Source organism: Ixodes scapularis, unplaced genomic scaffold (genome assembly GCF_016920785.2).
Source record: "Ixodes scapularis isolate PalLabHiFi unplaced genomic scaffold, ASM1692078v2 PGA_scaffold8__174_contigs__length_109621045, whole genome shotgun sequence".
Taxonomy (NCBI): domain Eukaryota; kingdom Metazoa; phylum Arthropoda; class Arachnida; order Ixodida; family Ixodidae; genus Ixodes; species Ixodes scapularis.
Genome location: NW_024609883.1, coordinates 78,031,301 through 78,175,479, shown reverse-complemented (window position 1 = coordinate 78,175,479; position 144,179 = coordinate 78,031,301). Strand labels below are relative to the sequence as shown.

Below are 144,179 nucleotides of genomic sequence, written 5' to 3'. Positions count from 1 at the left end.
ATGTACGGTGCCGCAGCGCTCCACAAGCCAATAACGCTTATTATTATTATTATTACTATTATTATTATTATATGTTCGTGCACCAGTCTCTCACGTGGGACAACCTCATTTGTCTATAATACAATTATCGAATAAAACTGCGATACAGTGTTGTGAAAGACCACCATCCACAGGAACTTTTTTTTTTTAAAGAGTATTGTGCTAGTATTACTCTGTATTAGACTGTTACGCGCAAGAAGAGAGAGAAAAAAAAAGCCGCGTTTTTGTACTTGTGCTTTTGACAGCACTGCTCTTAGCTTGTGCGACGGGGTAATGACTAACACTGTAATCAATATTAAGCACATTGAAACCTGGACATATCGCGTCCTCATCGAAACAACATCCCAGTTGTGAGACCATCCGGAGTTTCGTTTTTGACACCTTGCCAAACAGCTGTTCGCGATGTCTAAAACAAACGGCTCCAGACAGTAGTTATGTTCGAGCATCCGACACAGACACCAACCCGTTCTCCGAAGCACCAACTTTTTGTTAATCGTTAACAATAAGCTGATCGTTACTTTTTCTTTCATATTTGTTTACAAGGGTCCGCTTGAAATAGAAAGAGGACTTACCGACACGAGCCTTCCATGGAAAGCGACCATCAAGGACAGGGCGACGTACGTCGCCAGCGTGACCATACTGGGCTGTGCCATGTCTCCGGGTGCGAATCACGGTGACATGCGACAAATCCTGAGGCTCCGATGCGACGGCCCAGCGACGCACCACAGAAAAGAAAGAAAAAAAAGCGACAGCGGCCACACGACTTGACCAACACAGCACCGCGCACGCCGTTCACACGCTCGTCGTCGTCTGGACGCTTCTTCCGGATCCAGCGTAGTCGTCCACTCGATGTAACACCAAATCTTTGAACATGACTCGGCTGTTCTGGCTGTGAGAGGTAAGGCGATCTCAGATCGGGTCGGTTCTTCGGTTTGTCGGTGTCGACTCGGAGAGCGGCGAGTTGAATGAAGCGTGCGAAACTTTCGCGAAGACGCCGTCGGCGGCCTCGGACGAAAAACCAGTCGGCGGCGCAACCGGCCCTCAAGGTGCTTTGGCTGCGACTGCTTTAGGCCGAGCGGTACGAGTCGGGCCGACGCTCGAAAGCGAGGAGGAGGACGCTGATTGGACGAGGCCGGGGAATGTGACGTAGGCGGTGCATGACGTCATGGGTCTGTCGTCAGGAGCGCGCCTTTTTGGTTGCGGTTCGGTCGCCTCCTCGTTTCGCTGCGCTGCAGTCCATGACAAATAAGTTTTGTTTCACTCGTTGCTTCTCATTCAAAGTCCTGTTTGATTGATGGACACTACTTTCAGTCAGGGTATGAAGTCTAGAACTTACTGCTCTCGCGTTTTCGATCTGAGAGTGAAACGTGTCTTGAAACAGATGTCTGAATGTTCCTCGTCCTGAAATGGGGCTTCACCTTTAACGACCGTTCAGGGCGGGGAAGCCGAGTTGTCGTAACTAACACTTTTAGACCAAACTACCTCTTTGCTTACCTTTCTATATTTCTTAAATGTGAAATTTCAACGCATTTATGTTGAGTGTAGCCCGTACGCGGCCGCCTCCGGAACTATCGTGAGTGCAAAAAAAACAAACGCCGCAAAAAAAAAAAAAAAAAAAGTGCTAGAATATTTCTTGAAGACGTTAAGAACAAATGGCGACCTCAGTTGGTTTGAGCTATGCGTACACGCTATACTTCGTTTAAGCTTAAGTTCAGACGCAGCCGACGCTACAAGCTAATGGGACCAATCAAGAAGCGTCAAAAGCGCAAGTCACTGGGGATTTTTTCTTTAGGATTGGCCCAACGAATAGAACGCTTACGGAAACACGGCGTACACAATGACGGAGCGCTTTTGTCGCTGTCTGACTGGCCACACCACCTCGTAGCATCGGCTGCGTCTGGACTCAAGGTGAAACCAAGTACATACAACTTCTTCGTGTGATATTACGCTCAATTTCGTAGCTCCTAACATATCTTTAGAGAAAACATCCATAGATTACATCAATTGTCTGCCTACCTTTGGTGACAATCCACCCTATTGCTTTATCGAGGCTAGGTTACCTTTCCGATATTATTTTCTACCTCTCCAGTTTTGTCCAATATGTCGTCTGCTTGAAGAGGTTTAGCTTGACATTGCTTAATAGAGTAAAGAGTGGAAAAGGGGGGTCGGGGGAGGGCAGTACAACAACTGTTGTTCAGCTAACGCCGCCGCAACGCATGATTAACAGCAACCTCATCTGAAAACAGGAATTAATATGCGTAAGGATCACGAGAAGAAAAAAAGAAATACCTGGACACACGAAATCCACCGCTTTCCAGTAGTACGTGGAAACCATTTTTGACGTCTAAGTAAATGCAATCGAGCAGATTACGAGGTGTTTTGAACGTAGATTCGAAGCACTTTGCGATTTCCTAGTGAGCAGATGTTATGTGGCATTGGTATAGAGAAAGTAAAATATTTGAACAGAGTCAATAGATGCCCGAGACTCGAGACGCAAACGGGACCTTCCTGAGCTCTTTCTCGTCGCCGTATTTACTATCTTTAGGGTGACTGAGATAACCAGGCTCGAGACTCGATCGAAAATGAGCCGTAAGAATCGCCGCCTGTACGTAGCAATCTAATTTTTTCGTCAAAGGTGTATTTTACAGGCAGATATTTTGCTGTAAAATTATAAAGCGTATTTTTTTTTTGTAGAAATATGGCCAAAAATTTTGCCAGGGCCCAACGGCGGACGTCGACGCAGACAACTGAATCGAGCGGCAGGGCGCGTTTGCTCACTTGCACCCTCGCTTTTTCTTCATATACGATGGAGTAGACAATTGTATAGGATTGGATTGGATTCTTTCGACATTCAAAAGCCGGCTGCCAAAGAATTCTCGGGATTGGCCACATTCAGAAAACATGAAAATTACTCCACTCACTCCGGTCGCAAAAAAAAAAAAAAAAAAAAAAAAAAACTTCTACTAAGTTATGTGTAGAATTCAGTGTTTTCGGATAAATTCGAAAGAATCCAAAAACGCTCGCCGGTAAATTTTGTGTCGATTCGCATTTATCCGAAAAACTCAGAATTTCGACGTCATAGCGACAAAATAAACAGCAAAAAAGACGGAGTTTTACAACTAAACTTTGTAAGAGCACAAGGTCAGTGGTCCCGAGAAGATTCCACTTCAGTTTCTTTAGCTGGACCTTATTTATCTAGTTTTTCAATTAAAAAAAAAAAAAAAAAAAAAAAAAAACATATGCTGTAAAATGAATTCCAAATTTCTAAGAAAAATAGGAATCTAACTTCCCCCCCCCCCCAAAAAAAAACAACAACAACAACAACAACAACTTCGATAAACCCCGAATCCCCGGTGAAAAACAGACTCCGAAAAACCCCCTCCGAATTTCACGAGAAATAAACTCCGAAAACACGGAATCCTAGTTATATATGACACACACGTTGACCTTACCCGCGAATGAGAATCGTTAAAAACCCAAGACAAACACAGAGAAGTCTCAAAATGTCTAGACTTTGTGTTTGTGTCGTCATTTCAAAAACTTCATTCTCGGGTAAATTCACTATGTTTTACCAGCATCAGCTGACTCGCAACCAGGCTTTTTGTTCATATATGATGGAGCAGACGAAACAATGGTTTGGATTAGATCGAAATCTTTCGACATTCCAAAGCAAGTCGCCAAAAGTTGCCAGCACCGGTCGAAGGACGTGCGCCTGTTGAGTTGAGAAAACAAAACGTGGGTTGGTAAAAAAGAAACCGCCTCTGCCAACTTGATGCTTTGTTTCGAGGTCGTTGTTTTTATTGTAGTTTGCGACTCGGTTCTTCTCCCTGTGTGTGTCCCACGAGAGGGGAGGGGATTTGTCTTTGTGACTGACTTGCGCGCTGGATTGAATCGTGGAGGTTTGTTTGACGTTCTGCCTGAGCGCCATTGGGGACAGAGTCAAAGTGGCGTGAAGCACTTTCCAGCGTCGCCATGCGCGCCGCTCGTTCCGAAGACGAGTATCTAGGCAAAGCACACACGCGGCAAATCAAGCATCCGGGTTAGTGTCACAATAACTCGCTTTTTTTGTCTATCGATGTTTGAATTCACGAATATTTCTCTATTGTGTTTTTGATTTCGATGCACGGTCTGAATCAATATTTGTTTTGAATTAGGTCATTTGATGCACGGCTGCAATCAAAATTGATTTTGACATTGACGGTTTAATTTAGGGTTTGGAATAAAAGGTTCAGGGCCTGAATGGAAAGGTTTAGGATATAAATAAGAATGTTCAGGGTTTTAACAAAATGTTCAAGGTTTTAGTCAAATGTTCAGGGTTTTAATCCGAAGGTTCTTGGTCTGAATCAATGGTTCAGGGTCTGAATGAAAAAGGTTAATAATCTGTATCAGAACGTTAAAGCTGCGAATGAAAAAGTTTCGGGTTCTAATTGAAAGAATTATGGTCCTAAATAAAGGATTCAGGATCTGAACCATAAGGTACTGTGTCTGAATTGAAATCTCCAGTGTTTGAACCAAAGGGTTCGTGGTCTCAGTTAAAAGGCACAGGGAGTAAGAAAAACAGTGCTCTGAATTTGCACACGGGGTTGGGTGATTTTATTTATTGGTCACAGCAAAGATAATGTGCACTAACCCTTTCGAGAAAAAGGTGCCTGACGTGCTGAATCGCGGTCAGTATCGCTACACATGCTGCGATTCAATTTTAATCAGAATGTGTTTTGGTGCGATCGTTGGTTGGTAAGTCAGACGGTTTTCAAGTAGAGAGTCTTCCAACAGGGGAAACATGTCTTTAATTCCTGTAATGATTATAAAAATCTATATATACCTTGACAATATTTTTTAGTGTTTAAAAAAACTTGTCCCAGAGATTACTGAAGAAACATCCTTTCAAAGAAAGTTTGTTTATAGCGTTGAAAGGATATGGAACTTAATTCAGCTACAAATTGTTTCATTTATTATGCATAAAAATACTTCAAATAATATATTACTTTACTTAAAAATACCTTAAAAATAAGTTTTTACACAAAAGTTTAATAATCTTTATTGGAAAATTTTTTTTGACGATTAGAAGCTTTTTTTGGGAACCTAAAACCTTCTTCAGGGGGAAATGGTTTATTTAACACCCAGTCAAATGCTTTTTCTATGAACAGCACTAAACATTTCATAACAATATATATATATATGTATATATATATATATATATATATATATATATATATATATATATATATATATATATATATATATATAATGTGTATTTTTTTTTTAATTCGAGAAGTACTTTTTGGGTCAAATCCAGAAAATATATTAACTTCAGCACCGCGGAAGTGTCCTCTTAAAAAACCTTATTTTTGAGAGGGAGCAAGTGCTCAATCACACCGAAACACTATTTTTTAAACAGTCTTTTGCACACCGTTGTAAATTTCAATTCCTACTATGTTCGACCAATCTTTGAATACGTTGTAGTTTGGGATATATTATATTATGTGTTTATAAATCAAGTGGAAAGAGTGAAAAAGAACACGAAGGTTGTCACTGAAAGATACGGTTATACTTAATTTTTGTAGAAAGTACATGTTCGATTTAAGCCACTCTACTAAAGTAGCGAATGAGGCCAGTTGGTAAACATTGTTCAGAATGGAAGAGTTCAGACAACGCAGACGAAGAAAAGAGGGAATTACAACAGTGCAAACCTGTTGTGGTTGTTCCTTTTATTTCTCTCTGTTTACCGAGCTGTTATCCCCATTAGCCACTGTATTTGTTTCTTGAAGATGGGTTTAAGTAACAATAATAAATAACATACAAGCATTCAAACAAAACAAGAACAGAAAAAAAAGTATTTTTGTTTTATATGCGATGTGTTATTTCACGAAGGTCAGACTTCACGTGCTAAAGAGAGAATTCAACCATAGATCTGGTACTTTGAAATACTCGTTTGTTTTCACGTATAGTCCAAGAATGGTATTAACATTGTTAAATTGTTGCAAGTGTACATTGACTTGCCTTGTCTTTGTTCAATGAGCGTACTTTATTTATTTATTTATTTATTGAAATACCTTAAAGGCCCTTCTGGGAAGGACATTATATAAGGGATGATTAAGTACATAATATATGAAACACACAAAAATAATAAAATAAAAACATGCGGAACAGTGCAAACATATAAAACATCGTAAATCAAGCAACAAAAAATATCTTCCCCAGTATAGCCAACATACAAGAAATCGTGCCATATAATGCCTAAATGGCTGCTGATAAGAGAACGAAAGCTATCAGGGTTAATCTCGGTGATGATGCGCTCTGTGAGATCATTCCACCAGACTGCTGTTTTGGGAAAAAAGGAATACAAAAAAAGAAGTGCGGCAGGTGAAACGGTCAATCTTACATGAGTGAACAAGACGAGGTGTAACGAAATGCGACTGTTTTAGGGTGCCTTGGCTGAGAGATGGTGCATAGTAAATGCGATGAAAAAGGCATAAGCAAGAAAGGTTGCGTCTTAAGGACAGTTCTGGAAGGTCGGCTTTCTGTTTTAATAAGGTGACGCTGGAATGTCGAGAATAATCAGAAAAAAATAAAGCGCGCGACACGGTTTTGAAAGGCTTCTACTTCAGTGATCAAATATGCTTGCTGAGGATCCCAGATGCTCGATTCGTACTCAAGTTTCGGCCGAATCAATGAATGGTGTGCAGTTTTCTTTAAGTGAGGAGGAGCACAACGAAGTGTATGTTTTAGGTAGCCCAAGGAGCGATTGCACAATGATAACAGTGATCGAATTCCATGAGAGATGCGAGTCGACGTGAACAGCTAAGTATTTATAAGAGGAAACAGACTCAACAACGTTAGAATCAATAAAATAGTTATGAGAAAAAAAGGTATCTTTCCTAACAAATGAGATGAGTTTGCATTTAGAAGGGTTAAGCTTCGTGAGCCAAGTCGAGCACCACAATGATAGGTTAGTGAGGTCATGTTATAGTTTCATGCTATCTTCTTCGTTCGAAATTTGCCTATACATAACGCAGTCGTCTGCAAAAATACGGATGCGGGAGGAAATACAAGAAGGTAAGTCATTAATATATATAAATAAAAGCAAGGCTCCAAGGATGGAGCCTTGAGGAACACCCGAAGACACAGGAATATAAGTTGAACTATGAGAGTTCACGACCGTGTACTGACTTCGGTCAGAAAGCCAGTCTTTGATCTACAGGGTGATATTATCTAATTTTAGATGGGTAAGTTTTTGCAACAGACGCTTATGTGGAACCCGGTCGAACGCTTTGGCGAAATCAAGAAAAATAACATCAATTCGGGAACCAAAGTCCATAGAAAGATGGATATCATGAATGAATCCTGCGAGTTGAGTCTCGCAGGAATGACCCTTCCGGAACCTATGATGATAATTAAAAATTAATTGATTTTCCTCTAGAAAGCGAATGATGTTCGAATGCAATAATGTTCAAAAATATTTGAAGCTATGCTTGTAATGGATATGGGCCGATAGTTTAAGGGGGAGCTGCGTTCACCTGATTTAAATAACGGGATAATTTTACCGACCTTCCAGTCACTAGAACTGAATGAGAAAGCAAAGATTGTGAAAAAATTGCGGACAATATGACACTGAAAATTGCTTTAGTATTCATTAAAACCTTCGAATTAATATCATCCTGACCACTAGAAGAAGAAACCTTCAAGTTATCAATTAGTTTTACAACACCAGATGAATTAATCGTTATACTTTCCTTTTGATCATGTCCAAGAAACGTATCTAAACTAGGCAGGGCTGTATTCTTACATAAAAATACTGCAGAAAAAGCAGATTTCAAAACACGAGCACTTTCGAGGTCAGGTAGGGAATTTCCTGATATATCAATAAGATTTAATGCATCAGCCGATTTAGGATTTATTACTGTCAAAAACTTTTTGGGGTTTCTGTGGAACATATTGGGGAGAGTGATTTGGTAGTAAGAATTTCTAGTTAGAGCAACTTTTTGCTTATATTCTGTTTCGCACTCATGGTATGCATGCCAGTCGGAGGAACTGTCACGGCACCTGGCACGCCTGAATAGACGTTTTTTCTTATTCCCTAGGCGCCTCAGGTTTGCATCATACCACGGAGACACATTTGACGTCTTAAGGAAAATAACAGGAATATGATTATCAACAAGATATTTCACTTTATTTTTATATAGCTCCCAGTTTTGCTCCGCTGTGCGGCTTTCAAAGTTATGCAAGAAAACCTGTTCATAAAAAAGGGCTAATTCGCTGTTTATTGCATCGTAGTTAGCCCGGCCATAACATCTAATGGATTTACGAATGGTTTCCTTTCTTGTTACTGGCAGAATGATTTGCGCAAAGGGGACGTTGTGATCAGATAACCCTGGAAGGGTAGTAATTGGATGAAAAAAGTTGGGATGTGTAGTCGAGATGAGGTCAAGAATATTTTAGGTCGAAGGAGTGGAGTGTGTAGGTATTGTTACAAGTTGAGAGAGGGTGAAGTCATGGCAAGCCTCGATAAAACTTTCACACTCCGCAATGTCACCCTGACAAGAAGGTTGACTTTGAGACCAATCTATAGAAGGAAAATTAAAATCACCGAAAATTATAAAGCAGCGGCCAGAAAGCCGTAATGACAAATCACAAAGTATATCATGGAAAGCTGAAAAAAAGCCCAATTTACAATCAGGAGATGTGTAACACACTCCAAAAACAACAGTAGCATATTTTGTTTTTATGGAAAACCATGCACTTTCTAAAGACGTGTCAACGCAAATACGTGTACAAACTATACCTTTCCTGACAGCAAGCATAACCCCGTTACCCCTGCGTTGTTGTCTATCCAGACGAAATATAGTAAACGATGACACGCCCTCAAAAATAATGGAGTCATCCAGTTCATCATTTAACCAGGTTTCCGTGAGAGAACGACGTTAGCCGAGCAAGATTCAATCAAAGATAATATATAATCTCGCTTTGATAACACACTCCGAATGTTGGTATACGAAACATTCAGATTTATTTCAGCAGAATGCCAAGTGGACGCAGGTACATCAAGATTACGACACGGCATATTGACACATGCAGGGGAACTGGGAAAAACAGTTTGCGATAACGAATAGTCGACATGTCATTCATCTATATCGGTGGCGTTTACTAGTGGGACTACAGATTCAAGGGCACTGTCCCAGACATATGCTGCGTCATTCACAAAAAGTTTGTCAAAACGCAAGCGTACTTTGTCCCCAGCCTTCACGACAGTTTTAGAAAATTTAAGCAGATTTCTACGCTTGACTTGAAGTGCTTCTGCGTAGTCATTGCTAACGGTAAATTCAGTGCCTTTTAGTTTAAATCCGTTTGAAAGAACACTTCCCATTTCTCTTCATTAAAGAATTTGGCTATTATTGGCCTGTGCTTATCACTTGATAAAAGACCTAGTCGATGTGCTCTGGAAATGCTTTCCACTTTTACACCGAGCTTCGATTCACACGGTTCCATAATCAACTTCTCGGAATCGAGCCAGCTTTCACGTTCACTTGTTTCTTTTATTTCAAAAAAAGATCAGATTATTCATTCGGGACCAATTTTCTAATTCATCAATCTTCGATTGAAGATGAGACACAAGAATGTCCAGGTGCACCTCGTTTTCAAGCTGGACAGAGTTCATTGCGGTAGGCGCTTGATTATTCTCTAACAGTGATACTCGCTCTTCCAAAGATTTGATCGTTGCTTCAGTCTGTTTCTGATTCGCTTCTAGTTCCTTAATACTGTTCAGCATTGTTGTTTGACCAGTTTCTATTTTTTTTACAATAGCAAACTGACGCGAGCTGCTCTTCCTGCTGTTTCGACATAGGTCCGGTATTAGATTCAATGTCACTAGCCAGAAGCAGTATCGAACTCAGCCACAGCGACTCGGGAATTGACAACAGCGTTCTGCCGAGGTTAGCACATCAATCATGTGTTAGTAGACACTTTTTGTCGAAGGGGCACGACACTTTAAAAAGAAGAAGGTTATTGGAACGAAAACATTTTTCATACTTTAGGTACCTAACTAACCTGCAGCATAAAGCCGTGTTAGTAAGGCATTCCGTCCGTGTCGTGCCCCACCCTCTAAAAAGGTCTGTGCGTCTACTTTCACGCACAACACTCGGAGAGCCAATCAGGACAACTTGCGGAGGCAGCTCAGCGAATGACAATGCCGAAACATATGTTGACCAAAAAACGAAGTCTGAGTTGTGACATTAAGCAATGCAAAACCTCACGTTTGCATTGCTTAATGTCACAACTCAGACTGCGTTTTTTGGTCTAAACATATGTTTCGGCATCGTCATTCGCTGAGCTGCCTCCGTAAGTTGTGCTGATTGGCTCTCCGAGTGTTGTATGTGAAAGTAGACGCACAGACTTTTTTTAGAGTGCAGCGGCGAAGTGGAAGCAGGGTCCTTTTGTAGATGGTAATGCCACGGTGGAAGCGGAAGTGCCCCTTGGCGGTTCAGCTAATGGAAGTACTCAGGAACGATCACCACGGGGATTGGATGATCAGATGAAGGCGATGAGTCATTTCGCAGCCGAAGCAGTGTGAATTCGGCTGTCTCATACGACGAGGTGTAGACCGTTTGGCCGATGAAACTTGTTGAAGATAGTGCTAGGAAGGACAGCATCTGCAGCATAAAGCCGTGTGAGTAAGGCATTCCATCCGTGCCGTGCAGCATCAACCTGAAATGTAACAAAGAATGGCTCTGAACAGTGCCATGTTAGTTGGCACGACTTACAACGTGATCTTTGCGCATTAAGTCTAAAGAAACGCGATCGTTTGACAGGTCCCCAAAGGCTGTGCGGCTGCAATGTCCAGTGCGGGTTCCAGAAATATATTTCTTAGCCCGAGAGCGCGACTTTCTCGCACCTAACTTTACATTTCATGATTACGTTGCTTGCCGGCTGATTCATCACAAGATGTAAAAAGAGCAGAATTGCTCACACAGATATACCTACAAAGAGTAAATTTTGTCGATAAGAAGTTCGTCGTTAATATTGGTTGGTACTTTAAGCGGGATTAAAAACCATCTGAGGATGAGCAACTAAAGTTTCTAGATAACTGGGTCCTATAAGTCGCGACATTCTTTGAAGCGCCGACTGCGTGACGGTGCAGATTTTAAGAAGCGAATAGTGGCGCGCAGCAGAAAACAAAGTACAGCAGACAAGGCGCACAGCGCCTTGTCTGTGTGTATACTCTTCTACTGGTTCGCCGTTTGTTGCGCTGTATTTCACGTTCCAAGGCATCACCAACTCGCCCAGATTTCTACGCTTCTAGAGCAGAAGCGTGGGCTGATTGCCACTATTTTTTTCCTACAGAATGTGCTTCGTCATTCGTTTAGTTGTTGTTACTTGTAAAAACAATCATCAAGGGACTTTATGAGGAATAAGTGCTTGCTTTGTTTTTGGTTTTTTCTTACAGAGGAAAAACGGACGTTTTTATTCATGGTTTATTTTTTTGCAGTCCAGGAAAGAGGAAGATGCGGGCCTCCGATCGGCTACGGGGCAAGTCGCCATTCTGCTACGAGGTGGGAAAATCGTAGATGACAAGAAGAGATAGGACGAATATTTTGGCTGCTGTCCATTAATAATAATGCGATAAAAGATTTAGGTCGATTGGCGTCAAGATGCCGAACGCGACTCTGCTCCCGCTTGCTCGGGTGTATGTCTATTTATAGGCGATCCTGCCACGCCCGCCCCATGCAAGATGTTTAGAACTCTGTAGTCCAGCGTGACTTATTAAAGAGCTGGAGTTCTTCAAGATATTACCGAGGACTGATGGTGTATTCCGTTAACGAGGCGCTTTAGCTTGTCTTTGTGTTTTATAGTCTTTGCTCATATATAGCTATTTAAAACCACTCGCATTCACAACTCTTCCTTTGTTTTCTTTCAGCCCTCCCACAGCCGACACAGGCTACGTTTGAATGGATACGACTAAATCCCATCGAATAGAGAGAGGACCAATCCTTCACATTCAATGCTCCTCCTTCTATACCCTTTCCACCCAATCACTCCGATGGTTAACACTAATACATTTGAAGTAACTGCTGCCATCTATCTTCCTTTCTAACCCCTAAATTGGATAACATGCAGTGCTTTCGTGTTGTGTTAATATTGTGTTCGTTCTTTTTCATATTTATATATTTATATGTATTTTATAATTTCCTTGAGGACTCGAAGAAGGTGCTATTACACAAGGAAGTGGTCCTTGCGTAATAATACCGTCTTCAAGTTCTCAAGGAAAATGAATGATGATGATGATTGTCGTCCAACCTCGATACAGTGCTCTACAATCGCATCCATGTAAACATAGCCAACTGAAGTGGGCACGAATGACTGATAATTGATTGATCCTATTCTTCAAAACGTGCATCGAGACTGGACGTCCATTGGTCAAAATCTGTCTCGTTACATACGTATGTTGATGCGTGGATGTCCACACCAGTGGCGTCACTAGGGTCGGCGGCCCCTAGGGCGGTCGCCCGCCGCGACAACCCCCCCCCCCCCCCCCCATCCCCTTTTCACTGCCCAGCTGCACCCCCCTGAGCAATGTACCCGGGTCGGTCCGCCCTGTCCCCCTTATGACGCCACTGGTTCAGACTCGGATGGTTCTTTGGTTGTATGCTTATGCTTGGTTTCGTTTTGCAAGGAAGGCGTGCGGCCGTGTTGTTCAAGAGCTTTTCATCTGGTTTTCCAGCCCAATAAGTGCTGTAAAAAAAGTATAAGCTTCTAACTACAGTTAGTGTATCCTCAGTTTCCAAAAGTGGTCCTGCTGGTGGTTATAGACGAAGTTTGTATTAGTAGAATGTTTGTTGTAGGCTGATACAACCTAAGAATGCGTCGAATAAACGCTGCCACGGACCGGCGGCATCGAATCACTGCTGGACCAACGAGGAAAGGTAGTAGTCATGGCAAGTTATGTGACGTTAGTGCGACTTGCGTAGCTGCCTATTGTGCATCGCGGAGGCGCAGTGACTGGCGGTAAAGAGGGTTGAGGGGTAGCTTATGGCACTTTTTGAACTCTTATTTGAGTTTGTGTAACATTGGCGCGATATTTACCGTACGCTAAGTGGCGGACATGCAGAACCCGTCTGACGTACTAACTAAAACTAAACACAGTTTGTCCGTTTATATTTTTTCTCTTCCGTGCGGTGTTGTTAACGGGGGCTGAAACAAATAGTCCTACCAATAAACACCGGTCCGAATCACAAAAAGCAACAACAACAATAACAACTACAAAAAAGCACCCTATTTAGAAAAAAAACAAAACAAAAACATGAGATTTGTCCAGGCACGTAGCCAGGATTTTGCTTTGGGGAGGTGGGGGGGGGGGGGGGGCACCCATGACAAAATGCTGTATGAGGGGGAGGGGGGAGGAGGTCCCAGCAGAATGGAAGATTTCGGGCCGGAGGGGGGAGGGGAGAACCTGGGCCCCATGTGACACCCCCCCCCCCCCCCCCCCCTCTGGCTTCGTGCCTGGATTTGTCTAAAGAACATATCAGAATTTATATAAATTATATAAGGCACGTGAAGTTTTTATATGACCTTATATGCCCTGGTATTTGATTGCATATATATTTATGTTTTTCTTTTTCTTTGTTTTTACCAGGCTACAGCTCCGAATTTCGAGATGATGAGAACTTTGTGAACTGCGAGTTCGCATAGTAATTCTACGACTGCCGAAGTAACATTGCTGAAGAGACAGCGATGTATAAGGCTTCCACTCCCGTGAGCGTAGCTGAGTACTCGGCTATTAAACGATGTGGTCTTATTAAGCGAACAACCGTGAGCCGAGCGTCACACTAAACGTCGCCCGTTACCGCAAGACACAGTCGGGAGCTTTGCCCGAGGCTTCCACGACCCGAAGCCCCATCTCGTAGTCACGCAAGAAATAAACGCAGAGTGATAAAAACCGCATACAGACGACGGAGGGAGGACGGAGGATGACAACGAGAAAAGGACACTGCCGGCAGATCCTAAGAAGGAGACCTCCCGTCAACCTGGTGCAAGCGCTGTAAAGGGGGGGACACAGACGCCGCAAAGCTTCCAAGGTCAAGCGGACAGCGCGCGCAGGCAGACAAAACACAAAGCCCATTGTGTCCGACTTCCTAGCGCGTGTAACGCAACAGGTGGCGCAACATGACCGACACAGACGGAGGGAGCCTAGACTCACGAGAGGGAGCAACTCAATAATTCACTTACAGAAACGGACTGAGAATTCTTACACACTCAAGAACTACCGACCCAAGTAGACCTCTTTTTTTGGTCAGTTCGCGTTTTACGTCTAAAATTGCCTGGACAGTTCATACAATAATAAAATCCAACGACCCACTTCTCGTAAGTCTGTTTAAATCTCCGACGCGACGTAGGAGGGAGTAATCGGTTTAAGTTACCGTCATGTGCCACTATCTATGAACAAATAATAATTGACTTTAAAGGTGCCTTAATTTGGAATACTATACCTAGCATTGTGAAGGTGAAGCAGCAATTTTTGTACTTGACTACATTAGAGGCAACACACATAGGCAGATGTCTGCGATGAGTACCTTAATAATGCTGTCGCATTAAAACGAGCAGCATTCTTCCCCTCAACTCGCAGTCAGAACAAGCGGCCACGTGATCTGGAGCCAATTATTTGCCGCCAGTGTTGATCATAGCCACGCGCCAAGGTTGGCAAAAACACAGGACACGCGCTGACTTCCAGACATTGTTATGGTTCGGCTATTGTAGTCATAGCAGTGACTGGACACGGGCCACTACCCGAATGCTTGTCGAGCTATTGATTATCAGGAGCCCAAATCGAGTGCCCACGTAATGCTCGGGTCTAATCTATGAGCCGCATTCAAATATCGCCACTGGGCGGTACTGCGCCCGCCCAGCTACGTCATCAAGTTTTGCGAAGGACAGAATGAATGAAAACGCTCGCTTTTGTCCTTGAAATTACACCTTAACAAAAGAGTTTCTTGGCCAGCGGCGTTGCCTGCGAGTATATTTGTGTCCCTCTAGTGCCAGTAAGCTCGTATAAAGTGAAAAATATTTCAAGCGGCTATCGTTGCATGGACCCCTTTAAGATCAGAAATCTCTCATAACTGTGTTTTGGGATACTAAAATCTAGAATTATCCATCACATTTGTATTTTGCTATGCTTTTTGCATTCTATGTTGCACATACGTTACCTGACGTGTAGCCTTCGGCTATATGTTCAAACACTGATTGCATATTTATTGACATATCATAAAATAAAAAGTGAAAGCCGTTTACAAATCCCTGTAACGCCGAATTGGAGCGCAGCTCTTGAGGAGGAGGAGTGAAGGGTACTGAGGGGAGGGTATACCCCTCCTCCTCCCCTCATTCTTTAATATGCTCCGGGGGGCGATCACGTGACCTCGGGGGGGGGGGGGGGGGGGGGTCACGTGACTTCGGGGAGGGGGGGTCACGTGACCTCGGGGGGTCACGTGACCTCAGAGGGGTCACGTGACCTGGGGGTCACGTGACCTGGGGGTCACGTGGGGGTCACCTTGGGGTCACGTGACCTTGAGATGACCTTGGGAGGGGTCACGTGACCTTGGGGGTCACGTGACTTTGGGGAGGAGACCACGTGACCTCGGGGGTCACGTGACCTCAGAGGGGTCACGTGACTTGGGGGTCACGTGGGGTCTTGGGGTCACGTGACCTTGAGATGACCTTGGGAGGGGTCACGTGACCTCGAGGGGTCACGTGACCTTGGGAGTCACGTGGGGTCACGTGACCTTGAGATGACCTTGGGAGGGGTCACGTGACCTGGAGGGGTCACGTGACCTTGGGGGTCACGTGACCTTGGGATGACCTTGGTTACGCCGACGGCGACGGCGACGGCGACGGCGACGGCGACGGCGACGGCGACGCCGCTCAAGCCGGGAACGGGCCCCTAAGAGCTGCGCTCTAAAATGAATGAATGAATGAAAAAGAGACGTGGAGTGCGTTTGGGAACGTCATGGCGGACGCCTCCTGCTTCGATTTTTTGTAAGTGCGCACGCATTGCGTCGTCGCGTGGCGAGCAGAAAATCGGGCGTATAGACGCTTGCAGACGATCAACGCTTTCGTCTGCACCTCGCAGTTCGTGTACGGAGCGCAAGATCGTCTGCTTCTTTTGCAGCGGTTGTGGTGACGTCAGAACGCCGAGCTCTGATTGGCTCTGATTGAAGGGTAGCTGGCAGACCGCGTTCTGACGTCACCAAAGCCCCTGCAAAAAAAGCAGACGAACTGGCGCTACGCATCGCTAACACGGCCCATGGACCACGTGACCCTGCCCATCGAGCGGTCGGAAACACTCTGTTATCGAGGCACACTCCCCAGACGTATACATCGCTAAGTGCTCGCACTCCCCGCGACTACCGTGAAATTCGCGACGTAACCTTCCGGTTTTTATTACGCTGTTTTTTTTTTTTTTTTCGCCTATATTTTTTGTATTTGCTTGTTTTTTTTTGTTTTTTCTTTCGTCATTTTAGGCGTGCTGTGTTTGTCCTGCAACCAGCCACCTCTATTCCCCGTTTTATTACTTTTTTTTTTTTCAGCGTCGCCGGATATGTGAAAGAACGAAACTTCTCTTAGCGTGCCCCGCCATATCTTTTTTTTCAGGAAGTTGCGACGCGGTTGACCTCTGGTGGACGGTTATACAATGTCTAAGGAGGGGAGGCAACGGGACGGCTGCAACAACAACAAAAAGCCGCAAGGAGGAAAGGATCCGACAACACGAAGAAAAAATATATCCCCAAGGAGGACAAAAAAAAAAAAATTAAACAACGCTGACCCTTTCATTTCTTGCGGTGGACAAAAAGTCATCGTTATCGTACATTTGAAGCAAGAGTACAGAGACGTCGTTGACGGGTCGGACGGGACGTCGTATTATCCGTGTTGTAAGAACTCGCATTCCTACATTATTAAATGGATGTACGGGGCTCCGCTCAAAGTATAAAGATATTTCCAAAAAAAAAAAAGAAAGGAAAAAAAAAAAAAAACGAGGTAGAGAGGCGGCTGTCGCAATGGACTCGTGGAAAAGGTCACATTGGATTGATACATAAAGACAAGGTCTGTCAACGTAATCCCCGGACCGGCAATACTGCGCTCTAAGTGCTGGAAGCAGCAATAATGTTGCAAAACGTAGATCTTTTGATGCTTGGACTATGTGTGTATGTGTGAGTGTGTAAAGGCCGATTCTGTTAGTACGTGTGTACTGGTTTCTGTGGCGGGCGCCTTGTACGAGATGTCTTGAACGGTGTCTTGTGCGGCTCCTAACATCTCTACGATAACGCCCTGGCAGGTTCGATGCTGCTCGTAGAGTCACTTTTCGGGCATCACGAAGGATGTATAGCTTGTACATGGAGTTTACTGTCCATATGTCGTCTTTCGCAATTGCTTACTTGGTGTTTTTTTTTTGTTTTTTTTCCCTCAACCGCAAGTTGACGACGACAACTCGGTGTTCCGATATCGTCACAGGTTCTCGTTCCCTGCTTTTCTTCACTTTCTGAACTCAAAAAACGTTAAGAAGATAAAAAAAATTGCTTTGAAGGGTAGGAGGTTTCGGTGTTTTTTGTTTGTTTTTTGTTTAGTTTAAAGTGTTTAAACAGGTATTTAATGATTTTGCTGTAAATTACATTGAACAAAGGTAAACCTCATTTCTGCAACACTATGTTACATGATTTATTGAGCCTGTCCGGTAAACCCTGGGCAATGGGGGCGGAAAAGTGTACATAGGGTGGGACAAAAGAGAAAACCGAACAATGTCTGCTCCCGAACAATGTTTCAATATATACGTATACACCAACGTTCAGCATACACAATCTCACTTGCACCTCAAACATTGCTTTTTCATATTATGTGTTGACCCATTAATTCCCGTCTATCCTCCCCCGTGTTATTCATGAGTTATTGTATAAGGCGTTTTTAAATCATGTCTATATAAACGGACGTTGGTTGCAATTTATATAGAGCATGGCGAGTTATGCTGGCGTACCACGGTTTGCGATTCCTTCCTGCCTTCTCTTATCGTGTGATGCTTCGCCGAGATAGTCGGAGCTGGCAGCGATGAGTGCATTCTCAGAAGTTCCTTCCTGGATGCACTACCACTCCGATGCAAGCGGGGAGCCAGGCATTTAAGCCCCCTTTTAATCAGATTTGCTAAGGAGGAAAACGAGCGTTACAGCGCTCCAATTTCCGTTCAGTAAAAAAACGCTCACAAGAAAAATACAAAACAATAACAAAAACTAGCGAATACCTTAATGCAACGGAGACAGCATGATTAAATGTTGGTCATTGAGGCTTCGATTGAGGATTTTCATCAGGTATTTTTGAACCTACTTTGACGGTTACATTTTTAGACCACCCCGGGCGCTGTGAATATCTGATTCGCTCGATCGAAGGCTGGCGAGCTTACCAAAGCGTTCCCTTTTAGCCGCTGGGTGCGTGCGATTTCGCAGGAGTCGCCAATAGTGACTAGAGAGTTGTACTTCGTATATCGTTCCGATGACAGCGAGAACGATACCCGACACCCCGCCGCCGCCTTTGCGCGTGCAGTGAATCGTTATCGGGGGTATCGGAAGGCAACGGAACGATCTGCTAAATCTATTGACAGCTTTCGAAACGCGGAGCGTTGTTTCTTGTGTCCACGCTTCTTGCTTTGTGATTGGACCTTGGGCGTTCGAGTCGGCGAATGCCGCGCTCTTATTGGCTGCTGATTGGTAATAAGATGTCTGGGACTTTGACACGCCCTTCGGTTGTCAAGTTTCCAGCGGCTAGTGAATTGCGGCGTAGCACGATACGTATAAATCTTGAAAACCGACTGAGCGTCCGTCTACTTCGCCGCATAGCTAAAACGATCGCGAGCTTTTTTAATTTTTTTTTTTTTTTGCTTATTAAGGCATAACATTTTTTTTTATGGAACCCTCAAATTCCGCAATTGTTGTTCGGTTGCGATCCGTCCGTCTGTGCATTTCCCGCTAAATTTATCGGGAAAACAGAATTGGTGTTAGACTCACGTGACACGATGTCACGTCACGTCACGTGGTCTATACACCAATTGAGTTTCCCCACCAAAGTCGGCTGGAAAATCGATGTCACGTGGCTCCATGTCACGTGATTTATACTCCAGTTCAGTTTCCCCGCTAAATTTAGCTGGAATTTTGATGTCACGTGACCTGATCCCGCGAGACCTATAATACAATATATTTTCCCTCTAAATTTAGCGGGAAATTCGATGTCACGTGACCTGACGTCACGATACCCATACACCAATCTAGGTTCCTCACTAAATACAGCGGGAAACTCGACGACAGGTGACCTACGCACCTAGTTTCTCCGCTCCAGGTAGCGGAGAAAATGATAAAGATAAAGGTTCTTCATTCCCTCGGAACGACGGCTTAATGTCTGCTAAACAATTTTGAACAATCGCACACTACTGCATTTCATGGATCATGGAACTTTCGAGATAAAGGTCGTTTGCCATTTTTTTTTCTCTTCTTACTTTACCACGTTTTATGAGCGTGAGAAAGCAGACACAACGTGATACACTCTCAAGAAAAAAGGGTGTCAAAAGGTGTATCGTTACGCCCTTTGTCCCATGTAATACACCCTCAAATTTTAATTCCACATACAGCGCCCTACAGTCGAACAGACGGCCCGAAATTTTACGAGGGGCTTGATAGCCGTGTGGTACGACTTATTAAAATAGCTAATGTACGTTTTACTGAACACGAAAAAAATAATCGGGGTTTTCTTGGCCCTACTGTAAAAACTCGGTGTTTTCTTTATGTGGTCTTTGATACGTACTTTAGCTACTTAAAATGTTGTACCACACGGCTATCAAGCCCCTCGTAAAGTTTCGAACCCTCTATTCGACTGTAGGGCACTGTATGTCGAATTGAAGTTTGGGGGTGTATTATATGGGACAAAGGGTGTAAGAATACACCTTTTAACACCCTTTTTTCTTGAGAATGTAGCCCGGCGGGGTCCAATGAGCACGTATAGGTATAGCTAGCTACCACCGACCCCCGTCAACTTAGCGCGAAATGAATCATTGCACCCGTACTTATATTCATAAATTTCGTCCTATACGTCACGCGTTGCAGGGTCCGCCATACACCTCAAAAACAAACCTACATCTCGGTCTCGCAACATTACACGCCTAATTTGCTTCTGCTTAGGATCAAGTGACAAGGTATTTGGTGTAATGGGACACAACCGTTGGTAACCAAATCAACGAACATATACCGATCATCTTAAAAGCGGCTATTGTGGTCACCTTGCTGCTGAGCGCCTACCTTCCGCAACATGCATTGCGCGCTACCGAATTTTTTTTCTCTCAGTAATTGACAGCTTGGAAACGCTTTTGTCTTCGTGATCATAGTTTATCGTACTTTTTATCGGCGAGTTTAGCAATCTTATTGATTGCGGAGGAATAATGAGATGCCCGAGACTCAACCCTCGCTGCGTTTCTTAAGCCTGTCGGTGACGTCACGCGCGCGGGTGTGACGTCACACTGCTGCGGTGGCGCTGATGTCGGCGCATGCGCAGAAGCTTCACTCGACGCGAATCTGGTTTTGTGCGAACGCGGGCTTGTTTGCAAACGGCGCATTAGTTAAGGGGCCGAGAAATCGAGGCAGAGGAGCAGACGAGAGGGGACGTCAGGATGCCGGGCTCTGAATCGAATGATTAGGAGGTAGATTTAACGCTAGCTGCCTTCGTGTCCACTGCACTCGTCGAACGCGCTATGACGCGGGAGACCGGCGTCCGGCTTTTTTTTGCTTTCGCATGCGAGCGCGTTCGACGAGTGCAGTGGAGACAGTCAGTTAGCTTCAGGTCTACACGGTAAACTTCTTTACACCTTCAAAGGTGTAATGATGCGAAAAACACCCTTATAACACTGACTTTTAATGTGAAGGGTGTTTGAAGGGTGTCCGATACGACTCAAACACCCTTTTTACCCCTGTAGAATAAGAAAGTGTGTAAGAAGGGTGTTAGGAGGGTCCAAGAAAGGGGTTAAGTAATGAGAGTACACCCTATGATGCTGCTGAGGTGTAAGGGTGTTTGGTTCTTGAAAACTATACCCACTAATCCTTCGAACCGGGGCTCGTCGTTGTTATACGTCCACGCGCGCACTCGTCCCCTCCTCTCCTTTAGTTTCTCGGCGCATAGACAAGCAATGGCCCAAAATGGCCCTTAGCGCTGACGTCGCGTGAAGCCATGCATGAGATTGCGCTACTAGCCGATAAGAACGGGGAAGGTCGGATTACCGGGCACGAATTGGGTAGGTATTTAACTAATACGGAGCAGAAGTTCGTCTGCTTCTTGCGCAGGGGTCGGTGACATCAAAATACCCAGCTCTGATTGGCACTGATTGGAAGGACAGGGGGTAGACCTCAGCGCTAGCTGCCTTGAGTTCTGCCCAGTATCCTTTCAATCGGAGCCAAGCAGAGCTCTGCGTTCTGATATCACCGCAAACCCTCCGCAAGAACCAGACGAAGCATCGTACCGGCGTGCGGTCGTGTATCACTAATGCGTGGTGCACGTTAAAGACCCCAGGATAGCGGTTGTACTGCACTCGCTAAATGGCTCATCTACAGCGTGTGACTCGTCGCTACTTTAATGGCGGACCAACTACACGCTGTCTAAATATCCCCACAACCCCCCCAAGCAGACGAACTTGCTGTCCGCATCTTGATTCACGGGGTGCGCTTTTACTTGCGATTTCGCAGTTGCGACGTTGCTCGTGCGACAAAAAAGGAAAAAAAAAAAAAGCGTGGTGGAAGCAGTGGCGTTTATTGTCGCACTTGTGAGATCGCAAGTAAATTCGCACCATGTGAATCGGGCTGCCCAGTATACCCATAGTGAACTGGTCATTGTGTGTGGCCACCTATAGTTATTGAAACGTGACGAAATCCTCTCGAATGCCAACAGTGAATGTGTCGGCGGCCTTCGTTCGAGACTCCGGTGACAAACAGCCGCGTTCGAAGGCCGTCGCGACACTTCGCGAGTCATTCGGCAAACTCGCCGAAACCCGTTATACACCCCCAAGCCCGTCCTCTCAGCACACAAACGATCGCTCGCCCGCAGGAACCCACACACGCGTGCGAAACCACGCCAAAGTCAAAGCCAGAAGCGAGGTTGGCGGCAAAGAAAAAAGGAATATAGAAAAAAGAATAAAAGAAAACATGCCGGGAATTTTACTACGTACTTTTCCTCGACTGAAGAATTAGAAGTAAATTAATTTCTCATAATGAATGAGTTACATAGATAAAACACCCACTCGAAACAAAAATGCGAGTACTATAATTTAAGACGGCAAATAAAAATAAAGCCTGTCTCGAGCATTTCCCAAGTGTCTTCTAAATGCATTGCATTCGTGAAGTTCGTCGCATTTACCCATGAATACGTAAATCCGTTAAAAACGCTTGAACCTATCGCATTTCCGCGTTCCTCCTTTTGCGAGTGCAGCAGTGATGCCGGTACGCTGTCATATGACGTTATGTAACACTGTTACGTCACATGACGTCATATCGTCACGTGACCGGTGTCATGTCACCTTATAATGGGGCATGGTGTAACAGAAAACCTATAAATGCTACGTATTTCTGAGCGCCCCTCCGATGAAGTCGCGATGTTACTGTGACGTCGTCAAGGCAGCATTTGTGCACGCGATAACCCCGCCAGCTGTAGCCTTATAAATGCCCTCTATTGAAGGAATAAAAGAAAAAGTTTCCGATGTGACGCTGGGTGGTATACAACGTGGGCGTGTGAAACGTGAAAATCGGTGTCACTTCGCAGACCTCGTTCTTTTTGGGGGTAAAAACGTTTTTCCGCCTCCGTACTTCGCCGAGTTCCCTCCGAAGATCGCAGTGATTGGCTCTACGAGTGCTGTGCTGGGGAAAAGCAGGAAGAGATACATTTTTCAGGACGCTTGGTTCCTGAATTTTGAACTTTTATGGTGATAACTTGTTCTAACGCATACCCCAGAATTACGATAATGGGAGGCAGATTGTTTTCTAGTAAACAGGTGATCAAAGGTCGTGTCATGCCCCTTTTTCGCAAAAAAAAAAAAAAAAATTGTTTATTTTTTTTTAGGAAAAGGCGAGTGTCGATCATTATTTTGAATCTTGTTTTGAATTGTAAGATATGCCGAATATGATCATATTTAAAAAAGATTTTCTGGGACACTACGAAGAGCGTAGATAGTGTAATCGCTATAAAAAGAACTTTGAAACCTTCTAAATCCCTCATCAATGTGATTGCTTATGAAATCGGCTGCATTTATCGCTTGTAGTACTTTTATAATTTAACTTAGTCGGTGATAATTCTGCGGTGGTTATAGTCAAATTCTGGCACAGTCATTTTATTATTCAAATACTAGCCGAATAAGCTATTATTCGAATGCTATTATGAATAAATATTTATTAAACTAATACGAATAAATACACTATTGTTCATAGCTACGTGTTTCTCTAATCGAGTGACATTTCTTTAATGAGCAAACAAACAGCTTATGCTGCTTCCAGCCATCTAACGCCTTTAGCGCTACCGCTTTTTTTTTTTTTTTTTTTTACATTTGTTATGTTACAGCTCGGTAAGTTTCAAACCTAAGAAATTTCGGCCAGAAATTCGAATGTGGCCTATTACAATAATTGAATAATTGTTAGTTGAAGGTTTTTATTTTCACTTGACATATAGGCTAAACGATAAATTGCAGCAATAGGAGTAAAAAAAATAATAATAAAGGGAAAAGGCAAAAAAAATATTTTCTCGAGTTGAATTGCCGTGTCACCACCTCGCCTGTACCGTACCAGATTTTATATGTTCTACGGCTCAACGTGGGCCTATGTGTCTTTTACCTTTTGGTTGCATTAGGTGTGTTTGAATCATAACATTATGTTAGATGCGTTCGAATCACAACACTCTACTTGCCAAATTAAGTTATTACGGCATCCGCGGTGAGTCACTCGCTCTACTGGATTCATATTTACATAATTTAAACCAGTGTATTGCCATTGATAGGCATTGTTCTTCCTTCCAAAATGTTCTTTCCGGTGTACCCCAAGGAAGTACCCTGGGTCCTTTTTATTCAAGGCTATATCAATGATATTACACGCATTGATGACCGAGCGCAGTTTATTATCTATGCAGATGATACTAGCCTGTATCTTTCTGGAGATGATGCTGACACCCTGGTGTGCCAAACAAACACTATTTTAAGCAAGCTTTCTATATGGTCCGAGGCTAAGTATGAAGCCATTTTATACGGGTCTATAAATAGACAAGTCAAAGTAAACGTTACACTCAAGCTTGGTGCTTCGATATTGAAGTATTCAGTTAGCACCAAACTGCGGGTGTATATTTAAAAAAGAAATGACATGAGATTATCATGTAGAATATACAATTGTTAAACCTAAAAAAAAAAAAGATAATGGAGGTATTGTTATGCGCTGTCGGAATATTCAACCTCCTAATGTTAAGCTAAAGATTAATCGTGCGTTATTTCAGTCAAATGTATTATAGTCATCTTGTGTGGGCCACCACAACCAAAACCAGCCTCAAATACATATTGCTGCTACAAAATAAAACGTTACGCTATATTGCGGACGTTTCCTACAACGAACACACGGAAACATTATTTTTCGAATTTCAGATACTTCTTATGCAATTCATGTAAGAGTACCCTTTACTATATTCCATTCGCTTCTCATCTCTAATATTTGTAGAATTTTTATACATTCATTCAGAACTTACGAGGCATGAATGCAGTATTAGCACACGTCCGCAATCTTGTACGAATCGTAATTTCTAGTCTTTCGCTATACCACTCTTATTAAGCAGATGTATCACAAACAACGAAAACATACGCATAGTAAGTAAAAAATACACCCCCGTGTGCACTTTTTTAGTGTAAAATAGCGCATCAGCGTCATTAACATTTACTGTAGAATTTGTTCTTTGTGCTGTTGTTTTTCCCCTAAGACGTGTATTTTTTATGTGTTTTTATCATATGTTGCTGCTTTCAATGTAATAGCAAATACAGACTTAGTGAAGCCTTTTGTAACAACTTTTTGTCTGGATTTCGCTCCGGAAGTTTTCTTGAAAATGTAGTTTGATTAATTGAAGAAATTATAAATACGGCGGTCAAAGCGTTAGATGGAGAGATGGTCTAGTTGGTACGTTTCAAGACTACTCAAAGCAGCAAGGAACAAAGACAGCTTAGGGGTCGCGGGACGTGGAGAGTCCCGAACCGCAGAATTAGCCAATAAGAACGGCGAAGTACGAATCAGAACGTAAGAAGCTTAAACTCGAAAGCCGCGCCCTGAGATTCTTAAGTAGTCCATGACAAACAGTTCGCTTTGTCTTCCTTCCAGTGCTTGGTACATGGCACATTGAGCATTCTGGGAAGACATGCGATCACGTTCCATCCCTTTTAGCTCAGTGGTCCCGTGGCACAGTCCCTTGCCATGATGTCACATGACACGATACATATTGATATTTTGTGACGTACGCCTACCTCTAAAAGGAAGTCGGGGCTTTGTCAAGTTGTTACATGTGACTTCTTTTTTGCCCTACCTTCTTCTCCAGATTTATTTTGTGCGTAAAAATACACTGAATTTGAATTTGGTTGTACGTATATTGTATACGACCCTCACCTTAGCCTCGAATGACACACCCACTGAAAACGCCCGGAGAGCCACTGAAATCGCCACGGCCCGTATCAAGCCTCCAGATCAACGCGCCACGACATCTTGGCGAATGCAGGAAAACAAACCAAAACAAAAGCAACATGAAAATTACACACACAGACACGCACACGTACGAATATAGAAACGGCCGGTATCCCCCGAATAGGCGAATGACAAGACGAGCCAAGCACCTGATTCAGAACCGGGTGCGGCGTCGATTTCCCAACTTACCGCAAGCCTCGTGTGGGACGGGCTCAATGGGCCACGGCGTCCGCCGCCGCCCACCGAGACAGCCGTGCGTCGTCGTCGTCGAAGGACCCTCAAGAGCACACCCCACTCGTGCCTCCACACTCCGTCCGCTCATAAGCTGACAGTGCTGTGGGAGCTACGAGCTCACCGGACTAATCAATCGTCCCCTTTCATCACCGTATACTCGGCTCCCTGAGCGTATGTATGGGGGCAAGAGCGTGGTCACGTAGCGAACGACAGACCTATGATCGGACCCACGAGCACGTAGCTTCCAGCGTACTGTCAGCTTAGGTGTGGATGCGGTGAAGGCGAGAAAGAGACGGCGGAAAGGAGAGAGATGCTATGGCCCACGTATCTACTCCGTTTCACATTAAGACGGACCGAAGCCAAAGCTATCGTGTCGTCCCAGCCAATCCTGCACCGAGCGGCGAGTCACGTGCCCTTCCAGGATAAGGTCACGTGGCACCATTCTCGGCGCCGGATTGGTTGGGTAAGCTGGCACAGCATCTGCCTGCTGGCCATCTTAATGTGAGACGTCGTGTGTTGAGAGTTCCTCTCGTCTGCGGCCAACGCTCGTCTTCAGCGCGACGGTGTCCTTCCCGATGCGATGCGTAGGACCGTACAAAAAAAAAAAAAAATAGAGTAAAATAAAACAATAATAATGATTTAACAAACAGTCGAAGGCCGGTGTCCTTCTAGAGGGCGCGCCAAACACAATGACTGCCTGGTTTCGGATTTGACATTCTGCTGCATTTAGTTTCCACGTTACATGAAATCACTGCGTCGTGTTGCTCGCTGTCTTTGCTGGGTGACTAATATCCCGTTGAACCTAGAATATGGCCTTGCGGCGTGCAAATGAACGTTTCCTTAGCAATTAACGACTGGGCCTCGAGCCTTAGCCATCTGGAGGCTGGCTAAGAGTCGGGGTGGAAGATATATAACTGATGCTTCGATCGTTATGGACGCTGACTGCTTAAAAAACGTAATCTGTGGCAAATCCTGAGTAGCTTATTATCGCATCATGATCATCTGGTGGGCTAGTTGGTTGATCATTATGTTGAATTAACAGCGCAAATAGGACGAGGAAGGATAGACAAAGGAGAGAGGATAGAGCGCTGTACTAACAACTGGCGTTTAATGAAAACGAGAAAAAGGAGAAGACCCTAAGAATGCTTTGAAAATGCATAATGAAAACCCGCAAAAACGTATGCTACAGCTGGAGTACTCTTATACACTGCCTGAAAATGAATTGCTTAGGATATTAAGCTTTAAGCTGCTCGCCTAAAAGACTTTTTTTTTTTTTAACGATTGAGTCCTGGGACGACGCATAGAACTGCGGTAAAAAAAAAGAAAAAAAAGAAAGAGGAAGTTTACGTCTAAAATATTCACAAAAGCTAAGGATCGTCAAAGATCGGGACTTAAAAAATAAAGTTATTTTGGTGACAAGGCCACGGACGGCGCGCTTACGTAGGCATCCCCACTGGACAGAATAACCTGTGCCTCGTAAAGCTCGCGAGTTCGCCGTTTCCCGAAACGTTTCAGGTTTTTTTTTTTTTTTTTCTGAACAAGGCGGACCACTGGCAGGTCCCTGACATGTAGGGCAAAGTGGCCTGCTGGTGACGACTTTAGTGACACGGCATGTTCTCTTAGACGATCGTTGACACACCTTCCTGTCTGACCCACATACACTTTCCCACAAGTAAACGGTATTTTGTATACGACTGCACGTTGGCATTCGACGTATCTTGGTTGATGTTGAACTCCGCACACACCCTGTTGCTGGTGCTTGTTGTTAATTTTCGGACACAACTTCTTTAGTTTGTCCGGCGCAGATAACACGACTTTGACGTTAAACTTTGATGCATTCTTCTTAAGATTGTGGGAAATGCAGTGAATGTATGGAAGCACAGCCGGTGGGATATTTGTGCCTTTTTTTATCTTCTGTCGTCCGTGTGAGGTGATAATGGACTCGGCGACGTCATAAAAGATGGAACTTGGATAGCCAGAATCTTGAAAACGCTGCACTTGGTCATGAAAGCCTTCCCCCGCTTTCCCCCGCTTTCCCCCGCTTTCCCCCGCTTTCCCCCGCTTTCCGCAAAAAAACAAAAACAAAACATTTAGACATGTTTTTCACAGCCAAGACCCACAAGGACGGTTGTCCTTTTCGGGTCGTTGTGACTGAAAAGGGATCATGGCAAGGGTTGATGTAACGCTTCTTACTCCGTCACCTTTCTAACCTTGTACTGAATGATCCATTTCTGATACCAAAATCCGAAGTGTCTATACAGTACCTTCAGCAAGATATATCGACAGTCAGGTACGGATTTTCGCTCGATGTGGAAGACTTGTTTTATTCAATTCTATATTCAAATTTATTTGCAGCCGTCAAAGAGTGTATTGAGGCAAAGGGAACCACGTCCTTTTAAAACGAATGTGGAATATCGGAAGAATCATTTCTAGAACTTTTGCAATTCTACCTTTCTGCCACGGTCGTTGCGTTTGAGGCCAAACTTACTTGCAAAAGAAAGGAATTTGTATAGGGTCGTGCGTGGCTCCAGTCCTCTGCGATATTTTTATAACGCAGTGTGATCGGGCAATAGCTAATGCCCTTCCCATCGGCCAAAGTTTCCCGTATCTTTAGGTACGTGGACGACCACCTGGTTCTCCTCACACAACGACCGGCAGACAATGAATTACAAATATTTGACAATATACAATCCACCTTCACACATGAGTTACCGGTGAACACCGTTTTTCAATTCTTGGTTCTACGACTATCTTTCTTCGAACATCATACTTGTTGGAAGTAAGCCCCAAGATCCAACAAAGGCCTCCTGCAATTCGATTCGGCACATTCAAAGATTATAAGAGATGAATTGTAAAAAAAACTCCCTAACTGCGGCGCTAAAGAAATTCTTTGTACATTCAGCGGGGGAAAGCTTTCATGACCAAGTGCCGCGTCTTCAAGATTGTGGCTATCCAAGTTCCATCTTGTATGACGTCGCCGAGTCCATTATTACCTCACGCGGACGACAGAAGATAAAAAAATGACACAAATATCCCACCGGCTGTGCTTCCATACATTCACCGCATTTCCCACAACCTAAAGAAGAATGCATCAAAGTTTAACGTCAAAGTCGTGTTATCTGCGCCGGACAAACTAAAGAAGTTGTGTCCGAAAATTAACAACAAGCACCAGCAACAGGGTGTGTGCGGAGTTCAACATCAACCAAGATACGTCGAATGCCAACGTGCAGTCGTATACAAAATACCGTTTACTTGTGGGAAAGTGTATGTGGGTCAGACAGGAAGGTGTGTCAACGATCGTCTAAGAGAACATGCCGTGTCACTAAAGTCGTCGCCAGCAGGCCACTTTGCCCTACATGCCAGGGACTGCCAGTGCTCCGCCTTGTTCAGGAAAACAAAAACCCTGAAACGTTTCGGGGAATGGCGAACTCGCGAGCTCTACGAGGCACAGGTTATTCTGTGGAGTGGGGATGCCTGCGTAAGCGCGCCGTCCGTGGCCTTGTCACCAAAAGAACTCTATTTTTTAAGTCGCGATCTTTGACGATCCTTAGCTTTTGTGAATATTTTAGACGTAAACTTCCTCTTTCTTTTTTTTTATACCGGAGTTCTATGCACGTCGTCCCAGGACTCAATGGTTAGAAAAAAAGTCTTTTAAGCAAGCAGCTTAAAGCTTAATATCCTTAGCAATTTATTTTCAGGCAGTGTATGGGAGTACTCAAGGTATAGCATACGTTTTTGCGGGTTTTCATTATGCATTTTCAAAGCATTCTTAGGGTCTTTTCCTCTTTCTCTTTTTCATTAAACGTCCGTTGTTAGTTCAGCGCTCTATCCTATCTCCTTTGTCTATCCTTCCTCATCGTATTTGCGCTGTTAATTCAACATAAAGGTTATTGTCGGTTCGCAGACTTTAAGATTGTAGCCTTAGCCAATAAGAACGTAGTAGAACGAACCACGAAGCAAGATGCGTAAACGTAGTGCTGACGGGTCGTGAAGTTTACGCCACATGTCCGCATGCTCTGCTTGGGCCGTTGAAAGGCCTTCCCTGTTGTTTCGCTTCTAGGGAATGTTGTCCATAGCCTCTTCTAAGCTGAGGAGACGTGACAGATCGTGAAGTTTTGCCACCGAAATAAAAAAGAGAGAGAGCGAGATTAAAGAAATAAAGAGTAGCAAATAGATTTTATTTATTTATTTATTGATCCTTTGGGAGGGAGGATGGCACAAAGCCGCTGGGGGGGGGGGGGGGGGTAAGGGGGTTGAGGGAGGGGGGGAGGAGTGTCTGGTTTTTTCGAAATTGGCATCAGTTCCGCCGTCTTTGGTCTTCGGTGTCTTCTGCAGCACCTAAGTCATGCAGGCCATCCTGGAGCAATCGAAAGGAAAGAGTAAGTCAGCCCACACCATCCTGGTCAGACCGCTAACGCTACCAAAAGTGGCGAGAAGGTGTCTATTGGCTGGTTGATCGAAGAGGTGTTGAACGAGGGTTGCATGGTCGGAATGAGGGATGTGTACGATCGTGTCCCGGCCGGTCATAAATGCGGAGCAATCCCATATAAGATGAAGGAGGTCTGCTTTTGCTGTCTTCTGGCAGTGAGGGCAGCTTAGGGGCATATTGAGGTCGATAGGGAGCCATTTTTGAATAATATGTGGTGTGTATGCAGCGTTAGTCATGATTTTGTTAAGAAATACTTCTTGTGCGCGCGTGTATTTGTCGGTGGGGGAGAAAAGGGTTTCGGGTGTCGCCCTCTGGAGGCGATCCTTACTATCTTTGCGGATACGTGTGCGTAGATAGTGCAGAAAACTCCGAGGCGTCATCAAGGTCAAGTAGGGATTTGCGAAGGGGATCTGTGAGGAGGGTGGGGTTGTAGTTACGTTGCTCCCACGTGCCTGTGTGGCGGCTGCATGTGCTGCAGCGTTTCCTCCTGGGACCCCGGTATGGGCTGGCGTCCAGAGGATCTGAACATCCGCGCCCAAGTCTTGAAGCATCCGAAGGCGTTTACGGATTTCAACAGCGGTAGCATCTTCGGTCGTTGGTGTTGACAGTTCTTCTAGAGCTGCGACGGAGTCCGTGTAGATTCGGTATGTACGCGTTAGCGTCTGTTCTCTTTGAAGATCAGGGAGGTTCGGAATCGAGCAGGTCCCTCCCCATATTGCTAATAGTTCAGCCTGCAGGGCGGTGCCTTGCGGTAGAGTGCATGTATGAGCGCCTGTGAGCTCTGGTCGAGAGGTGCAATGCCACGCTAGTCCGGCTCGGTCCGCCAAAAAACTGGCGTCAGTGTAAATGTGAATGTGTCCATTATTTTCAGCGTTGTGGTGCTGGTAGGCCATGCGGTTACGGAGGTCGGAGTTTTGTGTAGCTATCGCTTTGATGGGTTTTAGGCTGATGACGGGGCTATCCCACGGCGAAGCTTCATCAAGGCCGCTCGAGGCAACATGACGCTGAAGGTCCCACGCTAGGGTGCTTCGCCCTTGTAAGGTATTTTCTAATCTAGAGGTAAATTGGCTACGTGCTTCAGCCATAATGACATCTATGGGAGGTATTGGCACCGTGGCCAAGAGCCTGTCGTTGCGTACGTGTTTGGGCAGACCGGCGATGGTGCGCAGCGTGGCCCTGTGCAGGCGTTCTATGTCTCGTAGCAGGGTTGGGGTGCAGTCGTAGGCTGGTGTACCGTATAGTATCCGGCCAACAGCCGTAGCACGCGCCAGTGTTTGACAAGATTGCTGCCGGGCTCCACCGTATTTATTGGAGACCCGTCTAATGGTGTGCAGCAGTGGGGACCAGTGTTTGCGCAGATGTTTAGTCCACGCTTTAGGGCTATTACAGCTGGCGATCTGAATCCCTAGGATGCGAATCTGGCCATTGCTAGACTGGATGTCCTGCGAGCCGACGTGGAGGGTAATTTGGTGAGCGGGGTTCGTCACGTGCTTGCCATCTACACTGAGCAGTTCTGTTTTTTCCGGGGATAGCTGTAGACCTAGCTCCTCGAGAGTTTGCGAGACGCTGAGGACCGCCGCCTGTAGTTCGATCTGCATTGTTTGACTGTCCGGGTAATCCGCTGCTTCAGTCCAAATTGTAACATCGTCTGCATATATAGTAAAACGGGCAGCAGTGTCACGTTCCAGCCGCTGGGCCACCCGTGTCATTGCTAGATTGAACAGCAAAGGTCCGAGGATGGACCCCTGGGGGACCCCCCTATCCAAGAAATAGGTTTTCGGAGTCCATCCCGAGGCCTTTCCATTGAGTTGAATAGGTCGCTGTTGGAGGAACGAGCGAATCCAGTCTTGGGCACGTTGGCTTGGGTAGCGCTGCGCTAATTCTTGGAGTATGGCCTCCTGTGAAACGTTATCAAAAGCCTTACGCATGTCTAAGGCTAAGATATAGTCGGGAAGCGCTTTCCTACTTCGGTGGTTAATGACACGGCGTAAGAGCCACAGACAATTGTGCGTCCCCATGTTAGGCCGGAAACCTGCTTGAGCCGGGTGCAAGCCGGGTTGTACATATTCGAGGTAGTGTTGAATGCGGGTATGGATCATTCGCTCCATAAGTTTGCAAACGGTAGAAGTCAGGGATATGGGGCGCAAATTACTCGGTGTAGACGGGTCCTTTCCGGGTTTAGGGATTGGGTAGATCAAAGCTAGTTTAAGACTATCTGGGACTTGCGCAGATGCCCAGGATTCGTTGAGAATTTCAAGGAGCTGACGCAAAGCCGTTTCGCTCAGGTTGCGGAGTTCTTGCCAAGTTATACGGTCATGCCCCGGTGCTGAGCGAGCCTTCCCTTGTCTGAGAGCTGCCATGAGCTCGCCGAGAGAAAAAGGCCGTTCAAGAGGTTCATGTGGCGTTGAGATGGTGATTTCAGGGAGCGGTGGAGGGGGGTTGGTTTGCGCGTGCGGAAAAAAAGTGCGAATAACCTGGTCTTCCACTGCGATGGGATCGTTTCGGAGAAAGAGTTCATCGAGAGGAGAGGCACTTCTCTTCCGCCCTAGCATAGAGCGTAAGATGCCCCAGAGATGTCGTAGGCCCGGTTCATGGCTGAGTTTAGAGCAGGTGTCCTGCCAGCGTGATGTTTCGAGCTGGCATTGATATTGGATGAGGACCTTATAGTGGTCCTTTAGGCGCATGAGGTCTTTGTGTCGCTTGCCTCCGTGTCTGTACTTGATAGTAAGAGACTGTGCCCTTTTCCACAGGTTGGCGAGATGTGCATCTATGGGCCCAACCGTGTCGTCGCAAGTAATCTCTTCAGAGGCCGTGATTCTGGTCTGCTCTAGGACGGAGGCGAAGGTCGAAAAATCGTTAAAATCTGTAGTAAGATGACTCCGAAAAAGTTCCCAATTTTTAATCCGGCGGGTAATTTTTACTCTGAATTTCTTTCGGTTCAAAGTGATAAAGATTGGAAAATGATCGCTACCCCAGGTGGCAGTCGCGAGCTCCCAGTGACGGATGAGTTTCGTTGTTGACAACGTGAGGTCGGGAGAGGTATCTTGTTGTTTAGCATGAAGGCCAATCCGCGTGTAGGTGCCCGGGATGTTCCCAATATCGAGTTCTGTGAGTTCAATAGCGTCAGCCAGAGTTTTACCTCTGGTGTCCGCGTTTGGGTACCCCCAGTGTTGATGGCGGGCGTTGAAGTCGCCGCCAATTACGCTTTAAAAAGGGGCGCGCTGGCGTTGCAGTCTTCATTGGTCCCCGAAACACCTCGGAGACCAGTTCATTGGTGCTATGCCAGAAACAAGAGCCGTAAGTGGAGAGGAGTCACGTTGAAATGTGTGCCTGAGAATGGCCGCTGCTGTGTCGGGGCACTCCTCTTATTTCGACAGCGACCGTGTGTTCTATTGTACTCTGCGATGAGCCGGCCGTTTCCCGCATAGAGGAGGCTATGGAGGCAATGCGGCTTTCTTCAGGTTAATAAAGCTCCCGAATCTAATATACAATATTTTAATGTGGCGATGACATTACTCCATCCCTGAAGGTTGCCTGGAATAGTCCTAGACCAGGAAATATATCGTGGCTCCGGCTTGAATGCCGTAAATGCGTAAAGTACTCATCTCGGCCGAGTATGCTGGATTGTCACCCTGTGCTGCCTTGCAAAGCTGGAGAAGAGTCAATCAGAATACGTTATTTTATATGTAAAACAATGGAAAATAAGTTTGGCTTAGAAAGTGCAGGCTACAGCTTGAAGCTATGAATAATAAACGTTTCCGACAGCTTTGCGTTTATTTATGATGATATTTGTTGGTATATGAACCATGATTTATGTGACCTTCTTATAAGTCGATACTTCGCCCTCATAGCTCATCCAACAAAAGGGAAATAATCGTGACCGTCTACGACCTTTTATTCTTACGCTGTGACTTGCGAAAGCCGGGGTCACACTGCTCGTATGCTCATACAAAAGACAGTCTGCATACAGATTGGAACACGACTCACCGCGAGGTCCGTGCTTCGAATGCCGCGTGGCAATGAGTCGAAGAAAGAAACTTGGCACGTGGCATTCAAACCACGGATATGGCGGTGACTCGTGTTTGCAGGCTGTATTTTGTATGATGTATGAGCTCTGTGACCCAGTCTTAGAGGACACCTGATCATTATTGTCAAATTGTTGGGTACGAGGAAACAAACAAACACCATTTTGAATTACATAATCTGATCGGCCTTCCGGGGGTTACCACAGGGCTGGGAACCCCAAATTCCGTAGTCTTCTGTCCAGTGAGTGCCCTCTCACGACACAGTGCATTCATCAACACTTAAAACCGGGGTCACACGGATAATACATCACACATAAGACATTCTGCAGACAGTGTCCGAGACGGGTTTTTCCTTGCATGATGATTCTGCCACATTTGCCGAAAAACACAACCCTCTGCAGACGTGTTTGGAACATGCGTATGTGTGAAGCGAACCCGCTTAATTCGAACATGCTTTTAAAGCGTGTCCGCAGACACTTCTGTCATCCCGTCTGCAGAGAAACTCCGTGTGTTCATACACGACATACGAGCAGTCTTACTGGGGCTTCACACAACCGTGCGTTCATCAACACCCAAGTGTGGGAGCGCGTGCGAGTGCGACTGACCCACATAGGAGACAACAGCGAACGGAAGAAGCGGAAGGAGGCGAGGAAGCAGACGGCCGCCATCTTTGCTCAGCCAACAAGGGACGGAGGACGGCCTTGGCGATGAGACGACAGTTTGTCGGGCGCTTGACACGACCGGCGGCGCTGTCCCCGTTTCTTGGAAGGTTGCGCTAGAAGAGGGTGCTACGTGTGTGCGTGTGCGTGTATGTGTATGCGTGTGTCGCATGGGCGAGAGGCCGCCGCCACGTTTGTCCATTGAGCACAAGGCGAGGACATCTCACACGGATTCGGAGGATGGCAGGAGAGGCGCGTGGCGTGACAGTCCTTGACGCTGGTATTCTTGCTCGTTTCCCCGTCGCCTCTTCTGTTCTTAGGAAACAGGGGGAGGCATATATATGTGCGTAACGTAAAGTTACTTTACGCGTGCCTGAGCGCACGCCATAAGCGATCTCATCAGTTCCGGCAATACAAAGCTTTCAAACGCTTATAGAGCAATATTGGCGGTCGCCATTGCTTGGACACGAAGCGCGTGATTGAATCCGAGTGCTCGCCGAATGCTGGCGTCACCCTCGTGTTCAATACAAGCGCAGACTATACGTGATCAAGCAATGGCAGACAGGCGATGGCGCCATCTTTTGAAAAGGGTCTATTGTGATAGTGGGTAGCTCCGAGGAATATAACTATAGCTTTGAGAGGCTAAAGTCGCAGTGACACTACTATCGCATCATACAAACGACAGTCTTCAGATATTGTCGTCTGAGGCGTGTTTCTTGTATGACGATCACATTGGACACACACACACACACATAAAAGAACTGTCTGCTTACATGTTCAGAGCATGTACGAAGGAGACACACGTTTCGAAAAGTCTTGAGACGTGACCCCAGGCATTTGGATCGTACGTGTCTCCAGCGACACTGTGTCTTTTGTATGATGTATGAGCAGTGTGACTTCGGCTTAAGAGTGCATCAGGACCAAGAATGAAGAACAGCGGAGAGCAGCATACCGGCTGATAGTGTCAATGAGGAGTTTTATGTAGACCGCTCCAATACGATGACAACACCCGTTAAGGGTATACGATATGTGCTTGACCAAATAATGTCGGCCGCACATAATCTATACACCAATTCGAAATTTAGAGAAGGGTTTATTGTGAGCTCAAATTCTACTCGGTACTGCGTTAGCAACTCCAGGCTATCGATCCTACAGCAACGGCGAAATGTTCCGTCGTGTCAAGCCAGCTTAGTGGCCAACACTTTTGCGGGGAAGCATTCGTATTCAAGATGTGAAATCGACCGGAGAAGTTTCTTTGTTTTGAGGCTATGCGGAGCGCAAGTTCGTCTGCTTCTTGCACAGGGGTTGCAATGGTGTCAGAACGACGAGCTCTTATTGGCTGATTAAAAAAAATAGTGGGTATACCTCAAGGCATCCAGCGTTGAGGTCTACCCACAATCCTTCCAATCAAAACCAGTCAGTGCTCGACGTCGTTCTGACGTCATCGCAACTCCTGTGCTAGAAGCAGACGACTTGCTTTCCGGATAGCCTAGGCTGGCCTTCATAAAAAAGTTTGCTCATATTATTTTTTTAATCTCCGCCTGCATACTTATTGTGTGGACACAAACAATAAGTAAGAAATTACTTTCATGCTTGACTGTAGCAAAACACCAAAAATAAAAAAAAACAAAAAAAAACCTGTAGATTTCATATATAATAACGATCTCAACGTCTCGCGTTATACAGGAAGTTCCCGAAAAAAAGAAGAACCGTGTTTTTTGTTTTGGGTAGATAAACTATGCATCGCAGAAAGCTCAAACTTCGTGAGAATGTGACGCTGGCGGTTGAGATATAACGCGAAAGTTTGAGAAAGTGACGTTACTTGGAGCAAAACATAATCGAGAAAAACGAAATTTCTCTATGAGCCTACGCACCACCCAAGCCAGATAACGTCAAAACAAGAAATAACACTGTGGGCGCCTGTAGCGTCTGTCGAAGTGAAAGCAAACCTCTCATCAAGAAAGAAAACAATATCCTCTTTCTTGCTGACAAGTTTTTTTGTTTTCTGCTTTTCACTGGAATAGATGCTACAGGCACCCACAGTGTCATTTCTTGTTCTAACGAAATCAGGCTTAGGTGGACATCAGCTCATCGAGAAATATAATTTTTCCTCAATGATCTGTTGACCCAAGCGCTAGCGTAATATTCTCACGGAGTTTGAGCTTTCTTCGATGCATAATTTATTTACCCGGGACAAAAAACACGGTTCTCTTTTCTCGGAAACACCCCGTCTATGGTCACTGACAGCTTCAGAAATGCAGGGCGTGGCCTATTATGTTAATTACGCTTCTTGCTTCGTGATTCGTACTTGGGCTGTGGGGCCATAATGAGATGCGAAGGGCTCGCCAAGTCCCTTCGTTTCTTAACCCTTTGGCCGACTGTAGCCACACTAGCCAAACAAACAAACAAGCAGACAAACAAGCAACATGGGTCGCCGACATAGAGAATGCAGCATTTTATTAGCCTGAACAAATTTTCAGCAGAAACCCATATTTACCAAAGAGATTTTCGCCCCCCCCCCCTTTTTTTTTTCATCTTTTGCTATTAGTTTGTGACGTTAAGTTGCAAAAGATGTTTGCAGTATTCGTTGCATGTATGTCTAAGAGAACTAGCAGTCATTTTCACATAAAAAAGGCTAATCATAAGGCGCGATGGGTCGACTCGTCGCGAGATAAATCCCGGGAAGATTTTTTTTTTTTTTTTTTTTTTGCGGACTTCTTGCGTGCCGTGCCGCATTGAAAGTGCCATCTGTCTGGAGGACGCGTGATGGATACAGACATCGATCAAGGACGCCCGCGAACCGCAAGGTCGAAAACCCAATGAAAAGAGATAAATTGGAAGCGCAACAGCAAATGCGCCGGCGTCTTTGAAACGTGCCGGGCGTCTTGAGGTATATGGTCTTGTCATTCGTCATTCCATACATCCAGACTGGGTGTTCGACGTGTTGTGGCAATGCAGGTACTTGTAGAAGCAACGACGAGTTTTTTTATTATCCTTTTTATTTTGCTTGGAGATGAGCCTCTGGTTCTTTTTAGTCGTGTTTTAACCCTCCCTCCCCCCCTAAAAAACAAATAAACTGAATATTATCTATAGCTCTTGAGCAATGAATATGTCCCTTCTACTGTATGAAATAAAATGACCGGAGTCAGGTTACTTTTACACCATAAAACCCGTACTCATTTCGATATTTATTTATACCATAAAGTCATGTTCATACCTTATACAGAATTGATATTTATAGTTTCATAACGTCGCTTGCAGCTCTAGCGCTGTTTTTTTTTTCAGTAGTTTATGTTTTTGGCACATTTTGTTTGGTTTGAGATTATGGTGCGCTTTGTAGCCTTCAATGGCGGGACCGCTAGAAAAGTGAGTCTGGAACGTCGCAGGGCAGCTAGCGTGGTCACAGATATGAGGCGGGGGGAGGCGGGAGGCGAAGAAGAAGTGTACGAGTACGTACTGTGGAGGGAACAAATGGCGAATTCGGGTGATCACCTCTTTCCTATGACATTGAATCAACAGAGCGCCCCGTCCTAGCCGCCAGAGCTACTCAGAATCCTTTTCAGCCGATCACAACTGCTGGGACCAGAGCACCCTGACATTCACAGATCAGTCACTGAAGTAAAACTTCTTGACATTGGTAATGAATGAAAAAACTATTTTTTACAACGTAGGATGGACGATTGAGCAAAATTTACGTTTGCAACGTAATGAAATAACGAGAAAACCACCACCACAACAACAACAACAACAACAATCAACAGCATGCTTATTGATCTTCGCACGACGAAACAAACGCCAATGTTTGCAAATAATTGTCAACTCATCGCATTTTCGAGAGTGAACACGATGCGATAGCGGTCATAGGTATACGTCAGAACAGACAAATAGCAAATGGTTAATAAACCGAATTTTTTTGGCGGCAGAATATCGTGCATCCCCCACAGGACATAGCACGTATCGCCGTGTGACACAAATCACAGTGCACTATAGTCGGCTGTCTCTTTATTTTTCACCACAAACCTTTGAACGCACTTTTACCAAACCTGGAGATGCATGCTTTGAAGCTTCCACAAAACCCGGTAAAAGCGGCGGGCTTGCGAGCTGTTTCTCCAGAGGCTGAGCGGTTTCACCGCCGCAAGATGTCCATTCTCGTAAAAGGCACTGGGAACAGTTCCCACGTTGAGTTTTCTTGTCAGGGTCACCAGCGAATCTCGTCCCGCCCATTGCATCCACGCACCGTAGAACGCACCAACACTTTGTAGAACTAGATATACAACGCGTCATGCCGTACCCTGCAGACCACTGCAGATCACAACCGCCACCATCGTCAACAACGTCCACGTGATCTCCATCCACGAGCTACGTGCCTCCTGCGCCGCTCCCTACTCCAACGGCTAGAGACGGAGTGATTGGGAGCGCTCTGAGAAGGAAAGACGTCCTCGAAAAGAACCAGCAGATGGCCGATCGGGCCACCGGACTACCTTTCCACCCCACCCGATCTCGAGCGCTCTGGAAAGAGCGCCTGAGAGCGCGCAGAAAGAATCACGCGAATTCGCCGCGAAAGCGAAGCAGCAAGATCGCATCCGGGGTTTGCGACTGACTGCAAGAGATGCGAACTTCGCGTTCCCTACCGCTAAAACGGTAAAAAAAAAATGTATTTTTTTTAGACACGTTACGCACGACGGTGTTTGAGCCGAGATGGGAGCTAATAGTTTTTTTTTTTTTTTGCTCCGATCAGTTGTAAGTTCACGAGACTTCTAGTTTTCGACGTTTATTTTCGACATTCTGTTTTCGAGTCCCCCAGGTGCCGCGAGCATATATATGCATACAGGTCCGGCCGGCGTAGCTGGGATGAGAGACGTTACAGCGGCGGGTGGCAACACGATATGGAAACATCGTCCCCATCGGCACGTTCATCTGTCCAAACGCTTGGGCTTTTCCCCGTCGCTTCGTGCAATCCCGTATTTATTTATACATGCGTCCTTACCTTCCATCAGGATGATCTCCGTCCCTCTATCAGAACTAAACAGTCAATCTTTTTGCCTCGTGTCCTGTAATGTGGGCTGATTTTGGTTTTCCAGTGGAAAAACCCCGCGTTCCAAAGAAAACCCCGCCAAGCTGTACTTCGAACGAGATAAAGTGTACTAGGCTCCGTGATTTTCCTGGCCCAGCGCAGACTCTAACCTCAAAGAAACAATAAAGCATTATTGAATCAATGAAAAAAATGACAGCCCCCTTTATTTCGAAAGTTCTATAATGCATCAAATGCAGTATTTAAGGGGCGATCATTTAAATTTGAAGTTAGAAGACTATGTACAGTCTTGTATAGTATATAGGTCACGTGGTATCGATATGTACAGTGCGCCTCAAACTTAATGTCGCCACGGCATTTGCCGTTTCTGACAGCCCCTGTGGTGGCCGATTGAACTATCTGTAGAATGTTTAGGATCCCGATTCCTATCCCATCCTGAGAAGGCATCCCGAACGTTTTGGTGAACAATTTAACAATGTAAGTAGCCGACACGAGCTCGATGTTTGGAAACCCAGTGGCGGCGTTAAGTTTGGGGAGCACGTTACGTATGTAAAAGTATAGGTCGGGTGACGTCGTATCAGGTGACGTGAATTTTCCCGCTAAATTTAGCGGGGAAAATAAATTGCTGTATAGTTCGCGTGAAGTCAGGTCACAAGACATAAATTTCCTCCGCAAAATTTAGCGGGAAACCGAATCGGTCTATAAGTCACGTGATGTCATGTGACGTGACATCAATGTTTCGTCAGATCTATTGAGCGAGGAAACTGGATTGCTGTATAGGCCATGTTACGTCAGGTCATGTGATATCAATTTTTCCTCCAAACCTAGCGGGGAAACTGAATTGGTGTATAGCTAAATACCGTGACGTCAATTTTCACACTAAATTTAGCGGGAAAACGGAATCGGCCTGTAGGTCTCGTGACGTCAGGTCACGTGACATCAATTTCCCCGTCAAATTTAGTGCATAAACAAAATTCGTGTATAGGTCACGTGACATCAATTTCCAAGCTAAATTTGGCGGGAAATGCACAGGAAGACAAAATTTTGGCATTGGGGGTAGCTTTAAAAAGCATTTCATACTTTAAAGCAACCAGACATTTAAGCCGGGGTGACACTGCTTATACATCATACAAAAGACGATATGCATAAAGATTCGAAAGCGAGTTACCGCGAGATCCGTGCTTCGAATGCCGCATGGCGATGAGTTCAATGAGGAAACTTGGCTCGTGACATTCGAACCACGGACGTTGCAGTGACCCGTGTTTGCAGATTGTCTTTTGTATGATGCGTGAGCAGTGCGACCCCGGCTTTGCGCTTTAGAGCGCCATGGCTGACACCTATAGTGTACCTCAATGTCCTTCTGTTTAGGGTGACATTACCCTCTCTAATTCCCGATGTCGACAGCACGCGCTCACAGGGAAAATAGAAAGAAATCGCCGAACGCAAAACGTTGCCGTAGCACAGTCAAAGCGACAAACGGGTGCAGGGACACGTTCTTTCACGCGCTTCAGAACAAAAAATAAAAATATAAGTTACTCTATGCAAAGCGCGCATGCAGGCGCACTACTGACAACGACATACATAACGTCCCCATCGACGTGCCACGTGCTTTCGTCGTCCAGTGTGCCTCGACGCATAGCCTCCTCTATTAGCAGCGAGATGTTTTGGTGGCGCCCTCCAATGGTTCTCGCTCGTGACGTCATCACCTTGTGATGGTGTTTGCAATGAGCATGGTGGAAGCTTGAAATCATAGCGCTCTGAAACCAACACTGCCAACACCGTCAAAATTGAAGTTCTTACATTAATCTTATTTCCGTCGATGGGAAATCCTTTGCTGACGTCATAGTCACTATTCGGCCAATCGTGGAAGGCTGACTACAGCGGCGCAAAGCCTGGCAGTTCAATGAGGGAGCCATAGAGTGCCCGGCCTCAGATTTGGAGGATCTGGTAGCACAGAGCATTTCTCAGGGAACCTGGTCGTCAGCGCACAGCTTTTGCAGCGGCGAGGACCCGAAACATGGTTTGCAAACCCGAAGAGAAAAGAAGCGGTAGCGCGAGGAACGAGGAGCACGAGCGGACACTCCATCGCTCGGGAGAAGTGTGTTTCGGCGTCTCGCCGCAGCAAGGCGCCCGTTACCTGGCTCTTCTAGAGTTCCTGTATTAGCGGCGAGATGTTTCGGTGGCGCCCTCGTTTGGTTACCTTGACGTCATTACCTTGTGACGTCATTACCTTGTGAACAACAAGTTCGTTGGTGTTTGTAATAGGCATGGTGGAAGCCTGAAATCATAGCGCTCTCAAAGCAACACTGCCAACACCGTCAAAATTGAAGTTCTTAGAACCCTCGTATTTCCGTCGATGAGACATCCTTTGCTGACGTCATAATCAGCATTCGGCTAATTATAGTGGGCCGACCACAGCGACGCTTTCGACCGCTCACGTCGTCAATAGGCTGCCTACGGGAGCCAGAGTTGCGTGTTCATCCCCGTAGCGCCGTCTTTCCTGCACGGCATGTTGATCCTGGTCCTCACGTGACTCAATTCAGCGAATAGCGACGCCGCGCGTTCGAGGCGCGCGGCGCGCTCAAAAGCAGGGGTACGTACGGCGGGGCGCGTGCAACGTCTACGTTCCTGCACGGCACTTGATCCGGCTCCTCACGTGATCGGATCTCGGCGAATAGCGGCGCGGCGGCACGTGGAAAACAGACGCGCAACTCTGGCTCCCGTAGGCAGCCTATACAGGAACTCTAGGCTCTCCCAAAGCCCCTTTATCCTGGGAAAAGTGGCGCCATTCATTGTTGTGGAAATGCTCGAGACACGTGCCGCGCGCCACTTTTGGGAAGAGCATGGCGTCTGAAATCTAACTCAGTGCTACAGTGTGCTGCGCTGTGCCGCCATGAACTCCCCAAAGCTGCACGTTGCACGTGCCTCGTGCATCGACGCACCTTGTGCTACTTTTGAAACATGAAGGGGCTTTAGGCTCTCATAGAGTGTCTTCATACACACGCACGCTTTTGCTTGAGTGGTGACATCTCAGCCATTTTTCCGCCCAATTGTTTTTCAGACTTCCTGAAGTGCGCGCAATTCGGTGTCACTCAGCGCGAGCGCGTAGCTGTGGCTAATGCATAGACGCCATTTTACCGCCCAAGTGATGAACCGAATGCGCCAGAGCGTCACGCGCTGGCACATTCAGGGCAACAATGGATGTCTTCACCACTCTATAAATTCTCCTCTCATCCGTTGTCTGCCGCTCTACCTTTTCAATTTCGGCGGGCGCGACTCGTGGCGATCTGCCAAGCTTTGTCAGTATACAGGAGGCTATGCTCAACATAGTCCACTCACTCTTGGGTTAGAGTAGAGCCTCACTATTGGTCGAGATTTTACTGCAGATCGAATATGGTTGGCTCTCGGCTTGTTTTACGAAAATTAGACACCTGGGTGTGTATGGACGACCCGGAATCTTCACGCATACTCCTCGCACAGTACACGTGAAGAGCCGATCACGGAGGCCAATCACTGAGGCCCCCAGCAAAATGAAGAAGCTCCGATTATGGTTCGGCGAAAGAAAGAAGGATTGGTGGCCGGCACGTTGGTATTGCAGATATTGCTTTTCAGGGTGTTCAAATGTCTTACCGCAACTGTTCCACAATTTAATCATAAATAACAGTGTCACAGAGAGCATCCCAAAACGTTCTTCAGTTCGGCAGGGCTGCCCCCTTTCTCCTTTACTGTTTACTTTGTACTTGGAACCCCTATGCCAAAGTATAATTAGAAGTAAAGACGTATGCCTACTTTTGCAAAGACAAAAAAAGTGTGACCAAGGATGTTGAACTCGCACGTAACTTTTGTGAGGTTACTGGGGCTTCAGTGAATTTAGAGAAGTGCAGAGGATTCTGGCATGGAGCGTGGGCCACGACGCCTGAACAATACGAAGACATACAGTGGAGGTGTATTCCTTGCGACTATCTCGGACTGCCCTTAAGGCACTTCCGGAACAGCAGGACCTACTGGTCTGGAGTGGCGAACGATTTGAAAAAGCGAACGAAAGGCTGGTCCCGGAGGAATTTGTCACTTTTCGCCCGTTCCACAGTCTGTAACGTATTTTTGGCGGCTAAACTGTGGTACGTTCTACAGGTACTGCATTGTGCCCGGACGAATATGCAAAGGCTGCATAGGGTGTTCGCCGTTTTCGTATGGAAATTTGTTTGGGAACCAATGCGTCGAGATAACTTGTTTCGCCGTCTACCTGACGGAGGGATCGGACTTCCACATATGTTTGTTCGCCAGTCGGTTTCCCGCTTTCTTTTTCTAAAAGTCCAAAAGCACCCCTTTCTTCGAGAAATAGTACACAATAGACTAGCAAGCTCTCTTACTGACTATATTGTATCTTCGGGTGGATACCAAGAAAGTTTACTGGTAGGATATTTAAAAGAGGTGGTCGAGGCATTTCAGTTTTTATCGGGAAGATTTACTAGAGACTACCTAACGAATGTAACGCGGAAAAAGTTGGCAAAAGATCTTTTAAGTGTTTTGTTTCCTCTACCAATTTACCGAACGATGGCTGACGGTGGATCCAGTTGCGATGTCCTATGCCGAGTTAAAAAGATGTGCATCCCACCCGCAACAAAAACTTTCTTTTTTAAACCATTGTTTAGTATTACCTACAAAATCATGGCTCAGAGAAAAAGGTTTATTTGTTCCATGGTCAGAAAATTGTACGCTATGTAAATCGCGTACAATCGGAGAACTTTCACCCTAAGACTGTGGGACTTCATTTCATTGAACTTGTTACCCGCATCAAAAGTGTTTATGAAACCCAGACTGTTGTACCTGAACGGGTATCTTTATTTAATACTCTCCAAGATATAAACGATTTTTGATGTAAAAACAATGATGTTATAAAATATTGACCTAAACAGATATTCTGTCTACTCATCGTACCCACTTCCATGCAATAAAGAAAAAAAAAAAAAAAGGATTGGTTGCCGAGTGGGTTGGCGCACTCTAGCTCGGAGCGCGTGGAGATAAAGCTCGCACTGCAGAACCCAGGGATCCTGGGTTCCCCACCCCTGCCCGTTTTGATCTGGATGAGCATTGCACCGCGGCTTCCGTTCGTGCATCACTACACTGCGTGGTGCACGTTAAAGACCCCAGTCCAGCAGTTTGTACCCCACTGGCTAAATTGCTCATCTACGGCTGAGAGACAATCGCCCGTTGACAGACTAAGTTCAGGATGTATAAATATAAACAGTTCAGGATGTATAAACATACATACACTCACTGTTTTTTCGGCGCAGAAATCGTGACCCGCGCTTGCGTACCAAGTGCGACGTTTCACGAAATTACACACGCTTTATTTCACACCAACGTGTAAATAAATGTTTGTCCATAATTGAAAACGAGCGTGTTGGTGAATAGACGCGAATACTAGCTTGAAATGATCGAGGACGGGGGCGGAAAAAGGACTTCTCAAATGAAAGAAGTTCTGTTTCCGTCTCCGTCCTCGATGGTTTATCTTTTCAAGTATTCATGTTTGAGTAAAAATACTTTTTTCTTTGCGTTTTATTATTTGGTATTAGCGCCCGCAGTGCCAGTTATGCCTTGTTCGAACCAGGACCAACCCCTATTCAAGTTGGTGCGGGTTCGAACTTTCTGAGCTTCGTCTATCGCTGACTGCCTCCCCGTATATCGTATTTGAGTGGCTTTTTGTGCTCAAACAACTCGTTCATGGAACGTGACGCCTGAAAATAAATGCGCGGTCATCTCTTAAAGAACCAAAAAGCAATAAAAATCCCCGGGTCCACCACCCCTTTTGCCAGAGGTGTGCCGTATACGAATTTCGCTTTCGAAGTTCTGTCGAGAGACCATTTCGAAGATGCCAGGCAGCCTCAGTTGCGTATACAAGTTACGCCTGCGTCCTAAAGCGTCGTTACGGACGAAAAAAAAAAAAAAAAGAACACCGAGGAGAAAGTAATTTATTGCTTTACCACCAGTAGCTTTTTGCTCTCTAAATTATCCCCGTCAACGTTTGTCGACGAAAAAAAGAAAAACGAAGGAAAAGAAAACAAGTTTCGCCGGTAGGCTTGAAAGACGACACTTCGCGCTTCACATTGAATGTCTCGCTGGTGTTAGCCCTTTTTTATTATTATTATTTATTGCTTGGCAGGTTGGTTTTCTCGTGGCGCGAGTCAGGTGCAGCCGTGATGCATGCGCCGCATGTTGTAGCTTAAAAATTTTGCCCGGAAACAATCTGTGGCTGTCCATTGGTGCTACGTTTAGTCTCCCAAAATTTGAAAGACCCATTCGCCGAGGCGGCTCCATGCGGCGGTTCTGAGCACACCTCAACCAAAAGCACTCGTTGTTAAAAAAAGATTATTAAACAGAAAACAAATTAATTACTTTTTTTTTACGTTTAAACAATTTGGACATGAGCAATGCAAATCAGGTGCAGCCGCCTGAAACTGCCTCGTCACGTGGGTCTTTCGTATTGTTGGAGACTGTACATGTGTCGAGGGGGCTTCGGGGTGCGGCGAGAGCGCATGAGACCGCGTGGGACGGTGGTTATAATCCTTGTCGCAAACAACTCGCTCATGGAACGTGACGTCGGGTCTGCCATATACGGTTTAAGCCGCCTTCCAGACAGACCGATACATCTACTGCAGAATAAATGCGTCTGTATTAAAAAAAAATAATAAACTCACGATATGATTGATGGCTGGAACGGAAGCCGGTCGATTAATCACTCGCTCGGTAAGGAATTACTTTGCAACCGCAGACTGCAGGGCTTTTCATGGGAGAACGACTGAGAGTTTGAAAGGCGATAAACAACAAGTGGTTGCGAAGTAGAATAATTGGTATTTATACACATATTGCATTCCATTTTCGAAATTAGTTTTTCGCTCTTCTTTGGTGATCGGTAATAAAGCGAGAGACAAATTCTTTTATTAGAATTAGAGCATGTAAATGTGTTACTTAAAAAAAGGCTAATATTATCTTGTTACCGATTTTTTTTTGTCCGACGAGAGTAACAAATACTGATTTTCGTTCACCGTTGAAACAAAGTAAATTTTTGGCACCTCTTTTCTTTTCTTTTGTTTTTTTTGCATGGCTATAACAAAGGCTACAATCGAAAGCTCATATAGCATTAGTGAGTTATTCCGCCGCTCGAGTACCTGCTGAACCAAGACAATTTTATCTTATAAAGTAATCATGTAGTGTGAATGCTTTGACAGCGTGAAATTTATCTGTCCCAGTGGGCGTCTATATTGTCTTTCCTCTAGAAGAGAAATTTTACCAATGTAGCACGACTGCTAGCCAGTGGTCTTTTAACGTGCGTCAGGCAGTAGGGATCCATGATCGCACAACGTTATGGCACTCATCCAGGTCCAAACGGGAAAAGAGGATCGCTGGGTTCTCTACGCAAGCTTTCGCTCCAAATGCTGCGGTCTAAAAATGAAACCGTGAAAGTATAGGTTAGAAAACACGCTTAAAAATCGCCCATGCACCGACTCAACTCTTTGGCATCGTGACTCACGCTACTGCGGTGGCGCTGCCATCTGCAGTGCGCATGCGCAGGATCGTTCTCGAGAGAGATACGGCCACGGTCGAACAAGCCGCCATGACAGGATGTGAAGGAATTCAGACGACGCCCCAAACCAATCTAAACCTCTCCTAGACTTTTACTGCTTCTTTTCCTTTTTTCCTTCCTATTTGGAAGCTCGTTTGGGAAGGAGCGAATGGATGGCACGTGGAAAGTGATGTCGGGTGAAGAAAATCAGAGGGAGGAAAACGAGACAAGGTCGTTAACGTTTTCTCACGCCTTGCATGGAATGAGCTGTCGGCATAGTTTTTGGTGTTGTCGTCCGGGGGTGTCGGCTAATGTTTCTCGGTGATTTAAAGGAAGGGGTGGGTGACGGCTTCTTGTTGTTCTCTTGGTCTCGCGCTAATGTTTTGGTGTCGTCAGATGCTGGGACGTTGACCTTGAATGTCTTTATTTGTTAACACATCAACGAGAGGAGGAAGACTAATTGTTTTAGTCTAATTTCTTGGATATTTTATAAACTTTCGCCGTCTGCTTACCGAGTTCAGCGCTGAATCGACCGCAGCGATAACTGTACTGAAATGCTGCAAGACGATGCAAATTTGGAAAGTCTAAGAAAGTGTAGACACGAGGGAATGTGCTTTTGCAGTGTGGTTACATTACCGCTGACTTTAGTGGGGGTGAACTTTTTTTCCATATAAATAAAAGTAACTACTATAGATCCTTTTTACAAAGATGGCGCCATCTTCCAATGATAGTGCCATCCGCTTGTCATACTTGTCGAGTATTATTCCATGTTTAACATGTACCCCAAGTACAGTTCTCAGTTTTATTCTGCGCGCCTTCTTCTCAGTCCACATCAGTCAGTAAGACAGTTGCCGCGATGTGGACACTGACGGTGTCTCTATCCCCACGTGACAGCGATTGCTGCAGATGAGGTGGGTGACACCATTTTGTTGCATCCTCCATGCTGGTTCCAATGCATAATTTGGGGAAGGAGAGGTGCGCGGGTCTTGCTTTTTTCGTCGTCTAAGGAGCTTCGCCGAATGTACAAAGAGTGTCGGTATGTTGTCTGAACTGCGGTCGCTCAAATCAACTCGGGTAGCGCCAAGCTTTATGATACGAGAGACAGTTTGCTGCCTATCTGTGACATCAGTGTGATTGCACAGTCCCTGCTGTACGCGATACACAATGCACCGGAGGGGGCGATTGCAGTTCGTGTTGCCACATGCATTAAAGAAACTGAGATTCTTCCGTATTCTGTACTGCGTGTTTGAATTTTCCCGCATATTTTCTGTTTTAGCATTCATTTCACGATCGAACCGCAAAGCCAACTTACGCGAAGACGGTAGGTGGTTACTTAGACGTGCCACCAGTCACGAATGCAGCTTATTCGCGGTTTGTTGCTCCTACAGCTCGGCGGATATATATGTGAAGGAAACGTACATTGAGAGGTTTGCCTTGAGAAACAGGAAAACTTGTGATATTCTTCAATCCCATCGCATTCCTAATGGCGCCGATGGTTTCCTTGAAGTTCCCATTGATGAGTTCATTGTGGCCAGTGATGCAGCTTTATTCGACCTCTGAAATAATTACGCGGGTGTATGCGCTATTGGGGGTATATTTTCCAGGTTCATTCGGATATTTGAGCCAGCATTTAAGGTCTAGTGCACGGGCTTCTAAGTACAAGACGCTTAATTTCGTGACGTTAAAAATAATCGTCAATTAAAAAAACAACAAAAAAAAACATTGGCAAGATTTTTTTTTAGACCGCAACCTGCAAATGTTTTCATTCACTTAAAGGCTGAACCGCTGAATATGTCCGAATCCTCTTCTTACTCCGAGTGACGGTGATGCCAGATGGAACCACGGAAAACATAACGTCCATAGTGTTTTTTTTTATAGCATCTACATAGGAAGCCGTGTACCTTGCTTGTCGGAAGCGCAAGCTTGGCGTGTTCGCGCGTATCTTTATACATTTTATTTAAAGCCTCGCTCCCGATATTAGTTCAAAGGTTGGACATAGGGCATAGTCACATAGTCACTATAGTCCCCGAGAGCTTAATGAACGGGTTCCGAACATCATATTACCGCTCCGCATCCTATCAGTTGGTCGCATTATCCGATAGGAGCACACAAGAACCAATGATGACGCAAGGAGCGCGACAACATTATTACTATCCACGCCCTGGGTTTATAACGATGTTACTCTGATGTGGGTCTCTTATATGTGACTCTTATATGCTTCTTCTATGTGTCTCTTATGTGCGCCTTACATGTCTTATATGCCACTCTTATATGTCACCATTATATGTGTCTCCTCATAGCGACTTGCCGGAAGGGAGATGCATAATTCTTTTGCTCATATAAATAATTCTTTATTTGTTTATGGCTACGTTTACGTTGTAGTGCCCATTAAAACGTGCCTTTGCTTTGTCGCTCAAATGTGTCTGCAATATCTCTTCAATGGAGCGACCCTCATAACACGCTTTAAAATGGTAATCTTGGCAGTAGAAAGCAGTCTTGCGATCTGCAGGCTTCGTGGCGCAAGATATGCCGCGCACGTTGCAAAAGGTACGGACCAACTCTCATCCATCCATCACTGGGATAAACGAGATCGAAAGAGAGGGTGGTGCTGCAAAAGAATTGTGATGGATGTCCAAGACCGAAGGAAGTAACTAAAAAATGAAAGACGTTTCCAACTCCCTGTAATGCCGAATTAGAGCGCAGCTTTTGAGAAGGAAAAGGGGAAAGTACGGAAAGGAGGGTATGCCCCTCCTCCTCTCCTGCTCCCCTCCCATTTAGCGGGAAATTTTCGCTACATTTCCCGCTAAATTTAGTGGAAAAAATTCCCCGCTAAATTTAGCAGTGAAATTGTTCCGCTAAATTGAGCGGGGAAATTGTTTCGCTCAATTCAGCGAGGAAATTTTTCTGCTAAATTTAGCAGGTGACTTTTCCGCTTAATTTAGCAGGGAATTTTTTCCGCTAAATTTAGTGGAGGAATTTTTCCACTAACTAACTTAGCGGGGAAAATTTCCCGCTAAATTCAGAGGAGACATTTTTCAGTTAAAATTAGCGGCGAATTTTTTTCTGCTAAATTTAGTGGGGATATTTTCCCGCTAAATTTAGCGGGAACAGTTTTGCGCTTAATTTAGCGGGGAATTGTTTCCGCTAAATTTCGCGGAGAAAGTTTCGCTCTAAATTTAGCGGGGAATTGTTTCCGCTAAATTTAGCGGAGAAATCTTTACACAAAAATTAGCGGGGAATGCTTTCCGCTAAATTTAACGAAGGATATTTTTCGCGAAATTCACCGGATAATTTTTTCTGCTACATTTAGCGGTGAATCCTTTTCCAGAAAATTGATCGGGGAAATATTTTCGCTAAATTTAGCGGGGAAATATTTCCGATAAATATAACGGGTGATCTTTTTCGCTAAATGTAGCGGAGAAATTTTTCGGCTAAATTTAGAGGAGAATTTTTCCGCTATAATTAGTGGAGAATTTGTTTCGCTTAATTTAGCGGGAAGTTTTGCCGATAAATTTAGCTGGGATATATTTTCACTAAATATCACGGGTAATATATTTTCCGCTAAACTTAGCGGGAAATTTTTTCCGCTAAATTAAGCGGAAAAAATTACCTCCTCCTCGTCTTCCCTCGTGACCCTTGTGGTGTCATTATGGGAAACGTTCCATGATGCAACGCGCGGTTACGCCGACGCCGACGACGACGGCGTAACCGCGCGTCTAAAACAACAACAGGAGTACACAAAAAAGCACCCAGGGGAATCAAAATAAGACAGAAGCCCAATATCTGACGTCATCACTTTGAGAAGAAGTGCAATGAAAGCGAGATAAAAAGTAAAAAAAAAATTGGCAGCCACTTGTATCATTTAGGTTTATGATAAAATGCATTAGTAAAGGAAGGATCTTTTAAATTTGTTCGGAAGATATTTAACAGTCGTTTCGGGGAGTGAAGGAGACCTTATGTTTTGATGATTTTTCCCTGCTAAATTCGCCGGGGAACCTAAACTGGGTGTATAAGTCTAAAAACTCGACTCATATAGGTCACGTGGTCAGGTCACGTGACGTTAGTTTCGCCTCTAAATTTAACAGGGGAACTGATGGAGGAGCATAGGTCCCTTGACGTCAATTTCCCCGCAAAACTTTGCGGGAAAACTAAATTGGTGTCGATTTACCTGCGAAATTGAGCATGGGGATTGATTTGGTCACGTCACATCAATTTCTCCGCTAAAGATAGCGGGAAATTGAAGGATTAACGGACCGCCGGGCGAACGTAAAACATTTCAAAATTGGTGGTTCGTTAAAACATTTTATGCTTTAAAATCAAAGGATTCTTAACCCTACGAATAAAGCAAAGTCCGGAGACGGAATGGGCTACGTAGAATATGCACGACGGTCACGTGTTTTGCGTCACTTTGAGTCACGTGGTACCGTGACCAGATAGCGTGATGTCAAGTCACTTGATGTTACTTCGTGGTGTTACGTGATGTCACGTGACAGAGCGGCTTCACGGTGTCGAATCGTGATTCACGTGACGTCGTGTCACGTGACACGCTGTCACGTCACGTAGCGTGGTCACGTGGCTGGTGTCACGCGAACACGTCACGCTGATGACGTCACTTGACCGCCATCACGCTGACGACGTGACGTGGCCACCACCCGTTTAATTTGGAGGGCAATACGTACCTCCCCGCTAACTTTAACATTTTCGTAACTGATTTCCGTAATTCTTTTTCGTAACGAAGTTCCGGGACGTGAAAGTAAGCTGGGCGACAGTCCGTTAAATATGGCCGGCATGCGACGGCTTTTTGTTATTATCTTCTGTAATGTTAAACGGATCTCGTACAAGCCAAGTCTTCTAAGAAAGGCTTTCATAACTCGCCTGCAAGTAATGAGAAACAAAATCTATCATCAACATCTGCTATCTCGTGTCGAGCTCAATAAGTTTACGGTGTCTAGCTCAAAAGTTTACGGTTTAAACACGTTGCGGGCATTACCGACCAGGTTTCAATTCAACCAAAAAACCACTTGTACCCAACGTTTCTTTTTTATCAACGAACCTTCCTAATCGGTGGCGCCACATAAAACGGGAGCAAAGAGAAACGCGTAAACGGCGTATCTCATGCCACGTCTTCAGGTTTTTCAATTTAACCAATACATGTATGACTGCCTAATTGAGTGTCTCTGAGCGGGCATCACGCAGGAGCGATTAGTGACTACTGAAAAAAAGTTAAATGGCTGTAGTGTCTACTTAAGTTTAATCCTTTTTTTTGTTTAATTCATGCGTATTCAAAGGTGCAGGGATTTGCCTTAGGCAGTCATAATTTTCTTCTTTTATGTATATTTTTTTTGCGAGAATTTTGTTCAATTAGTTTCCGTCACACCTTAGAAAGTAATCTTCAAAAGTAATGAATCGAACCAAAATTTCGACTGGACCCGTGGGTAACGAACAAACCACGCATTGCCTTTTCCTAAACGTTGAAATGCGAAGGAACCAGAAATACACGGTTGGCCGTACAATCAATTATTATTGTTGATTTATTTGTGACTTATTTCTAGTGCAGCAGCATAAAGATTTACGAAGAACTTCCAACCCACAATAATTGCTTCAAATATTCCTTCTTCCCCCGCGCTATCGACGAATGGAATCACTTGCCAGGAAACATTGTACATTCCACTAGTGTAGAGCAGTTTCTTAGTTACTTGGAAGTGCACCTGTCGACATAGGCTTGCATACCATTATCTTCAAATGTGTATTAAAAAGATATATATATCTCTATGATCTACCACCCTACAACAATCCCGAATGGGATTTGTAGTATTGGAAATAAATAAATAAATATATAACATACAGTAAAACAAAAACAACAACAACACACATACCTATAAAGCGGCTACATTGAACACTCGAGCAAATGGAACAAAATGCGATATTAATGTTCATATTTCCTATATATCGGAGCAAGCACGACATCAGATAAGGTTTATATTCAACCCTCCGTTATATACTGTTATAAATCAGGGATCTACAATCCATATTCCTTTTACTGCAAACATTTGTTTGAACTTAGAAGCTATTGAAACATTTTCGAACATTTTCTATATCCAGTCGAATATATCCTTTACAGCAAATAATGTATCTAACATTCTGTCCGGTGGATGCTTTCGTGTCAAAATGTGTCTAATAATTTGGTTCTATGTGTTCATATCCGTAGCGCGTCGAAGAGTGGCATTGCACATTGGCGATTTCATTTCAAATCGTGCAAGGAAAAGGGGTCATGTCTCAGAAATTTTAGGAAACAGATATATATTTTGCGCGAATTCTTTACTAGGACGAAAGGAAAAACCGATTTTGCGTAGTATTTTTTATTATTTTTTTTAAAGGATTAAAGACGGATTTTGGAATTTGGGCGATCGGCACAGGTCGCGTATTCGGGAGCTTCTCCAGGCTCGTGTTCCTTCCGCACAACAAAGTAACTTTTTACATGGTTTTTCAAATTACATTAGAAGCGCAAGACATTCATACAAGCTTTCTTGTTACTTTTCTTTATTTTTCTAAACAAAATCCAGAACCTGCCCTTTGGCGATAATTTACCAGGCTTGGACGATGATAACTTTTGTAACAACCTTATGACATATCTTTTCTAACAAATGAAAGCTTATGCAAATGTCCATTCAACACGCACTATATTTTTATAATTAAATGAAGTTATCTGGGCAAAAAGCGAATTTGAATACAAGAGAAAACTGTAAAAAAAGTACAAATTTCAACATCAATTATCTCGAAAAAATATTTTTATATATGTTTGTGTTTTCTTGTGTGTTTGAAGAGTCCTTTGGTCTAAAACGTCCAATAAACATCAGATGTAAAATATAATTTGTACATACAGATCCGTATATAAAAAAAGTGAAATGTTTCAAGTTCTATTTTGAGATGCTAAGCTTGGTCGTCGTCATTTGCATGCCTATTAATTAACTGATTTTGGCACGTTGTCAGAGTTGTGGTCAACATACCAAGAGGCATCCTTTGCTGACACACTTGTTATTTACCTACTTTACAGATAGATATTTATAAACGGGCCAGTCCGCGATAATGTCTATGTCAGATGAGACGAGCCTGGGTTCCAGCCGGCGTATTCCATCCGAGCTTGTGTCGCGTGTGTGCCGTTAGTGGTGCGAGGCTCCTGCCTCGTTCGCTGTGCGTGCGTTGGTGCACGTTGCTCTAAGGTGTAGATGGTGTCGCCCGCTTGTTCGCTACAGAGTATTCGTTCGCTTCAATTGAACAGGGGGGGATCGGTGGCCGAGTGGTCTAGCGCACACCAGCTCGGAGCACGTGGAGCGAAAGCTCACGCTGGAGAACCCAGGGATCCTGGGTTCGAGCCCCACCCCTGCCCGTTTCGATCTGGATGAGCATCGTACCGGCGTGCGGTCGTGTATCACTACTGCGTGACGCACGTTAAAGACCCCAGGCTAGCGGTTTGTACCGCACTGGCTAAATTTCTCATCTACAGCTGGGAGACTCGTCGCCCCTGTGAGGCAGACCAAGTTCTAGGCTGTATAAACACACACACAACCCAATTTTTTTCAATTGAACACAAAAATAAAGTAAGGCTGATGTGTAGGCGGGATGTTATGTTTAATATATGGGGGTTTTCGTACACATGTCAAATTTAATAACTTAAAAAAAAAAACGAAATCAACAACAAAAATATTTAAATTATTTTGTGAGAAATAAACGCTTACCGATACTTCCCTTCAAAATTCTAATGAGGAATGATAGAGTGATCGGGTGAAACAAAATATTTTCAATGTGCCTATCACACTATATCCACGGAATTGCAGCTTTTTCCAACTCTCGCTTCTCCACGCACGCAAAGCCTGTAAGAAAGCAGGGTTGTGGAAACCTACTAATATTCGTTTCTTGTTATTTTTTTTTTTTAGAAAGAGAAAGTTTGCACAGGGTGTGGGGAAAGCACATTACAAAAGATATCAGGTAACGCATGGTTCACGAGAACGTTTGATGTGACCGAAATGCACCGTTAAAGCGGGTTACGACATTACTCTCGGTGCTTAGCTATGTGTTTAACGTAGCACTGAGAAACCCGCTCTTGGTTCGAGCTTTCGACCATTAGTGACATGGCCGAATGTTCTTGACAACATTTACTGCATTCCGTTCCTTCTTTTTTTTTTGGCATTGAGGTAGACAGCCACACGTGCTGTGATGGTATGCGGGGAGTGCCATATTCGCGTCTCGGCGTGTGGAGATCACTCAAGCGTCAAGTCACCTTGCAGAACTGTAGATCAACAGAACTTAAAACAACTGAACGTGCTGATGACTTCGTTCAGACAGTCGCTCCTGAAGCCTGAAATTATTCACTGAAAAGTGATGCAGTACATCTGGCTCACTGGTACGCGACTTGTGGACGAAAACTCGAAATAGGAATGGTCCCTTTATATTACCTTAAAACGATTTGCTAAGCCGACTGAACCTTTAACGGATTTTAACGTCACTTTGTGGATTCTCTTTAAACTTAACGCCGTCACTCGGTTGCCTCAAATATCGATATAATTTGGACTATACTCAAAGCTAAATTGATCACTGGACAGCTGGAATGTCTTTAACATGCTAGGTAGTGATCGGTGATCAAAACGACACCATGTAGTTCGACCGGTACATCAATGAATATCACAAAAAGTGACCAAAACGGACCATCTCATAAAGGTTTTAAGTTTGCGAAACATCTTACTTCCCGGTGGTCTCTGCGAATTTTTCTTTTTTTAGAAGAAGAAACGAAGATAGAAACGATTAAACGGTTCTCATAGGCTTAGCGTGCGTGTCGAAGCAACAGTTGGAAAAAGGCTACATTTCGCGGTAGGCCTCTCGGCGCATCAGTAATAATGTATTTTTGTCCCTGATGCCACAGTATCCTGAATAAAAGGTTACGACGGTAATAATCATAAACCGCTTGTTCTTCTTACTCAATTTATATTAAAAACAAGTTTTTACTTGCGATTTATTTAATTTTTTTAAAGTAAACAAGTTGGACGTGTGTATGAAAACCTTCATATATTATACATAACGTGCTTAATGATTGATAAAATTGAAGCCACTTAACGCAATGAGCAGGTGTCAAGAAATCATTAACAATTTAGCAGAAATAAGAGGTTACGACCTAGCTTCGTATCTTAAAATAAAACTTCGAATATATCGTAATTTCGGATGTATGACTTTAGGAATTCAGAATATATATTACTTATGATTTGTATTTAATGTTTGCGATCATACCGAGGGCTCTTCATACAAAAAGGAAAAACGTATTTAAACGTGTCCTTTTTAGTAAATTTAATGTTAACATTTGTACCTTTGGAGTTGCTTCTTGTATTCATGCGCGGTTTTCGCTGGAATGACTTTTTTGAGTACAACAATATTCTTCTTTGTTGAGTAGGTTCTTGTGTAAGCTTTTCTTTCATTTATATATATTAGGTTATAAAATTGGTTGTTAGAAAATTTATTATTATCTCAACGTAATAAAATATCATGGAATGAGACAGGTTCTGGATTTTTTTCACAAAAAGAAATGTAGGCAACAAAATGCGTTTATTAATATCTTGCGCTTTATTGTGGTTAGAAAAACCACTTAAAAAAGAAAGTCTGTCGTGCGGAAAGTGTCTGAGCCCGGAGAGTCTCCAATATACGCGACCTGTGACGATCTACCAAATCCCTGATTTCTTTTCTTTTTTTGCCGTTCAGAAGTCAAAAGCTGCCCGATGATATTTTACTACGTTGAGATTATAACTTTTGTAACAGCCAATTTTATAACCTAATATATATAAATAAAAGAAAAGCTTACATAAGAACCTACTCAACAAAGAAGAATACTGTTGTACTCAAAAAAGTCATCCTGGTGAAAAGCGCGTATGAATACAAGAAGCAGGAAAACCGAGCGGGTGTCACAAAGTAACCCATGCAGTCACAAAGTAACCCCATTTTACGGTGCTTCTTTTATTCATACGTGGCTTTCGCCAGGATGACTTTTTTGAGTACAACAATATTCTTCTTTGTTGAGCAGGGTCTTGTGTAAGCTTTTCTTTTATTTATGTATATTAGGTTATAAAATTGGTTGTTACAAAAATTATTATCTCAACGTAGTAAAATATCATCCAATGCGGCAGGTTCTGGATTTTTCTCACAAAAAGAAACGTAGGCAACAAAACGCGTTTACTAATATCTTGCGCTTTATTGTGGTTTGAAAAACCACGTAAAAAGTAAGTTTGTCGTTCGGAAAGTATCCGAGCCCGGAGTCTCCAATATACACGACCTGTGACGATCTACCAAATAACTGATTCCTTTTTTTTTTGTCCTTTAGACGTCAACAGCTGGGAAACTAAGAATATGATACAAAAAAGGTTTTCAGTTTCGTCCTATTTATGTATTTTTTCAAAAGTTTTTGAAACAAGATCCTTTTTTTTTTTGCACGATATGAAATGAAATTGTCCACACGCTTCCTGAAACCACAGCCTGGGGGGGGGGGGGGGGGGGGGGGGGGTATGGTAGCCCGCGAAAAGCGATTGCTGAAATGGTCTGTAAGAGAAATTGGATATATAGCTGAATAATATCAAATTGCCATATGACCATGTCCACAGCGAGCTCCCGCATCGCTCGCGCCACCTCGTATGTGCGTGTGAAAACGTTGGTCAAGTTTCAGCTTCGGCGGTGGCTGCTGTCTTTCGTCTTGCTGCTAGCTCGCTGGAGGGCAGCACAGGTATTGGCGACGCCTCGAAGGCCTCTAATAGAAGTCGGTCTCGCCTATCCTATATATATATTTTTTTTTCTCGATAAATGGACAATGTTCCAAACATTACAGCTGATAAGGGCATCTTATTAAAGTACCGGGTGTTTTGAAGAAAAAAGAAAACCGTGTGTTTTTCACCACAAAGTGATACTACGCATCCCTGAACGCTGTCTCCCCTCCCTTCTGTAGCGCTAGCGGTTAGGACCAAATGTCAAATTTTCGGAACTAACCGCTATTTAATTCAAACTTTATCAGCGCTTTTCGGAAACATTCGAATTACGAAACGGCGACCAGAAATCGTTGATAATTTTCAAATCAGATAACGCGAAGCTCTGAAAATTTAGAATCTGGTTCGGGCAGCCAGAGCTACATTTGGACGGAGACTGGGTGCTCTTCGATGCGTGCTTTATTTTCGGAAATAAGAAAAAAAAAAAAACATATTTATTTTTTAACTTTTTGGTAGAACCAAAATTAAATGTTTTTAGGCTGCATTAATCTCGCTTTCAAAAGGGCCGTCGCCTTTACTTCCGGCAGAGCGGGTGGAAGAGGAATCACCCCGTTCTACTCAGCGCGTATTTTGAATGACGAGACGCAAAAGACAGTCAGTTTGCTTTGAAAACGCGTTATATGTCCGCAGGGATACTGTAGTGCGGACGGCGAGCATGGCGCTTGGAGGTGCCAGCTGCCCGCAGCGGCGGATTGTATTCGATATGCCTCAGGATTTCTTTAGGCAGCCTGCCCCGGAAATTTTATGGCTATAACACGAAGCGCATGCGCACCTGCCGGAGTGTAATATTGAGAAGAAAAGAAAAAACAACAAAACTTTCAGCCTTTCCAATCTGCTGAAGAAGGAAGAACAGCGGAGCTGTACAATGTGCTGCCATCTAGGAGCGACGGCGGCAGCTGTCCAGAGCTTTGCGTAGTTTTGTGTCGACATTTGTTTGGTACCGGACACGAAACTGGGGAAACTAGCCCTTAACAGCTGCGCTGTAAAACCATTTAATACTGCTAACGTGTCGGAATGCGAAAGCACTCGTATACGTATGGCGTATTCCTCCAAGCTGCGCGCCGTGCTGAGCCCGGCCGGGCGACCGACGCAGATGCTGCCCTGGCGGGCTCTGCGGCCGGCCGCTCTGCAGAGCCGCAGAGCCCGGCCACAGTCTACTTCTTACCGGCGTTCCTTAAGACTATGACGCGCGCCAGCCAATGGGAGTCTATCCATTAAATCGCTGCTACAGACTACAGGCAGGCTTCGCTCCATCGGACAGGGGAATTTAGGTGCCGTTTGGCGCGGCTTCAAAAGTTGATAACGCCAGTTCGCTCCATGCGACAGTCAATGCTTTCGCATTACTCACATAATGTTACTTAGTCAACTTTGAAGACAATTGACTCTATCCAATATTCGCCGCCATTTCCGAAAATAACGGAGGCACCCCTGATTACCCCTTTGGCATTGCATACCTTAAAAAGAACACAGACACACACACACACAAAAACACACACACTGTTTATGAGAATGAAAAGGCATTATAAAAGATTGTGTTAAAAAGTGCTTGTACTTTTAAAGTATATTGTATCTATACTACTTTACCTCAAGCACATTGCACCCGATATAATACTATACTTTACTTGAACTACATAACCTGTTATTTGCTTCGTACTTTACTTCAAGTACTTTTTAGACGTACTTTGGCCAACACTGTTTGAAGCGGTGGTTATTATGTGATGGCATGCACATGTGGCGGGAGGAGGCACTCACAGGATGTGCCGCAGCCTTCTTCGCGATTCCTCACGAGAGGAAGGAGCTTACCGAAGAGGAGATGGCTAAACAGAAGCGACGACATCCAGCATGACCATCTTCATTGAATTAAAATGAAGGGACATTCGATACTCGGCTACCTTCTAAAGGGTTTGCGGCGATTATTTTAATCGCCGGAGTAAATCCTACATAAAAGACATGCAAAAGCTGTCGCATTTCGTCCAATGCAGAGAAACACCGCAAAAAAAGCAACCCCGCTTCTTTATTGTTACATATGAGTTATTTTGTGTTTTTTTACATGAAATGGGTGACTAAACTTTACCATATTATGACCCCATAATAAAAACAAAACAAAAAATAGAAAAAAAAAAACGTGTTTCGGATCTGCAGACAGAGCGAGGTCATGAACCGCTTACATTGTTTTAGCTGAGCAGCCGCGAATGCCAATTAAAAACAATTTGTCGCACGCCGGCCGACGGCCCCGCTAAATATAGCGCACAAGTCTCACCTCGTGCAAACAGATATCCGCATCTTGGGAAAGCTAACGCACGATTTCGTAGCCCTTTTGTGAGCGCACCTGCTCAAACTGGCGCTCGGAAAAAGTTCCTGGTTAAAAAAAAAAAAAAAGGGAAAAAACACATGATTGCGAAAATTGTTGTCAACGAAGTTAAAAATGTGAAGTTGAGTGTCCATTTAAGTCCCAGTCACACAGCGCAATGTGCGCATACGTCATATACAAAAGGCGCATGCAGTGTTTGCTGCAAACATGCTGAGAGAATTGCCCGCGGGCGCACGCCTCAATCTTGTGTTCGAAGCATGTTCGCTTTACACGTATGTGTGCTTCGAACAACTCTGCAGACAGATGAGCATCTTACAAGAAAAACGCCCCAGACAGCGTCTGCGGATTGCATTTTGTACGACGTACATGCGGTACGACTGCGGTCTAAACCGTCGCGATCCGGGCCGAAGGACAACCGATCGCACGCTATATATCTACAATGAGGCAGAACCAGACTTGTGCCTATCTCAAATACTCTACTCAAGATACTGCATTTCAAATACTTTGTAAAGTATCTTGGTATCTTGCAAATACTTTTAGTCGAGAGTATTTGATACTCTATCTTAATTACATTTCTGAGTATCTTGTACTCATTATCTCAAATACATTTTTGGCATTCCGCCATTTTCCGAGTTTTTCGGTATGAAGGGGCGTGGGCGTGACACGAGCAAACGTGAACATTCTTTCGAGCAACCAAATCCTGGTGCTAGCTCCAATTAGCTAGGATGACTTTGATTGAGCTCGTGAAAACATCGCTTTTTTGCCGATTTTGATTCATATTTCATATATCAGCCCAAAGCTCGTGCAATGAAGGTTTTCCCCTCGCCTTTCCAAAGGCACCTTTTGTTTCTTAGGATTTCCCCCGAAAAATCCTCAAGCAAAAGGGGTGGTTTTACGGAAGTAAAAATTGCCACACTGAGCTAGGCGCAACGAAGACCGGGAAACGACCTACGACAACAATGCAATCTTAAACTTCAAAAAAAAAAAGTAGAAGAAAATAAGAAGTGGACACAAAAATAAAACTTTTTTTGCTTGTATATTTGACAGCGTTACTGCAAAACGTCGATGTTTTTCTTTTTCTTTCTTTCTTTGTGTCGTCAGTCCGGCACTATTTCTCTCGCGAACACTGTCTGTAAACGATCATTGTTAAGCAGAGAACAGGACAGGAAATGAACTGCGAGCTGGATGACCACTCAATATGCCAACAAAGCGCCCCCAACGTTGAGTGCCTTGCTGAACGCAACCTATAGCTGCGACCACTGCCGCGGCTATTCACTCATATCCATTCACTCATATCCGTATTCAAAGTTCGTTTATAGTGAACTCCCCATATAGAGAATATGGATTGTAGTTAAACGATGCGTTTAAGGTGCGCCGCAGGACGTGATATTCAGCGGTGTCACTTTTGGCCAGGCGCTTTGTCCCGTTTGTTGTCCCCACACCTCGGTGTTTACCCAACACAAGGCCTGTGCACGTGCCCACAGGCCTTGTGAGAATGTCCATGTCATTTTGTTCAGTGGAGTGTGGGGCACAGTGTAATGTAAAAATACAAACAATGGATCTCTCTCAAAAGCAATCGTCAGAGGATGCGAGCTTGACCCCCTTCGGCTTTTGTGCTGAGCTGAGAACCGTGCATGCTGCATTGTTCACACAAGCCGGAGTTGTAACAAAAGAGTCCCTCCTCCCCCTCACCGGAGAACACGAACTCCAGCCGAACGCTGACGCCGCATTCGGTCATGTCAGCCGAGCGCTGAGTCATTGTATCTGTTGTCCCCATCCGTGTAGTTCTAAAGTTAACCGCTTGGGGCGCCACGGTCCGCTCACCTCCCCAAAGCGACCTTTCTCTTTGTCCCAGAGATGTTTTGTAACATTATCAGTGATATTGCCACGCGCGTTGCAGAGCGAATGCGTGTCCGTATACGGTTGTTGAGCTTGGCTCTCGCGCGGAGGCTCCGGGTGCGATTCCAGGGAGCGGACTCCTCTTTTTATTTATTCTTTTAACTTGACATTGTCGCAAGTTGAAAACCTTGTCGTCTAATCGAGTTACGAATGGTCTACGCGCCGAACGTTCTACGCCAAATGTTCCAGAAATCCACGCGGGTACCAAAGGTGCTCCGTGTGACGGTCCAGAGTCAGTCTCGCCACAGCGCTCGATCCTGCTGTTTTGCCGACATCGACGCCTGCGACGCAAGTCTTTACCTATCTTGTTTTGGGCACAAGCCTCCCTCCATTCAACGTTTAGTTTCTTCAGTTATTCGCCGCCTCATCATTTTTAATTCGTGACAATATCCTGCTCCTTATAATATAACTGCATAAAATATCCGTACGATGTTTTTATTTGTTTTTGCCGTTTTGTGTTGTTGCGTGCTTATAATTTATAAACCATTCTGGTAAACCAGATTTGCGCAGCTGTATAATTGTCGTTGTCACTCACATCGATAGAAATTATACAATGCGGAAGTATCTTCAAAAGTAATTGAAATACATTCTTAAGTGTGTGTAGTCTACTGAAGATAAATTACAGTGAAAGCAACTTGTGTAGTATTTTAAATACATTATAAAGCAGGCATTTAGTAACATAAATACTTTTATCGAGTATTTTGTCCAAAACTGGGCAGAAGCAACCGCTGGTCTATACACCCGCCAGGGCTGGGCAGAGATACTCCAATAAGTATTTCGGGAATGAAATACTGAGATACATGTATTTTAAGGTCCAAAATACAGATAGTGAGATACATTTGTCTTTTATGTAACGCGATATCCCTGAGATACTTCTGCAAAACCAGCGAAAAAGTATTCCGGATTACAGATGCAGATACTTATAGGAATACATTAGTTCCTGAAGAGTGTTAAGTGGGGAGGGTGCAGTTCGAAGGCGAATATGAATGGTAATTTTATGCTTGTGCTCCTTTTTTGTGTAATTTTAAGCTGTTTTCCTTACCTCGATCTCTTTATTTATCATTAATGCCGCTAAAGAACACATGTCATTCCTGTTGAACCACATACTGTAAACGACTTAATTTTTGCGAGGATCTAATTTTCGCGAATTTCGTGAATCGCCCGTAATTCGAGAAAAATAGGTTCCGCTAACAATTCCGGTAAAATCTAAACACAGTGGAATCTATATTGAGATCCCACAGCGTCGCGAAAATTAGAACCCGCAAATAATTCCAGAACTTCTGGTTTGACCTAAACCGCGAAATATTTAGCCCGCGAAAAATAAGTCTTTGCAGTAGTTGCAGAAATGTAAAGACTGCGTACCACGCTTGAATAAGACGTCTGTCCAAAATGAACCCGGTTTAGCCGTGAGGGTGCATCTCAAACTGTCGTATTATAAGCTTCTGAGTCACCCATTGTGTAGAGAGATTGTACAACAGGACCGTGCTTTTTCTTCACATAACTCCTTTAGGGTGTTCTCTGCAAAAGTGGAAAGAGTGGAGGGCTTTGTGAGTGAAGCTGATTTTGTTATTCTTGCCCGTGATATTTTTTAAACCAAAGTTTTTTTCCTTTGTGTTGGTGATTGAGATGAATTATGTTAAAAGGCGGGCTCATATTATGGATTACAAAGCAACTTGCACCAAACTGATGTTTTTATATTTTAAATTTTTCTTAAAAATGACAACAAATGTAATGATAGATACCTAAGTATGGCAAAGTATGGCGATACAAGCGCTACGTCTTAGATGTGTTTCACTACTGAGATACAAATACATTTTTCGAATGTATCTTAATACAGAAATCCAGAAACTCGAAAGTATCTGTAAGACACTATCGCGATACATTTGTATCGCGATACTGCCCAGCCCTGACACCAACCCACTGTTTACAAACAAACCCGTTTTGCCCACACCAGGTGTGGGCTAAGCGCGCGCGCAGAAACCGAAATTCGGGAGGTGTGAAGCGACTGCGCATGCGCAGATCCTGCAGCAGCGCCACCGCAGTGGCGTGACGTCAGAGAGTTGAGTTTGTCTATAGAGGTTTGCAAGTACTGCCTCTGGGCGCCGCCATCTTGCTGCTGGTGTGGGTAGATCGTCTGATAATCGAGCGCTGCTGAAGCCGTGGACACGCAAAAAGGCAATGCTTGACTATCAGACGATCTACCCTCACCAGCAGCAAGATGGCGGCGCCAGAGGCCGTATACTTGCAGACGCCTATAGACCTTTTCATTTTAGTAGTAGCATCACCGGCGAACAGAGGGCGCTGACGCACTCGGCGCCATTAGGTTGCTTCAATTTGGTTGGTTTCGGTTTCATCGTGAGCGCGGCTATGTTGCTGTTTTACGCTGTTTTTGCTTAGTTTTGCGATACGATTATTTTCCTGGTAGCACACAACCAATGAAACAGCAGTATTGAGCCACTTTGATGACTACGAGGTGTATTTTAGCTTAAATTGTGGGCTCTTTCTACCAACTCCATTGATGTATCTGATTATAGTCGGTTGCGAAACGCCTGACTGATGTGCAGGGAAGATTACCATCGTGTATAACCGTACCCGATGACACCAGTTTCCAGAAAAACAAACTAATAAAGAAATTAACATGTGAATGTAGAGGGGGGAAGCATATCGACACCTTGATTAGCAATATTATGAATCGGCCAGAACAGATGAACTCGCGAGTTTACAACTCACTGTTTGGTTTTCGTGGGCACCCAGCCTGTTTGGTTTTCGTGGGCCTTTAGTGAACTTCGCAGAATAAAAACGTATCGTGTAATGACGCAGATAATTGATATAAACAAATAATATCGTCTCGGTCTCTTTTTTTTTTAATTTAGTACTCAAGCATGTTTTGACAGGCTGATTAGGAAATTTCTTAAGTTATCAATACTGCTAAAGTACTCATCAGCAGCATTTCGCGATATTCGCCCTAGGGAATACATTTTTTTATATGAACATTTGCTTACTCAGGATATGATATAAGTGACAGGCCCTTCAAATTAAATCTGGCATTCGTCTTCCGCAAAATTGGCAAATAAAATTAAAGGGCGCAGGAGGAGAAATACCTCGGAAAGTTTGGCTGAATTCTAGCGCTAGGCACCACTTCACGGACCTGTGTGAACAAATATTTATTTCTTAGCACAAATTCGCTTTATACATTTTGGTGTAGCCAGCCGCAAAAAGTAAACCTCTATTCGCCATCGACAATCCTGGACTCAAATACTGTTATTAAGACGGCTCTTTTTTTTTTTTTTTTTCCTTTTTTCTTCTTTTTTTTTTTTTGGGGGGGGGGGGGGGGGGAGGAGGCCTCAATTATTGCGAATTTTCGAAAAAAAAGCGTCGTTATTATTGCGCATGCGCCGAACCCAAACGGAGTTTTGAATTTGTAAATAGAAACGACGTTATTTCTTTGGTGTTGACGATTGGGCTAGTTGGTCATTCATATTAGCGGAAAACAAACAGCGCAAGGACAAGGACAACTCGCTACTGTTAAGTGTATGTGACAGTTTCTTACGCGGGAGGTCCCAACCTTTCTGTTAAGTAAATTAAGCATAGTATACAATTTCTTAAACTTCATAAGTAAACCGACCAACCGAATGTCTACGTCGCAAAAAGGAGATTGAGAACCTCATACACATGTAAGTGTGATATTTTGAACAAAAAAAATCGCTTGATGTTAACGTACCTTTACTTTTAGCCTCAGATAAAATACAAGTTAAACGTTCGTTGTCTATCTCCTCCGCGAGTTTCTTCACATAATCAAAAGAAACTGTTTTCGATATATTATGAATACAAAGAACGATACTTTCACGGAATACAGATAGTCTCCTTGTGCTGACTATTCTTGACGCCTTGCAATCCTAAATGCGCGATATAAATATACGCGCTTCTTACTGAGAATGTTTCGCCACTATTAGTAAACAAACCTCAGGAGTCGTCGAGTAGACGTATCGGACTACAGTTTCCGAAGTAAGGCAAGCAAGCGCGGTGAAACGCGACGAAAAACACGAATACACCGCATCCGCCAAGGCTCGGAGGGGAGAGCGGAGCAGCAAGTTGAAGCAACCTAATGGCTGCCGCGTCACATGATTCCAAGATGGCAGCGCCCATGCGGAGGAGGATGAAAAGGTCTATACCAAGTGAGTTGGTCGATTGACGAGGCGCATTGACAGACGCTCTTCACGTGTGTCTACAAGGAAGACATATGGGACGAATATCAGCGTTCGTCCGGCCAAAAGGCCCGTTCACGCACATTTGCGAGTGACTCCGACCGACTAAGACAAGACCGGCTGTTGAGCCTCTTGCGACAGCTTAGGACCTGATGCGCTGCTGAGGAGCCGGTCGTGATCCGTCAAAGTTGGATTAAAAACCGCTCTTCGTCTCAGTCGGTCGGAGTCGAACGCAAGTGTGTGGACGCTGGCAGAAACATGCGTGCGAGGAACCATTCCAAAACTTATACGGCGAATGATCGGAACGGTGCGAAAATCGCTTCACTCGAATTTCCAGGAACGATCATATAGGTCTTGTACTCAAACTGCATTTATAGTCTCGTTAGATTAGAAACATACATAACTCGCGATTTATTATCGTAAATAAACTGGTACGTTGATTTACCTAAAAAAGAAAATGGTGCAATACAATTTTTTCCTTAATTGAAAATTTCGTGCGTTTTTTTTTAGTGGATTGTTACGCATACGACCCAGAACTTTGCCATTAATTTTTTGTTTGTTCTGGTGAGTTTTGATTCTTGAAAAATGATGTGAAATTTTTTGTTTTTTTTGTTTGCTTGTTTCAGTTTTTTTGCTGTTTTCAATGGTTTCCCGCACATGTGTTACAACCTGTTCCTGTTTTTTTCATTTTCCGTGTTCTGCGGCGTTTGTTTAAAAATTAAGGTTTTGTCAACTGCCCCCCCCCCCCCCCCCCCCCCCCCTACGCAGTCTCTTTTTAACAAATTATATACCCCAACTAAGCTAGCTGAAAAGGATTTTTTTTTTCCGTCGTTGTTTTTTTGTAATTTACGAGTCCCAACTAACATGTACACTCACTCGTTACCCCGTAGCTCCGGTAAGAGCTAATAAAACGAACTAGCACACTTTTAGAATTTAGAGCTTCACCCCCTGCCCGGCTTCCTTTTTTTATTTGCTTGGCTATAAATATGCCCGCCCATTTTGATAATACGGTATTTATTTCTTTTCTTGTTGTTTTCGTTGTTCTTTACGACTAAGGAGGAAGCCGGGACTAAAGGCTGCTGTTGCAGCTTGACAGGGTCCTCATATCCCGGCACAGTTTGCGGGGCAACAAATAATTATAGAAAAAAACACAAACATTATTATTTAGATTATTGTAAAACCGTTTACTTTCGCGGCCCCGATTTTTTGAGAATTGGTCTGCGGAGCCACACTCGCGACCATCAAGTTTCGCAAATCCTAAAGACTGAAATTCGCTTGTTCGGACAATAGAAATATTCGCGCCCCCAAAAAGTTCGCGAATTTTCCAAGTCACGAAATTCGCAAAAGTTGGAGGCTCGCGAACATGAGGGGTGTTACAGCATTTACGTAAATATACGCTTCAGAGGAAGAAGACAATTTCACCTTTCATTTATACGTGACACTATACGCAGTGGAGGTAACACGCGGAAAATTGTTTTGCCTGTAATACAATGCAACACTCACCGATAACTTAGGAGACGCAGGGCGGGGCGAATCCCGCACATTTTATTAAAGCTCCGCAGCCAACCAGATTGCTGCATCAGCCTACAAGAACGCATAAGAAACAATACCGAAGAAAGCGCGTCATCATAATCGTTTCTTGAGTTTTTAGTGACTCTAGTGGACATTACATTTTGTTTTTTATAAAAAAGGCAGGTTCACAAAAATTGGCAAAGCGCATTCCAATGACGTGGAACCATATTCAGCACGACGTGTTGAAACCCTTCACATGTTACCACGGCAAGTGACGTACTTTTTACCTGATTGTGTCGAGCGTAACATTGCGAAAAGGAAGAACAAAAATGTCTGCGATTTCTTAATGTCACTATATACGTACGTCACGTACAACTGAAACTTGTCAATATGTATGACGTTTTGATAAAAAAAAAGATCTTCTTAGAAGCTTAATTGTTATTTGTTAGTTAGTTCTGGGGGACTATAAAATAGGGAAGTCGCAAAGAATATGAGACGTTTTTTAATACCGTAATTCGTTTAGATCCATATTCAGCGGGGACGCTTCACATGCTCATAATCCCAAAGCAGCTCGTAGTTTTTTTTAAATGGTTTTGAACAGTTAAATTGCACAGGTCCTCGAGCTTGTACACACAGCCTGGGCTCCCGAACTTGAATTCATCTCGTTCTGAAGCAGAGAAACAGGCCCATATTCCATACATAATGCGTGATTGTTTCTACGCTTTTGTTTTACGTCAAATGTGTATATTGAGCTAGGGTCTTATAAAACCAAAAATTAAAAAAAAACAAATGTCCCCCAAAAAGTGTAATATTGATCTGCGACAAGTTATTTATTTATTTCACAATAATACAGGCCAGATTCCTGGCCAAGGAGATGGGCGTTTTTTAACCAGCAAACAAGAAATTTAAATATGCATGCAATACAATAAACAACACGACAATAATAAAAACAAAGAAAAAAAAGAGATAATTTTGCAGGAAGGAAATTGTCAATACGTAAAATACGGTTCTAAAGCTTGTTTGAAATTATGGGATTTGAAGAATAGCTTCCGGAAGAAGGTTCCATCCTGATACAGTACGGAGAAAAAACTGTTCTTAATCAAATTCGTTTTTGCGAAAATGAGTTGTAAGGGAAATTCCCTGGCGTGACATAATCTCCTCGAGCTTAATAGTTGAGGAATGGGGTAAAATTATGTTTGCGTTTTGTGGCATTATGCATTAAGAAATAAAGTACGGCTTATTTGTCTTCGTAATAGTAGGCATATATAGTCTGGTTGTTTGTCATAAACTTAATTGGAAAGTCTAGTTGTTTTTTTTAGTTTCTTTTTACTAAAGATGAGACGAACGGGTTTTTCTCTTAACGACGTCAAGTTAGTGGATGTCTCTTTTAGAATATGAATTACATATGATTGACGCTTACTCGAGTTTAGAATTTATGAAAGTAGTGTATGCAAGAAGCTTAGTGCCATTTGGGGCGTGTTTGAGTTTTCTCCTCGGAAAACACAACATTGTGAATGCAGAGGAAAAAATATATGAGGTGTGTGTTGTCTAAGTTAAGTTGTTAGTAAGCGAAACACCGATCGTACTTACATTTAGTAACTTCAGAAATTCTTAAAATTTGGAGGTTATACTGAAATGTGCTGATATTTTTCGTCTGTGTGATTCAAAAAGCACAGTTTTGTCAATATTGAGATCCACATCCCACTTATTGCACCATCGATCTATTAAAACAATAGAGGTTTGAAGCACGGTGTTGTCTTCGGCAGCAATAATTTCTTTAAAATCAATACAATCATCTGCAAAAAGTCTTATTGACCAGGTCTGAAAAGCTACATCGAATATATAATTTATATAAATTAGAAGAAAACAGCAATAGGCCTAAAACCCTCCCCTGGAGTGCACCGGACGTAGCAGCAATAATTCTGTAAATAGAACCAGTAACATCAACGAACTGTCGTCTACAGTGAGTACGCGTCTATCCAATGAACAAGATAATAAGGAATTCCTGAACGCTCCAGCTTATCAAGTAGTTTTCTATGAGGAACCTTGCCAAAGGTCTTAAAAAAGTACAAATATCAGTGAAGAAAAAAAAAAAAAAAGGTCAACGTGCAGGCGAGCTGGTGCGTATTCATCATGATACCTAAACCTTGAGACTGGGAAGGAAACTTGAACATATATTATGTCTTATTTTAACCTGTCTACACTCTAAAAAATGCCCGTGCGTTTGCTTTTCCGTACAACACTCGGAGAGCCAATCACCGCAACTTACGGAGGCAGCTCAGCGAATGACGATGCCGGAACATATGTTTAGATCAAAAAACGTAGTCAGAGTTTTGACATTAAGCAATGCAAAACGTCACGCTTGCATTGCTTAATGTCACAACTCAGACTGCGTTTTTTGGTCTGAACATATGTTTCGGCATCGTCATTCGCTAAATTGCCTCCGTAAGTTGTGGTGATTGGCTCCCCGAGTATTGTGCGGGAAAGCAGACGCACAGGCTTTTTTGTAGAGCGTATAATGTCTTAACTTATCAAGCTGCCTAGAAAGTTCATGAACTGTTGTTACGAGTTGTGTGATTGTGGAGATTCCTTTTATAAACTCATGCTAATCTTGCAATAAAATCCTTCTAAAAAAAAAGAAACAAAAAAAAACATTTTTAATGTAACCTGCCAGATGTTCTAGTAACTTGGAAACATTGGAAACAAGAGCTATCAGTTCCCCTCTAAACGCCCGCTAAAATCAAAATTGCAAGAAGGCCGGCATGGTTCAGCAAGCGACAGTTGGGACGGCGGTGTGGAGCGGCCCAGCCGTTTAAAGAAAATGGGATATGTTCAGAGGCATAAGGGCCACCAACCTTGTACAACAGTCTTAGAAACTTCCCCATCTATCCAACTCAAGCTATAATCAATGACAGCTTAAACAATGCAGGCTGTAATGTTGGCATCTCTACACTCTAAAAAAAATCCCGTTCGTCTACTTTCTCACACAACACTCGGAGAGCCAATCACCGCGACTTACGGAGGCAGCTCAGCGATTGACGATACAGAAACATATGTTTGTACCAAAAAAACGCAGACTGAGTTGTGATATTAAGCAATGCAAGTGTGACGTTTTGCATTGCTTAATGTCTCAACTCAGACTACGTTTTTTGATGTAAACATATGTTTCGGCATCGTCATTCGATGAACTGCCTCCGTAAGTTGCGGCGATTGGCTCTCCGAGTGGCGTGCGTGAAAGCAGACTTCCAGATTTTTTTTAGAGTGTAGCCTCGCGATTGCTTCTTCGGCGTTTTTATCGGCTGATGCTGCAGTCTCATTGCATTGGCCATGGAGCGACAATGAGATGTTAGGCCACGCCCCGCGTTTTTTAAGCTTTTCGGGGAGAGATAACGAGCTGTTCGGGGGACTGCAGTTACGACCTTGAAATGCGTCTAGCACCGCCATGATCTTCAATGCAACCGAATCACAACGTTAAAAAAAGAAAAGTTATACGGGTCTCAGGCACTACTCCGCATCCTGCCATGAAATATTAATCGGCAACAAGCCCCAGACATACATGCATGTGCAGACCTTGGAATGCACTGCCTGTGTTCGAGCCGCTCCGGCCCCGAGAAATTCCGAGTCTGGCGTGGCACAGCGGGAATGTGCACCGCCGGCGTATTCGTGCCTTCGTATACAGAGGCAGAAGTATGTATGGCGCGCTCACATGTCGCGAGAGGCGCGGTCTGTAATCCACCGCCTTGGCCGTTGCATCACGACGTACCTATACGCGTGTGCGGATGAGCGACGGGTGTATACTTAGGCCTGGTTCCTTTCCGGATCCACTTTGCCTCAACGTCGGATCGCCTGTACACAGATTCTGTCTCATGTATGCGGTCTAAAGTCGCATTTGATCACGCTGCTCATAGATCATACAAAGGACGCGGAGTTTCTGTGCAGACATGAGGACAGATTTATCTGCGGACAAGCTTCAAAAGCATGTCCGAAGCGTATTTGCGTCATACGTACGTACACTTGCAACATGTCTGCGGACAGTTGATGTATGATGTGTTAGCAGTGTATACGAGAGACTGGTTTCTAGAATGAGCAATACTCGATCGTTTATAAAAATAAAAAAAAATAAAAAAAAAGAGAAGGAATATGTAACTTGTAAGCAGATCGAGACAAAAGGAGCGGTTGGCAAGACCAGAGCGGTCCGGCCCTAATATAGAAAGTAAAGTCCCTTGAGGGGGTGATTCTGTCGTTCTGTAGCTACGAAATGTGACACCTGCAACCCTCGGTAGCAAGATGGAGGCACAGCAATCGCTCGTGGCATGGCGGTCGGTAGCTGAATGTCGCCCTAAGAGACCAGTGCGTGGTGCTCAACGAAACTAAACTCAGTATAAAGAAAAAAAAAAAAAAACTACGAATTTTGCTTGTTTGCGGTCGGAGCGACCGCATGGAATCGGAACAGTGACTGTTTCGCTTCGCTCAAAACGTATACTTAGCATAACGGGGCCAAGTTCGTTGGTATTTCGTCGCGTTTTTGCCTGCATGGAGTTCGACCTTTACTTTTGCTATTGGGTAGCAGTGAGGGAAACCTATCAGAATTTTCCTATTCATAAGCAAATGTTGACTCAAATCGCTCAGCTAGAGGGTCTTTCAGAAAAGAGACTGACTTTATGTGCGAACGACGTCGAAGATACAAGCGCGAGTGTTTTGCCGGAAGCGAGCATCGCGTTCTTGCTTTACTTTCCGTAGTATACGCTCGGATGTTAGCACGTTCGGAATGCATACAAGCTGTAGACACGTTGTCAGGTAACTGCTACCTTCTTTGCAATCTGAAAAAAAAAAAAAAAAATCATGATAAAATCTTTAGGGTTTGTAGGCGTTAGCTATATAGTTAAGGCATTTGCCGTGCCCGTTGTTTCGTGGAATCCGACTTTGAGGGCTCCTGCCTCGGCGATTACGAAAGACGCCAAAAAATGACGACAGAAAGTGAAGGAGAGCACGGTGTGAAGGACACGACCCGGGGGGCGGGGGGGGGGGGGGGGCGGTATGAACGGCCAGCCAATCGCGAGTTAAGCGGGAAGCCCATCATAACTTCTCAGCGTGCAATTGGTAGAGTGACACCGTCTTTGGAAGTAACGGAAAACCAACACGGATTTCACCTGTTTGTTTGGTCCTTAAATGCGTCCACATGCGTTTGTTTCCTCCCGACCTCGGCCAACGACGGCGCGAACCATAACTGCCTCGTCATCGCGCGTTCACTGCGCGTCAACTGCGTCACCCCTCGATTGGCGCGTCCCTCCTTGCGTTCCGATGCACCAAAGACGCATTTTGCAACACTTGCTCGCCGTATATAGTCACTCACAGCTTAAATGGGTCATGGAACGATATTTGGTTGGAATATTCATGACTTTGCAGAGGTGTACTGGTCTGGCCCAAGTACACTCGGACAGACCGCCACTGATTCAGAAGCTTCTTTGTTGCGGTGAAATTGCGAGGATAAAAGAGGACTATTTCTGTCTTTCTTTCGCAAAACTTGATGACGTTGTCGTGAGATCGAGGCCACCCGCCTGACGGCAGTCGGGCGCTGCTCATGGATTGGACACGAGAACTGCGTGAGCATTCGACTTCGGCTCGTTACAATCAATGCCTCGGGGGACACTCGGGTAGTGCACGGCTCGTGTCCAACCAGTGTGGTGATAAAAAAGAGCCGAACTCTAACAATGCCTAGAGCTCAGCACGCGTTTTCTACTTTGCCGACCACAGAGCGTGGCTGTGACTATACGTTGGCAGCGTAGGACAGGCACCAGGTTACGTGGCCGCTTGTTTTGGCTCCGAGTGGAGGCGATGAACGATGCTCATATTTCTCGAATTTTTCTTGGCGCCTGCCGTTGCTTAGAAAGAAAAACCAAGTCAAACTTATTCGGTTATTAACGTTAGAGAATGATACTAAGTAGTATTTTGCGAAAGTAGAAAACTCGTTTCATTGCCCCTTTAAGAGACGCAGGGTGTGACCAGGCACGTTATTGTCGCTCTGCAGCTAATGAGATTGCAACATTGCGGCCGATAAGGACTGCGAAGAAACGAATCACGAAGCAAGAATACCCACAGGAAAAGGGGGTGCAGTACTTACACCCCTTGTCCACCCCGAAAACTACAATTCGACGTTCAGTACTCGTGACGTCCTAACCGACGATACCAACTTTAACGAGTGGCTTGATAGTCGAGTCATACAACTTACTTAAATAGCTAATGTAAAGATTAAAGACTACAGAAAAATGCTCATGGTTTTGTTGGCGCTGCTGCAAAACCTCAGTGTTGTTTCTTTTTTTTTTCTTTCTTTACTCTTTGATACGTACACACATAAGCTATTTAGTAAGTTAAATCAAACTACTATCAAGCGGTTCGTAGAAGTTGGTGTCGTCAGTTGGACGTCAGTGAGCTGAACGTCGAAATGTCGTTTTGGGGTGTTATAAACTGGACAAGGGGTGTGAATACTACATCCCCTATTTGCCTTTTCTCGGGCTGTCGTTGAGTAAAGCTAACGAGGCCATAGTACTGATAGTATCACTTAAAAAAGTAGGGCCACGGAATGTATATGAGCGCTGCGCCAGCGCTGAGTCTTTTTTCGACCAGTGAGGAGACGATAAACGGCTGAACGCTGTCAAAGTGCTCCTGTCAAATCCGTGACCATAGTTTGCCTCTTCAGGTGACGTCGAAGGTTCGGCCCTCCAGTCTTGTTTTCTAGGAGGTGTCGGTTGGAGTCGCTAACAGTATTCAAAGGCCGCGGAAGGGATACGGTCAACTTTCTTATCGATGTCTGCCAGCCGATGCCACGGTCAGGCGAACAATGCAAGTGACTATAGGCACTATAGGCTTAAGCCCGTAGCCAAAGGCTCTTTCTCCCCCTGCCCCCCCCCCCCCCCCCCTTTTTTTTAAATTTCTGGCTGCTGGCTTTACTGGGCAGTTGATGACGTATACGCGGCGTCTGAAATATCGCGAAACACGTTCCACAGTCCTGTACACAAAGAAGGCAGCTTGCCGAAGACTATTTCAGTGGCCTATAGAGGTGACAGATAACAGAAAGGGTGAGTGACCGTTAGCTTATCGGGAGCACAAGGTTTACTGCCCACCGGCTCCAAGGTCCAGTGGCTCTAGCAACTTCCCACAGCCGTTCTAGCGCACGCAGGGCGCGCCAGATTAGAGCCGATCTTCGCAAGTCCTAGACACCCAGGTCCTCTTAATTACCTTGTCTGGAATCTCCTCTTCACGTGAAAGGTATTTTCACTCTAGGGACGAATCGAAGCAACAGAGGCGCGCTGCCGACATTAGGAGTCGACCACTCAGATGCACGGAGGACCTACAGCCGCTGTCACGCACATATAAATACATCATACAACAGAAGGTCTGCAGACACTGTCTAAGGCATATTTCTTGTATGACATGATCCTGTCACATTGGTCATACAAAAACTGTCTGCAGACATGTCCGAAGCGAGATGGCGCAAGCTACCACCCGTTACAAAGGGCACAGCCATTACCATCCATCCATCCATACGTATGCATGAAGTAAACATGTTGCAAGCACACTTGAGGCCTGTCTGCGGACACTTCTTTCATCATACCTGATGTGAACACCTTGTCTTCTGTAGGATGCATCGAGCAGTGCGACCGCGTCTTCACGGACGTGGGTTCGCCGACGCCTCCGTGGTGAAAGTCGCTGGATGGATGCGTCTACTCTTTCATAAAGCCCTAAATAGACATTTTCATCTCAGTAGTCACCTGGCCGGTGGACAGGGGGCGCTAACACACCCGGCGCCATAAGGTGGCTTCAATTTGTCTGGTTTCGATTTCAGCGGGCTCGTGGCTGTCTTGGTGTGTTATGCCGTTTTCGCTTAGTTTTCTGATATAAATGTATCCCTTGTAGTATATAACCAATAATACGACGATAATGGGCCACCTGAAGAGCTACGACGTAGTTACGAGCCTAAATTATGGACGTTTTAACGAACACCTTTCTCTGATCATGTACCTTGTTCTGCCAGGCTCGGCGGCGAAACGGCTGAAATGATGCCGGGGGAGGATTACAGATGTGCACGGCCGTACTGGACGTACCCGCTGATACTAGTTTCCATAAAAATAAGCGAATGAAGAGGCTAAAGCGTGGAGGCAGTGAAAATATAGGTCGACGGCCGGACTAACGATGTGCTGAATTGCGCAGAACAAATGAACTCGCAAGTTTAGTACTCACTGTCCGGTTTTCGAGGACACAAACGTTTCGTGTAAATTTCTGACTGGGAAACCCCCCTGTAATGACGCATGGTGTGCAAAAAAGAAGCAATATTGTCTCCATCGGTTTCTTCAAAGAAATTAAGTACTCGAGAGATGTTTCGATGGTGGTTCCTAAGCCGAGCAGCACATTTTTTTTTTCAACTATCAGCACTGCTAAAGTATTTTTCAGCAACATTTCACAATGTTGACCTTAAGAAACTATTCGTAATACGGACAGTTCCTTACAACGCATTGAGAATATGAGATAAAGGGATAATACCGTCAACTTGAAGTCTGATGTCTGTCGTCCGTATAAATTGCGGGATAAAATTAAATGGTGCAAGAAAATTGACCTCCAGCAAGCTTGGCTCAAGTCAAATGCCATGTATCATTTCATGGATTTGTGTAGACAGATCCTTACTTGTTTGAACAGATACGCTTTTTACTTTCAGCGGCGTTGAGAGTAAATCCGGCATTGACAACGCTGCCTTCGAGGGATTTCCATGCAAACGGCTTTTATTTTTGTGTGTGTAACAGCGTACCTTGGGCGCATTTGTGAGGCATTCACAAGCTGTCTTTGACACGTTTTTCACCCGGGGAGCCCAACCTTTTCTGTCTAAATAAATTAATTGAATTGTATATCTCAAGAAAATTGAATGACTGCAGACATGAGACCAAACACAGTGTAAAGTCTCTTTAAAATCATAAGTAAACAGATCAAGCGAATGTTTATACCGCGAAAATGATTCTCCCATATAATAAAAAGTAACTGTTTTGGATTTGTCATGAAGGCAGGTCACGATGCTTTCAAGAAACACACAAAGTGACTACAGGCGTTGACTATATTTGCCTTCTTTGAGAACATAAATGCGTGATCATAGATATTCCTTGCGCTTCTTAATACACCGCTGTCAGATAGCCACTACCAATTAAGCAAATTCGCGCCGCCATAAATAATTGGCCTCTCAACCCGCGTGTGTCTTGAGGTCATCTTCATCTAAATGTGCGCCAGTACTAACCCTTACAAAAAAATTATATCTGGCCAGATCTGAAGATTTCACATAGTCACATATCAAAAATTGACCACATATTACCTTATATGGTATATCTGCTAGATGTAGTCTGATATCCCTGGACAGGTATGGAAATCCCAGATCTGGCTAAGTACGAAAATTCCAGATCTGGCCAGGCATATGAAAAGAACCACACAAGCCTGAAATCAGCAATTTATAAATATTTTATTGTCTACAATGCACCATTTGCTAAATCCCCCAAGTGCCCCGGCCCGCACCCAAGGAATCATGGGAACGGTGTTCCTTCAGCTCCCTAGTGATCGGCAATTTCGACCAATTCCATGGTTACACAAATTTGAGCGTAATTCGGAGTCACCCTGAACAAGTGTCCTATAAAGCCCAAGGACCTGTTATGCCACTTTTAAAACTTCTCGTCAATGCCAGCGTTTATGATACTGTGCATGCAATCCACCTTTCAACCTGGCCGGAGCTGCAGAAATCTCTTACAATATTATCATTGTCGTGATTGTTGTTTTAGCAGAAATTACTTTAAAAGACGAGAAATCACAACAACCAAAACGAGGATTTAGCTCGGAGTCAGCGGGGCTGTTTCTAGCATTTTTATCGTTTCTAACTCAATATCAGCGTCTTTGAAGCTATACGAGAATAATAATAATGTAAGAGATGTCTGCAGCTCATTCAAGTCATATGACAGTTCAATAATTTCTCAAATACTTGACGGGGCGCTTGGGGGATTTAGCAATCGTTCTAATGTTAACACTTCGAAATAAATAAGCTACAATGAAATCCTCGTGAAAAGAAAAATAAACGCGAACTTAAGCTTTCCGAAACTGAAGTTCGGGATTATTTGTCCTAATATTCAGCTCGCGAACAATAGGTCATTTAAAGTTTGCTAGCAAAGTACTTTTTTATAACTTGGTTTTTAACTTTTCTACATATTGAAAACTGGCCGCCATATAAGGGTGTATATACGCCAGATGAGGAAGTATACACCTCAGATAAGGCTGTATATATATTTTAGATAACGTTTTCTGTTCGCCAGATAAGGCTGTATATACTCCAGATAAGGCTGTATATAGGCCGTATATAATCATATAATGTTTGATATGGCGAGATATGCCCCAGATGTAAGATTTCCATACGGAAACGTTAATTCCTTTCCCCACACGCACCCGCTACGCCGACGGTGCAAAGGGTCAAAACGTGCTATAAAATCAAGTGCAGAAGTTGTGCGCGTAATGATGGCATGCCGTTAGGTGGTAAAATAGGTGTCAGACGACACTTCACGAAGGAAGGCAAAAGAGGGCGGTAAAACGCGACGAAACACGAATAAAGCGTCTTCGCCAGGGACCGGAGGAAATAGAGGAGCGACGGTTTGAAGCCATGTTATGGCGGCCACGTCACGTGATTCCCAAGATGACAGCGCACATGTGGCGGAGAATGAAAAGGTCTATAGGGACCCGTCGAAAAGATGGACGACTAGAAACGCCATCTATACTTGACACCTAAAGGTGTGATATTAGGTCGGAATAATTGAAACGCCACGTAATGGGCGCCGCACGCCACACCACGTAATGGGTGATTTTAAATACATTATAAGAATTTCTCAAAATTCTGTTTATTTGTCACTTTTCTTTTACCCCTACATGGACCAGCTACGCTTGTGGTAATTAAATTTACTAGGGAGGAAATCACCGAAGTTTTCAGACCAGTGAGTAGTTTACCTAAGGACAGTCGAGATATCTATTAAAGCTCTAAAACTACATTATCGCTCGCGGAACTCACTAGAAAAGCCAACTCTATACTCTCTCGCAGTGGCACTCGGTGCGGAGGCCCGCCGAACTTTCGATTTGGTTGCGCTAAGAAATTCGACAACTTTGGAACTTTCTAACTTATTACGCCCAGAATATGCGATAAATTTTGCACATTTCGGTCCTGCAAAGTTCGAAAGCTCGATGAACTTTGAACCTCGATCAGAACAGAAGTTCGACGAACTTCGATCCAACAGCGCCCGAGGACCCCAAAAGGTAGAGTGAGCCACGCAAGTTATGCCCATTGCTCCAAATACTGAAGCTTCACTTCTAGGCGTTGCCACGAACGACACGCTTTGGGTGGCCTTAGACTTAAGGTGCTTCTCTCCAGGTTTTGTGCAGAAGCTCTCGGCTGCTCCCGTGTAAAATCGCGGTAGCTGCCGCGATGAAGCGGTCGGGCCAACGAATTCCTGGTCTGCAGGTTTGAAATCCGCTCAAGGCGCATCGCTGAGAAGTCGATGGTAACCTTTGTTGTTTCTGAACCTAAGTTTTCAATTTTTTTATAAAAATGACTGGTTCCCCATTCCGGTGTCGCCGAACAGGCGCTCAAAGTGCGCGACGCCGGCGCAGGAGAGTAAAAGCAGTTCGACGGTTGCTTCATGATCATTTGATACAATAAGAAAAAAAAAATAGCCGGATGCATTTGGAAGTGGCCAACATGTCCACCTATTTCATTGTTAATTAAAAAAAAAAAATAAGGGGGTGAGAAACCGTGCATGAGACATGCCTAATGCATTACTGGGAATTATTTGGTTAGTTTTATTTTCGGATGCCAGGGGGCCCCATATGTTTAGTTTGGTTGCACGCTCCTCGACCTGGAGCTTTGTTGGCTGCCGTGCCGGCGTCCTTGTCTCAATGCGTTCTGTCCGTCACGCGGATTGTGCCAACGAATTTGAACGTCCTCAGCAGCTAAAAGCTTACAGGAAGCGAAATGCCTTGACTAAGGCTTTTATGTGGACGTTTCGTCTTTTATATTTTGTTGTTTCATGTCAGCATCGCATTTAGGAGGCGTTCCATCGGAGCGCTGCCAGTTGGCTGATAGGTAGAAAGGTCGTTTACCATGTTCAATGGTCAAGGCTTTTTGCTGGACCGTTCAGCGCTTGATTCACGAATGACGATAAAGATCGAGTGGTGCCGTGAGTACCGTAGTACTGAGAAGGAAAGCGGAAGGCGATTTTACGGCATAAGAGACATGTTAAAAAAATTTCGGACTATATTACTCACAATTTTTGCATTCTTTTAAAACAAATCCGCTCACGTAAAAAAAAAAAAAGAAAAAAAGTTTTTCTAAATTGCGCAACTCCGATATCTGTTCATAACGTTCGAAGACTTCGATCTTCGTTCAAACTTTCCAAGCTTGTACTGCATAAAAACTAAAACTTTCCCAAAATGTTCGAACTTGAATCTCAAAGAAATTTAATATCTACGAATTTTCGCAGCTTGACTTTTGAAGGATTTTTGACATCTTCGACCCCGAAATTCAAGAACCTTCACATCTTCGAAATTTTCAGATTCGAAACCCAACGGAGGTTCGAAAGTGGTGAATTTTTCGCATTCGACCTTCAAGGAAGTTTGAAATTTTCAAAAACTTCAAACTCGAACCTTGGGATTGACGTTCGCGGAATATCTAGGTTTAAGCGTCCCACATAGGTCCCCAATTGTACTTTTTGAGTTCTGTCGTTGACTGAGCCGTCTGCTTTACCACTGCATTTTACCAACACCAAAGACGACGGGAACATCGCAGTCTACTGGTAAACATTTAAACCTTTTCTTTTTTTACTGTGGAAACAAATTTGGTGTTGCGAAATGCGTGCTGAAGACAGTGCTCGAGCTGAGGTAGCCAAACAACCAAATGGATGCTGATGTCATGTCAGTACAATCCATGGATTTGTATTCGAGCTCAAACAGCTCAACTGACACGCTAACGCTTCCTACGCGCACTTTCTTACAATCGTGTTGACCAACGGCGCGGTGGGTTCATTGACTAATCACTCTATTCATGGGCTAATGAATCACCTGTCACGGATCCCAACTTAGTCACGACACGCACCTGCTACGTGTTACACAACCGTACAACAAAACTTTCGATTAGGACTTTGAAGAAAATAGTACCTCATGTGTCATTCACACTCATGCGCGAGACACTTCACCTTTCCTTGTCATACTATTTTGTGTACCGCTTTTTATTTGATGTAGTAGGTTGAGCTATTTAGTGAGGATTCGAAAGAGGCCAAGTTGAAAGACGCATGCGAAAATTTGTGATTGCTAAACTGTTTCTGCTTTGTCATTTCATACAAAAAAGAGGGTCATCTGCTAAACAAACGCGCACGTTTGACATTGATGATATAAACACAAATACGATGGACTAATGCCTGATTAACACGGTGCAATTTTACTTGCGATTTTGCAATTAAAACATCGTTAAAAATTTGTAGGAAGTACAACATTATTTGCAACAAAATACGTTAACAATCTACTATGCTTGTTTTTTTCCTAGATGTGGATAACCTTTTTTATTCAATCCCACACTCCAAATTGTTTGAATCAGTAAGTGAGTGTATTGAGATCAATGGTCATACTTCTTTTCAAAATCAATGTGGAATTCATGGGAAGTCCTTTCTAGAACTTTTGCGGTTCTTCCTTTCCGCCACTGTTCTGGCGTTTGAAAGCAAGTCCTAACAACAATAGGAAGGAATCCGTAATGGATCTTGCGTAGCACAAGTCGTTTGTGATATATTCCTCCCATTATGTGATCGGGCAATAATGCACTTTCTAAAAGTCAAATATCACATATCTTTAGATATGTGGATGATTACCTAGTTTTCCTTCAACACCGTCTGGACGAAAATGAAACTACCGGTTTCAGTTGAGGTAGATCGTCATCTACTTTAAGTATGTGTAACTTCTTTCTTCGTAGTCGTTTAGTATTTAAGTTGTTCCCTCACCATTAATGAAAATGGAACACGCACAATCAACACTACGATTTATCTTCATTGAAGAAGGCCAAGGTCTCAAATTTACGAATGAGTTACCGACAAACTCCATCGTACAATATTGAGGCTTAAGACGAGTTTTGTGATACAATTTTTGCTGTAAATACTCCCCACTATCTAACAAGGTTATGGTGCAACATGACTCAACCCATTCAACGATCATCAAAGTAGGAATCGTGCAAAAATACGTGAGTCCTTAAATAAATCCCATGTCCATACATTAGAGAGGAGTTTTAATGCTCAAGTTAAAAAACTTCAGGCATCTGGTTAACCGAGCTCCATTCTATATGACGTCGCTGAATGTCTAGTCACAACAAACATGAGACGAGACAAAAAAAAAAAAAAAGGACAGGAAACGTTGGCCAGTTAATGTGCCGCACATTCATCGTTATCACACAACATAAAGATAGCCTCAAAGCTTGAAGTGCAGTTGTATTATCGGCACCGGATAAATTAAAGAGACTATGCCCGAAAATAAATAACCATCAGCTTCAGCAGACGAGATGCGGCATGCAACATCAGCGCAAATACGTCGACTGCCAGTCGAGTGTGAATAATGAAATGCCGTTTACCCGCGGAAAAGTGTATGTACAGGACATTTGGGACGGTGTGTGAATGAATGCTTAAGAGAAAATGTGCTTTAACACTCAAGTCGACACCAGCAGAACACCTCGCTGTGCATGTAATGAATTGCAAGTGCATACTTATGCTTGGCGCGACACCACCTAAAACGCATTAAAAAAACCCAAAAAACTTGAGAACTGTACGTGGCGCGAATCATGTTGTCCAGAGGTGATGTTTCCACCAGCCAGTGACGTTGTTACAGAAAGAACTTAATTACCTTGATTTTTTTAACCACCTTTATGTATGGTTTCCAAAAATTTCGTGTTTTGGTGAAAGAGGTTTATCTTTAATTTTATATAATCACTATAAATTTCTTTTCTTTTCTTTCTTTTTTAATGATAGTACTCTCTACTTAATTTTTGTCTTTCTTTGTCTATAGTATCAAACGTCAGTTGTAAGCTTCCCTGTCTCCCTCCTTACATTACCTCTCCGTGTCGTGCTATCACATATTAAAATATGTTCACCCAGCTGGCCCGCCAGATAACCTTGATCCGTGGGGGTACCTCCACGGTTGCTTGACGTCGCGGTATTCGCAAGCAAAATCGCACCATTTGAAAGTCAGGCTTAATGTTAAAATATGGGGCGGAGACTATGGACATTGAGGAGATCATATGCTTCATTGTAGTATCACTTAAATAAAGAGCTCGCTGTATAAATAAGGTATGTGAATCTTATTCGTTTGTAGTGGATCCTTAGTCACAGTGGTGAATGGCAAATGAAATACAATTAACAATTCTTGTCAGGGCGGTTATTCCACTGAGAACGTTGTATGCGTCATAATGAACTTTCCGCGATTTGACCGTGATGAAGTTGATTTGGAATCTAACTGAATGTAAATTAAACGTCAGCGCCTTTTTTTCCCTTTTTTTTTTAAAGAGTGTTAGACGGTGGAACTATCTTTAGAAACACAAAAGGTACGTTGAACGTATTGACCCCCTCTTAAGCAACTCAACGAGAGCAGAAAAGGCATTGACGTCAAGTTAAATGCAAATGTTAAGCGCTTAATATCCCAATAATAAATCAGGTTTCATCAATAGGTATTATCTGTCTTCATCGTAAATTTGCACGAATGCTCTATACTTATACTTCGCTGTACATTGCATTGTGTATCAAATTGATTTAAATGCATGTTTTCGTATTTATTTATGCATTCCGTACTTCACTGCATATTGTATTTATAATATTTGACTAGTCTTCATTCTAACACTATGATGCACTAAAACACCTTAAAACAGTTTTTTTTTTTTTGGAACAAGCGAGTGAAGCTATAAAACATATTGAAAAGCGATTTGAGCGCATCACTTAAGACATATTTTGGTAGAAAATGTTTTTTTATGAATATACTTCGAGTTTAGCCAAACTAACATCGTGCACTTTATGCAAAAGAAGGCTGTTCGAGATGCTCAGTTTTTACATCGGTTGATTCCTAATGCAATAGACAGCCTTGCTCTCCTTATACCGCTGTTCACTTTCTCATTCCACCAAGAAAGAACTCTAAAAATCTGAGAGTATTTTACCCAGTCCTCAGTCGAGATGAATCACCGGCTTCGCGTATCCAACATGTTTTAAACATTCAATTTACTGACATCGACATGTTTAGAACAAGCCTGTCTTTTGGGGAACAATAATTTTTATGCACGTTTTGATTGGTATATCGACATGCTTCTGTGCTTCCATGTTTTACACAACTCTCTACGGTGATATTTTATATACGAATTTGCAGTTTGCACCCCGAGAGTTTACGCGTGTTATTTAGTGTGCATTTCAAGTGTGTATTCTTAACCCAGTAGGCTTTCGAACTGTTGGTTAGCGCGAGGGAAAAATAAATATTGATCGATTGATTAAAATAATTTTGCAATAATACACTAACAATATTGTAATGTGCTGTCATGGATTTTTTGTGTTTATGCTGTTATATATAATTTTTTTACGCGACCCCCCTCCTTCCCCTTTGTTTGCACTGTGTAATATCCGGTATTTTTAGTGTGTTTTGTGTAACTTTTTGTTTGCATTTTTTATATATATACATAATTTTTTCACCGGCTCCCCTCGCCCTCTTGTATTGCATCGTACATATCTGGAAATCTAGCTCTGTATAATCCTTACATGTACTCCTACTTGAGTCACAATTTAGGCTTGTAGTATCTTGTAAATAAATAAAAATATATAACTAAGCTCGTCCAATATGCCCGTTGCTTAAAACGACTCGCGCATTTTATTGTAACACATATTTGTTTTGTTTTTCCATCCAAGTCGTCATACTTCACTTCATATCCTCAGAAGTGTTTCCAAACGTCCGCTTTCTAAATATGGAATCAAGTTCTTCATCTCATCGAATAAACACGAAGGAATGATAAACTCATTTGCCTTTTGAGAGTGCTCGTTAGCTGCAGCAATGTTCTGTTGATTGATTCACGGAATAAATTTCAAGCCCTCTTCAGACCTCACAATGGGCGCTATGCCACCTCACCCAACATTAGTCATATATATATATATATATTTTTTTTCTATTTCGTCAGACACATGACTCTACAAACACAACAAAGAAGCACACACACACACTCACACACCCGCGCCAGCAGTCGTTACGCTCGCAATCAAAAGCAGCGAGAATTCCCTCCGCGAAATACGTTACTCACTGAGCGAGACTAGCACCGACAGGACGGGTGAGGACGCGCACTGTTTAATATCTCAACTGACATTTTTTTTTTCTACTTGGTATTCGGAGTGGAGAAAGAGCGAAGACGGACGGGACTCACAGGTCACATGACTTGGTCGCGAGGCATCAATTTCCCCGCAAAATTTAGCGGAGAAATTGACGGCTTGGTCTTTCATGATGTTTGTATGCAAAGATATGACTGATGAAACCCATTCAGTGTCGAAATATTAATAGGCTTCTTGCTTATACTCCGAATGAAGTGGTTCGGCAAGGAGGACTGTCGCTAGATTTAGCTGCGAAAACGCTTCTCGCTAAGTTTAGCTATTATGATCGTGATGATGATGAGGATTATCATGATTATGAATTTGCTCGCTAAATGATGATAATTAACTTTCCCGCTAAATTTAGCGGGGAAACACTTCCCACTAAATTTAGCGATTGCGATGGTAAATTTGTCCGGTAAATTAGGATGGTGATGATAATGATGACGATAAACTTCCTTTAAAAATCTAGTGGGGAGCCGCTTTTTGAGAAATTTAGCGATGACGATGATGTGATGATGATGCCGAAGTTAGCGGGAAGCGTTCTCGGACTAAACTTAACGGGGAAATTCGCCCGCAAGATTAGTTATCGTCATTATCACGATCATCGCTCAATTTCAGTAGGATTCCTCTATATTTGGCGAACTAATTTCTAAATTTAGCTAATCGGTCACGACAACGATCACACACCACCGTCCGGCTGCGATGACCGGTCATACACTCGGGACAAAAACTCCCGAAAGCCCCATCCGTCGTATCAGCTTGCCAACGGGTAGCCGTGGGGGGGAAAACCGACAACGAGGCAACAACCGCATCAAGTTTTTTAACAGCTGCTACTGCTACTGCACACTGAGAAAAAGAAAGTGTGTGTGCCTGGAAAAGAAGAGATAATATGCACAATTAGGGAGGTGCTCAAGAGCCAAGAAAAGCGGCGAGCACCCCGCCGTCCTCCTCTCTCTCTTCCGCCTTCCCTTTCGTCTGTCTCACCTAGCTTCCCCCTCATCCAAGTCCGACCTCCATCGCCCCTCGAAACAAACACAAGAATTACGGCGCATTTTTTAAACGTTCACGTACACACACAACAATAATCCGGTTCTTGGGACTCTTTCCTGGAGGAGAGAGGACGTATTCCAGCCCTCTTCTCTCTCACGTAAGAAGCGGAAGATCATACAACGGCGGGCGAAGTTGAGGGAGAGAAGGAAGGGGAGAGGGAGGGTTAAAGGGCGAGGGTATCGTCCCGTCTGCGGCGGCGGCGGCGTCGGACAAGACGTGCTCGCTGCTCTCGGTTCAGCGAAGAAGCTGCGGGAAAAAAACCAGGCCGATTCCGGCCAGGTCGCGGAGTTGTGTCGGTGTGCCGCTGGTCGCTTCCCTCCGATGTGTCGCTCTTTGTTGGCACCGGGCTCAGTTCGGTGCTCCTGGTGTCCGGCATCGCGTGCGTCTGCCCACTTTGTGGGCGGACACGGCTGACGACGTTTAGGCTACCGGTCCTCATCGACTCGTTCATGCGTGCTGATTCGGAGACTGCGGCGACGACGTGCTCGAGCGTCGGCAGCGGGGACCGATTTCCTAGGAGCAGGTGAGGCCATCGTCGCGACATCATTCGACACTTGTCCGTGCCTCTGTTTTCCGTGTTTGTATCTGTGTGCGCGTGCAAGCATTTAACGTCGGTGGTCACAGAGTCATGCCTCGTTAATAGGGAGTTTTAGTAGATCGTTCCGAATAGTTGAGTTCCCCGATACCGATTCGATGCATGCGCAAAAACGTCGGCGGTGCATCGGGTATTGTTATCGGAGGTATCGGAACGGTCTACTAAAGCTCTTTAACCTATACGCTGACACCAATAATATGGACATCCAGTAGAAAAATAATCCTCCTTTTTTTTTTTTTTTGGGGGGGGGGGGGGGGGGGGACGAGCTGGATAAACACGTGAATTTTCGTCTCGTTATTACACGCATGCTCGTTGACACTGTTAATGTGGCATCTCGCTGTGTAGACAATATTTTCGGGGACGAACTCGGTAAATGCCTTCTTGTCTCGTTAATCCAGTCGGTTATCGTTAATATCGATACCGTGATATGTAGACAAGTGGTTTCGAAACGAGCTGGACATCTTTGGTCATTGCTACGAAAAACGCACGTTGTGGACTTCTCTTTTTTTTTTTTTTTTTTTTCAAGGGGGGGGGGGGGGGGGGAAATCGGAGGTTTCCGTATTAATGAAACATGACTCTCGTTAATACCGCCTCGTCGTAATGATCTGCTGTTGAATGCTGTGACCCAGCAATCTTGCCCCCGTGGTGCCGAAATTTGGTGTGACGGATGCATCATCTGTTCTAATATTTGGCTTTCGTGTACTTAGTCCCCCAGTCGGGTGCTTTCGCCGCTACGCAATGAATATGAAAATTTCCCTATAGTTCCACATGCCAGCGTGGTGTTTTCGCAAGAACGCAGCGAACATCCATATTATCTTATAAAACTACTTTTTTTTTTTCATTAGGAGAAAATAAGTTAAGCATATCGGCTACCATAATACTTTAGAAACCGGACGCGTTACGGAGTTCCTCTTGTCCATTAAAACTGTCACGCGTTCGCGTTCTTGTTGCTTTCTCTGCGTAGCGGGCATTAATTTAGCGTTACATTCGCGTTCCACATGTTAAGTAGAAAAACAACTCCAGCATTTATACTTATTATTATTATTATTATTATTATTATTATTCATACATGACTAGTCATACGGTTGAAATAACGTACCGGCTTCACTCGGCATATCAACGAACTGCAGCTACTATAGGTACACGCCTTATATGTTTTTTTGGAGACATGCATTGGTACCCGAACTAAAAAAAAAAAAAAAATAGTATTTCAAATGTCATAAAAAAAACAAAAAAACGTTCGTAATGTTTTTATATATCGGTTAATACAACTAATAATCGTTGACACAAGCTTCAAACAACAAGTTGTTCTTAATTTTTTTTTCTTTATGTGAGATTGAGGTTGGAAAGCATGTAATAAAATTTAGGTCGTAAGCGCACGCTCCCGCAGCCTAAAACCTTTTCTTTTCTTTTTTTTTTTTTTTGCAATAACTTGCTCGGGTTTGTCAGATCAGGTGCGAATGCAATACACTTTGTCCTCGAACATTAAGATGGGAATTTGTTGTTTAGAAGTGAGAGCCACATATCACTTACCAGACAGCTAACACTTTCTGCCGCACGCTCGCGAGATTCCTTTCGAGCTGTTTATGGCACCAGTGGATACGCTGCTATTCTACAAAAGCAACAACGTTGCGGCAATTTGTTGTGTGAATATCTAGACGGCGGGAAGTTAGTCAGCTCCAATGGGCGTCTGGCGTCTCAATCGTAGATGGGATATTATAGCCAGGTGCAGCTAGTACTACCGCTAGCCTGGGGTTTCTGATGTTCATCAAGCAGCACTGTTTATACCAACGCATCACGATATACGGTGCCCAACCAGATGGAGACGGGAAGGGGTAGAGGTTGAACCTAGGATTTCTTGGCATATCTGCAGCGTGGTGTTTCGCTCCAAGTGCTCCGAGCTGCCGTGCGCTAATACGCTCGGCCACAGGACCTCCAAGAGGAGTTGAAGATGTTTTGAGGGTCCTCTCCTATTTTATTTAACATGTTTTAAATTGCCGGTCGGCTTTCCAACGCATTACAAGTTCCGCACTTTCTTTTAGGCTAAAGTATTTTTCAGTGAGGCACCAGTAGCATTAAAAATGTAATCTTCAATTAATGTTAAAAGAAAAAAGGCAATATTGTTGAGTGGGATTTTGTTTTTCCGTTTCGAAATGTGCAGGATAGTAAATACAATAAAGATTCTAATTGGAAAGTATTGTACAGACGAGTAGCTATCAAACAATAAGTTATTTAGTAACACGATGACGCCAACCACTTTACAGATGCGGTATGCACGAACCCGCTGCCTGAATTTAAGTTTGTTTTCCCACTGGAGCACCGAAAGGCACCGAACAAGAACTCATCCAGAGAGAGTTGGCAAGCGCGTTCCTTACGCTTGACAAGACTACCGGGTCTTCGGCCAAAAGAAGGCCCAAAAGGGCGCTAAACAACGTTATTTCTGACTTTATAAAATACAGGGGACTATTCGGAGCGCAAGTTCGTCTGTTTCTTGCGCAGGGGTTACAGTGACGTCAAAACGCCGAGCTTTGATTGGCTCTGGTTGGAAGGATAGTGGGTAGACGTCAATGCTAGCTGCCTCGAGTTCTACCAACACCTCCTAGATAGCTTTCAAGCCTGCGCGTCACGTGACATGACGTCACGTCCCGAAGGCCTGCAGGGGCGCTCATTGGATGCGAGCGCCGCGTCGGCGGTCGCCGTGGGGCTCGTTTGCACTCGCAGCCAATCAGCGCCCGTGCCGGCCTCCCGGACGTGACGTCATGTCACGTGACGCGCAGGCTTGAAAGCTATCTAGGAGGTGTTGGTTCTACCCAGTATCATTCGATAATAGCCAATCGGAGCTCGGTTGTGTGACGTCACCGCAACCCCTGGGTAAAAAAGCAGACGAACTTCGCTCCGCATATGCTTACGGAACGCAGGGCGTGGTGCTCGGCTTACGTTCAGGCTTTCCGCTATCCAGTTTTTGTTCCTGCCGCTCTGACTCCGTCACATCCTTCATCTCTTTGCCCCTCTTGTATAATTACGACCCTTTACCTTATTCCTTTTTAAGTTTCGAATATGGTACCTAAGGACGCGTCTTCGACTTGTGCGTTAATTACGTCCCCAGAAGTTGTCCTTGAGTTTCTTTCAGTGACGTCACAAAACCGCGGACTTTTTTGCCTGCCGCGAACCTGGTGTTTGGCAATGCAACGGGGGTATACAGATGCGGCAGATGCCTGTTCTACTGCAGGTCTATATCCAGCTTCACAGTCCACTGAAGCTTCGGTGGCTAGGAGTTGGGACGCCGTGACGAGAGCGACACTCGCATTCGCTCGTACTTCCTGTCGAAACCTCCACGACCAACCGCCAGGGTCGGGACATCCAACAACGTGACACTCCGGTTGCCGTGACGTCATATTTTGCCACTTGGGGATCGCTTTAAATGCGGGGGGTAGATGGGATGATAAACAGACGAGTCGGAAACTCGTTCCAGGTCCCGCACTTACGAATTAGGAGCAGCCGTACAGTATAATTTCTCTCTCTCTCTCTCTTTCTCTCGCTCTCACTGTGGGCAATCCGCATGTTCATGCTTCAATTCAAGTAAATTCGTTCTAGTAGTACTAACGCATATATATGTTACTAGAAAACCAGATGGATCCATAGCCAGTTGACTTGTTTGGGTTCATTAACTTAAGGTATCTGAGGCGTATACAGTGAGCAGCGCAGGTTGTTAAGAAACTAGATAGAAATACTACAAACCAAAATCTCTCTCTCTATATATATGCAATACTCATGTAGTCATAGGAGCCACACTGATGCCATTAAACCTAGAAAATGGTTATGAAGGTGGAGGTGACTTCAGAAAGCAAAAGATAGTGTTTTAGATCTGCGCTAAATTATCTGAACATCGAAGATTGTTAGAGAGGAACTTCCACATTTTTGTGCCCATGAATAGGATTAGCCTTTCCCGTGTGTCTTATGACATACAAAGAAATACCTTTGTTTGGCAGTCAGAGTCACAGGCTCCACGTGACGCTAAAAAAAACAATATTTTATACAAGGCTCGACGCTTGACTAGTGAAAATAAATAATCGGATATAATTTACAGCTTCGCGCCTTAAAATATTTCACCTCAAAAGTTAATGTGCGGCATTTAAACTGTGTCGGAAGAGGACGCCAACTCATACCGAGGGTTCAACTGTCCCAGCTGTGAGCAACGTATTTCATCCTCCTTGTGACAGCGAGAAGAAAACAAAGCGACGTCGCCAGGTGAAAGACACGAAGGCGGAAACGCGTTCACCGAGTCTTTGAGTTGCAGACGGCTACCTTTCCGTATTGTGTGCAGATAATGTGTTGCTTTTACTGGCTCCGCGTAATGTATCGAGGGTTGTTGCTACATTACGTTACGTCATTCTGTTACGTCACGGCAATAAAAAAGCGGTCTATATGTGAAGGACGTTATGTCGCGTTCACACGTCGCATCCTTCATTGGGACACAATGTCACAAGATGCAAAATCAAACAAAAATAAGCACAAAAACGTTTTAGGGGGAGGAGGGGAAGGGGGGAGTAAGACCACGGTCAAACAGCTCGTACTTTACAAAAAAGATACGGTATTTCCTGCGTACATGCTGATAATAATAATAATAATAATAATAATAATATCGTATTTTCGTGTGCCCAAAAACAACTTGAAGGTCTTCACATTGGTGCACAAAGAACGAGTAAGCGCCAAATTAACACAGAACAAATAAAACACATACCACAGGTAGGTAGCGATCCCTTGCAACTGCTTGCGGCAAACAGAAAAGTCGCTGAATATTTCAATGCTTGGATTGTCAAAGCGATTGAACAGTGTTTGCATGCGCGACAAGAATGAATATCTGCAGATGGCATTGACATAGAAAGTAGAGTGATTCCTAGCCAAACGGGAAGGTACACATATATTAAGATTGAGTGAAAGCCAATCATCATCGATACTTCCATGTACACCCGCCGGCAATATGAAGGTGAACACCTTACCTGGTTTTTTGCCTGTTTTACGGCTCCCGAAAACTATATTAACTCTCAATGTCTCAAATGGTACGTGGCTTGGGGTCTAAACTTTGCGTTCTAGCCCTCTTCTGGACCAGAGCTTGTTCCAAAACTTCTAGTAGCGTCAAAAACAAGAAGAGGGTAGTTCACCTTCATATCGTTCATGGGTGTACTATCTTGTGCAAGAAAATCAAGTAGCATTTTTTTCATCTTTTAAACAATGGCCTTAGCGAGAACTCACCTAGAAGAAAGTTGTAATCAAAATAAAAGCGACGCTGAAGATAGCGGTCGTAAACGATGCGTGCTAAGCGTATTTACACACTTCCAATTTTTCTTCTATGCGTTTCTGACAAAGAATTACAAGCTACAGAACCGAATTCAAGCCTTGACCTAACTAGAGAACAAATTAAACGAATAATATGGGCAGGGTTTTTAAAACGCTTCGAGATGCAAGATATCAGTCCCAACAGCTTTTGTCGCACAGCCAACAATAGAAGACACATGCGAAGTAAACGTCAGCTCATTATCTATGCTCGAGCCAAGGTCTCTTACAACAGAGATGCGTTTGGTTGAAGTTCCTTCGAATACATAATTGTTATGCAACGCATCACAACGTCTGAACATGAGACAATACATTTATTTTGAGAGGGTTCAGTGACAGGCTGTTCACCTTAAATCACTGAACTGTGCGCGACACATTATTCTGTAAAGATTTGTAGTCGACAACAGTATAAACATTCACAAAAAGCTTAATGTCATGTGCAAGTAACAACAACTCGGCGTTTTCTACATATGACAGAATTATCAGTATACAGGCCTCAAGCATGAAGGAGCATGTTTGCCTCAAACGTATGCACGGTGCGAACCCGACAGGTCTTATATAACCAAAATAACGGAATTGTCATACAAGAAAGAGACCCGCCTCAGACAGTTTCTACAGACTGCCTTTTGTATGGCTACCGCGTATGCCAGGCGTAAAGTGTAGCACGAAAGAAAATTTTCAGTTCCCCCTTAAAATCGACGGTGGATGTTTCTTGAACGGCATATTTCTACAGGGGCATACATACCTGTGCGTTCGAAAGTAGCTTTCAACGCAAACAGCGAAGCTGGACCAAGATGTGTGCAATATCATTTAATTTAATTTATTTAATCCCTTAAATGCCATGTGGGCTTTACATAAAGGGCGGGGGGGGGGGGGGGGGGGGAGGCATGCAGTCTTTGGTATAGGTATGGCACATTGGCTAAATGAAAGAAAGACAAAACAAAAAATAACTATTAAAAAAAGTGGGCTATAGGTCGTAAAAGGTGGCAAGTGCTTCCCGTGAAATATCATATATTATTACTATTGAGTCGGATAGTTTGTTTGTTCCAATTGTTGATAGAAAGCTGCAAGGGGGGAATTTAAATGTATTAGTCCCAGGAATAGATGAAAGCAGTTGGCAAGAATTGTCTAGGCAAAGCGAGATATGTGGTGCGGGTGTGCAGCAGAAGTTATTCTGGAAAGAGATGTGGTAGCAAGACTAGTTCAATATGGTTAAGGCGGATACGGTTCTGTGTATTTCTAGAAAAAGGGACGGGGGGGGGGGGGGTTCAAGTTGCGTTTTAAGTATGTTGACGCTAGTTGTAATGTTATAGTTGTTGTGAATAACTTGTACGGCACGGTTTGGAACAGCCCCTAACCTTTCTTTTAAGAATAACTGATGGAGATTCTAAACGGATGAGCCATACTCCAGTTGGCGTCGAACAACTGAGGTGTATGCCAGGCGTTCTGTCTTTTTTGAAGCAAGAAAACGTTTCGTCGCAGAAAACCGAATGTGTGGTTAGCTTTGCGGATGTGAGTTTTATGACTTCCCATGAGAGATTGCTGGTTTGATGAAGCCCAAGATACTTGTAATTGGGTACCTTTTCTATGGTGTTACCGAGAAGGTGCTAGCAGAAGACTATTGTGCTTTTTTTTCGGTGGTAAAGGACATATCCTTGGCTTTGTTTACTTTGATTTGTGTTTAACACCTTTCATAGTAGGATTCATTGTGGTTTAGATCAGGCTGGAGTTGCTCACACTCTGAGTGATTCGTTACCTTTGAGTAAACGCCACGATCATGAGCATATAGCCTAAATATTGACTTGATGTGGGTCGGCAGGTAATTAACATAAATTAGAAATAACAAAGGACCGAGCACGGTTCCCTGTGGTACTCCTGATTTTACTACTATTGAGGGCGAGCAGCTATAGTTTAAAGCGACGTATTGTGTTCTCTTCAAAAGAAAGTTCGCTATACAATTGATAAGAGTCTTTCAATTTGGAGCAAGCGTAGTTTTAGTATTAATCGTTGGTGAGGAACCTTGTCAAACGCCCCCGTTACAAAAGCGCACGCCATTGAAAATGGCGTGCGCTTTTGTACGAAGTGAAAGGCTTTTATGGATGTCGGTAACAAATTCAAAAAGCTGAGTATCACAAACCAGGGACCGCCGGAAACCATGCTGGTTTTCAGAAAGTAAGCCGTTATCAAGCATGTATTTCATAATTTTTGAATAAACAACTTGCTCCATCAACTTGCTTGTAACACTAGTCAAGGAAATGGGACTGTAATTAGTGAGGCAGTCTTTGTCGCCTCTCTTGTACATCGGAGCAAGTCTGGCATGATTCCAATCGAGGGGACGTCACCACAGTCAATAAACTGTTGAAATAACCTACAAAGAAGTATGCTAGAGACAGTTTTGGTTACTTTGAGTAGTTTTGTTGATATCTCGTCTTAAACTGGAGCAGAGTTGTTAGGGAGGTTACCAATCAGTTTCTCGATTCCAAGTGGCGTAATAAAAATGTGGTCCATATTTACTGTGATGGTATGGTGAGGCAATTTAGCCCGTAAGAGAAAAAACACCCCAGTAAAGACATTGCACCCAAAAAAGAAAAGAGTTGAGGGTTTCCCAGCCTTTTCTCTCCGAGGCTTCATTTTCATCAGGGTCAACAATGCTTGGGATATTTTGTTTAGCTTAGGTTTAATAACCGACCAGAATTTTTTAGTACCTGTTTTCAGTAGATTAAACAGATTAAAAAATACTTGTGCTTAGTCTTCTTAATTTCGTACTTAGACGCCGAAGCGCATTCCCGATATTTTGACCATGTAGAGGGAGTATTGTTTATTTTTGCGTGACTGTAAAACCTTTGCTCTTTACTCAGGAGCCGTTTGAGACGGGAAGCAAACCAAGGGCGCTCAACACATGGCATGATGTTAACTCTAGTATCTAATGTATGCAATGACCTATTAACGCAGTGTTCATGAGATCCCAATTTTCGCCCACAGTTCTTTTTTCAAATTCTTCGAAAAAGGTCAGCATGAAACTTGACTGGTAAAGAAGTAGGGCCTTTTGGTCGGCTCGTGGGTAGCTGAACACTGTCTTAACTAAAGAGCAAAACTTTGGAGTCGGTATGTTTAATTGAACGTGAGTAGACAAATGGTCACTAAGTGGCTCGAGGAGTTTAACAGCCGTAACGCACTCGAGGTTTGTAGTAAGAAAGAGGTCAAGTGTTGCAGATCCGCGAGTGGGTTCGTTAATCATTTGTGAGAATAAGCATGCGTTGCACATATCAGCGCTCTATCCTGTCTCCCTTATCTCTCCTTCCTGTCGTATTTGCGCTGTTAATTCAACAATATGATCAACCAACTAGCCCACCAGATGATCGTGAGCGGGAAGACATTGCCACAAACCAAACGACATCCAAGCAGGTACAACGGGCCACACAATGTCGGGATAATTAAAGTCACCGGTTAATATGATTACATATTTAGGATACAGCTGTATGAGTGAATCAAGGCATTGATGAAGGATGGCTGATAAGCTAAGAGAGTCAGGTGGTTGGTAACGAGCAATGACTAACACATGGGACGACAGCCTCTTTATTCTAACCCAAAGTGTCTCACATTCTGGCAGTACTTCGGTGTTTAAAACGTGCAGTGTGTTTTTAACCGCCGCCGGAGCTCCCCATCCCCTACATCCTGTTCTGTCTCCACGATAAATCCTGTACAAATTGTTCAACAGCAATTCAGAGTTACTGATATTTTCGCTTAGCCAAGTTTCCGTTATAACCACGATATCAGCCAAACATTAATCAACAGCCGACAACAGTTCATCTTGTTTAGAGCACGCGCTTTCTGAATTAAGAATAAAAACATTAAATGCAATCAGATGAGTCATGTCGAGATAATTCGCTTCTTTTGGACTGCGGTTTCTACGCTGGAACAGCTTTCACGGAACTTGTGTGCTTGTCGTAAACATACCGATTGCTTCCAATGAAAAGCTTATCGTGCCGCAACGGTTTCCTAAAACTCCCTAGTGTCTGCAGACTCTCTTTTGAATGATGTATTAGTTGTGTGACCCATTTCTGATACGGTCGGGATATGGTCAGGCGCGAAAAATAACGACGCTTTTACTCGGCCTTTGACAGACGCAAAACAAATTCTGAAGCCTCATAATTTTTTTTTTTTTTTGCGCAGCGTTGTTTGTTTTTTGTTTTCTCTTTATATCTCAGTGGTTCGTCCACAATGCGTTGCAGTTTTGACAACTTTTCTTGGAAGTGTAGTGGAAGGTACAGGCACGCGTTCCCTTTCTCATTTTGAGCGCAGTAGAGCTGTGCGCGGGGTCTCCTCCTCTCCCCATTTCCGGGGAGAGGAGGAGAGCCCGCGCACACTCACAATGGGAGAGGGAACGCGGAGTATAGCTAATGAACGGTGTTGAGATATATTCGAGCGAAGAAGGCCTCCCTACAATACGAAAAGAAGGGCATCGTCGAGACGATTTACTCTCGTTACTGAAATGCAAACGGAGCAGCATCATTCATCTTGAGAAACTTTTCCGAGAGAATTGGACATTTCGACTTCAGTCACTGACAGCGGAAGAAAGGCTGGGAGTGTCCAGCACCAAATTATTGCTTCGCAGTCAATTAAATTGCGGCATCGGTTGATAGGATATCCGAATAGCGAATCCTGAAGCAAGAAGCGTTGTCATTCCGCGCCTATAGAGTTCCTTAGGTCGTCAGTGGCTCTTTGACTTACATCGTGTAAGAAAATAAAAGCCATAAACAAAAACAGGCAGGAAGACAGGCGTGCATAAAGGTAGAATCTTTCAGCTTAAACAAAAAAAAAATTCAGTTCGAAATAATTTCTTTTACATCATTTGTGGTTCGTCTTGGCGAACGATAAACGTTCTTTGAGCCAGGGCCGACGCGCGATACGGAAACATCCGGGAATCGCAGCTTTTATGTGTTTACAACGCCAAAATCCGCGGAGGAGCACCATAAGAATTATACGTAGGCGCCGCTCCATTGTTGGGGGCAATGAAGCGTTTCCGGAGGGCTTCAGGCTGTCCGCAACAAAAACCCGAAGGAAAATAAAAAATAAAAAAGGGCTGCGAAACGGAGATTGACAAAGGCTCGCACATTCAGACTGTGACTCAGTTGTGTGACGGATAGATTGCAGACAGCGGGGTCGCGCTGCTCGTATACGTTGATGCGTTCGCTGCAACCTGCTCCGGTGTGCTCGTTTTTCTTTGTTGTCGGTCGTCGAAGAGCGTCGAAACACTTCTGCCCGAGAACACGCGTATCAAAACGACTGCTTTGTAGTGTGATGAGATCTAAAGGGCTGAGCTCCGTGGTGCAAATCTATGCGGATGGGGGAAAAAAGAGCAGACTTCGCCCTGCGGCCCAGCTGCACTGTTTTGACACCGGGGGCAGAGGGAACACCGACGGGAAAAATTCCTCTCTCGTTTGCTTCATATTCCCTCCATGGAGACCAACCTTTATCTGCGAGTGCGCTATCACGATGAACGAGAGACTCTGTTATAGCATAGTTTCCTCTATACTCACAAAGCCAGGCACGTCGCCAGGGGGGGAAGGGGGGAGGGGAAGCCATGGGGCCCGGCCCTGTCCTGTCTCCCCTCCCCCTCATAGAGCATTTTGTCATGAACGCCCCCCCTCCAAAAACAAAATCCCGGCTACGTGCCTGCACAAAGCCTGGCAGTTCGACGACGGAGCCGTAGAGTGCCCGGTCGCAGATTTGGAGCGCAAGGATCTGGTAGCACAGAGCATCCAAGAGCCGTTTCTCGGGGAACCTGGACATCAGCGCACAGCTTTAGCAGCGGCGAGGACACGAAACACACTTGTTCGCTCGGGAGAGTGTGTTTCGGCGTCTCGCCGCAGCGGGGCGCCAGTCACGTGGCTCTCCCCTCATCCGTTGCCTGCTGCTTCATCTTTTTTTATTTCGGCGGCCGCTTCTCGTGGCGATATCTGTCATGCTTTGTCAGTATATAGAAGGCTGTGGTTAGAGGCATTGTCGCAAAATAGCCATTTAACGTTTTCAAAATCCTTGGCTCCTGGTACGCAATGAACCAATCTGCAACAGCATCTGGCGCTCTGGTACTTTTTCTTTACTGTAATCAATGATAACTTAAGGAACGCGGGGCGTTGCTTACTATGTTCATACTTCTTGCTTCGTGATTTGATCCTGTTTGTTCTTATTGGTTAATGCCACACTCTCATTGGCTGCGGTGCGATAATGAGAGACCTGGAACTAACCACGCCTTGTGTTTATTTAACTCTCGGTGACTGTATAGTGTGCTACACTCTAAAAAAGTGTGTGCGTCTACTTTCACGCACAACCCTCGGAGAGCCAATCACCGCAACTTACAGAGGCAGCTCAGCGAATGTCAATGCCGAAACATATGTTTAGACCAAAAAACGGAGTCTAGCTGAGTTGTGACATTAAGGAATGCAAAACGTCACGCTTGCATTGCTTAATGTCACAACTCAGACTGCGTTTTTTGTTCTAGACATATGTTTCGGCATTGTCATTCGCTGAGCTGCCTCCGTAAGTTGCGGTGATTGGCTCTCCGAGTGTTGTGCAAGAAAGCAGCGGCACAAGCTTTTTTGTTTTTTTTTAGAGTGTAGTCCGTGTAGACTTGTCATTGGCTAAACTAATAAGAGGAAGACCAATGATCGATATTCAAATACATGGTAGCGTCTGAGACGAGGACAAAGGTGGAGATTGGCCAACATATTTTACATAACCTCTAATTGCACCACCAGACGGTATAACAGGTTTAAACCAATTAAAAATAAATAGATAGGATCTAATATGACAAACATTTTTTAAAGGCTAATCAACGAAGAAAGATGGGAGGCAGCGGAACTGCTTTATCAGGTACGAGCGTGCGTGTGTTCTATTAGTGGGCTTTTTTCGAGTTTAAAATCAGGATAATAATTGCGTAGTCTAAATATTGTCCATTCAGTTTTGTGCCTCTTGGTCTTGTGTCTTGGTTGAGACGACGGCGGGTTTCTTCATTGGTTTCTTTTGCTTTTTTTAATCTGTAATATAAAAGACGACAAATATGTGTTAGTGGGTTTATTAAAGTAGAAATATTTGTTTAGGTTATTACTTTAGGCTAAACCAAAATTATTGTTCCAGACTATATTTTTTTTTCGGAATCTAGAGCTAGAATTTCGTGAGAATGGATTAGAATAATTTCCTCCCATTAAGTTATTATGTAGACATGAAGGTCATGGTCCGCTCAGTGACAGTGTCACTTTATTTCAAGAGGTATACTTTCCCCTGTGTTCCCTCCAATACACCTCTGAGTAATTCAAGACAGAGTCCTTTTCAGGACCCCGCCTTGTTCCCTCTATATACACATTAGGCTAATTCAAAACTAAGTCCTTTTCAGGTCTCCGCCCCGAACGGCCCCACGGTATCCTCGGTTCCTGTTTTTTTCTTTTCTTTTTTCAAGAAATAATATTGATTGCAATTTTAACCTATTTCTTTCCTCAATATTTCCACTTTTTTCATTTTACTTATTAGGGTAATATTTATATTTGTTCGTTCAATCTCTTCCGTGTATCCCTTTATATTTTAGATTTCCTTTTTATGTATATATGTTGCTTGGAAGGAGTGATTGCAAAATTATTTATTAGTTTAATGAACATGTCTTTTCCCTCATCTCCACACAAACAATAACATTAAGACACTGGACAACAGAGAGCGCTGACTTCAACCGTTTAAACATCACTGCACTCTCAACCAAACCCAGGACTCGCCGCCGCTCGCGAGAACGCTACCTCCTTATCTATCAGGTCCATGGAGGCAAGGCTGACCATAGCCTGCACCAGATCTTTTGATCACGTCCGCTTCGATTATCCCTCTTACGGTCTTATCCTCATGCCTGGCAGTGTCCTCCTTTGTCCTCGTCTCAAGCGCCACCATGTTTCTGAATATCCAGTACTAGAGCCACTACATGAGCTACGGTTAGAGTATCGGCCCTGTGTTTCCGATATTGTTGTGGGCGCCGCCATCTTGGTGCTTGTGCAGAGCAGACGCAACTGCCGATCGTCGTTATTCGTGCGACTTCCTCGGTACTAGTTTCGGCGTGAAGAAGCTTATGCTATATAGCTTTGCTCTGTCGCGAACTGTTTAAACATTTCTGGAGGACGGGAAAGCGTCTGTTGTGATTTCAGATGAAGCTTCGGATACCTGGCCACCATGATCTTAAGCCACAAGATGGGCGAGTGTCGTTGCACTGGAGCGTAGCTTATTTAGTGGCATTATCCAGTACCAGCTCGCCCAACAGTTTGGAGTGATCGATGATCGGTGTTCTGAGTTCATCACGGGACAGTGAACAGGCGGGATCTATAGCGAGCGTGCGAACAGGGCGCGCGGAGCGGCAAGCATGCAAGGGAGGATTTGACAAAAACTAGTGACACACACACAAACACACACGCACACACGGCATATTTTATTTGTGAGTGTATTTATTTATATGTGGAATCATTGGGGCGAGCTGCGGCGTTATGAGCAGACTAACTCACTCTCTGCTTATAAGAACTGTGATGACAAAAAGAAAAAAAACACGTGGAAAAAATTGTTCCAGCCCGCGTTCGTCGAAAAATAATTTTTGTGGGCTGCGTCCCTATAGATGTTCGCGTCGATTACAATCGCACTTCACCGAGAACATTTGCGGATGTTGCGAAACGCAGAAAGAGATGGGCGCAATCAAGACGGTGTTGTTCGTTTTTGTTTTCTGTTTCTTTGTTTCTGTTTTAAGGCGATAACTAGATCCGCGTTCGGATTCGAGAATTCCTCCACGTAACATGTTTGGCAATCTCAGGCAAGTGCTCAGAAGATCGCTTGAGGAAAAAAAAAATATATATATATTCTTTTTCGAGAAAGAGGAGCTTTGGGGTTTCCTTCCAGGTGTCTTTTGAATAATATTTCAAAAGATATGTACAAATTTCGTGTGAAAGATTCAATCAGGTGAAACATATTCACTCTTGCAGTTAAGGGCTGCAAAATTCTTACAATCCGAACTTCATTAAGCAAGGCTCTTACATAACACGAAGGAAAGTTTTGGTAGCGTCACCCTGCGCACCATTTCCGCCTTTGGAAGGAATATCAGAATATATAAAAAATAATTGGTGATAAAATGACTAGTAACAAACTTGGTTTTTTTTAGCTTTTTTTATTTGTTTTTGTAATCTACAAATGCGTTTGGCATCATTAATTTTTACTGACAACGTAGAACACGCCAGAAGATGCAAATCATTTATCTTTGGGTTGTTGGTATTTATTAAAAATGCTGGAAGCCCGGATAGCGTCGCAGATTGTCACGGATCAGGCTGCAACTATGGCGGTGGTCACACAGACCCGAGATTTGTGACTCGGCACATGGCATTTACGTAGTAGAGATTGAAGGTGGGCTAGTCGCAGACAAAATATTCCGTACCACGTCACAGTTTTTTTTTGTTGTTTTTTTAGGCCCGCAAGACAGCCGCCATCGTCGCAGTCCTTGGAAGTTGGATGTAACATCATCCCGAGATTCCGGCACTCAGCAGTCAAAACTGAAACTACCAAGTTGAAACAATGCAATATCGACGAGCTATTTACATCGACTTGGCTTAATGTAAAGTACGCTGCATTGCGTTCAATACCCAGTGGTGCCATTCGCATTTTGAGAGTAATAACAAACGCGATTCTTGATTTTGGGCGCCTCTACTCTTTTAAAACGAAAGCTCCAACATTAAGTACACAAACGAACTCAATGATGCGAAACATTCTTTTTTGGGAATGCCAACCCTTCACAACCGATTACAAAAAAGAAGTGTTTATTTTATACTTCTGTGCGGCGCTGTACCGGGTAGCGAGCTGCCAGAAAGAAAACCTCCGGCCTCCGGAAAGCAACAACAGGTCGTTTCGTTTTCCTCCTTTTGTCGAACTCGCGGAGCGCGGCGTGGGCAGGCGGCGACGAAGACCCATCGACGGCCCCCACGTCAGCGGGAAAACATTTTTGGCCGCGGTCAATCGTCCTTGGCTCGGCGGCGGTACTTGCCCAGACTCGCCAGGCGAGAAGTGGAGGAAGAACCTCGGAGAGAAAACCGTGCAAGGGAGGAGAACTGACGATGGAGTGGTTCCACGACGCGCGCTCTACACCCGGTTTCGATGGACCCACAATGGACGCTACGGGCCGTTTCCGCCAATCCAGCGCTGTAAACAGATCGCGTGACTACCGGTCTATCGTGCCGCTGTCGGTGTGGGTTGGTCGTCTGATAGCCGAGCATTGCCGAGGCCGTGGGTACGCCTCAGCAATGCTCGACTACCAGACGATCTTCCCACACCAGCAGAAAGATGGCGGCGCCCAGACACCGTATCTGCGGTGGCGCTGCTGTTGGTATTGCGCATGCGCAGACACTTTACTGCTCCGGATCTGGTTTCTGCGCACACGCAGTGCCCACACCCGGTGCGGGCAGACTAGGGCTTGCTTGGAAACGCTGCTCTGGTTTGTATGGGCGGAAGCGTGATCACGTGGCGAAAGATGGAAGCACGGTTAGTTTAAGGAGCACGTAAGCTTCCGCCACGCCGACAGTTTATGGGTGAAGGACGAATCAAATAGGCCGCGTGAGTGTCACGGGACCTTATGAAGGGGTGCGGGGGACTCGCGATCGAGGCCGGTAGTCACGTGAGTCGTTCACAGCGCCTGATTGGCCGGGATGGCTCTTCGCGTCCGTCGAGGTCCATCGTAAGGTGAAACGAACGACAACTCGACGGCAACCGGTTCCGCAAAGACGCCAACCTGTCGGCGCCGTCGTCCTCCTCCTGGCCGCCGAACTTTGTTTCCGTTACGACGACGCTCGAGAATGACACGGAGCAGGGACTTGTTTTGGCGGACGTTCTTCTCTTTTTCCTTCTTACACCGGGGTTTTCCGCTTGTTTATGTCCGCAAAAACGGGTTCATTGTTTTCTTCTCTCCCTCGAAACGGAAGCTGCTCAACGATATCGTCATTGGGATGTCTCGGTTCGTGCGCCCTTGCAACGCGTCTCCGTCTAACGTTTTTAGCTTTTTACCGCGTCCAAATGGGTGGTTCCTCGATTTCCGCCCGATGACGTCATACAGCCGTCGCGATGTTGCCGGCCGCGACCCTGGCGGTGTGTCAGAACAGCGGTGCTGGATGTGGCAGACGCCTGTTCTGCCGCAGGTCTCTGCAGCTTGACAGACCACGAAAGCTTCGGCAGGCCTGGGGCCGGAACGCCGCGCCGGAACGCCGCGGCGACAGTGACACTCGCGTTTGTTCGCGCTTTTTGCCGTAACTTCTATGCGATCAACCACCTGGATCGCGACACGCGACACCATAGCACCCCGGCTTTTGCGATGTCATTTGTTGCCACTTCGGACCCACGTTCGAATAGGACGCTAAACACTCCAGCCGGAGACGCCTTTTTGGGCACCGTATTAACCTTTGCATCGCTTATCTCCCGGGGCGAAAAATTCTGAGTCACTGAGCTGTGGACGAATGCGCAGCGTCTGGTGCCATAGATGGCAAAATTACTTTCAAAAAGTAATTTAATTACATGACTAATTACTTTTTTGAAAACTGCAAAAATGTAATTAAATTACATTGCAAAATACCGCAGACTAAAAATAATGACATTACATTACAATTACTTCCCAAAAGTAATAAAATTACTTTGAAATTCCTTTGCCATTACTTTTGAATACCCTGAGGCCGTAAATTGTGCTAATTTTATTTACCGTATACACCAACACAGTGTTTACAAAACAAGCCCTCGTTTGCTCACACAGCGAGTGTCCAGGAACCGATCCGGCAGAAGCGAGGCGTTGCGCATGCGCAGTACTGACAGCAGCGCCACCGCAGTGATGTCACGTTTAAGAGCTGAGTTGGTCTATATTTACCAAAACTCACATCTTCCTGTTTACACCGCAATAACCTTATGTGCCTCAGTGTGAACCATACTGAACAATGGTTTTGCTGGAGCACACGGTGCTCTTTCACAACATGTTGCAATGCAAAATAATGTTTCTCGTCTTTCTTAAAGCTTGCAAACGAATTTTCTAATTTAGGACAACAGTAATTTCAAAAGTATTGAGTAATTTTCTCGAAATTACTGCCTGAAAGTATTTCATTACATTACTAAATGACTAGCCCGGAGAAGTAATTAATTACATTACTCATTACTCCAAAAAATAATTTTATTACTGTAATTTCATTACAGTAATGTCATTACTGCCATCTCTGGCTCTGGTCTACCGCAGAGCAGAGCAACAACCTAGCAGACAAAGATGTCTGCGGACGGATGCGCCTCGTCTGATATTGTATAGAAGAGAGCTTCTACGTATGTTCAGAACGTGTTTCAGAGCACTATAAACAAAAATGTCAGCGTCCAGACGATGGTTATTCAAAAATATATAAACAAGAAAAAAAAAACAGGTATGCTGGTGCGTTCATTTTTCAATGAGAAACACGAGACTGGGAAGAATTGGTTTCCAGTCTCGGGTTTATCTTTTTGATGCATGCAACACATCAGAAGCTAGTCTGGCCACAGTGTGTGGAAAACGCTTTGTTGGGGCTCCAATCAGCAAACCGTGGTCGCACCTGAGCAAGGCCTGACAATCAAACGTTATTGCTATATTGCTTGACACCAGGCAATACGTACTGCAAGTCTATAGGAGGAATGAATAAAAATGAACCCCTCGATTCAAGTGGGCTGAGGGCGAGGGCGTGACTTCGCGAAATGAGTTCTCTAAGCGAGTTCCCGTACCAACTAAAAAAGCATCCTGCTGAACTAGGCTCGCACACCGGTGCCTTCGTTCGTGCACTGCAGTCATCTGTGTGCAGAGAAATTCACAAGAAAACATATACAGTTTTCTTGTAACAGTCGCCATGTTGAATTCTGATATGGGGGTGGGAAAAAGTTTGCCGACTGGAAGGCGTTAGAACCCAGAGGGCTCCTACGAAGTGTCACCTACTCTAAGAAAAAAAAAACGTATGTTAACTCACTCTCATGAATGACGCAAAGAGAACTAATCGCGGCGATCAATAGACAAATACCGACGAATGACGAAACTCAAAATACTTTTAGATCTGAAAAAGAACAGGATGTGTGCAGAGATATTCAACGAGTGAAGCGTCCTGCGGAACGTCGGATCTAATCGTATTACGACCATCGTTATTCTCTGGGATCCTTCTATTGTTCGTGGGAATCGGCTGTGTCTCCGTGTTCTCCAGAAATGTGAACTAACACACTTTTAAAGTGTGCCGTTTATGTGACCCATACATTTGACGCAATGCTGATGAATTCTTCCCTGAATCAACAAGCCAATCAATTGGAAATAATGCACCCGTCAACTGACGCAAACAATCTCCAAGAACAGATACGTGTGAGATCAAGAGAGAAGTTATACATGAACAGTTTTATTATCGTTCGTCTCTGTCCATGCTTCTGCTTTCAGCGGTCCGAAAGGGAACCCGATTTTTGTGCGTAGTAGCAGCTATGTGAGCTTATCTTACGCGGTGCAATTGAAAACACACACACACACACAAAATACAAAGACTTATGTCTATTTACATATTTATTTAGAAGCGCAGCGAAATTCATGACAAGATTCTAGCTGGTGGTACACAGCAAAAACACAAATAATACAGAAACAAAAAGATGACATAGGCCAATCATTACATGACAACGTATATGAATGACTAACGTTCTTGATCCGCGCGAAAACCGGAAAACACGCTCGTTATACTAAAGCGTTCCGTAGACCTATCTGGTGTGCTTGAAATGCCAAGGAAGTCCGGTGAGTCGCTCTAGCCTAATGCGGCATACCGGTAGGGTATAGTTGCTCGGTCACAGCGCGATGAAGAAATGCGCCGAGAGGAACAGTGCCGCCGTCATCGCTATACTAACCGGTTTGCAAAGCGTTGTGACGACCTTGCCCACAAACCACCCTCTCGCGCGAATGCTCGGGCTGAGAAAAATTCCCGGCCTCTCCCTCGAGGCGTCTTCAGCCAAGCGTTCGATGAAGTCAGTCTAACGGTCCGTAGAGAGATGGTATATTTTTTGGCCACTGAATTAAGGTTCTCGGCATACCGCGTTCCATGACGTCTGGCCGAAGTGTGGAGGTGAAGTTATAACTATATAGAGGTCACTGATCGGTTACTTTCGTTCCGGTCATAAAGTAATACGAGCTGATGGAGTGAAATCGGATGACTCCTTCTCGTTCTCATGAAATTAGAGTGGCAACGTGACGTCGTGATTTCGTCACCCTTTCAGGTGATGACATTACGCGTTTAATTCCGCATGTGTCTAATAGCGTTTATTTTTATCTATCGCAACTTGTGAAATGTATAACCTCATTAGAGAGTTTTGGTAGATCGTTTCTACAAACCCGTCATGCTCTCCACAATCCGGTATGATACCCGTAACTCTACAGACAAAGCTAGCGGCGTGTTCGTCGCCGGGAAAGCGTGAGAGGACAAAGAGAACTCGGTGCACGAAAACTCCCTTTTATCTCAAGCGTCATCGTCTACATCTCCCCATGGTCAAGAGAGGCGTAAAACGTAATAACAAAGGCGCAAGCGTTAAACTTTAAATAATAGCAGGGTGCAGACGGTTGCCCCTCTTTCCGTAACGTTAAAGTAGTTTGTTCACACTAAACTTTAATACCGAACTCGTTCGGTATTAAAGCTCCAGAGCGTCATCACGATATTCCACGAGTGCCGAGTCGGTAGATGTCTGCATGGTATTTCTTTTTAAGTGGAGACAGGTGGGCACGGTAATGGGGCAAATGGCGTCAGCTGTTGCTGGCTTTATACTCTGCGTTCGAGTGTGCGTCGATCCACGGTGACCGTAGCAGATGGATTTTAGACGGATTGTAACCGTAGCAGACGGACTTTAGTGCGGAAGGAAACTGCGGCGTGGCGAGATCATGTGCGTGTTTAAGTTCTTTCGCCGTGTAATTAGGGGTGGTGCAACGAGATTCAGTTGGAATGTTTTTCACTTTTCGCGAGCTTGCGGGCACCAGTGAGGCTCAAGGATAGTTGCACGCAATGCCACTGACCAAGAAACCTCTTTGTTGCTGTATAGTTTCGAGAATAAAAGCGAGCGCTTTCTTTCAGTCTCTCCTTCGAAAAACTTGATGGCGTAGTTTGAAGGTCGCAGTGTCGGCATACTCCCCCAGTGACGATATTTGAATGCGGCTTGCATGTTGGACGCGATCATTGCGTGAGCACTCGATTTGGGCTCGCGATAATCAATAACTCGTTAAGCATTCGGGTAGTGGACCGTGTCCAATCGCTTCAATGACTACAATAGCCGAACACTAACAATATCTGGAACTCAACTCGTGCCTGTGCATTGAGCAACACTAGTGCGTGGCTATGATAAACATTGTCGGCATATGATCGTATCAAGATCACGTGGCCTCTTGTTCGGTCTGCGGGATGAGGGAAACTTCGCACTCGGCTTTATTTAACTTTTTTTTTTTTTTTGCGGCTACCATTACACGAGGAGAAAAACTAGCACGCGCTTCATAAGTTATGAACTTTATATCTTAATTGTAAGTGGTATTTACGCAAATTGCGAAAGTCATTGCACCACCCTTGAACGCGAACGAAAACAATTCGAACATGTCCGCGCCATCGCATATCCGCCATTGTTCGGGCACGTACTCAGCATCTATTGGACACGAGTAATGACGTCAGCGTTCGGAGAGGACTCGGATCCAATCGCGCGCTTCGTGTCCGAGCAATGGTGACCGCCAATGTTGCTTGACGGACTTTTGAAAAGGGGCCATTACCGGTACGCCCGAAAATGTTCGGTATATAAGATATACAAGGCGGACGTCGCTTAAATGTTTCAGCAAAGTCACTAAATGAACTGCGCTTCAAAGTAACGACACTTTAGCCATTTTTCTGCTTGAACTCATGGTTGCCAGCAATCCGAAACTTGATCTGAAATTGCAGGAAACGCTTTTTCGTCTCCAGAAATGTGAAAACAGGCCCAAACGTCAAGAAACATTACCGAATTAGCTTCCTAACACCGTGTCTAAAGTTCAAGAAGACGCTATTTTAATCAAGATAAATTTCTCAAAGTGCGCCCACTGTGCTCTAAGCACCAAAATGGCGGCGCCCGCAAGATTGTAGTGGACTGGCGTACCGATATCCTAAGCGCAAATTATTTAGTGACTCTATTTTCAGACATGGTAGCCCTGAAGCGAGGGGACAAAAAAGGACGGACAAGCATCGTGTCTGTCCGCGTCATTCTGTCCCCTCGCTCCAGGGCAGAGCCGCATATGTGGAGAGTTTGGCCATTCATTGGGAAGTGTAGGAGACAAATTAGTTTGGCCGAAAGCGAGCTAGGCGTGTTCTAGAGCGTCTTCATAAATTCGAATGTGGCCAACCAGAAGCTGGAAATAGTACCCTGGTGGTGGTCGCGAGAAACAAACTTAATAAGTGCGTTGGAATAAATCTCGGTGATTGAAAATATGATGCACATGATGTTTCAATCACGGTCACCCAAAGTCATTGTGGAAGAGTGCGACTAGCGGAACGATCGACATAATCCGTACGACAAGCGCCGAGGGCCTGCCGTCCGAGCGGTCACACTCTGTTCGAGCAAAACATAGTTCGAATGGCACATTGGCTTCTTACATCTTTCTCCATGATCATAATCGAAACATCACGTCCACCCTATTTTCAACCATGAAGGGTTACTACATTTAACACTTCCGCGCTTATTAAAACCACACACCTACGATCAAAACTGTATCTCGCTACCACCGCTAGGGGATGATTGTTTTCGGCTTCTGGTTGGCCAAGAGGGCACGTCAAGCCCTCTTTCTGCGTCTGGTGCACGCCTGGCTCTGCCCGCTCCTCCCATTGACCAAACTCTCTTTACACGGCTCTGGTCGAGCTTTAACACCGCGTCCCTTTCAACTGTATATATAGTATTTTCCAGACTATAGTCCGCGGACTATATATGTTTAAAAGTTGAAATTTTACCCGGTGCAGACTATCCCCAGGTGCGGACTACACAAGGTTTTGTACTTTTCTAGATAAACTGTGACAAGACGCGAAGGATTCAATGAGGAACAGAGTATGTTAATAGTGATTTATGTATGGTAAAAGCTTCTTTGTGAGCTAACACAGCATTTGTCAAGGTGTGGTGCGTATGGTAATTTTTGCGTTCGGATCGTGCGGACTATGCGCCGCGTGCGTATACTATGCACACCGGGTGCCGACTATCTAAGCAGAATCTTTTATTTTTGACCCCGAATTCGCCCCTGCAGACTTCTAACCCGGGTGGGGACTCTAGTCCGGAAAATACGCAATGTATGTAGATGTATCGGACGTCTCGACGAGGGAATCATGCAGCCATATCGACTGCCTGGAGCGAGCCATCCGGCAGCTTCGAGCCGCGTCGGTTGCGTGCCGCTGGAGGCTTCGCACCACGTCAACGAAACGCATGATTCTAAACGAATCACCCTCGCTGACGTGCCAAGGGCACGCCGAGAAATTTTTGTGCACCCTTTGCTTTATTTACTTTACTTTACAGCTTGGTTACATTCGCATCACAAGCGAGAAGTAAGAAAAAAAGAAAAAAAAGAACGAGAATGTAAATGTGACCCGTAATGATTCGTTGCTGCCACGCTCATCGGTGACACCTAGCTATGTCACTCTCGCGTGCTTCGAAGTGGAGAAGAAAATGTCACCACACCTCTCGGAATGTTTATACCTCTTCGTAGCTCCTTAAGTCTCTCTGTTTGTAAATGGCTTCACGCATTCGTAGAGGTTTATTCGTGGCCTAATATGTGCCTTGTAGGCACTCATGGAAGAATGCAGTAAATTCCAAATGAATGCACAGTGAAACGGAAATTGGCAGAGACTGGATAAATTGTCCTTTTTACCCTCATCCGGTATGTCAGTGTTTGCCGTCCAACCTAGAGTGCCTTCATGTCCGTTTTGCTTATTACTTATAGGCTGATGACATTTGTTCCAAATGCTTTTTTTCTTTTCTACTTTGTTCCGAGTGTTTTTTTTTTCTCCTTTCTTTCTATCTCTGTAGTGCGAGCTCTTGGCGTTTCCTGCATGTGTTACTGAGTGGCATTTTGTTTGCGGTGAATTTTTTTGTTGTATTTTTTTTATGCGAGCGCGTGTTGTAGACATCAGGTACGACAAAGAATGCCATTCCCCTGACAGCAGGAAACTGAGGAACCTATTGGGAAGGAGATTGAACAGTCACGCCACTAGTGGCAGGCTGCAGCTGTGTGGACAACAAATCTAATTTTCTTGTTGGTTGTTGATCAGAGAAATCGAAGATGACGATTCGAAGGCCGCTCGTAGTGCGTCCAAAGCACTGGTCAAAGCGAAGCGCTCGTGCCCAGACCATGCTATAGGCGAAGTTCAATTGCTTTGTTTTGCTGTGGTAGTAAACACCGCGCTGTGTGGACAACAAGCTCGATAAAGCGCCCCCTATAATTCGATCTCCTGCCCAATAGTCCAACCAAAGAGGTCGTCCAACCAAAGTTTTGCACTGCTCACTCGTGCTCGCTTCATGCAGAAAATTTGGAACCGTGTACGTGAAAGCGCGCCAGCACGTGGAGCGAAAGCTGGCCCTGAAGTTTAGGAATCACGAGCGCAATAGACCTACTGCTAGATTACTTAAGCATTAAGAACAATTCTGTGAAGGTATGCTCTATGCTCCGCACGCGTCCGCCTTCCCCGTATAAAAGGATTAAAAGTAAATAACCAAAAATAAGGAGTTGACGAACGCGCGTGCAAGTTGCCATTTGTTTTAGGCCTTTGCTTTAGAAAAGATGCTTCTGAAGACGCCAGCACGTGCGGCGCGTATACCTACATTCCCGGCGTTCTCCTTGATGCTTGGGTAATGTTGCGATAGCCTGCCAGCCGGTCTTGACGTGGGCAAACATATCACCTCTGTTCATTTTTGTGACGACTACCGCGTCTCTCGGGGTTCACTACCTCAGGTTCGCAGCAGCCGTACTGCCATGCAACTACTAAACAACGCAACAAAAGTTAAAAAAAAAAAAAAGAACATGAGGAAATAAGTTAACGCTACCGAACTGCAGCTGGGAGCGTACGGAGTGAGACATCGCATGCAGAATCCAGGGATGCTGGGTCCAGTCTCCGCCCCTTTTCGCTTCGGTCTGGATGAGCAATATACCGGCGTCCGGCCTATCACTATGGGGGATGCAGGTTAAAGGCACTAGGCCTGCCGTGGTAGTGCACTGGCTACGTTTCGCGCCCACGGACGAAACACTTGACTTTCGTTGGGGCTGACTAACTTCGCCCGGTTCAAACAAACGCAAAACACGCTTTTTTGTTGTTTTTCTGAGCAGTGTCATCAGTGTTGACTACCTCAGGAAAGCAGCCGTACTGCGGTACAGCTACTAAACTGCGTAAGTGGCTGAACAGGACAAAATAGATAGCGTTTTTGGGAAACGAAATCTAGACCTTGTTGTTCGAAAGAAAGAAAAAAAAAAAAAAACTTTTACAGAATGCTGGGTTGTTTTGCGACAGCTCTCGCGGCCAGAGAATACCGTGAATAAACTAACTCGCAGCGCTCTTGCTGCGAATTTTCTTCCCGTTTATTTCAGATCCATCACATTTCTAATTCATGTCAAACTATAAATTACTTTTTATTCATGACTCAACCTGTAGGCCATCTACGAAAACTATTTATATACAGCATATAGTCTAACGCTTTTAGTAAGGCACTTTTGACGGCCCGCAAAAATCGGTTTCTCAACGTGTCGCGCTACGATTTACTAGAGAGGTGCTCTGAGCCTGTATTGGACACGAGGGTAGCGTCAGCGCTCGGCGTGAACTCTGATCCAATCACACGCTACGTGTCCAAGCAATGGCGACCGCCAATGTTGCTCGATGGACTTTTGGAAAGGGTCGATTGTGACGTCATGCACATGGCACGTAGTCGTATTCCGAATTTCGTAGTTTGCTGGGGCCTTTCTATCGCTAGCTGTGACTGACTGTCACCGTGTTTTGCAGGAAAAGTGGACTTATAGACGCTTTTTCTCTAGGGTGTGTAATCCGTGCAAGATGGAGAAAAACAAATAAACGTCAGATTGAATTTATTTAAATCAAACTTAACTCATTGAAATCATATTATTTTGATTTAAATCAATGTAGCTAAAAATAGGTTTTTTTTTTACCACTAGGCATATTTTTCGACGTGGCATATTGATTGATCAGTTTGTCCCACCGTGGTTTGTCCGAACACTGGTGACAATGCGGAAGATTAACGTGTGTGTAAAGTACAGTGTATTGAACCATTTTTTTACCACTGTAATTCCCTTTATACTAGAACAACAAAAAAAAAAAAAAAAAAAAGGCTTGATTTTTTTTTTTTTATTATTTTGGGTAAAGAAAACTTTATTCGGCTTTTCTTTCGAGTTCTTAGTTTACCACAATAGGACAGCCACTTTTCTAGTTTTTGTTTCTTTGTTTTGCGTTTCGATTTTGTTACATTTGACGTTACTTAGCCGATGAACGGAGTGGATGATAGACATCAAAGCTCAGCGCTCCGATTTGCTCAGAAGAGCAAATCGGAGCGTTTTTGACTCTTGTTCAGCCTTAGCTAAGTCTTTCTTGCTTGATAACTTTTTTAAATTTAAATACCAACCAAATTTCCGCACAAAAACAAAACAAAAACAACATCAATTAATAGACAAACGGTAAATAACAAATTTTCGAGATTATGTTTGTTGGAAAGGTTTGATTTGAATCAATCATAGTAAAACTGGTCTGATATAAATCCCGATTTAAATCATATTATTTTTTATTCCCCACCTTTATAGTCATGCAAACTTAAGAGGCGAAATTCTTATTGACTGCGGACTGATAATAAGATGCAAGAGGCTCAAAACGCGCTGCCTTTTTTAAGGTATCGGTGATTATAAAAAGAGTAAGAGTCACAAGGCTGAATGAAGCTTATTTTGCGGAACGTTGCATCTGGCGACGTGACCGATCGAAACCGTCGCGGTGGTCGGCCCTCCACGATTGGCCGAATGGTGACTTTGACGTCAGCAAAGGGTTCTTCATCGGCGTAAATAAGGGGAATGTAAGAGCCTCAATTTGGACGGTGTTGGCAGTGTTGCATTGAGAGCGCAATGATTTCAAGCTTCCACCATGCTCATTACAAACACCATCGAACTTCTTGTTCGCAAGGTAAGAACGTCAGGAGAGGGAACCATAGGAGGGCGCCACCCAAACATCTCGCCGCTAATAGGTTCAAGTAAGGGCAGGCGCCCACGGTTCACAATTTAGTCACCAAAATACGAGCCTCAAGCCGGGGTCACACTGTTCACACATCATACAAAAGACAGTCTGAAAACACGAGCCACCCCAACATCCGTGCTTCGAATGCCGCGTGCCAAGCTTTCTCCTTGAACTCATCGCCATGCGGCATTCGAAGCAGGAATCTCGCTGTGATTCGGTTTTTAATATATTTGCAGACTGGTCTTTTGTATTATGGTATACGGGAGTGCGACCCCGGCCTAATGGTTTTGATGTCAAAAGTTACACATCTTGTAATCATTAAAAATATAGTAAAAAATATTTAATTTGACATCAACGGTTGAATTGTACGTATAACACGACACAGCATTATCCCCCCCCCCTTTTTTCCCCTTCCTCCAAGAAAAAAGACAAAAAGAATGGACGCGATCGTTGGGAACTGTGATTTGTCATCGTACTTTATCATTGTTAACGTCGGCATTGCTAAAAAATCAACGTAATCTCACCAGCGTCATCGTCATCACCGTAATCTTAATAATTATCGTCCTGGTCTCTGTCCAGGCTTCTACAACTTTTTGTTTTGTTTTCCTTAAAATAAAGGTTAAGAGAACTTTGGTCCGCCAACCTCTCAATCGGGGAACAGTGAAGAGAGGCTGTAGTCTATAAAGTGATTCGTTCTGATAGATAATATCTGGTGTTCGCCGCGCCCAGCATTTCTTAATTTGTTACGGACCCCAAAGCGACAAGTACAAACACTGTTCACAACGGAAGCTTGTAAGTCGGACACCCGTTTTCGTCGCCAAACAACGAGAAGCTAATTTATAAAAATGTAATGATGCAGGCGTTAAAAAAAAAAGTAACAAAATACTCGTTTTTGCAAATAAAAGGAGCACGTTAGGATCTAAGTGGCCTCAACATAAAAAAGCCCCGGTACCGTTACTGTTACCGATAAAAGTAATGCACCTTTGCGTTAAAATTTATTTCTTAATTTAAAGCAACTTTTACGGTCTTGACGTTACGTGTATGCATAAGTGCCATATTTCAAGAAATTTAATGTAGAAACTTAACCTAATCACCTTATATTTTTTTACGGTTCTGATTTTGAAGGTGTGTGGGATGAGTGCAGGGATTTATATTACTTGGCGCCTAGAAACAGGTGCAAACAAATTAAAATGTGATATTTTTCTTAAAGCTTTGGGAAGAAGATATAAAAGAGTTACGTAACTACGTTACTCGTTACGTGAGAAGGTAACGAGTACGTAACTATGTTACCGGTACCGCCGTTACTTGAAAACCCTTACCGCCAACACTGTACTCTTGTCTCGACTTCGAAGCCTTCCAGGCGCTTAACCTAAACCGAAACGCGAGAATATTAAAACGCCATCTTGATTTCACTTCGTCTGGTGCCTGCGATCGGGCAATCTCTTTGTCTCGATACCGTTAGCCTCGTTACACGTATTCTAAACACGAGCGAAGCACGTGTTTGACGATACACGGGCGGTGTTTGAATTGCAACACAAAGGAAGTGATTCAAGGACACGCACGCAAAGTTGTGGACTTTTGTTTTGTTTCTCGACGGTCTGCCAGACTGCGTGCGGCGCCGATATGTTTTCCTCGTTCATATTTCCCATTTCGCGAAAGGTACAGACATAAATCGTCTAGGGCAAGCCCTAAACGATTCGTACAAACGACAATCGAGATGGTCATCGGCGGAGCTTAAAGGCGAGACGAGATCGATCGTTTGAACCACGCGATAGGTTTTTCCTCTTTCTTATCCACAGATTACCGAGGATTTCTAAAGACATTCATTCACGCGATTACCTTGACCGCGTGAAGCTGATTCGGAACTCTTATCTCACGCGAGTTCTCACTCTTCGACTCAGTTGCTTATTAAGAAGGAGAGTCACCCGTCGTTCCCAGCCCTATCGGCTAGGTTGAGAACTAAACTTATAGGGACAACAACAACAGCATTACGTATTTGTTTGGGTTTCTGACGCAGCGCTGTCGGGCCAACGAGGACGAATGCAGCGTCATCGTTCGACTTGGGCTCGCGTTCACTAAGTGAAGCACCTGTAGAACACTATATAATAGGTGACAGGTTAAGAATTCAGTGAAGATCCTCCCACCGCTCTCCACTTTAGCGGAGCGAACGCTGAAGGGGTCCTCGCCTCCTCTTCAGCCTTCGCTTTGCTAAGGGTCCATATCACAAGAGCGAATGACATTTTAGCGAACGGCGACGTTTGAGCGAATGGTCGTTTTAGCGAATAACGGGGGCGCGCGTTAACCCATCCGTCGCGCTGCGCTTTACGCCGCTTCGCGGCGACAGTCTGCGGCAACTCATTACAAAAATATGAACTCACTTGGCCCACCCGAAAACGCCGCTTCGCGGCGTCCGGCTATTCGCTAAAGTGTCGTTCGATGAAACGTGGGCGTTCGCTAAAACGTCATTCGATCAAGTGAGTGCCTCCCCTTTGCTAAGGTGAAAACAGGTGGGAGGAGCTTCCCTCGAACTCTTAGCCTGTCACACTGGCTATAGTCCCAGACAATCGTTGACGCAGCACTCGAGTCTAATTTGTGTTCCGCGTTCGATGACGTAAGCAATCGAGTCCACAAGACTTGCGCTGGGTAAACACCAAATTCTGTGGAAAACAAGTTGGCCGAAGCTCCCCACGTCGCTTCGGATCTCCCAGTATATTGAACTAAAAAGAAAAGGTTAAAAATCCAAAACACCACACTTAAAAAAATAACTAGTTTTATAATAGCGCTGTTTTCTCATTCCATTCCTAGTACTATAATTACTAGGTAAAAGCTTAGGTACGGGTACCTAGTAACCGTAAGTAGTAGCGGTCGAGCTAGTAACGGTTACTATGACAAGACGATAGTAACTCTTACTAACCAACCTAGTATCTTTCACTTCATTTAGCTAGTAACTGGCACTACCTTTCACAAGACCGAGGTGGCGCTGGTCAACGTCAACGTAAAAAAATTATCGTCGTCAACGTCAACGTCAACTAAAAAATCAACGTCAACTAAAAAATTATAAAAAGTTATTATCGCTGGGATAGGTTTTTTTACAGGCTTCTCTCATGCGCATTTGTACTCGTATTATACATTTAACGTAGAGAAGGAATTAGAACACAGATGACACACACTTACAACCCAGACGCGACAACACGCTAACCCATCCGCTGCCCCCAATGGCTACCCATGCGCCTTTTATACTGATCGATTGAAAGAAGTCGGTGGGTCAGTGACCACCTCGCCCGTGAACGATGTTACAAAATATGGTGCTGCTTTCGCACCAATATTGTTCTGCCATGCTGCAAAACATTCAAAACATTCTTGCTAAGAAGTTACGGTACACAGTCATTATTTGCGTCAGTCTATAAAACAGCGTCCCCTAAAGCCGGGGTTACACTGCTTATACATCATACAAAAGGCAGTCTGCATGCAGATTCGAACGCGACTCACTCATTGCCGTGTGGCAATAAGTTCAGGAAGGAAACTTGGCACGCGGCATTCGAACCAGGATATTGCGGTGACTCGTATTTGAAGACCGTCTTTTGTATGATGTACGAGCGGTGTGGCCCCGGCTATACGTTCCCAGCAATTATGTTCTCGCTTGCACACATAGCAGTTGCACTTACTACCTCTTGCGCGTTTGAGATAATAAATACTACATAGCTAGTAAAAAGGTAGTAACAGTCAGAAAAAGGTATTAACTAACTGCTGCATTGACTAACATTTTGCTACCGATCGCGCGTTTCCGGTAGTTAATAAAACGTAATGATCAAGAAAAAACTTAGTGACTGCTGCAGTTACTAGCTTTTTACTAGCTTTCTTTTAAGGGTGCAGAAACCGTTTTTCACCAGCCGTTCGTTGACTAAGCCGTTTATTGCTAGGCCTCGTGTCACAGCGCTGCGAGCACCGTGTGTCGATCAACAAAATTCAGTGCTTGCCGACTATACTCTGGTTCAATCCCGATCGCGGTCAGCGCTACTATCCAATAAAGTACCAGAAAAAAAAAACAACACTATGGCAAATTGATTGTGTTGCAGACGTGAAATGTTCTAGCATCACACGCGTTTAGCGATACGCCTAGTTTCCAGACGGCAGAAGCCTACGTTCACGGCGCTCCTCATCCGATACTTTAACGCGTACCATGTGTACACTCATAGCCTCCTCTATACGAGGAGGCTATGGTACACTCGATAGTTATTCCTAGAACGGAGCCATACTACCGCTAATCGGGCGGATAAACCTGGCGACCTTCCAGAGCCTTCCATACCCTCGAGCTCCTCTCCCCCAGTGCGCACAGGTGGTCGAGCTCCTCCTCGCCTACCCCTCTAGTCACAAGACCCCCCCCCCCCCCCCCGTTAACCAATCAGCGTCGAGCACCTCACTCCTCCGCTCCCACCCGTCAACCAATCAGTGTCAAGCCTCGCGGCCACGCTTTTGTCCGGGCATCACGAAATGCCGAAAGCCTAGCCAAAGAACGTTTCACTTTAGTCGCGCATGAGTATCACGTCGATTTCACTGTGCGTGATTCCTTCAGCCGGTGATTGCAGAGGCGCGTATGACGACGAGCGCCATGACGATCCGATGTTTGCGCTGCTTGATCGGCCTAATCGAATCGTAGCGTCCCGGCTGAGGTCGGCCTTCATGTGAAACGAAGTATATATAGTTCGAGTCTCTCGAAGAAACCGCCGGAGTGTCCCCCCCCCCAAGGTGGGCGACCTGCACGACCGCGACTAATCGTCCCCAACTAAAAGGAACGTCGTCGCCGCGTACGCGGCGGAAGCGATTTCCATCCCTAACAAAGCGGAAAGAATGACGAGCGAGAGAGAGAGAGAGGGCTAATTTGGCGTGTGGCGATGCAGAGCAACCTGCAGAGAGCCGGGCCGGCCCACTCCATCAGCTGAGTGGATGGCTGCCGCGCATGCGTGCCTCCGCTCCGAAAAAAAAATAAATAAAAAAGCTCCGCCAGAGAGTGAAAGTATCCTCAATCGAAAAAACAAGAGGGTTAAAAACAAAACAAAAGAAGAACAAAAACCCACAGGCGACGACTACAATAAAAGTGCAGAGGAACACTACAAAATGCGTGTGCGTGACGTATTAGCCGAGGACTGCATGGAGAAGAGCCATTTAACGATTTCGCCCGCGGGAGAGAATGCGCGTGTGTCTAGTCTATATACGTCTACGCGGGCTCGCCTAGGTGGATCGGTTGTGTGGGGGGGCGCCCGCATCCAGGTGGTGCGGTAACTCAGCGCGACGGCGCCTGCTGTCCGCCGACGGAGCGACGCGTGCATACCTGTAAGTAAGGAGGCCTCTTCTTCGGTAAAGCTCTACGGGGAACAGAAAACAAAAAGCAGCATGTGAACGTATTTTGTGCGTTGCGCTTCTAGGGAGTTCAGCCTACACTCTAAAGCCGGGGTCCCACTGCAGAAGACAGTCTCCAGACACTTTCTGAGGTGTGATTCTTTCTTTTAGGATGGGTCGCAAAGACGAAACTGTCTTCAGACATGGTCGAAGCATACATACGTATGAAGCTTTCGAGCATGCATGCTTTGGACGTGTTCGCGGATCATTCTGTCTTTGGAGAGTTTTAGGGAACCGTTTTTGCACATCTGATATGGTATACGATGGGCCCTCCGGTTCGAACTGCGCATGCGCAACCACAGAAGATTCCGATGTGCCAAGTTCGTACCGGAGGACCCATTGTACCGTATTAAATTAAAAAAAAAAGAATAAAAAAAAACGGCTCCCTAAAACTCCCTATTATGTCCACAGCAAACACCGTGTCCTTTGTATGATGTACGAGCAATGCGACTATACGGAACAGAAAAGGCAGCATACAACGTACAAAAAAAAATAAAAATAAAAAAATAAAGGGCGTAAACTTAGCTGGTGATGGTCGAACGTATGTTAAAACAAAACACCCCGAGACTAGCGGGGGAAAAAAAAAGAAGGACAATACATTAACACATAGTCTCAGAAAGAGACTTGAGACTTTGTGTTGTCATGTGGTCCTTCGTTTTTTTTTGTTTTTCCTTCTCTGAGTTTTGCCTTAAAATACAACGTATTTTGCATGTTGCGTTTGCTTAAAGAACTCAACTCCTACTATCGAAAAAAAAAAAAGGTCTGCGAGTTTGTTTTCTTGCCGAACACGAAGAAAGTTAATCACGACAAAAAATGGAAGGATCTCAGGATACAGGACGAAATTCAAAATACCATTACACTCCGTTTCACCTTAAGATGCCACGAGCCATATCCCACATGTCAATCCAGCTCTGTGGACCTGCCAGGTGACCGTGCGGCCTTATTTCACATGTTACTCCAGCTCGTAGCGTCCTCTGCGCTACGTATCGTGAGGTGAAATCGAGCATAGATCTCAAAAATGCGATGCTCGCAGAGGACTATGAGCACTTCGAACAACGTCATGGGCGTTATTCCATGTGCGTATCCAATTTTTCAAACACATATTGTGTTTTATGAGCCGACTTTTGAGAGCCCTGTAAGTTTTTGTGTTACGCCCATAGGGAACCATATAAAAAGACCAGTCCCTCGGCCGGATTTCCACTCACGCACTTCGAGATTGTGAGCCGAGTAGTCTGCCGACTGAGCCATTCAAGGTCTGTGGTCGTGTGTACGCAAAGTTGAAGTAATTAAAGAGTTTCAGTAGATCGAGTTCAATTTCCCTACAGCGTGTGACTCGTCGCAAAATTAATGGCTGACCAACTACACGCTGTATAAATATCCCCACAACCCAATTTTTTTTTCCGCTCCGCTCCGAGCCTGCCCAACTGCACGTGCGTAGCCGGCTACGCTCAAACTCAGAGCGTCCGCGCGTTCGCGTGGAGCTTGTGCCACTGCACGAAAGCGGTTCGCTAGAAAATTCGCTATTTGCTCGGCGCGGTCGCGCGCTTCGCGGCCTTTCCTGTCATGCTTCGCCACCTCACGGCGCGTCTCAGAAATGAGATCAAAATCTTCGGTAGGCGGTGCCCTTCCAGATTCCCTTCTCTTCTTCCCCGGAAGGCCCATCACACATTCTGTACTTGCCAGTTTTTGTCAGCATGATCAAGCTTGTATATATAATTTTGTTTTAGAACTAATCGTATCATGACTCATGAGCATTGTCATTCGCTGGAATCCTTCTATGCTTGGCGGTGATTGGGCCGTTTCGTGTTCTGCAGAAAACTCAGCTCTCTTTCTTTTTTCTATTATTAGAGTCTACACATCGCTTTACCCATGTGCCAAAGTGAACTGGCATTCGTCGGACTCTCCCTTCTCAATGCAGAAGGCTTGCTCTACGTGCACCTATTATACGTGTACACTTAAAAAAAAAAAAAAAAAAAGAAAAGAAAATGTGTGTGCGTCTACTTTTCCGCAGAGTACTTTGTCTGTGACGATGCACTTTTGCTGCTGCTCGAGTGGCTTGATTGGATCGCGGCATCGGCGGTGGCGGTCGGACTTTAAACTGAAATGTACTAGGGACACCCAAAAACACAGTCTGCGTCGTGACACAGAGCATAAGGTATAAGAAGGTGACACGCTCCGTGCTCAGTGTCCTAGCATATGCTCCTTCGGTTTTCGGTTTGGACGTATATTCAACCTCGTAATCCGCCGAGCTTTTATATATATATATATATATATATAGGTTGCAGCATTTTGCTATCCAAAGTGTTTTGCGGGGAAACAAGACACGCCCCAGATTTACTTAAGCCGGGGTCACAGTGCTCATGCATTATACAGAAGACAGTCTGCAAACAGGAGCCACCGCAATATCCGCGCTTCGAATGCCGCGTGCCAAGTTTCTTTCTTCGACTCATTGCCATGCGGCATTCGAAGAGCGGATCTCGCGGTGACTCGCCTTCGGATCTGTACGCAGACTGTCTTTTTGTATGATGTATGAGCAGTGTGACACCGGCTTTAGAGTGTGTATATATATATATATATATATATATACACCTTATTTTTAAACTTTTCTTCATGACGCATATATAGCTTAAGAAAAGAAAGGTCCAGTTGAGTGCTGTTTAATCCTAGCCAGGCTTCGCCGGAAGAATTCGTCTTTTCTAGGCTACGCTAACAAAAGCGGTGTGTTCGGAATGCCGGAGCCTATTTATCCCCGTCGAACTGTTTGACTAAGAGCATGGACGGATTTATGGACCAGCCACGCGTGCTTTTCAACGAGATGGTGCATTACAAAAAGATGTAACGTCACGGACGAATGTGGCATTACAGACTCGGGTAATTGCCATTTCACAAAGTACGAGCCGTAATATCCTAAAGAAAATTCAAATATATGTCATTTTTTTAATAAAATCAATTTCACATTAAGGTCTGAAAAAGGGGGGAGGGCGCAGTCCCCTCCCCCACCTCACGACCTTTTACCCTTTCTTATATCCGCCACTGACTATGCTTTGTTTCAGCGTAAGTTCAGATGCAGCCGACGCTACAAGCGGCATCAAAAGAACGAGTCACTTGGCCTTCCCTTTAAGTGATTAGTCCAACGATGATAGAACACGCAGATCAACATGACGAACATCACCAGATGGTGCGCTTTTAACGCTGTCTGATGGGTTTCATCAGCTTGTAGCGTCGGCTGTCTCTGAACTTGGGATGAAATGAAATGTAAAAAAAGACAAAGAACATGCGCTTCAGGTATCGGTATTTCTTTCCCCCGGTTTTCTTGTGGGCAACGCCATTTTTGTACCTTGTGCAGAAAAGACGCAATTAACGGCCATTACAATAAAAAAAAAATACTAAAAAAGAAAACACCACATCCCGAGGTCCAGATACGGTGTCAGGATGCTGCTGATGTCGTTTTGCTCTGTCGCGGACTGTTTAAACATTTCTGAAGGACTGAAAAACGTTTCCTGCAATTTTGGATAGAGCTTAATACAACCATAGCAACCATAATTTTAAGCATCAAGACGGCTGAAGTGCCCGTTAAGCCCGATTCACAAGGTGCAATTTTGTTTGCAAATTCGGAGCTGCGACGACGGACACCGCATCCTCCCCCAAGGATTTTTTTTGTCGCACGAGCAATTACGAAATCGCATGTAAAATCACACCATGTTAATCAGGCTTTACTATAAAGCGTATCTTATTCATTGTCTCTAGTTGAAACGTAATGAACAGCGCCTGCCCAGAAGGAAAGATAGTGTGTGCTGCTTAGGACTGCGATCTCGTTTTTTTATTTGCTTTCTAATTTTCTAGTTACCTCGCCGTCGCTCTTTGTAGACGGTGCGGAAAATTTATACAAAAGCACCTGCGTACCATTACGGTACATGTCCCAGTTATATTTGATTTGTTCATTGTGCAATGCTGTTATACCCTCATAGAGAGCCATAATAAAAGAGAAGTAGATATTGTAAAATAACGTTGGTAGAAATGAACATATGCTAGGAAACAGCCAACTGGCGAATAAAACTGTCGAGAGAATCATTATTAGTGATACTGGGAGGATAGTTGGTTTCAACCCTATAGGATTCGAGCAAGAGAACGATTTTTTGAGGCCATAGATGCGAAGCGGAAATTTATCTCCGTCTCTTGCATGTACTAACAGCTTAGGAAATCCTGGGCCTGGTTTCTTATTTTGACGCTCTTAACGGAGTTCTACTGGTGAAGCTAAACATGCCGTGGTTTATAATATTACTAAACAGATCGTTTTTTTTTTTTTTTTTTTTTTTTTATTATGAATGTCGCGTGTGTTGATTTGGTTGGAGGTTTCCAATCCATCAGGTATCGCGCGGTCTGAGTTCGATTTGTTAATTGCTAAATTAATGATAATTGCAAGTAATGCCATTCAAATGTATTGAAAAAGTTCTAGAGCCTTCCTTTGTAGTATTTATAGTTTCTGTATTTTTAAAGCTGTGTTTGATCCTTGTTTCGCTGGCACTTATAAATGGTCGTCGGCAAAACAAGGCATGCCGATGAGCACGTGTAGAGTCGAAATCGCGTGCTGATCCGCCGATTCTTCGAAAGAGTTCGCTGAGTGATAAGTGAATGATAGTTTTAATTTTCATTCTTTGTTTTGTAGCTTTTGAGCTTACGGAGGCGATGGGGCAGTCCTAAGCCAGATTGTCTAAAATGGTTATGACCAAGTACTTGAAATAACAGATGCTGTTAAATGAACATTTGTCGAAGGTGTAGTTAAAGAAATAAGGATATTTTAAAGTGTCATTTACAGTTATATGCCTGGAGCGGTTTAGATGCATCTGCCAAATCTTGCAAAAGCCAGAATTTTGAGATTGACTTGATCGTCAGCGGAATTTAAATCTTAATACTCAATCTTCAGCGAACTATTCGACATCGACATCAGTATCTGAACATATATAATTAATAAACGAGATAAACAACAGCAGTGACAGTCTAGAACGTTATTGTGCCCTGGCCGTGACGTTGCCTCTATCCGGAACAAAACTCGCCAAAAATAATTTTGCAGCTCATTGGCGTAAAACACTGGAAGCAAATTTATGAGTTTCCCATATATTTTGTATAGCATTAAGTTTTTTTTTTGTAACAGTTTAATAAGTGAGCGAACCCAAGCTAAATATTTAACATCAACTTATATTTTTTTCTTAAATTGTGTAAGCAAAGTCGTGAGCATAAGTAACGGTTGGATTGTAGGTAAATAGCCTTTTCTAAACCAGTGCCGGTGCCGGCTTAAATAGTGATGCTTCTCTGTAAGTCTAGCAACGTGCTTTGAAGTTTTATATTCCAGCATTTTGCAGCAGTCAGAGGTTATTCTGATATGACGATAGTTGGACAGCTGATTTCCCTTGTCCATCTGATGAATCGGTTATATTTGAGCAATCTTCCAGACATTTTGTAAGTCATCATCCGACAGTGACTTTTTCTTAAAAGTTATGCATATATATTTTGCTATCCTAGAGCATATCGGTTTGAAGGCAAATTTGGTAGGGCATACTAGGGACACTGCGATTTTTGTATTTGAGATCAAGTAAAAAACTAACATCACGTTAAAGCCGGGGTCACGCCGCTTATTACGTCATACAAAAGAGAGTCTGCAATGAAGATTCAAACGCGAATCACCGCGAGATCCGTGCTTCGAATACCGCATGGCAATGAGTTCAAGGAGAAAACTTGGCACGCGGCATTCGAACCACCAATTTTGCAGTGACTCGTGTTGGCAGACCGCCTTTCCTATGACGTATGAGCAGTGCGATCCCGGCTTAATTTTTCTAAAGTCACGAGATCACTTCGAAAAGAGTCAACATGGCAGCATAAACAAAGCTTGGAACATCGCTTTCTTCAATCAAGAAAGAAAAAGAAAGTTTGAAACTCGTTAATATTGTTTTACTATCCCGAGCCCGGATATGGCCGACCAAATACGACTTGGAAGAAGCCCGTTTTGGCGAAATATGACGCCAAAACATCGCAGATATGATGTTCGCATAAAGTAGAAGAAAAAAAAAAAACAAAAAAACGTCGTATTACGGTAGTGGAAATAGGCGTGTTTAATTTTAGCTGTTCCACAACTTCTATCGTCGCATTGAGGCGTTCGGTGTCACAGCTCAGCATGCTGGAGGAATTTTTACCCATTTCAGCTACACTCCGTTTCAGGTAAAGTTCGATCTGAAGGAACCAATCAAACGGTGCAAAAACTGCATGGTCATGGCACTCGTGCGCTCTTGGTTTTACGGGTTCGCTAACGCCGTCTAACAACCAATCACACACAGGGAAGGCGGCGTGATCCTGCGATTTGTTTTTCTCTGTGTGATTGGTTTAGCTGGTGGCAGAAAGTAAACACACAAAGACGACGAGCGCCGTGACGATGCACTTTTGTGCCGCTTGATTTTCTCTGTGAGATAGCATAGGTTGACTGCGGTAGGCCTTTATACAGAGTTTTAGGGAACCGGAATAAAACACGGTCGGTAGACCAAACGATCGGTACCTCGGATGGGGAGCTCAGACTGATCGGCTTCCGTGAAACAGTTTTTAGAGCATACCGCGCTTACAGACGATTCCAGACGATTCAGGCGATCGGTGCAGGTCGCACCCCCTGGCAACGGAAATGCGCACTGGCTTCGTGAAGTGGGTAAAGAGGCGGCACGCTTTTTTTGTGTGTGTGCATGGAAAAGTGTTTGGCAATATTGTCACGAATGTAAAATGGCTAAACAAATTAAGAGTGAAAATAAAGGTTACATCGGCGAACTTGTGCCAAATAAAAGCAAAACAACGAGCGTCGCCGACTGCAGAAAAGCGGGCGGCGATTGGGCGGCGTAACAGCAAGCGAGGTCGAGACTGACTCGACAGGGTCCCGCGCAGCTCCTTCTGTATGGTGTGCGTCACCACCTCAAAAATTCGGACCAGAAGGTTCGAGCGTCGCGCGTTCGGGGTGAGAATGAACAGGCGCTTTCAAGAGCAAGAACGCAGGACGAAATGATAAAAGTTACTTCTCAAGTAAGAGTAAACGCGAATCTCCTAGAAGTCCGTGACTGAGCGTTGCTTGCTCGGCCCGGCGCGCGGCATTAGAGAGTTTTAGTAATAGGTATAGGGGCAAACGCAAACCCCCTACGTTAGCGTTAACGTTGCGTCGACGGAACGTTACGGAGCGCGTCGAATACGCACTTTTAGTACAGCGGAAGGAGAACGCATACGTAAAGACTTGTAGTGCCATCTAGATGTCCTCCTGTAAACTGCTTCAAACAATCCAAGGCGGGTATTCGGTCAAGCCAATCCAAAGCCCCGATTCTCCTCGCTTTGTTACGGAAGTGCGTGTTTCCGTGTGCCTGTTGTGTACGTGTTTTGTCTTTTTTTTTTGTATTGATCGCACGGTAAACACCTTTTTGGGTTCGACGGCATCGCCAACGTTCTTGGCTATCGACACCCATCTTTGTGGGTGCTCGAAAGGATTCGTCGCGTTGACTTCTTTGAGGAGGTTGATGTCATCTTCAATGGTAAAGCGAACCCGTACAATGCGCGTAGCACTTCCGCTGGTTTGCCTCACCGCCGCCATTTTTGAAACTGGACTAGTTTCGCGCTCTACCGTGCGCGACGAGAGCAACGAGATGGCACGCAGGGGACCGTTACGTACGTTCGCAAAAATCGATAGCGAGCGTACGTATGCAAGGCTCGCCGCAGTACGTACGTATGGCGCAGGCGCAGTGTGGAGGACGCAACGTTAACGTTAACGTATAGGGTCTGCGTTTGCTCCTATACGTACTACTAAAACTCTATTATCATAGAACGGAAGAGAAAAAAGTGTAGAGCCATTCCACTCTGTAAAGGTGGTTGGCCAGCAAAGCTGTAACGACACCTACAACGATTTACTCAATGCGACGTGGCACACACTCTTTATTTACTTTGTAACGACATTCACAACTGCTTTATGATCAGAGTGATACACGCTAAGAGTTTCCGTTCTCACTGTAGAGAGATTCTTAGCTAAAGTTAGATCAATGCATGATTCATGAATGGTATAGTTTATTGAGTTACATCGGTGAAGCCCATGACTCTTGCATGACGAATTGGATGAACCTCTTCTTTCGCGGTTTCAAAATGTCCACATTAAAGTCTCCGACAGTGATTACCGGTGTGGCTTCATCCATTGACAGTGAGGAGAAAAGCGGTCGCATGAAGCACTCGATGTCAGATTTGTGTGTATTCGGTGAGATGTAGACCGTGAAAATTACGATTCCATCGCTAGTATTCACGGAACACACATCCCCGCAGTCGACTTGGTTGTATTAGAGTTCATACGGCTGGACATAAGCCTCATCCCTTACGTAGACTGCTACGCCTGCCGGACGGTTGTCGTCTCGCTTTATTTTATTTTTTATTTCACAATACTACGAGCCCTGTTAAGGGCCAAAGCAGGAGTGGATAATACAAAACAAGCTTTGCACACACTATTCCGGTGTATCCAGTCACTTGGGATAACGAGTCACACGATGGCTTCGAATGACGTCCACCCCTTTCCAGAGCAGCTGCAACCGTGATTTGTACAGGAAAACGCATGATGCATGCTTCGCATTGTTCACAGGCTCCTCATCATCCATCATGCGGTTTTGATGCTTGTTTTATGACTTTTTTTTTTCTTTATTGAAACACTGCGCTCTGTGCTCTACGGCCTGAAAACTCTTTCTTTCTTTTTTTTTCTTAAAAAAGACAGGAAAGAAAACATTGCGGGGTAGAGGTACACAGCTTGGATTTAAAACATTTGCATTTTCAGAAATAGTGTGAAACCAAATTTGTGGAACTAACGATATTTTGTCTCGTTTTGCTAGAATGCGAGCGCTAAATGTGGCGGTGGCGTACCCACCGTGACTGAACAGTTCGTCTGCTAAAGGAGCAGACGTTCTTAGCGGCAATCATGGCCCTAGAACTTTTTTAACTACGAGTTCGAATTGGCCTGATTCGGGGAGGAAAAACTAAAAAAAAAAGCTTTTTTATCTGACTTGGCTAATCCAAAAAGGAGGAGATTGTTGACGGCGAGACTAAGAAAGCGTTGGTGTCTTGTTCACGCTTTTTTTGTTATCTGTTTTATTTCTCGTGAATTCGACTTGATTCTCTCACCGCCACCATGACAGTTTTTACAGGCACAACCACGAATGCTTTGATTCGCGTTTGAAGCTTCGGCAAGCCACTTCCCACAGCGAAACAACCGTTCTATAAGCGAGTCGAGATGATTGTGATGTCAGCCGGTTTGACCACACGATAATTCACAGCTTACGGTTCGGACAATGGACTACAGTGAGGCAGCAGTGACCCCGCGCCTGCGCACTGCAGTCCGTACCAGGAAGCCGATTATATCGCTCCGTTTGTGCAAGAACGGTGTCTAAAACTCTTTAATGTGGAACGTAGTAAATGCCGACCAGCTCGTATTGCTGCCGACTGTACGTAATGACGCGTGGAAAAAGAAATTATAATTCATGCGTTAGTGGATCCGTACAACACGACTGCGTCTGTGCAAATGCATGTTTTTACTGTTGATCGTCACCATCCGAGCGTGATTGAAGTCTTCAAAACACATGTTTATCGTCTGGACTAGGGGAATTGGAGCGCAACGTGTCAGCGGGTGTCGTGTCCGGGTCTGCGTATCCAGTGGGTTGTATTTCGCATGGATGATAACTGTTGCCGGTAAAAGGACTGCCCAGCAACACCTATTGCCGCCGCCTAAACATATTCGCATGTTTTTCTTTTTCTTTTTTCTTTTCTTTTGCTTTTCCAATGTTTTTACCTGTGACATCCACTGATTATAGTGAACCGAAGAATGTTTTTGCCTCCAACAAAAATATTCTCAAACTTTTTTTTTTATTTATTATTATTATTTGTTTATGAGCAGAGGACCGTGAACAGTTTCGTACGATTCATTTTGCACGATGAAATTTACGCTGTACTGAGCAAGAAAAAAAAAACAGAAAAAAAGGGGGTGAATAAAAAGTGGTAAGGTTTGTCTGACCAGACAGCCCTAAAGCCAGAATAACACTGCTCGTATATATATATTAAAAAAAAAAAAAAAAAAAAAAAAAGAGACTGTTTGCAAACACGAGTCACCGCAATATCCGTGGTTCGAATGCCGCGTGCCAAGCTTTCTCCCCGAACTCATTGGCATGCGGCATTCGAAGCACAAATCTCGCGAATGTATAGCCGCTGTAACCCCGGCTTGAAGCCGCGGCCAGACTTGCTCATACATCTTACAAAAGACGCGGACTTTCTCCGCAGACACGATAACAGAAATATCCGCGGACAGTCCTCAAGTTTCTAAGCATCTTAGCTTCATACAAGCTTCCAACATCTCTGCAGATAGAGTTTTGCATGGTCAGTGGTATAGGACCGTTATACACACACAAAAAAAAAAACACGTTAAAGACAGTAGGGAGTTTTAGGAAACCGTTTTTGCACATCCGATATGGAGCGATGGGTCCTACGGTACGCACTGCGCATGCGCAACCATAGAAGACTTCCACATGCTCAGTTCGTATACCGAAAGGCGCATCGTACCGTATGGGATGTGCCAAAAATGGTTCCCTAAAACTGTCCATGGTCTGCAGACTCTCTTTTGTAGATCTATTAGCAGTAGGATCGCGACTTGGCTGACTATACTCCGCGCTGGAAAACGAGGGAAAGGTGAAAAGATGTGCACGCTGTGAAATCAGGAAAGGGGGAGGGGGGGGGGGGGTGAATGCGAACGGGGTCGAGACGTCTGTCTTCGAAACACTGCCATTACTGTCGCACGACGTAGGGCTAGGCAGGTGTCTCGCCGACAAAAATGAAATTGTAACGACAGCGGCCATTTCTAAACTGAGGAAGGGCTTCTCCGCTAACGATGTTCCGTCGCTCGCTCTTTTTTGTTTCCGCGCCTCCGCAGCCACGTCGGGGTCCCGATGTCGTGACCTGGAAGCCCCGAAGCCGCGCCTCGCGGAAGAGCCGGAGCCATGGTGCGGCGCAAGAACGTGCTGCTCCTGCTCTTCGGAGCGGCAGTGTTCTTGGCCGTCATTCAACTGGCGCCGGACCGGAAGCTGTCGACTGTCAGAGCCCCCGTGCCGGCATCGCCGTCCCAGGACAGCGTCCGAAAGGTGCCGCAGGCGGTCACCACTACAGGTGAGCGCACGAAGCACTTAAAACAAAACCTACAAGTGACGCGTTCGCTTTCCCGCAGTGCGTGCGATGAGACAGTCAACGAACGCTGCGAATCTCCGAGGTCAACGAAACATTCTGATCAACCGCAGCTCCGGGTTGCGTACCGGATTGTTGGTGCAACCCACAGCGCTACAAGTCGTGCTCGACATTGCACACGCAAGTCCGGCGAGTTTCTCCGACTCCACGACACGCGCGTGAGCGAGCAGCACCGCTTCGCTCTCTTCCGCGCTGTCGCGGAAGCAATGCTGGAGACTGGAGTTAAATGAACTGCCTGGACGCTAATAAAAATAGGAGAACACGGGATAACGTAATAAGCACCTCTTGCCGTCGGTAGAATCGCAAAATGCCACGGGAAACCTAGCGTCCGCGGCGTCCGTACGAGAGCGTAGGACTAAACCTACCTCATTGCCCAGTGTTGCTTCACTAGCTCACACGGTGTCAGCGTTGCTCACCCGCTTTCGGGCCGCTAACCGAGCCGGGAGAACATTTTTAATATTGGTTTCAATCGGTAATGTGGCGTCGGTTTGACGTGATATTTTGGGTATCACAGTATTTTGACCCCCTAAAGCGATATGAGTCATTTCGATAGGGTCGACTTTTTGAGTGGAGTTGCCCTTTAACTTAAACCCCCATAATCATCTTAAACTTCGATGTTTATGTCCGACGACAAACAATGACACCAAAAACACCGAATGTGTTAGATAGACTCTCCAAATATCACCCTAAATTCGAAAAAAATAGTTCCAAAGACACGAGACCTTCATGATAACTATACTCCGTTTCACTCTAATCCCCGAATTCATTGATGTGACTTGATCTAAAGCCGAACTTCGACTTGCTCGAGTTCTTCTCAACATCATATTGGACTTGAAAACGCTCAAGCGGGATTTGCGTTGAGAATGAACATCACCTCATTTTAGTGAAACAACAACCACAAATATATATTCGTATATACACCTATGACACTGAGAAAGTGACAGCACGCGCAATGCGAGTCCCACACTAAAAAGCATGCCAGCTTTCTGCTTTCCCGCCGATAACTCGGAAAATTATTCACTGGGCTCTATACGGAGGCAGCTTGATGAATGACGAGTCCTAAACATGACGCTAGCAGTTACCTTTTTTGTACTCAGGGTACCTACGGTGCTGGGAATGCGTCTCCGACTGGTTTGTTTATTTTAGCGTGCTATCATGCCCCGTACATCGAAAGTGATCTCGAAGTGGCAACAAATGACGTCGCAAGAACCGGGGTGTCATGCTGTCGGATTTCGCGACCCTGGCGGTTGGTTGTAGAAACGCTGGCGAAAAGCACGAGCAAACGCGAGGGTCGCTGTCGTCACGGCGTCCCAAGTCCTGGCTGCCGAAGCTACCTTGGACTGTCAACCTGAGGAGCGATTTGCAGCAGGACAGGTGTCTGTCGCATCCACCACCGCTGTGACTTTTCCAGACGCGTAAACACACCAGTTGAAAACGCGTTCCAGGCCACCAGAGTCAGTGTCACATTACAGACTCTCTTTTTAGGCCGATGTTTATTTTCGGCACCGGCATTCGCCGGTGCAGCACTGATTTACGTTCCGAGTGTTTTGGCCACGGCCGCTCGATTCTGCTTCCAGCTCCGCTGGGAGCGGTAGAGCGCCTGTATTGCAGATAGGGTCCAATAGCTCGATCGGGGTCCGTGAGTTGTGGACCGCGTTTGTAATGGAAGCTGGGAGAAGGTGCCGAAAGCGCTGCAAATGTCGCCGCCCTTCGGCCTGCTTTCCTCCTTGCTGCGTGAAACCGTCACGCACGCGCACTTGCGACCAGTATCCGCGAAGAGGCATCCGCCATTAAATTGCAAACGGTCTCCATGGTTTGGTATGGACACTCTCCACAATCTAGGCTCTCTAGGAGTGGCGTACCGAATGGCTTTTTCTGCCGAGGAAAACGAAAGTTCTCAGAGAGCCTTGCGGCGCTAACAATCGGCAGTGGAACGCCTATCTTAGTTTCTCGTCGTGACAATTTTGAAGGCATTCACTGAACTAGCTTTTATGACAACGATGACATGCTTCCATTCAATATACATTTCCTCAAAACCTTCGGAAAACCACAGCATCAACTGGAAAACAGTCAGCACATGAAACGATTCAGTTTGTTGTTCGACCTCGTACTTCCAAACGAGATCCATTAGTCCATGCGTCCCTGTATAACAATACAGGTTTCTTCTCGATGCCGAAACAATGAAACCCGAGTGTTGGTCGAGAAGCCAAGCCTTTGCGGAACCGTCGCTCGTCTGCTACGATGCAATTACGCAAACAATGAGAATCAGCTTCGCTACTTAATCAATTCTCTCAGTCCGAGCGAACCTGTTTTGTGGGCGTTAATCGCTTTCGCCGTTCCGGCCGAGAACGGCGTGTGTATTCATCGTTCGGGCGAATTATACCGTGGCGGGAGTTTGAGGCACGGTAATGCATTTCCGCTCGTAAATTAAGGCCGCTCTCTGTGGGCGTTTGTTTTCCAGCTGTGCTTTGTTCCTCGTTAGCGGTGCGGGAGACCGCAAAGCGCGTGTGCGTGGTAACTGGCGGTACACTGCGTGGGGGGCACCGCCCAGAATGCGCGTTCCAGTTGTAATATATTCTTTTCAAAAGGCCATCGAGGAACATTGGCGGTCGCTATTGCTAGGTGGCGCAAGTTACCACCCGTTACAAAAGCCATTCGGTACGCCGCTCCTAGAGAGCCTAGATTGTAGACAGTGTCCATTAACATCCATCCATCCATCCACAAGAACACGAAGCGTGGTATTGGATCCGAGTCCTCGCCGAACGCTAACGTATATCTCGTGTCCAATAGGAGCTGAGCCGAGTGGACGCCGAACTCTGACGCAACCCTCGAGTCCAATGCATGCTCAGTACCTGCCCGAACAACGATGCGCTCGGATAATTGGCGCAACAAACACTTGATGGCGCGCTCTTTCGGAAAAAAGCAAAGTTTATTGCGCTTTTGCGACTGAGCGATCCTTGGTAGTTTTGTTCTAATATGTTGTAGCATAAGCGAGATATACCGCGTTTCGCCGAGCCTAACCTGCCCTTATTCTTCGTGTGCCTTTTTGCTTTAAAGTTGAACTTCTGGGATTCAAATCAGCGCAATTTACACAAGCTGAATCTTATCAATGACATCTTAAGAACCTCAGGGAGTAGCATGGGTCCCGGGCATCCTAAAATCTCGCTCCGCATCCAATGATGCTGTGACAGTTGCGTATAAGAACGCTGATAAACGAACCACGGAGGAAGGAGCGTGAACGCATTCGAGTCGCTCCCTAAGTTTCTTAAGTTGTCAGTGGACACTCTAAAGAATGACATTGTGTTCACTTTCGTACATAACCCAGAGACAGCCAATGACGGCGAACCAGTAGGTGGACCACAATAAATGACAAAGCTCAGAATACGTTTATACCGAGTAAAAATATAATGTCTATAGGGACCATGTCGAGGGCATTTAAGTACACCATGACCCAGAATGACGTCTTGCGTAGTGACACACACACACACACACACACACACACACGCATGCACGCACGCACGCACGCACGCACGCACGCACGCACGCACGCACGCACGCACGCACGCACGCACGCACAGAGTTTTCGACTGCCTTGCATACCGACACGCTATCATCGTCTGCTCGGCGCTCGGTCAGCTACAGGCTACGTCTGCTTCGCGCTTGTGGTCTGCTTCGTCTGCTTGTTGTCACGGCTGACTTTCGATACAATCGGCGTACCAAAGGAAGTTTCGGTGCGCACGCGCATTCTCATCCGGACGGAGGGCAACGAACGCCTGCTGGAAGCAGGGCTTTTGTATACGGCGTTCTCAACCCGGTGCCAGTCTCAGCGTTCGTGCGTTCGGCGCCTAACACACTCGATTTCCCAAACCGCGTTATGACGACTCGCCCTAGACGACGCTCTCGGCACGGTGTCGAGAGCATCCACCACACGCCGACTCCCAACTGGCCAAGCAAGTGTTGGGCTTCAAATCTCACCTGTTCGACACTGTTTCAGTGGACTCTGCCATACAAATGTGAGACGAACACGTGGCAACTCGGTTGTTCGTCCTATCCACGTTTGCAAGTCCGGTCTCAGGGCGCTGCCATCTTCCTCAGTGGAGTGCGCTTTGGACGCGGCCATAATCCGATCACGACGCCTTAGCAAGGCTTCGTAATCGGATTATGACTGGTCCAAGCGCACCCCAGCCAAGCAAGATGGCAGCGCCCTGAAGCCGGGCTCATTAACTGAGTTTCCTATTGGCCGAGAGATCGCTCCATATATGAAGAATACGGACGTCACCTCTTGCCATTTTTAGGGTATCCCAAGTCACCAGGCTCGATCTAAAATGGATCGTAAAATTCGGCGCCTGCATGAAGCAGTCTAAACTTTTGGTGAAAGATGTTCCACAGGTCGGTTTTTTCTGGTAAGATTGCAAAGCGTAGTTCCATTCCTGTAAAATATATGGTCAAAAACTTGCCCTGGTAGACGGCGGACGGCGACGCAGCCGACCAAATCGGGTTGCAGGGCGCGTTTGGCGCGCGTATTGATAGGTGGCGTCGGGAGCAGCGTCCGAATAAGGCCTCTACGTCCGAAGGCGCAACCGACCAGCGAAAAAGGCAGACGAAACGCAGACGAAATCCGTTGGCTGCAAAAACGGCCTCGTTATGCAAACGTGTTTTTTTTTTCTTTTACTTTAAGCTTTGCTTTCATTATCCGCATTAATTTTTAAATCAAAGGTACTTCACAAAAAAAGATTAAGTTCATTTTAATAAACCCTGGTGGTTGCGAGCTGTCTCGATTAGTCTCGATAAGGAGGTAGCGCCATCTATCAATACGAGCGTCAAACGCGCCCCGCCAGTCCACATTGTCGTCTGCTTCGCCGCCCTCCGCTAACCCTGGCAAGCTTCGAACTTGGCCCATTTTTACAGAAAAGGAGCTACGATTCCTAATTTTACAAGAAAAAAACGACTTGTGAAATACACCTTTGACGAAAAGTTTAGATTGCTACGTACAGGCGTCAATTTTTAAGGGGGGATCTGTGGCTGATTGGGCTAGCGCACACCAGCTCGGAGCACGTAGAGCGAAAGATCTCGCTGCAGAACCCAGAGATCCTGGGTTCAGTCCCCACTCCTGCCCGTTTCGATCTGGATGAGCCTCGTACCGGCGTGCGGTCGTGTATTACCACTACGTGGTGCACGTTAAAGACCCCACGTTAGCGGTTGTACCGCACTGACTAAATTGCTCACCTACAGCTGAGATACCAGACGCCCTCTGAGGCAGTCCAACTTTCGGCTGTATAAATATATACACAACCATTCGCTTTGCGTCAATTTTTACGGTCCATTTTAGATCGAGCCTGGTGACTTGGGACACCCTATATAACCTTCTTGGACAATGCGCATAACGTTTCACTGTCGTTGCATACATCACATTTTTTAAGGCGTTAGCATTAGTGCTTTTGTAAATGCGCTGACCGTGGACTGGTTTTGACTGACTAACTAAAGTTCGCAACGTCACGACGGGATGGCGCCACAGCCCTACTGACTGTAGAAACAGGCTAGGAAACGCCTTCTCCAAGCGTCGACAGATGGCGGGCGGGGGGGCACTTCGCAAAACGCCAAACCAGGGAGTACAAGGAGACATGGGATGGGCTTCATTTGAGGGCAGGGAAGCTGTGAGCAAGATAGATTTTGAGGATCGGTTGAGGCAAATGGATGGGGAGCAATGGGCACGGAAGGCTTTCAGCTATTTATACATGAGGAGTGTAGACACAAAGTGGAGACAGCGCACTAGGAAATTAAGAGGAAAGTTTTTAGGCCTTAGTGGAGTTACGAAAGAGCAGGCCTCAGTTAAGAAGTAAGTTAAGGCCACAGAAAGAGATCGGTGGCTAGAGGGAATGCGGACAAAGACGGCTCTAGAAAGCTATAGATTAGACAAAACAGTTATTGCCGAAGAAAGCATTTATGACAATTCTAAGGGAAGCTCATTGTTGTTTGAGTCGAGGACGGGTGTTTTGCGAACCAGAACATACAGAGCGAAGTACCAGGAAATGGATACAGTGTGTACTGCTTGTGGAGAGGAGGACGAGACGGCTGAGCACTTGATACTCTACCGAAGACAACATAGATTTAATAAAGTCATTGGGTTTTAGAGACAGCGAAGGAAGAGTGGATTTCAAGACAGTAGAGATTACCAAGCAAAGATTAAGTGAAGGGTGGCAGAAAGCGAGAGAAAACTAGGTATGTTCTTATTAACTGATGGCAAGGGGGTTTTATAGCCTCGCTTTATTTTCAGTGCGGGGTGAATATAGCTTTCACATCTAAATATTCTAAGCTTAAATGATAAAAGAAAATGACTAGGTGGCGTAAGCTACCGCCCGATCCAAAGGGCTCAGCTGGATTCATCCATCCATCCATCCATGCTATCAGGGGTATGCAGTGCATGGAACGCGTCTCCGACTGGTGTGGTTAACAGGTCCAAAAAGTAGTCCCCCGATTTCCGCCTGATGTTGCATAAAAGTGTCATGCTGTCACCAATGGCGATCCTGGTGGTGTCACAGCAGTGTTGGCGGAAGTGGCAGACGCCTGTTCTGCCATTTTCCTGCAACTTTCTCTACAGTGTGACAACCCAGGGAAGTTTCGGCGCCGCTACGACAGCGACATTCGCGTCCGCTCGTGATTTTCGCCAGCATTCCTACGACCAACTGCTAGGATCGCGACATCCGACAGCATGAGACTCTGGCGTTTGTGACGTCATGTGCTGCCACTTTGGGACCTCTATTCATGCATGGGCGAGATAGGACGCTAAACACAACAGTCGGTGACGCGCTCCAGGCACCTTAGTGCGAGTGCGGAGTGCGCGCTTTGGACGCCCTAGAAGCTTCTGCTGCCAAAGCCGCACGCCGTACCTCCATAGAACAATACCTAGCGGCTAAACTCAACGTTCATATGATGCCCGATGCTTCCCAACGCATGTGTGTCAACCCAACTAATGTAGGACACCATATGATGCCGCTCATCGTGATATGGGACTTCAGCGTTAATGTTAGAGGCGGACACAACCAGTGTCTGCTAGAGTACATGCGAGGTCTCAGTGCGGACTGACGCTGTGCACGGACACTGACGAAGCCACGTCGCGCAACCGCACCACTATAAATTTGATCTTCCCCAGTCGGCATCTACATTACGTTCAAACGGCGGCATATGTGGCGTACTTCACGTTGCACAGGCCGCTCATGTACAGGATCTATCTGCCGCAGGAATACGCGCCGTTCACACACCTGCAACCGAGTAGAACGGAGAGAGACAAGACCGGTTTTTAAGCCTCTTGCGACGTCTTAGGACCAGCTCCGCAGCGGTGCAACCTGTCTTAAGACGTTGCAAGAGGTTTAAAAACCTGTCTTGTCTCTCTCGGTCATACTCGGTCGCAAGTGTGTGAACGGCATGCTTACGCATTTATTTGAGAATCAGCGTGGCGGCAGCAGGTCCTCCTGAGGTCCTTCTACTGTTCGTTGGGACTGAGTGCCTTTCTGCTCTGCGAGAAGTGACCTCATAGGCTTTCTTGGAAAACGCTGGGCGTTGCTCGTTGTGTCCGCGCGTCTTGTTTTGTGATTCCTTCTTTGCTGTTCTTATCAGTTAATTATGCGATCCTATTGGCTGAGGGGTGTTGTAAGATGCCGAGGACTCGCCGTGGCCTGCGTTTTTTGAGTTGTCAGTGAAGATAGCGAATGATGAGGCATGAATAGCATTGAAGCCCCAGAACAAAAAAAGATATAACACTAATACCCTGAGCATACGAATCCATGCTCACTAGCTCCTCAAAACTTATAGGTTGAAATTAATTTATTTGCTTAAAAAATGCTTTGTGCACCATTAGATCAACGCTCATGATATTATCTTTTTTTCAGGGTCTTCAAAAGTTGGCAACGAGTCCAAACCGAAGACATATGCCCGAGTTGCGAGTGTTCAAACAGACGCAGCGAAAAATTCCACAACGACATCGACCACCTCAAGAAAACCGAGCTACGCGACGGTGAATTTCCGAGCCGTCGGCGTTGTTACGTCCACGTCAATCTCGATCGTCAGAGCCCCAGTAATAGAGAAGAAGCCCCAGAAACCACAGACACCCGCGAAGCCCAAGGGCTCTCACCTGAAACCCCTTCTCCTCAACCGGATGCTGAAGATGTTCGAACTTGCCCTCAAACACTATGCGGTCGTTCCTGCCAACAAGGTGCAAAGGGTGATCATCGTAACGTACTTTAGGGCTGGTTCCACGTTCGTCGGTGACATCTTCTCCTCTAACCCGAGGACTTTCTACCACTTCGAACCCTTGCACATGTTCAGCAAGGATGCGAGACTCAACGGTGGCGCGGCGCAAAACGCGTCGAAACTAGTGGGCCATCTTCTGCGCTGCGAGTTCAACAGGGTCCAACACTACATCCGGTGGGTGTCCGAGGCCAAGTTCCTGTTCCGTCGCAACCACTTCCTGTGGGCCATGTGTGGTGGTCAGAACGCGGTGTGCTTCAAGGGCGAGTACGTCGCCAAGGTGTGTCTGCGTGCGCCTACGCAGGTGATGAAGGTGACCAGACTCCACATGTCTCAGGTCCATGACTGGATAAAGGCCAACAGGGACATTGCTGGATCGGTGAAAGTGGTGCATTTAGTGCGCGATCCGAGGGGCATTTTGGCCTCTAGGAGGCTTCTAGACTGGTGCAACGAGTCCAAGAGTTGCGCGCACCAGGACACGCTTTGTTCCGAGATCCGGGCTGATCTGGACAGCTTCGAGGACCTCAAGCGAGAGTTTCCAAACGGAACGTACCGTCTGCGTTACGAAGACGTGTCCATGGAACCCGAGAGAGAAGTGATAGCTCTGTTCAAGGAGTTAGGCATCAAGTATACGACATCGGTGGGAAACTTTCTGAAGACCCACACCAAGGCGCGAAAGGCGGACGTCATGGACCCATACTCGACGAGGAGGAACTCATCCACTGTGGCATTTGAATGGAGACAGAAACTCAAATACGCGGATATTGTGGAGATACAAAGGTCATGCGCGGATGTGCTTTTGAGGCTCGGTTATAAAGCCATAAGTAGTGCGAGTGAACTCAACGGGGAACCGCCCATACGTTCCATTCCGAACCTAGTTGCCACCGGTGTTCGTTCTACACTAAGAGTGTCTGAGGATAAAACAAGTTAACTCTTTTGTCATTTTTAACTACTATGATTCTACTTTTGTGCGTGGTGCCTGAACGTCTTTGCAAATCGTAAGAGTCGCGGTGTGTGTGAGGTATACTGACACGGTACTACAGCTTTAACTACGGACGATGCATTTGTTAAAAAAATGACATTTTTAGACTACCTGCTTTGCGCTTTTAATTAAAAAGAATATAGTGTTATTGCATCTCCGTTGTAACAAGGTAAGTACAATATTAATACGATATTTATTACTTACGTGAAAACTTTTGCACGTATCGGGAGTAACATTGTGCATTTGAACAAAGAGAAAGGTTTGCTATGTTTAATCCTCCATGGGTAATATCGAACGAAAAGTGAGGGGCGCGCAGATCCTGCCTATGTGTCTTTGTCTGTACATATGGAGTTTAGTTTTTCAGTAACACCCTAGGCGACAATGGCAAAAGGAAATGAATAGAAATTGTTTCGCATATAAGTTTGTTTGAACGAGTGCTGCACCCTTGGGGAAATTTTTTTTTTTTGTGTCCGGCTGAGAGTGATAAATTCTAAATACTAACTGAACCTAAACGACTGTGCTTCATGGTTGCGCCCCCAGCGTACGAGTGTAAGAAGGTAATGATGGTTGAAAATGTATCGGTGAAAAAAATACGTAAAGTCTACATTGTTGCCAGCTTATAGCTGACCCTATACTATCAGACGGACATTCAGCAAACGCTGCTGGCAGACATACTGCTATGCTTAGGTAAATAAAGTTTCTTAGCAAGTGGCATAGCTGAAGTAGCACTTATTCTGCCCGGTTAACCTTTTCGCCTTATCAACAAGCCATTTACATTCCTCCGGCAGATAGGAAGCGTTTTATCTTTTTTTTTTATCATATTCGCCAGCAGTGTCGGTTGTTTGTTCTTTCTGTGAAACTCTAGTTTGTGTCTAGCAGTCTAGTGCCAAGTTTACCGAACAACAAGCAAGCATGAAATAGGACTTGGGGCGCAGCTACTTCGCATTGTGCCAAAGACACCGTAAAAGCCGAATAAAGGCTAGGAATGTCCAGTGCTGACATCTCAACAACTTTAGACGAAAAGTTGACAGACGTTGGCTATTGGTCCACTTGACGAACCAAGTTGTATTTTACCTTCAGAAGCTGGTGTCTTGTATTTGGTCTTGTCTGTGATGTAAGCCACTTCTAATATTTTCCCCAAACCATGGGCCTTCTGCTTAACTACTTTTGTACGAACCTACGCACATTTTTCTTATTTTTTTAATATCCAAAGCTTTGTTTCCGGTAGACACTTGGGCCAGCAAGTTTCAATTTTTTCGACACTGATTCAAGTTGCCTAGCCCACCTTCGAGAAGAATAGTAGGCTGAGGAGCGCAAGTTCGTCTGATTCTTGTGCAGGGAAGGCACTGACGGCAGACCGCCGAGCTCTCATTGGTTCTAATCGATGGATAGAGGGTAGACCTCAATGCTAGCTGCCTTGAGGCCTACCCACTATCCTTCATTCAGAACCAATCAGAGCTCGGTGTTCTGACGTCACCACAACCCTTGCAAAAGAAGCAGACGAACTTGCGCTCCGAATAGCGACTGACATCTTAAGAACTTTAGGGCGTGGCTTATTATGGTAATGATTCCTGCTTCGTGATTGGTTGTTCGGCGTTCTTATCGGCTGATGCCGTACTCTGGTTGGCTGAGGAGCGATAAGAAGATACACGGGACTCACCACACCCCCCGTCTCTTAATCTTTCACAGAATCTAAGTCTGCCCCTTGGAGGGAGAAGAGCGATCGGTGGGGCAATTTAGCTACCGTAACCAAACCCTACAGTCAAGATGTGCCCTACAAAGAGTTTCATTGTTTTTGTTATTAACATTTGACAGATTCGCTCCTTTCCCCCTCGCCCCTTTAAAAGGACGACTGAACAAACAATTGACCCCAAAAAACTCATTAAAGAGACAATCTTGCCGAAAAAAGCTCGGAAGAAAGTACAAACGCATCATCTGACCAAAAATAGAAGCATGTTTATTTTCTAAGGCAAGAGAACATGGGAACGAAAGAATTATCATAGAGGCGAAGAATCTTGGACGTCCTTGACATATTTCAATTGACGTTACTTGTTATATACAGCCTCAACGACGCATATAATCGCAAAAAGTCAATCCCATCCCAATCGCGTCGCAGCTCCAGCTGCCTTCTGTAAATCGCGGTTTAATTCGCACCAGAGTGAAATTAGGAGTTTGAGCGCCGCTGCGCGCAATCCGCCCTTTAGTAAACTTAACCGGTGCATTTGATTTATAACGTTTGCCCAATTATACGTAGTCGCTTCGGCACTTAACTGTCATCTAAATTTTTGTTAGCTTTGTGATCAAAAGAGGTAACAGTATTAATATGTATGAGTGCGACACTGCAGTCTGTATAATAAAGCGTTTATACGCGAAAAGGCCGTTCCGCTTTACAATGCACAAGTAGGTCGACGTCTATTAAGCGCACAAAACGATTTCAATGACAAACGAAGCACGAACTTGCCGACCAACGAAAACCTGTTTCTTCAGAGCCTAGCTCACGAAACAAAGTCAACACATTTGAGTTGCTCCATCCGAATTTTCGCTGTTATGACAGAAGTGAAAGGGAAGAATTACACCGGAGGTAAAGAGGACATCGTCTATCAGTAAAATAACAAAAGTAGATTTGCAAGGTTTTTGGAAGGGTGCGACGTTATACCTTCAAAGTCGCAAGGACTCCACAACGAAGCACATTATTCTTTATCTATATAAGTATGTAGAAATAAAAATATACTCTCAGAAAAGACATTGATAAATAGCGTAGAAAAAACTCTATGTACATTATTGTTTTTTTTTATTGCGGTGTGGCAACTTGTTTTAAAATTTGTTCTAGTCCTTTTCAGACTGAAAAAAGGTAAACGAATCAGCACATATTGTCTGGAAACCATGACACTCTTCCTGTGTGCTTTCCATGCAGGCTCTAATCGTTACAAATAGTTTTACAATCAAAAGCTTACACGCTCCAACAAGCGTTTAACAGCTACTTAGGAGTATAAGGTTACGTTCGAGGGACGAGACTCATATTGGTGACTGAAATGTGAATTGGGCTGTTTGCTATGACGAGACTGTGCAGTCTGAGGCAATGTTCATAGGCTGTAGAGGTTAGAACGTAATGGATCTGCAGGGTCGACAGCCGCACTACACTTATAGCCGGTAATATATGTCGCTTTAATCTAATCTGGCACACAGCTAGTCTCTCATATCGCAACATCCAAGGTTTCGCCATTATCATGTTATTGCCATACAAGCTTGAGTTTGGGTAGAAAAAAAAAAGTATCATTCTGTTTTAATAATGGTCTTGGTTGCTAGCTCTTTTGAGGCAAAGTCGGCATATTTTTGGTTTCGAGGTTTGACTGCAAAACATTCCATGTTGATAAACCTCGTACCTTCATGGACTCACCGGGACAGAGGAAGCTCGTGAGAAAGATATCACATACAAAGCCAGATAAAAAAAACGTTCCACCAAGCGGAACCACCGAACCTGCAGTCTCAAAAGTGTCTGCCGCGTCCACTTTCCCGAAGAACATAGATCACGCGATGAGGAAACAGTCCTTTCAACAAGGGACCAAGAAAAATAAAAAGTTTCTGAACATGAATTAATCCCGCCGTTATGCTTATTTTTAAATCAGCACATCTAAGCAATCGCATGAACAGAATATCACGTACATAAAGGTAAGGGCTCGTGATACAAAGGTTAATAACGTACTATTATATTTCATATAGATTCTTATCGAATTTTTTTTAACTATACACCAAGTTTCATAACGTCTATAAACAATATTTTTGAGAGCAAGCAGTACGTTGTAATGTTGATAATATGTACCTAATGACCCGGAAACATTGACGACCTAGCCTAATGACCACTGACGCGAGGCCGTTCCCTCTCCTTCTCAGAGAAACGTGACGTTAACATTCCTGCCAAATGCGCCTTTTTTTGTGAAAAATACGGTCATCCGTTCGAGATATCGCTGTATGTGTGATGTTTTGGTGTTTGTAGCATCCCGTTGCACGCTTTTGCTGCGTGTTTTGGGGAATCCAGATTTCAGTTCAACATCCCTTTAAAGGCACCGTCAAAGGCGACGGCCTCGCACTGAAGGGTCAATGTCAGAAATATGCGGTACGCGTGGTCACTCAAGCAGAAAATGTATTACCGAGCTCCTCTCAGACTTC

General features: G+C 44.7%; 2 protein-coding genes across 2 annotated transcripts in view; one reads left to right on the top strand and one right to left on the bottom strand.

The window, feature by feature from the left end:
• The window catches only part of LOC115328902, a 111,728-nt gene extending 110,616 nt beyond the window's left edge, over positions 1-1,112 (bottom strand). Inside the window, exon 1 of the mRNA XM_040215277.3 lies at positions 612-1,112. Within this exon, the coding sequence (XP_040071211.1) occupies positions 612-692 (81 nt within the window). The 5' untranslated portion in view covers positions 693-1,112. The remainder of the gene's footprint in view (positions 1-611) is intronic.
• Positions 1,113-87,113: 86,001 nt separating this feature from the next.
• LOC120843834 (carbohydrate sulfotransferase 1) lies at positions 87,114-140,266 on the top strand. Its single transcript, XM_040215279.2, has 3 exons — positions 87,114-87,446; positions 130,479-130,711; positions 138,673-140,266. Exons 2-3 carry the CDS (start codon positions 130,546-130,548, stop codon positions 139,959-139,961), a joined length of 1,455 nt encoding a protein of 484 aa, XP_040071213.1. The 5' UTR covers positions 87,114-87,446; positions 130,479-130,545; the 3' UTR covers positions 139,962-140,266.
• The last annotated feature ends 3,913 nt before the right edge of the window (positions 140,267-144,179 follow it).

What these genes read in the sequence shown, in the direction of transcription:
- LOC120843834 (XM_040215279.2), top strand. Translation starts at nt 130,546, where the DNA reads ATGGTGCGGCGCAAGAACGTGCTGCTCCTGCTCTTCGGAGCGGCAGTG. An exon ending in GCAGGCGGTCACCACTACAG is followed by an intron (nt 130,712 to 138,672) that starts GTGAGCGCACGA and finishes TCTTTTTTTCAG; the next exon opens with GGTCTTCAAAAGTTGGCAAC.